The sequence below is a fragment of the Rousettus aegyptiacus genome, unplaced genomic scaffold, assembly GCF_014176215.1.
Source record: "Rousettus aegyptiacus isolate mRouAeg1 unplaced genomic scaffold, mRouAeg1.p scaffold_m13_p_17, whole genome shotgun sequence".
Taxonomy (NCBI): Eukaryota; Metazoa; Chordata; class Mammalia; order Chiroptera; family Pteropodidae; genus Rousettus; species Rousettus aegyptiacus.
This window is the reverse complement of record NW_023416292.1, coordinates 34,748,527-34,888,793: the sequence shown is the minus strand read 5'-3', so window position 1 is coordinate 34,888,793 and position 140,267 is coordinate 34,748,527. Positions and strand designations below refer to the sequence as shown.

Sequence of the window (140,267 nt, the reverse complement as noted above, 5' to 3'; positions counted from 1 at the left end):
TGTCTTCTCTTCCAGCCTCAGCACCTGGCACCATGCCCAGCTCAGGGTGGGCACCGATGTCTGTGCCCAGAGTATGGCTGCCCGGAGCGTGACCTGCAAGGGCAGGCGGGGCATGACTGGTAGTCTGCTGGAGGAGGGGGCTCGTCTCTGGTTGAGGCTCTGGACCTGGCCCAGTCCTGCGTTCCTGGGCCCCAAGAGGGAGGGAGCCCAGGGGCTCTTGGTTGGCATCAGCATCTGCAGCCGGCCTGGGAGGTCACCAGTGACATCTAGTGGTCACAGCGGGCTGCAGCCCCATGAGGTTTTCCAGAGGGTGAGAGAGCCTGAGTCCCATGTGGGCCAGACTTCTGAGCAACCCCAGGCAGTATCTGACTCCTCTGGGACTCAGGACAGCAGCACATGGCAGGATGTAGGTTTTTGGGTGCTAGGACCAAGGCAGGGAGAGGTGCTGGGCCACCCAAAGTCAGCGAGGGCAGGGCTGGGAAGACTCCTGCGGCTCCAGCCCGTCTGCTGCTCTTCTCCAGGCTCAGGCCCAACCGCCTTAGCCTCAGCTCCCTAAGACCTGGAGGCAGGGGGTGGAGGAAAGGCGTGGGGGTCCCCGCTGGAGCGGCCACAGACCCGCTTTGGTACAGCTGCTGAGGCAGCCAGCGGACGAGGGGTGGTGGAAAGTGGGCCTCATTTATCTAAATGGCACCTACCGTATGTATGCCAGGCACCATGGGGGGCAGCTGGTGCAGGGGCCGCCTAAGGAGCTGCCTGTCCTTTCCAGGGCTAGGCCAGACAGCACGCAGCAGCCCTGAGAGACACCTCCAAGGGGCAGGGGCCCTGACGACAGCTACAGGAGTGGGGTCTCCAGCACGGTGGGGGGGGGCGGGGCCTGAGGGCAGCCCTGTCAGCCCTTCCCGCTAGCCAGCGGTCCCGCCTCCAGGGCCTTGCAGAGCACCCGCACGTGTCACGGGTGCTCAGGACATGCTAGCGGATGGCGGGGCTGGCCTGGGGTGCAGGAGGCAGGGGTGTCTCCTGTCAGCGGACAGCTGCCTGAACTCCACTTTCTCTGCCGAAATTTTCCCGCGAAGCATTTCCAGACTATCGGAGAGGGGAGGGGGACGCCGCTCCCAGCAGGGAGGCCTAAGAGATGTTGCACTTTATTTGCAGTACCGATTCCTTCCTGCCGCCATCCTTTCCTTCCTGGCACAGTGTCCTTCTGCAATTTCTTCCTCTGCCTCGCGCGCTGCTCCTCTGCCCTTCGCTTTCTCTCCTCTCCCCCTGCCTCATCTCCCCCTGCACGCCTCCCCTGTCTGTCTCCCAGGGCCCAGCCCCCCAGTTCTCTCCTCCTCTCCCCTCTCTGCTGTTTGCTCGCTTTGTCTACCTGTTTCTCTCCCAGTTTCTCCCCCTGGAAGGCCAGCTTGGTGTTACCAAAGTGCAATAACTTGAAAACTTGCCCGGGGGGTGAGGCGGGCCGAGGTATAACTGATCTTTCTGACAAGCTGCAGGGAGTGGCCACAGGCTCCCCATGGCCCAGAGCCCAGCTGTCCTGTCGGCCAGGTCTGCAGAGGGCTGCTCTGCCTGCCTACCTGTGAGGCGGAGCTCACCCTGGCCTAGGAGAATCACACCTTCGGCGTGTAGCTAAGTGCCATGGGCCTTCCCTGACAGTTAGGGTGGCAGAGCTCACATTTACAAGTTTATATAAATATGCACTGAATGTGTTCATGGGTCAGACACTCTGCTAGGTCCTGGGGGCGTGACCTGCCTCTTCCGGCCCACACAGCAGCCCTGCGAGGGAGGCTGGGCAGTGACCTTGCTCCCATAAGGCAGTGAGACTCGAGGATCAGGCTTGCTCCAGGTGTCCTGGCCGGACACCTGGCTCTGATCTTATGGAGTTCACGCCCTCAGTGCGCCCATGTCCAGTCAGCCCCCATAACACTGCCCAGGGCTTCCGGCAGCTGAGTGCTCACACACCTGTCCCGAGCACCCTCCTGGCCCACCCCCTCTCCCCTGGCCCCCACCTTAGACGCTGCCCTTGTTTCCACGACACAGCTGCATTCGCGGTAGTTTTAGAGAGGGGTCCGGGCTCGCCGCTGTCCAGCCTTCTCTCAGCACACATTCTTTCCTTCCCCTCAAGTCACAGACCCCTCTCATTCCTGCTAATCTGCCTCCTAATTATGGCAATCATTGTCTGATTGCACGGGCTGACTACACAATTACATTTTCTCATGCTAATTCCATAATTAAGACAAGCGATAATAACACGGGGAAAATGATGACATTTCCAAGCTCCAAGTATGAATCGAGGACCCGGCAAAGTGCCCCCCACTGTCCTTGCGGAGGGCAGGAGGAGTCCCAGGCACAGATGGTGGTGACCAACTCTCTCAGCTACCCGGGACACCCCTAACTCCAAAGCTTCTGTCCTCATGGCCCTCATGGGACTCTAGACCAGGGAGCCTGATTTGGAAAGTGTGACCCGGCAGCTGTGGCCCTCAAAGTCCCTGTCACGGGGGAACCTGTTTGCAGGTGGCCACTGGCCTTGGAGAGATGAAACCTGAGCTGCAGCTCTCACGAGCTTCCAGAAGCCCAGGCCCAACATGTCTTCCTTAGTGGCTGCCGGTGTCCCGGCCACAGTCCGGGGGCAGGTGGCCCGTTCTCTTCTCCCTCCATGCTCAGACCGCCCACCCCTTCCTCAGAGGCCCCATAGCTTGGGAGAGTAGCCGATCACCCTCTTCACTTTCTCTTCCTTTCTTCTCCTGCAGAGAATGGCTCAAATCTCTGTCTTCTACGAAACTTTCCTAGGTGTCTCCCATGGTATATTCCCCTGCCCATCCCACAGTTTTCCACCTCGGGGTCCTCCCCTCCAGAGGCCGGGACTCCCAGATGGCAGCAGGAAAGCCTCGTCCACCCTCTGCTCCCTCTCTGCAGACTCGCCTGGCCATCACGGGGTCTGCGAGGCCCGCTGCACACTGTGCGCGCATTCGCAAATTTTACCTTATTTCTAATGCACCAAGGGAGTTGGATATTTAAAAAATACTATAGAAGATCCTTTGGTAAAGAGTGGAATCACTTTGATTTATTTTAAATGTGGTTTTGGATTGTCATCTCTCTAGGGGAAGAAACAGGGGTGAGGGAGAGGCTGCGGGCAGGTTTATATCTTCCCACAGCCTGCGTCCTCCTGCATGGCTCAGCAAGTCTAAATTTTATCTTCATTCAACAGACGTATCTTTGAGGCCCTCAATGCACCAGGCTCTATGTGCCGGAGGTGGGAATACAAAGGCAGATGAGACCCACTCCGAGAGAAGGGAGGGAGACACAGACGTGTTCTGAGTGCATCCACACAGCGCTGTTCAAGGAGAGTTTACAGTTGTGCGATTTATGGAGGTGGAATCACATCTGCTCAGGGCTGGGGAAAGCAAGGAAGCCTTCGTGGAGGAGGTGGCCTCAGACCAGCATTTTGAAGGATGAGTTGGAAGAGTTCACATGGGACAAGCAAGCAGAGGAAACGGCAGGTGGCTACGGCTGGAGTGGAGGATGCAAAGTGGGGAAGGCTGAGGGAAGCAGGGCCAGGTCGTGGTGCCCGTGGACACAGGGCTGAGGAGCTGGTTTCGATTCCAAAAGCAGAGGACTGAGGTGGATGATGTTGCTCAGAGGAGCGACTTGACCACCTAACTTTGACCTGGGAAGCCCCTCATCCCCACCGGCCGTAGCAGGAATGGACACGAAGGTTTGGGACTGGAAGGAGGAGACGAGCCGAGCCGCAGGAAGGGGTCTGCGGATTTGGGAGACGTGGAGTTTGGAGACCTTTCCAGGAAGAAGGGAAATGACAAGAGGGCTCGTCTGGCAGGGGGGAGAGGCGCAGGGAGGCGGGGCAGGCGCAGCCGGACTGGGCAGCACCCGGTGGGTGAGAAACGGGCAAGGCGTCAGGGGATCCCTGAATTGTGAGCTTAGTTTCTTTCTGGACTGGGATTTGGGTCACCTGCTGTGAGTGAGAACATGGGGGTTCGGGGAGGGGGAGGGCCCGCTAAGTTTGTGGCGTCCACGAGTGTTTTCTTCCCTTGCCCACGGCTGCCAGGGCCAGAAGGGAGAGGTGGAGGCCCCAGGCCGGGGCGTCGGGGCTGGGCGCGGGGGCCCAGCAGGGTCTGGAAAGTCTGAGGGTGTTGGCAACAGTGTTATTCAGGTGTAGTCCAGGCGGGAGGGAGCAGGTGGGACAGAGGAGGGGAGGAGGGGTGAGGAGAGGCGGGTGCTGGCGGAGCAAGAGGTGAAGCCTGGGGAGCTGGGGAGGGGTGAGGGGATGCCTGACAAAATCACCCCACCAGCTACAGGGGGTCAGCGGGGCTTCTCCGCTGCTCGCTCATTTCTAAAATGAGATAACAATAGCTTCCTCAAGGGTTAGATGAGCCCACATTTCTAAAGGGCGAGCAACAAGCTCCACCGAAGACTGCTGTGCTGCAGCAGAGTCCCCTAAAGTGCCCCTTGCTTCACCGCCCGGGGCCCTGGGTGCCTGCTCGCTGCCTGGCGCTCAGAGGGCTCTGAACAGGTGTTTTAGGAGGACGACACCAGCCGCGCCGCCTGCTTGCTGAGTGATTAAGCTGAGCCCCATGGTCTCCTCTGGCAAATGGAGAAAATGACAATACCTGCCTCAGAGGTCACGAGGATTAAATAAGGCAACATGTGTGAAGCAGATGAAGTTGGTGGCCCAGTCCGGTCCCCTCAACACCCATGTTCCTTTAAACCTGACGGCCCCTTACTGCCCCTGCAAACCCCTGCCCGAGGGTTTCTCCTGGTCACACATGTGGACCACAGGTGCCGAGGAGTCAGCACCCCGCTGACCGAAGGCAGGACACGGCGCTCAGCGGTCCCCACACCTCCCTGCAGCGGCCCAGAGAGCCAGCAGGGCTGGGGGCTCCCGGCGGCCCTCAGAGGCAACCCGCCTGTCACTGCGGGCTTCCCTCTCTCCCTCCCCTCTCTCCCTCGTCTCGCTTCACCCCCACCGGTGTTTCCTAGGGTCGCCTCCCAACTAAGTACCACTAATCCCTGTGTTCCAGTCTCTGTCTGGGGATCTGCTTCTGGGACACCCAACCCAAGAGAGTGTGTAAGCGTGCGACTGAAAGAGGTCGCTTGATAAGTGTTAGCTGGCCCACAGGACGGAAAGCTCCACGAGGACGGAAAGTATCTATTGTGATACTGTTTTTTATTTCCTGGCTCCTCTTTTCTCCTCTTCTACTCTGCTTTCCCCTCCCATGGAGGAAGGATGCTCTGTGCCCCAAACGCCCCTCTCACTTCCCTAAGGTCAGACCCTCCTGAGGCATTGTGACATCACTGTGCATTAGCCAATGGCCGGGCCGGGCCCTTGGGCTCCTGGGGCCACCACCCTCCATTGACAGGGAGAAGCCACCTTCTCCTGCAGGCCCCGTAACCCTCAGGCCAGCCACTGGAGCATGGGTCCCTCCTGGTTCCACTCTTGGCCCCAATGTTTCTGACGGTCAAGCTGCTCGTGGGCCGGAAATGCAGCCTGAAGGTGTCGGGGCAGGAGAGCGTGGCCACGCTGAAAAAACTGGTGTCCGAGCAGCTGCAGGTGCCCGAGGAACGGCAGCACCTGCTCTTCCGTGGCCAGCTTCTGGCCGATGACAAGTGTCTGTCTGACTATTCCATCGGGCCCGATGCCTCCATCAGCGTCATCGTGCGGCCCCTGGAGACGACGGCGTCCAACGAGGCCCTCCAGCCCCAGCCCCTGTGGCACCAGCTCACCCAGGTCCTCGCCAAACACTTTGGGCCCCAGGACGCCAAGGCAGTGCTGCAGCTGCTGAGGCAGGAGCATGAGGAGCGCCTGCAGAGGATAAGCCTGGGGCACCTGGAGCAGCTGGCCCGGGACCTCCTGACCGGGGAGCCACCGGTGGAGCCTGCCGGGGAGATGGAGCCCGAGGCTGTGGCCTCGAAGCCCGCAGACGAGCAGGAGATCGAGGAGGAGGAGAAGGCCGATCAGTAAACCGACCGTACTACTTATTTGCATGCTCAAATTCGCCCAGCCTCATCCTTCAGTGGTCCCTGCGAGTTCCTGCGGGCGTAGACGCATCTTCACTCCTTTTTGCAGCTTCGAAAGCAGCTGAAGGAATTTTGGACCCTTCCATCATCTCTTGGGCTTGTGGTCCCCCTCTCTGAAACGTGGAATGATTCTACCCCATCACCATCCCCTAGAAAGGGTTCTGATCACCCCATTGGCAGCCCAAAAGGGCAGTCAAAGGGTGCATCCCCCTCTCAGACTGGGCATTGCTTCCTGGCCTGGGCAGTTTGCCTGAGGATGCCCAGCGACCCCTGGGGCTGTTAACACACCTCTTTGTCCTAGGCAGATCCTCTCTCTCCTTTGGAACAGAAAGATCACATGAGTTCACTTTCCTCCATCCTCAGGCCATGGCATCTACCCTCAGACCCCCAATAGACAAAAGAAGGGGAAAATAGATAGCTGGCCCCCGCCCTCTGGCTGAGGCTTTCCCTGCTGTCTGCTTGCTTGTGCCTCTACAGCTTGTGACAGGGACAATAGAGATAGGAGTGGGAGGGGAGCACCTACTGTGTGCTGGACCTGGAGGTCACAGAGAGACGCACACAGACCAGGCGTAGCAAGAAACAAGCTCGGGCAGAAAGGGCAGTTTGCACTGTCAAGCACTCACTGTGGCCATTGCGAACAGAGCCATGGCCCGCCCTGCCCCAAGTCATCAACCCACAGGCACCACAGAGCCCCCATCACCTGCCCAGCATAGCCCGGGCTCCCTGGGAGCAAAAATGGGACCAGCTGGGATCATTGCCCTCCCAGAGCGGTCAGCCTAGGTGGAGAGAGGGCATCACTGTGACGAGCAAAGCAGCAGCATAAAACTAGAGTGTGGCTAAATGCTCAGAAGCCAGCACCACCTCACAGTGCCCTGGGCTCAGCAGACAGGGGCCAGGGTCTGCAGACAGGAAAGCCAGGCCCTTTTCTCTGCTCTTGGTGTGTGAGAATAGACCTCGCCGAGGGCTGAGGAGCCCCTCCACCCTATGTGTGAGGAGGGCAGGCAGCTCACTGCGAGCCTAGTACCCCTCCGAGGTCCCTGAAGTGCTGTCGTTCAGTGATGGAGGCAGAGAAGGGGATGGAGACAGTGTCTGAAAGGAACAAGCAGGGACCACTTACCTGGGTCTGTCCTTGGCCTGCAGGGCGCGGTGTCTGGTTCCAGTCCTAGCTCGGCCGTTTGTCTCACTGCGTGACCCGAGTTCACCTGTTTGATACTCGGGTTATTCACCTGTTAATTGAGGCTCATTATAATAGTGTCTACTTACCCCTAGGTGTTTGTGAGGCTTAGACGTGGACACTGTACAATTGAGTGATGTCTTCTAGGAGTGGGGTCAGCAGCCGAGGCAGGGAGAGACCCCGGAAACCGCCCCTCTGGTGCCGTGAGCCTGTTGAGTAACAGTTGTCCCTACGTCCAGAGGGAGAAACACTCCCATTTAGTGAACGACCCTCCCCTTTATCGCTACCCCAGCCCCTGCTCCCACAAGCCAAGAGGAGAGGGGAGTCAGGGGCACGGAGGACTCACACGGGTGGCTGCAGCCGGCACCTGCAGGCCGGGGGTGGAGGAGCCCCAGCCTACCCTCCCTTGCCCCGTCCCTGAATTGGTCCTAGTCCTGCTCCTCCTGCTCCCAGGCCCTTGGTCCCCACAGGAGAGGCCTCCTGCCCAGTTATGTGAGTGTGCTGGTGCTGGGGCTTTGCCATTTGCAAAGGGGATGAGCCTATTATCTTCGTATTAGGGGAACTAATAGTCCATTTCCCAGGAAATCTGTGGGCGATAAAAGTAAGTGGGCCGTTTTATTTCTTTTGCCAAGAGAAGCTAGCATGAAGGACGGAAGCCTTTGTTTTCTCTCTCGTTAGTGGGAGTGCCAGGGCCGCTGAGAGCAGCCACCTCCGCTGCTTTTGTCACCAGAGCTGCAGGGGAAGAGGACTCCAGTCCCCAAGAGGGAGGAAGGGAAGCGTTCTGCTCCTCCGCGCCTATGCCTGCCGCCCGCTGCTGGCTCCGCCCCTCCAAGGGCCCCTGCTCCTGTCCCTCCCCACGAGAGCTGGGTGCAGGAGAGGGCTCACGAGCACTTGGAGCTTAATGAGAACCTGTTCGCCACCTCTCCCAGGGATAGTTTTTACTCGGTGCCGTGTTTCCTGCTGTGGGATGAGAGGCTTTGTCCCCTAACGGATGAACTCGCAGGCAGGGGTGTACTGGGGGAGGGCGAGGCAGAGCCGCGTCTCCTGCGCTAATGCTGGGTTCGAATCCTATTCTGTGTGGAGAGCCCCAGCTCTTGGGCTGCCCGCCGTGGGGATCGTTCCCTGTGCCCAGTTCCACCTTATTTCAAAGGTGAATTTAAACCTGTGCCGGCCCCACTTGAAGGACAGTGGGAAGGCGGAGAGCACTCTTTTTGAACTGCAGCCCGGGGCATGCAGCCCGGGGCACGCAGCTCGACCACTTCCCCGCAGCACCCCTCTCCGCCAGGAAAAGACACTCGGGTCCCTACAGGTGGCGAGTTTGCTCAAGGAGCAGGCACCTCAGGACAGGTTTCTGTCCACAGAGAAGTCTGGCTTCCCCTACCTCTCCTGCGGCACCGATTGACCAGCACCCTCTGTTGCCTGGTTCCCGGCCAAATAGTCTTTCTGATGGAAACAGGCATAGCTCCCTGGTTTGTATGCTGTGTTTTATCAGTCCTTTACTCTTCAGTCAATAAACATCGACAGTGGTCCCAACTATGCGCCAGGCTTTGTGCCTGGTAGGGGCTTCGGTTGGCAGCCCAGGAGCCTCATCTCCCTGAGAAGTGCGCCCCCTGCTGTCCCTGGCTGTGCCGTGCAGCGGAGGGGCCGGGAGAAGCGCCGCTGTCCAGTAGTCATAGCCCCGGCGTGAGCTGTGATGTGTCTCTAGGTGTCCACACCGCTTTAGCCCAAAGTCCTGAATGGTGGCACCAGGAATGGTCTGTCAGGATATTTCTTGCAGATGTTGAAGAAGGAGGCAGCTTAAAATGTTTCAGGGGCTCCAGAGATCCTAGATGTCTGATACTATCAGTCCGGGGTCCCACCCATGGTCAGAGAGGGGCTATCACGCAGGCCGGAACACCAGGGGGCCTGTCCACCACCGCAGGGGCTGTGTCATGTGTTTCATATGCATGACTGAAATCATTGGTAATAAGCCGACTAAAGGGAGAGGCTCAGCCCAAGAGCCATGGGAACACAGATGGGGCGGGGTCCCTCCCGCAGAGTCTCAAGGAGCCTTCAGAGAGGAGGTGGGCATGTGAGCTGGTGAAGGATGAGAGAGAGGGCAGTGGAAGGACACCTGTGAGACTTTTCTTGACACTCAGGGCTCCACGTGTCACACCTGAGAACTGTCACTTAGCTCAGCACACCCAGCACCTGACTTTGTTGGGTGCCTCATGACACCCAGAGACACACGGACATGCAGATACATCCCAGATACACACCCACAAACACATCGACACCCCTCACACCCATAGGGCGGGGGCTCCGGTGGCAGAGCCAGTTTGCAGAAGGGAGCTTTAAGCTCTGCATAACTTGCAGGGTCTGAGTCCAGCTATTGCCATTCGAGGTTTAGGCTGCGGGAGCCCAGCTGACCCACTTGGCCCCCTTGGCCAGAAGATCCCACGCAGAGAATTCAAAGACAGAAAGGAAGACTGCAGAGCCCAGCCCAGGAGCTGTGAGCACTTCAGGACGAAGTGGCCCAAACCGACCTTGCTTTGTTCAAGTGACACCTCATGTTGTTGGGCAGGGGTGTTCACAGGACATGTAGGGACAAGGAGAGGGACACGTGGTGTACACATTTGTGTCCTGCATGGCAGTTGGGTTTTGCAAGGGTGCCCGGACATGCAGTCAGCCCATGCCTGTCTGTGGACGGAGATCCCTTCTCTGTGTAAACTCCAAGGTGGCATGCTGGTCCGGATCACCTGCTCCAGCCTGGGCCACCCTCCCCATGCTATGGGCTGAGCTTGGGTGGCTGCCAGCTCGTGGCAGGGGAGTGCGGCAGGGCAGGCTGCCCTGGGGTAGGGTCCTGCGCCAAGCCAGCTGTCACTCACAGAGACGGCCGGGGCGAGAACAGCTGCAGAGAACGGCTGCAGAGCCCGGGCCCGGCGCCTTCTGGAGCATGTGGTGTTCCTGCCGGCTGCCTCGCCCGCTCTCCCTTCTTCGGTCACCTTCCTGTTCTCCTGTCCTTTCTGCTTTTCTTCTTGTACCTCTTCTCTCCCCTTTCCCTCCCGTTCCCTCTGACCACATTCGGGCTGAGTTGGCTGTGTGGCGTAGACAGCTGGGTGCTTGCTTTTAGCTCCTTCTCTCTGTTGCCTGTGTCTCCTTCTGCCCGCCCTGCCCACCCTCTCCTCCTCCCCAGTCCTTTCATCAGAAGTTGCCCAGCTCTTCTCCTTATCCTCCTTGTGTCTTTCTCTTGCATTTACCCAGGCTGCCCTGCTGGGCAGGCACAGAGGGCAACTCAGAACGCACCTGCCCGCATGTGCGATGCTGATCCGTAAGTGCATCTACCCAGCCCGGGGCTCAGGTACAATGGGAAATGGCCTCATCGCACCCATGAACCTTTCTGCTGATATAAACCTCAAAACAGTCATCTGCGCACACAGGGTTGTCACAGATGGGCATGCTTCCAGGGAGGTGGGACTGTCCCGGCAGGCACATACGCGGTGTCAGCCTTGGCAGCAAGCCGCCTCTCACAGCCACAGCGGCCAGCACTTTGGGCGCTGGGTCCCTGTACCTCCTCTCAGATCTCTGCGCGGGCCATCCCGGCTGTCCCTGGGTGCTCTCATTCTCTTGGCTCAGCTTCTGCAGTCCCTGCTGGCTCCTCCCTGGGGGGCTACTTAGCTCCGAGGGGACTCCAGGGCTGTAAATCCCCCTCTGCAATGGACTGTAACCAGAGGAGCCAGCAGGAAGCCCCAGCCCCCAGGATGGTTCCCACCTACTGCCCTCTGCTCCCTCCGACAGTGCTTCCCATCACGGTGATTTAAGGGCTCCCTGGCAGCTTTTAGCGGCTCCCTCTGCCCTGTGGAAGGGTGATAAATCTGAGTAACTACTGTCTGCCGGCTGGCCATAAACCCATCACAATACTGCAGTAGGGCGGGGTCTGTTCTTGAGACCCGGCTGAGTTGGCCTTGTCAGCCAGCCGCCCTTGGAGATGTCCCAGGGCACCCACGCCTGGGACGTTATTTATGATCCAGGGCCCCCAGGATCAAAGCCAATGTTCATCAGAAAGGGCAGGGGGAGGCCCTCAGAGCCACCCGCTGGTCCCTGATCTCGTGCAGACAACTCCAGGCCACTGCTGCTACTTAAACTTGAATGATAGCTAGTTGGAGAAAGCAAGCTTCGGTGCTCTCAGGCTCCCTTACCCCCTCCCGCTTTATTTCCCTGATCAACTCCAAGTGCAGCTCCTCTTCCACACACACATATTAGGAGAGGGACTCTGGAGGGGGCTTTGGAGACAGTTGGGGAGACAGAGAGGGCTCCAGCCAGATGTCTGTCTTTCCTGACCCACTGCTGCCCTTTGCCTCCAGCATGGCCTGGCCGTAAAGAGAGCAGCATCGGGTGCTCAGACCCCAGGACTCTGTGTGAGCAGCCCCGTAGCTGACGTCAAGGGCAGAGACGTTTGAGGAGGACGCGTAGTCACCGTAAGCAAAGTGAGGGGTCCTTCCCCGGACTCTGCATCTCTCTGTGCGGCCTCATTCCCTGGTACCATCTTAGCCCAGCCCCTCCCTCGTCTGCGCTGAGCCCCGGGGAGAGGGAGTCAGGATGGTGGGAGAGAACAGCGTTAGAGCCGGAATCCAGGACTTGGGGTCCAGTCTGGAGACACCCCATAACTGTGAGAGTGTGGGTTGGTCCCTTGTTCTCTCTGACTTTCAGTGGGCTCTTTTGGTCCATGGGAAGAAGAATGCCCTTCTTGTGGGGTAATTCAGCTCTTAGCTACCAGCCAATAAACATGACACATGTACAAGTATTCTGTAAACTCTAAAGTGCTGGGCAGAATTAAGGCTTACCCATATTCCCCCACTTTCTGCACACCGATCTCTACTACAGACGACAGGTGCCCCTCTGGCCAGTTTACATCTAAAGGGCTTATTGCAGGGTGGGTGGCGAGACCCGTGGGAGGGCTAGGAGCACTGTGGCCAAGAGGGTCACCCACACTGCCACCTGCATGCTGCTTGAGAGCCCAGTCCCCCCACCACAGGCACCCCTGGGGGACTGCAATGCCTCCCGCGCCACCCTGGAGAGCCGACTCTCACCTGGCTCATTGCTACTACAAGGTGCATGTTGGTCCATCTGCTTGGAGAAGCAGGTTGTGATGAACCCTTAGCTGAGAGAGAGTCTTGGAAATGTAGATTTTAAGTTTCCAACAAGCTAGAAGGTTGGTGGCCGGTGGGAAAGAGGAAAGGGATGTGGGCAGGGTCAGGGCACTGCGAGTGATAGTCCCTCACGGAGCCGGACAGCGGAAGGGGCAGCCGTTCAGTAGGTGACATGCTTCCTTCTCCCACTTACCCGGTCAAACACTAATCTAGGTGCTGCTGTAAAGGGAATTGGCACGTGTGATTAAAGTCCCACATCAGACGACTTGAAATTATGGAGATGATCCTGGGTGAGTCCGACTCAATCCTTGGAAGCCTGCGATAAGAAGGCTTAGGCCTTCCTTGGAGGGACGCAGGTCTGTGACCAGCAGCTTTGGCTCCCGCCCATGGGTTTCGGCCTGCCCGCGACCTTCCCTTCCTGCTGCCCGCCCTATGGACCTCAGACCTGCTTAGCCGGCCCTCTGCACTCAGATAAGCCAATTCCTTGTAATAAACCCAGGTACTCTCCTACTGGTTCTGCTTCTTTGGTTAAACTCCGCCTCATGAGGGGCGGGGCTTCTGCTGGAACAGGTGGAGCAGGAGGCACTGTGAACAGGTGGAGAGTGTGTGGCAGGGTGAGCTCTGCCTTCGCCTGCCTGCGCGCTTCCGCAGTGTTCGGGGAACCCCTGCCGTCCTCTGGCTCAGCAGCAAGCCCAGGTCCCATCACATCTAAACAGTGGGAGAGACAGGCATGGTTGTCCCCACTTTTTAGAGGCTCAGAGAACTCAAGTGACTGATCAGCCTGGCCCGGGCCCCGTGCTGGGATGGACACCTAATAGTGACCGTCAGATCCTTCCCCTGCCGTCATGGGGCTCTGAGCCCAGGGGGCCTCTCTCCAGTACAGGGCCGGTGAGGATTCATGCTGGGCCGTCAGAAAGCTTCGGGTTGGGTTGGCTGTCCTGACCAGATCTGGCCGTCCTGAGCAGTACTCAGGCTCACAGCCTTCAGAAGAGGCTGCTGCAGAGGCGGGTGCTCTGGGCCTGCAGGAAGAACAAAGAAAGTGCTCTCAGGACACCGGCAGGAACCCCCGTGGCCGTCCCCAGGGAAACTCATTTGGTTAGAGTCCATGAACATGAGCCAAGCCCTGCTTCTGGATGGGCTGAGCTGAACCTGGGTGGTTGCAGAGATGACCAAGGCACCTCTGCCTGGAGGAGCTGGGCCCTGTGAGGGGGCCCTGTGAGGGGGCCCTGTGAGGGGGCCCTGTGAGGGGGCCCTGTGAGGGGGCCACGTGTGGAGAAGCTGGGAGGAGAGAGCTGCTTACCGTGGAGGAGGAGTCGTCGCGGTGCTGGGGGCGGGGGATCCAGAGAGCAGACAACACCTGAACTGGAGGGTTACAAAGAGAGGCTGGAGGGGCAGACCGGAAGAGGGAGCAGGACAGGGCGATGTGAAAGTGTGTAGAAGGTAAGAATCTCAATCTCCATCGCGGGTGAGATTAATCAAATTTTCTTTAATTTCTAGAACAGCTTAAACTCTTTTTTGTCTCTATTGCCGCAGAGTGGTGAAAATTTAACATTGGTCATTTTGCGGGGAACCCCCATCTCTTTCCCTGCGGCTGCTTTACTTTGGGGAGCTTCCGGAGATCCAAGAAGCGGGGGCGGGGTTTGGGCGAGTGGGCGTCGTCAGGGCAAGGATGGGGGCAGGGACCTCTGCCTTTGACATCTCTGGCCCTCTGGCCCTTGCTGGTTGTCCGGTGGCTGGCCCTCACAGCCTGGGACGCCTTTGTTCCTTTCACACCAGTCGCTGGCGGGGTGGGGGAGCGGGGATACTTGGACCTCTGAAAGAGGCAGGAAGTCCGGTCTCTGAGAACCACATGCTCCAGAGGATTCCGGGGTTCCAGGCCCTCCCTGAGACCGGCGCCCATGGAGTAGGCGCCAGGCCACCCAGCTGCTCTGGACCTCAGCTTCTTCTGTATTAAAGTGGCAACTGATAAGTACTTTTGGGGGTGGGTGAGTGGAGAAAATGAAATGGCAAGATGGGCTGCCCCGGCTGTCAAGGGTCTCGCAGCTTATTGCCCGCAGGGCCCTTGGCCCCCGCATGGCAGCATGGGTCCTGGCCCTCTGGGCCCTCTGGGTGTGGTTTGAGAGATCCTGTCCCCACTGCACTGAGGCTAAGCCAGACACCCTGGGCAGAGGTAGGGGTAGAGGAGGGGTGCTGCCCCCCACCCCCAGTCCTCTCTTGGTGCCTCTCGGTTCTCAGGGCACTGCCGGCTCTTTAGGAGTGTGTGTCGCCGGAGTGGGGTTGTGGGTGCCCTGGCCCCCGAATGGGGTGTGAGGGACCTGGAGTCTTCTCCGTAGGCATTCGAGAGGCTGCAGTGGCCAGCCCTGTCGCTTGGCCTCCGGGGAGCCCGGCTTTATGTCCCTGCCACGTTTCTAGCTAGGAGAGCGGCTCATTTTCCACGGTGCCGCGTGACTTTCCAGACTGTATTTTCAGTCTCCGTTTGACGTCAGTATCTCGTCGGGTCCTTAGGGATCGTCTTTGTACATTTCCAGGCCATCAGGCCTCCCCATCCCCTTAGGCCTCTCTGTTGTCCCTACTGCCTCCTCCGGCGGCGGCTCCCTGGGCAACAGTGGGCGGGGCTCCCTAGGAGGCGGGTGGATGTAGAAGCCTGGAACGGAGTCCATAGGGCGGTCGGCTGGAGAGAAGGCCAAGCCAGCCGACCCGACTGGAGGTGCTGCGCTGTCCTATGTGGCCTGTGAAGGCGAAGGTGGGTGGGGGGCTGGGAAGCCGGGAGGAGAGGTGCGCTAGGCTGGCTGAGAGGGGAGGCAGCGCGTCATCTCTAGGCTGCGCCTTGCAGACACTCCCTCCCTGCCGGGCTCTCTGTCCTAATCCTATACAGAGGCAGGGAGAAGAGGAAATGGGACGGCAGAGTCTGGAAGGGGTGAAAGAGCAGCGACTGAGGCAGAAGAACGGAATAGGACAATCACGAATCACATGTGTACGGTGCCTCGCTTTTTCACCGATTTACCTCCTTTAACCCTCAAAATGACTGTTGTGGATATTGTTCTCTGTTTACAGATGGAGGAAAACTGTTGCCCAGAGACCGTTCTTGGCTCACAGTACCTACGATTCAGCCCAGCTCTGCCCTCGGCTTTTCTTTCAGAATTTCTGAGTCAAAGGGGCAAGATCTGCTCTGAGCCCAGCGCGCCGGGCCCTGCACCTGTGGGCCCAAAATAGTGACCAGGACTCTGGTTGGGGGCGTCTCCATCCTCGTCCTATTTTTGCATTTAGACTAGGGCTCTGTGTGTGCCAGGCACCCCAGATACAGCCAGAGACTCCTGTCCCCATTTTGCTCCCCAACACCTACCTTTTGTGTGACTCCAGGATGGTCACTTAGCCTCTCTGGGCCTTGATTGCTTCTTTGTCTTGTACCCAATAGGCTTAGCATGTCCTGGACTGAATGTGTCTTCTCTCCAACCCCCACCCTTGGGGCCCGGACCTCCCATGCTACTCATTATCCCGAGGCTTAACCCTCGGCCCTCTCAAGCCAGAACCCTCGAGTCCTCTTTTATGCCTCTGTCGCCCTTACCCCACGTCTAGCCAACCAGCACGCCCTGTTGATGCGCCTTCTAAATACCTCCAGGGTCACTGTAAACCCAGGAACCAAACAAGTGTTAGTTCTTTTCCTTACGAGCCCCCACTTCCTGCTGTGAAAATGTCAAGTGATCCGACCATGTGAGTTGAACACAACGGGATTCCTGAGCTTTCCCACTTCCCTCCTAGCCACGCTCTCCCAACTCCCACCCCCGGGGCTGGGGCTTCACAGCAGCTTCTGACGTCACCTGGTTCCCCCTGCATGGCCTGCAGGGGTGGCCGGTTGTCGCAAGGGTTAAGTATGGGGGCTTCAGACTCCAATCCCAGTTCTAGCCACTCACCAGCTGTGTGACCCGGACAAGTTATTTAACCTCTCTGTGTAGCAGTCGCCTCACCTGTAAAATAGGAATATGATACTACACCGTGTCATGAGAATTAAATGAGCTTATGTACGCAAAATGCTTAGCACAGCGCATGGCACAAAGCAAGTGTGCAGCAGATCCTGACTTTTCTCACTATTGCCTGGAATGTACTAATTCCCTCCCGAGTGGTCCTTCTGCTTTCAGTTTTGCCCCCTCCAATCCGTTCTCCACTCCGTGGCCAAAGGGCTTTCTCCGTCGCTCCAAGGCAGGGTTGCCGGATAAAACACAGGATGCCCCGTTCAAATTTAGCTAGATGTCTGGTATTTTTTATTTGCTAAACCTGGCAACTCTACTCTTATGCTTCAAAATTTTCCCTGGTTCTTCAATATATATAAAATAAAACCTAAATTTTTTAGCATGACATTCAAGTTCTGTGATGCAGACCCCCGCCCTCTCTTTTAACCTCTCTCCTCCCTATTTCTTACCACCCCCAGCCCCCTCATCTTATGCTCCAGCCATCTCCAACTGCCTTCTTGAAAACCCAGAGGATGAATCTTAGCATTTCGAAGCTAGGTAGAATCATCAGCCACATTTTTACAAGAGGAAATTGGGGCCCAGAGAGGTTAAAGAGCTGCCCAAAGCCACACAGCAGTAACTGAAGCCCACATCTTCCAGACAAGCGTCCTTTCTGGGACCTTGAACCTTGGTTCTGAAACACCAAATGCCACATTCAGGCCAAAGGAAGACCCTCATGGAGCAACAAACATATTAGGTTTAAAATTCCTGGCCTTGGACCAGCATGTGCTTCACTTAAGAGTTTAGGGGAGGAGGGAAGGCTGGATCTGCTGGCCCAGAACAGTTCCTATGAGCCAGCCTCGGCCAGCTGTGATGCCTGAGAGGTTCTGGGGGTGCAGAACGACGACCCGGATGTGTTTGGGGCTCACATAAGGAGCTCTTCAGAATAAAAGGGAGGGGCTTCTGAGACTCGGAGCTGGAGAAGCAAGGCCCTGTGTTGCAGCTCTGTTCTTGGGGTTTGGCCTGGAATGGCAACTTATTTCCCCAAATCCAGGCAGCTGAGGGTGAGGGCACATTAGACTAGGGATTTTAATAATCCAGGCCGGCCCAGCAGCCTGCGATGATGACCTCAGGGCCAAACACAGAGTGGAGGCCATCATGATGGGAGTGAGGGACACCTTCCTTGCAGGGCTGCCCGGCAGGTCTTGCCACCGTGCAGTCACCCCCACATCAAACTCAAAGTGGACCTGCTTCCCAGAGGGATCCCCAGAGGCTCTGGGTTTGTTATAGCCACTCGAAAATATCTCTGCTCAGTGCTGAGAACTTGGTCCTCGTAATTGACTTGTACCGTGTCCAGAGACTGTGCACATAACCCGTCCAGAGTGATGCATCATCTTTAGCAAAAAGATTTATCATGGAATCTGCAGCAGCTTCCCAATCGTCTGGAACAGAAACAGGAACGGCGCTCCTTGCCAGGAGTCAATCATCCTTTGTCTTCAAAGCAAATTCCTCCATGGTCGGAGGCTTCTTGGGCCCAGGCAGAGGCCTGTGGCCAACTTCCTGGCTGCGGTCCCAGAGCCCCGGGGTCTCCATCTCCAGAATCTCAGCCCCAGGCCGCAGGGAGCAAGGGAGACAGCGGAGCGCTGGGTTTAAGAGCCCTGAGCCCTAGAACTGACTCTGCCACCAGCTGGCTGTGACCTTGGGCATGTCACTTAACGCCCCCAGGCGTGTGCTTCTTCATCTGTAAAGTGGCATTTGTGATTCCTGCTTGAACTATCTCACGGCAGAAGTGGACAAAGGATTATCCATCACGTACCTGGCAGAGAGCCCGCATGGAATAAAGATTGGGTGGATCTGGGTCAAATCCTAACTCCGCTGCTTGGTTATGTCACACTGGGTAAGTTTCTTAGCCTCTATAAGCTTTGGTGTTGCACAATGAGGATGCCAAGAGTGTCCGCTTCGTAGTGTTGGTGTCGGGAAGACAATGAAAAACGCACAGGAGCCCTTGGAATGGTGCTGGTGCAGGTCTGCTCTCGAGACCTAGCCGGTGCTTTCATTGCAAACCCACTTCCTGGGGGAACAGGACGTCTGAGTGGTGACGTCGGTCGTTGTAAGATTGGCCCATCACTGCATGTCAGATCATCTCACTGAAGAGCTCACAGCTCTAGGTTAGGAAACGGGTTTGCAGAGGTGAAGGGCTTACACGAAGTCACCTAATTTGTCAGTGGCAAAGGTGAGCTTTAACCCCATTTCTAGCTGACTCCAGGATCTGCGTTTGTTTCTGCCACACCACACTGGCTTATGATATCATCGGAGAGGCTGAAGATGGTCAAGCGAGAGTATAATTAACAGTGAGGATGCAAAAGCTGGATCCAGGTGTGCTTGTGTTTACCCCACTGCTGCCGCCTTTAGCTATGTGACCACAGACAAGTCACTCGCCCTCTCCGTCTCACGTGTTAAGTTCTTAGTGTAGTAAATGGTGTTCCACAATGATTGTTCTAGTTGTCATTGCTGTTAACGGCAGGGTATGCTGTGTGCTGAAGGATAGCACCATGGCCAGTAATAAGAAGAGTCACCCCAGAACAGCGGTTCCCAACCTTTTTGGCACCAGGGACCGGTCCGCCTGATTATCTGAGGCGGAGCCGAGGCGGTGATGCCAGCGCTGGGGAGCGGCTTCAAACACGGATGAAGCTTCGCTCGCTTGCCCACCACTCACCTCCTGCTGTGCAGCCCGGTTCCTAACAGGCCACGGACTGTGGGTCGGGGACACCTGCCCTAGGACATCCTGTGGGCTGGAGGTGGTCAGGTAAGACAGCAGGAAGGAGGGGCATTGAAATAGGCTTTGAAGGACAGAAGGGCTTCTGATGAGTGAAGCCAAGTGGGAGAAGCTTCTAGGCAAACTGGATGGTACACGGGCAGGTGCCAGGTGGGACGACTCAGGGAACTCTGGAGCGAATGAGCACGAAGTCTGGGAACCCACAGGAAGTGCACCCAGCATCCATCCACCCACTGAATCAGGCCGCTGCCTTTTAGAATCACTTTCTGCGTGCCAGACACTTTGTAATCACTGTCTCTAATTTTCACAGCTGCTCTTCGAAGTCGGTAACAGTATCCCCTGTTATAGACAAGCAACTGAGGCCTAGAGAGTCTCAGTAAGCTCCCCAAGGCCACACGAGTGAGGGACAGAGCCAGGACTGAGTCAGGAGGTCTGTCTGTGAAGCGGTTCTCTGTCTGCACTGAGCTAACACCAGCCATCGATGAATGACTGTGCTTCCATTCGAGACCCCTGCTCTGAGCCCGGGAACAGTTTTAAGAACTCAGTCGGGCGCTGTCTCTGGACTCCAGTAGCTGGCGGTCCTGGCGAACACACGCTGTGGGCGCTCAGCTGGTTGTGAAGCGCAGAGGAAGTATGGCCTGTGCACGGGCCTGCCCGGCTCTCCCTCCTCAGACCAGCCAGTCTCACCTCTGAGGCTGAGGATGGCCTTTAAAACCAGTCCACTCTCAGGCTGGCTAACAGGTGGGGAGGGGGCAGGTGGCGCCTTGCGTCCTCAGCTCCAGAGAGACTGCTTAGGCGATGGATAAGGGGACAGAACCTTGCCCTGGGCCACTCCAGCTGTTAGCAGCCTCCAGTACGGTGGGCTTTAACATTCGTGGAGACTCCTGGACGTATGTTCCAAAGCCAGGTGGTGATGGAGCCCACAGCTGATGTCTGCTTTTATTCTCTGTCTCCTTAAGGAATATTTCAAGCCAAGAGTTTCTTTTCTTCTCTGGATCCGTCTCCTCTGGAACCCTCCACTGCTGACTGCTTGAACCCATGAGATCGAACCAAATGAATCGGCTCCCTGGTTGGCAGCGTCCTGCCCCAAGACTTGGCCACGGTTTTCCTCTCTGCCCTCCTCGGTCGGAGTGCTGTACCCCTGCCCACACACCCAAGTCCTGTGTCATCACCCAGTGTCCCTGAGAATATTCCTTCCCATCTACCTGCCAGGCTGGGTCCTCTTCTCCTCTTCCTCCTGGAAGCCTTCCCTGATTTCCACGGCCCGCCTTATTTCCAGACTGGAATGTCCCCAGAGTAAGAGGTTAACTAGATTCTCTTTCGTTTGCTTCTCCATGTGCACCTAAGTAGGGCAGCTCTGGGAGAGCAGGAAGGATTTTTCCTGCCTTTTCTTATCCCCAGCACCGAGCAAGGAAGAGCAAAGGACTGGATGACATTGGAAGGATTCTACTGGTTGGGGGAAGATCTGGGATTTTCTGATCATAAAAGATTTCCAAGGATTACATCTGCCTTTGCTCAACATTGCAGGACTTCTCTCTCTCTTCGTTTATCGGCCAGGGTCGGGGGGTCCAGGGCCAAGTCCCGGCACAGGCTAAATGCGCGATTTTTACCTGTCTCGGAGGCCCTGCAGCTCCAGCTGGGTGGGATAACCTGGGAGCAAAGGTACCTAAGGTCCCACTCAACAGTCACAGATCTCTGTGGCCCTTGCAGCGCACTGCCCAGAGCTGAAGCTGAATTAGGTGAAGAGGAAGCTGCTAATGGCACGCATCCTGGTTCTTGCCCTAGTTTGTAACTGATTTGCCGTGTGACCTTGGACAAGTCACTCCACCCTTCTGCACTTGATTTACTTCATCTGACAGCAAGGGTAGAGGCCTAGAGCATTGTTAAGGTGCCTTCCAACTCGGAACCTTTGCACCTCTGACTCAAAGACGAGGATGTCTGTAGCTTCTCGAATGAAAACGTCCCTCTCCTGACAGGCAGCTCAGGGAGATCGATGATTCCGTCAGAGCATCCTTGCGGTCGAGCTAGAATTCTGCAGTCTCCTCTAAGATTGGGCACTTCATCTTTATGCATTGTTCATTCCCATTCTCCCTCTCCTCAGCCCGCCCTCCAGCCCCCCTTCACCACCCCACCCCCAATTCAGGCTGCGGCAACTTGCCATGAATGAAGAGTGGCTGGTCACGGGGTCTGGTTACCATGGCGACGGATCCCCGCAGACAAGGAGGTAGGCATCAAAGTCACATGAGAACCCCGGAACACTGGCTGAGGTATTTATAGAAGCAGGCTGGTGCTTTTATGGAAATGGGTCTATATTTGACTCTGGTATGGAAAGCTTCATGCTGGCCCTGGGACGAGGCAGTTTTTCCATCTGATTCTCTCTCCCCCACCCCCACAATCCTGGAGTTGGGGCACACAGCCCCCTCCCACCCCACTCCCAGCTGCTACCCCTCCCACAGGAGCAGACCCCGGCTCCCTTCTATTGACATCGAAGGAGGCTTCCTCCCACTCTGGGGGTTCGGGGGCCCCAGGATGCTGGCACTTGGGCCGTTGGGGACATCCTCCTTTACCACTCTCCCAAGTACCAACGAGAGGAATGTCCTTGCTGCTCTCAGTAATATTAGAGGACACCGTGACTACTCAGAGCCTTTGCCACTTCTTTCTTCCTTTGAAGTTTGGAGGTAGCTGCTGAAGGGGGGAAGTGTGCATTCCAGAGCAAGACCTGGACGGGCTCAGCCACCCAGCCCTCCAGGGCTGCCGGAGCCATGTTCCAGAAAGGCAAGGGAATGCCAACGGTAACTGTCGTTTATGGAGCACGCACCGGATGTATGTTACCTCACTTCGCCTTCACCACACCCAACCCTCGCTCGTCTGCTGTTATCCCCATTTAGGAGATGAGGACAGGAGCTCTGAGTCAGAATGAGAACCTGGGATGGGTCTGACTCCGCAGTCCATGCAGAGTGTGCCGGAATGGAGGGGCAGGAGGGCAGGTGGGACCCAGGAGAGAGAAGCAGAAGGGACAGCCTAGAGGAGCAAGGAGAAATGTATTTTACTATTTAATGAACAGATAATATATTCACATGGTCGAAGAAAAATTAAAACAAAAACCGAAGTAAGTCTAATACCAGTTTCCTTTCCCTGGGTCGTCCAGCCAGCCCCAGTCCTCTCCGCAGAGGAAGTCACTGTGGCCAGTTTCAGGCACTCTCTTTCTAGAGATCTCAGATGCATATAGAAGCACATCTAGATATATTGAATATACATCATACAGAATATGGTATAAATTTCAAAAGGTATATGATGAAAAGTAAACCTTTCTTGTATGTCCGCCCTCAGCCATGTGGCTCCTTGCCTTAGAGGCAAGCACTATTATTTCTTATGTATCATTCCAGAAATATTTCATGCCTCTACAAGTACACAAATGGTCACGCCCTCTCCACAGCATCCTGCATCTTTTTTTTTATTTAACGGTACATTTTGGAGACATTTCCAAATCAGGGCATAGAGAGCAGATTTATTCATTTTAATGGCTACAAAGAATTTCAGTGTATGAAAGTACCATAAATTATTTGAAAAGTTTCTCATTGATAGACATCTAAATTGTTTCCATTTTTAAAAATTACAAACACTGCTGTAAAGAGTATCTTTAAACCAATGTCTTTAAACACACACATGTACAAAATAAGCCTGTGCCTTCAAAACTTTGATAGACATGATCTAATAGGTCATGGGTATGTGCCTTTGTAATTTTGATAAATATGGTCTAATTATCTTCCACAGAGATTGTACAATTTAACTCTTCTCTCATTAGCAACATGGGTGTTATAGACCTTTTTTTAAAACAATGTATTTGCCAACATAATAGGTAGAAAATGACATCTCATTTTTCAATTTGCCTTTCATCATTATGAATGAAATTGAATATCCTCTTATATGTGTGAGAACTACCTTTATTCGATTTTCTATGAACTCTCTATTCATATCCTTCTCTCTTTTTCTTACTGATTTTCAGGAACTCTTTATATATTAAAGAAATACCTTCCCCACTTTTTCAACAGTCACTCAATGGGTATAAATACCTACCATAGGGCAGGACTGTTCTCGGTGTTCAGGATACAGTGCTCCTAACTGAAGAGCAGACAACAAGCAAATAAACAGGAACGTGAATCGCGTGCTAGATGGTGATAAGTGAGTTGGAGGAAAAGAAAGCGAAAGGGAACAGGGAGTGCCTGTGAGTGTATAATGAATGCTTAGAAAGGTCTTCCTCACCCAACGTTATAATGATTTTTCCCACTTTTTTTTTTAGTACTTTGGGTTTTATTTTTTAAAAAAGTAGACTTGTCAAAGGGCAGACTTCTGGCTTTGATGATCTTCTCCGTTGTGTGTTTGCTTTCCTATTTCATTAGTTTCTACATTGTCTTTATCATTTCCTTCTTTCTGTTTTCTTTGGGTCTATTTTCCCAAGTTTTTGAGATGGTTCCTTGGTTCATTTTCAATCTTTCTTCTTTTCTGTTATACCTATTTAAGGCTATAAATATCCCTCTAAATACTGCTTTTGATGCATTCCTATGGCTTATTTTTGTACATTTATTAATCCTGATATAGCTACAATTTGTATTGGTATAAAGAATAAGGAAAGGATTCAAATTTATTTCTTTTCGGATGACCAGAACACTACCATTTATTTAAAATATGTCTTCTTCCTTCACCTGAAATGTAATCTTTGTCATATTCTAAGTGACCGGATCTGGGTTCATTTCTGGACTTTGTGTTCTACCTCGTGTATTTCCCATGACTAGGATCAAACTAATTTAAACTTGTGGCTTTATAATATGCTTTATTGTCTGGTGGGCTAATTTCTCACATCATGCCCATTACTTCTGCTAATAATTAGTCTGTTTTTGTTTCTTTTTCCATATGAACTTTAGAGTCAGCTTGTCTAGTTAAAAAGGGAAAACAAAAAACACCTTTTGCTATTTTCATTTCATTATTGTATAACTATAGATTGATTTAGAGAGAATTAACCTGTCTATTATGTTTTCTTTTCCAGTCTAAGAACATGTCATTTCTTTCCTTCAACATCTTTAGGGATCTCTTAGCATTTGGGTGCTTTCTTTATGTAAATTTTCTACATATCTTTTAAAGTTTATTTTAAAGTATTTTTCTTTTTTGTTTGTTTTTGCTATTGTAACTGAAGCGTTTCTCATATCTTCTCATTAGTTATTGCATATCTGAAGGTTATCATATTTTACATGTTAATTTTCCATCCAATCACATTACTGAATTATATACATTTTTAAGCTTTTTAGTTGTGAATTATTTTTTAGATGAAGCTTTCAGCCTTTAAGGGGAACTGCACATTATATTGGGGGAAAAAAATTCAAAACCATGGTAGGGGGCTATTTCATAATGCAAAGAGTTAGTAAGTGTGAGCTGCGTAGAGAACTATCTGCCCTGTACATTATATGAGCTACAGGTAATAGCAACAATGATAATACAACCTTGAGTTTACACAGGGTCATATCTCATTTAATCCTTACAATGACCCCCTCAGGTTAGAGAACAGATTACGATTTCCATTTCCTGGATAAAGAATCTGAAGGGCAGAGATATTAAGCGATTTGTCAAAGGTCACCTGGCAAGGTAATGCTGGATCCGAACCTGAATTGATCGGACTCTGTGCATCACTGTCTCAGAAAAAGAGAATGAGGCTGGTTCTTTTGTGGCCCAAAGAGTCCCTTGGAATCACTCATTTGGATTTGTGTTCTAGGTGGTCACACAGGGTGTGTTTAGTTGAGGCACCCCACCCCGCTCAAATTCCGTGGAGTCAAATTCTCTGGGGCAGCTTTCTAGACTATTGAATCCCGATAAGCAAAAGACTGGGTTCAGTCTGCATGAGTGTGACACTTCTTGTTCTTGTGAGGAGCTGTCTTTCGTTTCTGCTGCCTCAGTTGACAGCCTCGCAGCGCTGGGGAGATGAGGAACCAAGCAGTTCTGAGGTTCACCTGAGCCACAGAGAAGGGAGGCAGGTGGCCAGTGCAGGAAAGAATTTGGAGGCCTCTCTCTGGTCCTCCAGGGCCTCTGACGCCTCACTGCCTCTCTCCTCTCTCGGCAGGGTCCTTCCCAATTCTCCCTGACTTCCCCCAACCATTCTCACCACTAGGTTCCCTCAGATCTTAAAGCGACACATCCACTTTGCTGTCTGGGGAGTTAAGGTCAGGGCTCTCTTGAAGTTGCTGTGAGGTGAAACCTGCAAGTAGAAATTGGGGTCTCTCCTCAGGGAGTAGAGATGCTTCTGAAGGGTTCTGGATTACTACTTCCCGTTCAATCCTACATAGGAGGTCGGTCATTCTATCATCCCCATAATCACGCTCTAAAACTTTCAATGGCTCCCTATTACCTTCCAACGTGAGTCAAGGGCTTTCCATCCCGACATGTCAGGCTTCCCTGTTAGAGAATCCAGCTCGTTTCTGGCTTCATCTCCCACTTGCTCTTTCCTAAAAGGGCCGGCGAGATTCAGGACCGTGAGGCTGGGAACATTGTGAATTCCTCCATGAGCTCATCCCTGCTTGCTCTCTACTTCGTTACGGTGGTCTTCTAGCTTCAGATAAGAAGCTAGATGGACTCGTTATATCCATCCCTTCACCTGAGAGCTGTAATTCCATAAATGCAGCTCACACTTAAGTTAGCCGTTTTAGCAGCCATTTCACATTGCCGCTTCGTTTTCGTAGCTTGAAGTAAAATAAAACTCCAGTAATATAAACTCTGATGAAAGTGAGAATGATGGATTTTGAGAAGCAGCAGAAATGTAAATGTAATGAACTCAACTGTGCTGTTTCTACAAAGATTCTTACTTGACTCTTTATATATACACATATCGAGAGAGAAAGAGAGAGAAAATCCTATTCCATTTTCCAAGCGACATAATACTCAGAGCAAAAACTGAGCTGAACGTGAACCCCTAGTTACTAATGAAGTCCCCTTTCCATTTGCCTTCTCTTATATCTGGAGGAAGGTCACTGTTGTCTTCGCAGCTGTGGGGTTGCTTTGGGGCTTTTGTTAGGCTCTGGCCAACACAGAGGAACATCTTTAGCTCTTTAACTCCTTCCAAGTTATCCTTGGCTAATTTGTAAACCCTGCCTCTGAATTCAGCCACAAGCTGATGAGCTTAGCACAGTGCCTGGCACAGAGTAGCTTTCTCCAAATATAATCTAGTTGGAGTTGAAAACCTGGCTGCTGTGTGTAGACAGGAGTGGGGGGACTTGGAGCTTGAGGAAGGGCTGCCATCCCCCAAAGTTGGCACCAGATGACCCCGCTGGGGAGGGGCAGCTGCCCACTGTGTCCTGACTCTGCCTGGGAAGTCCCTCCCCAGTTCAGGTTCTCACTGCTCCCTTCTTAATGCATGGCTCAAGTCAGGACAGGTGACTTTCCGGACAGCCTGCTTTGCAAGGAAGAGCTTCCTGCTTCCTCCTTGGGCTCAAAGTTCTGTTCCATCCACACAGGACCCCAGGACAAAAAGCCCTAGCCGGAAGCACCCACCCCTCCCAAGCTCCTGGCCCAGCTCCTCACCATGTCACCATCATCATTGCCATCATCATCATCGCCATCACAGCAGCAAGAGATTTCATGTATTAGGTCCTCATTATGTGCCAGATTGTTATAAGTGCAAGTATATGTTGTTATACTTGGGAAATACAAAAATACAAAGTCTGTCTGTTATACTTGGAAAATCTCATTTAATGCACTAGACTCTAGGAGTTAAGCCCATTTGTATTGTTAACCTCATTTCCTGGGTGAGGACACTCGGGCCCTGAAGGGTCCCACGATAGTACTAATGGGGTGAGACCAGGAGCACCGGCACCGTGACCGCAGGGGCGGAGCTGAGCCGCGCGCCCCTGTGCACCTGCCCTGCACTGCTCCCTCGGCCTCTCAGAGCGGAGGCCTCGCCTTCTCACTCATTTCCTAACTCGGGAGGATGGCAAATCTGCTCCATGTCTCCTGCTGACTGGAATGGACTGGCGAGAAGACGCAGCCAAGAGGGGGCTCGATGGAAAGGCAAACCACACGTTACTAGCAATGGTGGTCGGGGGCCAGCAAAGAGAATTAAGGAGTCAGGGGCGCCGCGGATATGGGCCAGCCCTGGAAGAACGGGGAGCCCGTGTTCTCCTTCCGGTTTCCATTTCCCCCAGGGAATGACACTGGCGTCGGCTCCTCCCTTCGGGTAAAATTCCACATGTCCACAGCGACTGGCTTTACCCTCAGAGGCCACAACAGGGCAACTGTCTCTCAAAGAATGACGACGAGCCTACCGCGTCCGCTGAAGATACACTTACACGGTAACGGAGGTGGGTGGGACTTTCTTGTCTACTGCATTTGCGATTTTGCTGCTATTTCCACCTCGGGGCCTCCAATATGGCTTCGTGCTCACCACCCCATGTGTGCTGTCGTCCAGGACACCTACCAGGCTTCATCCCCTTTAAGCTGCCTGCAGATTTTGACCCTGTGGACTGCCTTTCCTTTCGCAAACTTCTCTGCTTCTTCTGTGATGTACGTTGTCCCCACACCGCTTGACTCTTCTTCTGTCTCCTTTCCTGACCCTCCTTGTTCCTCTGGCCCTGAGAAGGAGTCACGGTCCCCCATCCAAGCTTCTAGCCTCTTGATCGTCTTCCACGAGCTTCCCCAAAGGGCTACCTTTCCCTCTGCTTCGCCGCCCCCTTTACCTGTACGATTCCAAGTCTGTGTCTCCAGCCCTCTTTCCCGGACATTACGCCTGCAGTTCTAACCACACTTTATCTCTTCTTTACGTAAATATTTATGGGGAGTCCATCCTGTGTCGGAGATTGACATGGCCTCACCTGGACAAGTGGTCTCTGCCCTGCAGGACTTACACACTTAGCAGCCAGTCACACCACTAAGTACTTAGTTTATGATCATGACAAGGGCTCCCAAGGACAAGAAATGTCCACCTGGGAGACTGACCGAATCCTTATCCATGGTCAGAGAGGCGTGAAGCACTAGGGTCCGAGGTGAACCTGTGGGTGAGTCTGCAGGGTGACGGAGAGGCGGGGGGGGGGGTGCTGCAGAGGCTTCCAGACAGAGAGGGCACGTGGGCCAAGGGCTGAGGGCTGAGTCAGGACGGAGTGGGCGAGTAGGAGAACCGAGAGAAGATCGGTGGAGGTGGTGGGCTTCAGGGAAGGCCATGGGGAGAGGGGTGTGAAACGAGGTTAGAGATGAAGAGCGGCCTTGAAGGACCTGTTAGAGTTGGTGGCAAAACCCCGCAGGCTTGAGAAGGGCACGACCATGTTTGTGCTTCTAAAAGAAGAGGCGCGGACGACATTTCGTTTCACACCGTCTCAAGGCTGTTTGCATCGCAAACCGCTTCGGAAGATGGAGATGGTGTCTCCCCAGTGGAGGACAGGTTTCTTTGCCGTCCAGCACACTGATGGTAGTCAATCTAACAGCATCTGGGGCAAAGGTCAGGCAGGTTTGCTTGCAGCTCATTATAAAAATCTGAGATTTCCTAAGCTCAGAGTTCCTCAGCACATGCAGTATCACCTGGGCCCGGCCCCGCATTCCTGCAGGAAGTTTGAGGGAAACCGATTTGTGAAATTCATCCTGCCTGCTAAACCATGAGTAATAAAGCCCTTTGTCTTTGGCCCAGGAACCTCGTGTCTTCTGCCAACATCCATGGAACTTGTTGGATTGCAAGATTAAAATCTCGGAGCCTCTGAAGTTCATGGGAATGGTTCTATTGCCTTTCAGTAGCACTGCTGAGACAGCCTCTACTTCCCATCCCTCCCAAACACCTGTCTCTAATGTCAAGGTCCCTTTAATGTTCTCTAGAGCAGAGATAATGCATTCCAGACTCCCTGGCCAGTTCTCCAAGGCCACGAGCATGGCTCCTACCTCCTACCTTCACTTCTTACCACCCCACCCTGCTCCAGCTCAGCAATCACCCCCCTGCATGCCTTCCCCACTCTGTGGTAGCTTTGCTCTCCTCATGCTGCCTCCTCCAGAAGGGTCGGCCTTCGCACCTTCTGTCCGTTGACATCTGGTCCACCCTTGGAGGCCAGGATCCTGTCTCCCGCCCTCGGTAGGTCTGCCCAGAGCCCAGTCAGAATTTTCCTCTCCTTTCACTGTTCCCCACCTTCCGCGTCTGGTAGGGACTCCCGTCTTCCTGCCTTGTGTCGTGGCTGTGTGGATAAACCCCGCTCTGCCTCCCCCAGAGGTTCCCCACAGAGGTTCCCCACCATCCGTCTTCTCTGCGATCTTGTCAACCCGCTGCCGCCCATGCACACAGTAGGAGCCCAAGAGATGAGCGATGTGTTGAAGAGTCGAACCGCGCGGGGAATGGTCATGCGGGACGGTAAGATGGAAGGACAGTGGAGCGGGAAAAGCATCGCAAAGGAGACGAGAGGGAACAAAGGCACGGAGGCGCAGGTGACCGGGGCAGGGAGAACGACCGCTTTGGACGGGACTGAGTTCACGGGGAGGGGCCGAAAGAGTCGGGCCTGAAAAGGTGAAAATATGAGGCCTCGGGGTCAGGAGGGCCTTGCCCATGGACGTCTCCTTCCCCTCTGAGGGCAGAAGCGCCGGTGACGACTTTCCAGGATCTGGGTCCCTTGGTCAGGGTCCTCAGGAAGCTGCTCCGTGGGCAGCCCCTCTTCCTCTCCCTGTCCACCCCCTCCGCCCGCGTCGGCCATCAGAGCCTCCCTCGCAGCCCCAGAACCTCGCATTGACGCGGGCCCGCGCGTGAGTCAGGCCTGCGTCACGGCGCCCCGCCGCCAGGGTGGCCTTTCCCAAAGCGAGGGAACAGTGCGCGCTGCGCTCCGCCCAGCTCCGTTCCGCTCCGCAGAGCCGGCGCGACCAGGGCGCAGGGAGGGCGGCACTCGGCCCCAGCTCCCGCAGCTCCACGCGCTCCCTTTGCCGCGGGACCTGAGTCCCCGGGCCGCTCCCCAGAGGGCTGAGCGCGCCGCGGGCGGGGGCCGGGCCGGGACCGGCGGCGAGGGAGAGAGCGAGGAGAGAGCAGAGTCGCGTGCGCGGTGCGCGGCTCCGGGTCCCCTCCCAGCCCCGGCCAGTGCCCGTTGCCTCCAGACTCCAGCTGTCCGTGGGGGGAAGAGGGGGCCGTGCGCCCGCCGCGCGTCGGGGACTGCAGCTCCTCCGCGGGAGATCAGGGGCCGAGTCCGCGCAACGGTCCACGCGGGACAGGTGAGTCGCCGGCCGCACCCCACCTGGCTTTACCCCGCCAGCCATCGCAACTTTAGCTGTTCCGGCCCCGCCCCAGCCTGAAGGCCTAAGAACCCGGGTGCGAGGCGGTGCTGCCCGGGTATCAGCCCGGCCCTGCGCGGGCCCGGGCTCCTCCCGCCGCTCCTGCCTCCGTTGCCTGGCGACGGAGCCCGGGGACCCGCGCTCCTCTGGCGCATCGGGAGTGACCAGCGCCGTGCTCGCGGGCTGGACATCGGGCTTCCGGGGCTCAGATGGGCCCCAGAACTCCAGAGGTAGTGGGGGCTGAGCTGGAGAGGCAAGTGCCCGCGGACCACAGTTGAGGAGGCCCGGCGGGTCTCGCCTCCTGGAGCTGCGCGCCCAGGGCGCAGTTCGCGCCAGAAGGCTCCTGCCTCTGCTAGAGACCCTAGCCCCAGCTGCTCGGCTTCAGGCCCGTGACCTTGACAATAACATTGGCAGGAGAAGCAGAGCACTCACGCCCAAGATGAATATTTAATTCCCAATCCTGGGGCTGATCCTCGCTGAATTTGGAGCTAGCGGGGAGCCCATCCTCCCTCGAGGGAAGTGCACCCAGGAGCGCAGGGCGGGGATGGGGGACGTGCGCTGGGTGCGGGTCGGGAGGGGGCGCCGTCTCGGGAGAGAGGCCTCTGCCACGTTCATACCTGCGCACACGGTGCTCTCAGGCGCGCTCGCAGTTCGCCCCGGGGCGCAGCCGCGGCGTCAGAAGGAAGCCTCGTGTTTGTTTCCTTTTAAAGCTCAAACAGCCCTGTCAAGGCTCCAAGTGCTCAGAAATCCCGAGGCCACTCCACCTTAAAGGACCCAGTCGCTGTCAAGAGATTTTTTTTTTTTTTTAAAGAATTTGGTCCTATCCCTCTTTCTTTGACAGATATTTAACTGGCTGTTTAGATTAGGATATTTCTAAACCAGAGCTACCTTTGGAGCAATGTAGCTGTGAATGAGAAGCAGGTAGCGTTGGGTAGGGGAGTTGGGAAGATTCTTTTGAGGGCACTTGTTTACAGGAATGGTCAGAAACTAAGAAGGTCTTGTAATTTCACCCAAAACTTTAGTTAGATCCTGTTAGGGTGTGCTGGACGTACGGATCGGTGTCTGGAGAACAAGGTTACAGTGTGTCGAGGTTAATGGTGGGGGCTTCTTGCATCTCTTGCTGTGCTTACATTATCCTACCCTCGGTGAGATGGACCCATCACCTGGGCAGGAAGAGCTTAGAGGTCACACCTGATTGTCCTTGGCCATGGCCCATCCATGGGGACAGTCGGAGGCTCCAGCTCCTCTGCTGACTTTTTCTCGGATGGAGCAGCTGTGGCTAAGCAGGTGGTGAGTTTCAGTGAATCCCTAACAGCTCAGCCTGGAGGGTGACTCAGTGCAGGAGGCAAATCGTGCCTACTGGCTCTGCGTGGAGAGAGTTTGGCCTGAGTCACACGCAGAGTTGTGTCAGCTGCTGGTGAGTTGAATGGGGTTTGGTACCAGGACTCGTGAGCGAGGGCCGCTGGAGCTCCCAGGGTTTGGGAGCCACTGGCCAGAGGTGGGCAAGTGCTCGGAGTGAGCTACGAGAGCTCAAGCTGCCTGGATCCTGGGCAAGGGTCCTGGAGCTCTGACCCCCGGGAAGGTGAGCAGGGTCAAGTTGGGGGAAGGTTTGGAGGAGAGGCTTCAGGGGATGCTCTGTGATTGTGGTCAGAATGGCCCAGTGCCCTGCCCCGTGCCGGAATGGGGTGATAGTGGGCAAGTCGTTTAACCTCTGGAGCCTTGGTTTCCTTAAATGTTCATTAACTGTGAGTTCTCACCTTTCTTTCTGGGCCTTAACCAGGGGTCATTCTTTCTCTCCCCGCCCCTGGTGTTAGAGGGAGTGGACATAAAAGAAAGTGGCCGGGCTTCACGTGTGGTTGAAGAGGACCCATAACTCGGCTTCCAACTGACCTACTTCCAGCCCTCAGTTCTCCCCAGGAGAGTAAGAGCAGGGCTGGGGGTACAGGGGTGCCCTTGATTGTCCGCGATAGCTCCGTGACTCCAGCACGGACCTCTGCCTGTTCATGACTGAAGCCTGGTCGCAAGTCGCAGCACCTTCTGGTGGATTTCAGGGGTCCCTGCCCTTTGATCAGATCTTTCCATTGCCTTCTGTACCTGTCCTATCCATAATGGAGCTGGAAGCTGCAAGGCAACTGTCCAGGGGAAGCAAAGCTGGCCTTTCCTGGGAGGAAAGGAATATGTCCCCCATCTTCCCCAAAGGTCCTGGGCTCCTTGCTCCTTCCTCTGTGATGATGTGTCTAGGCTTGGCGCTGAGCTAAGTTGTGTCTCAGGAGTCGAGGAAATAAAGGGATCCTCAATGCAGGAAAAAAAGCCATGCTGACCCAGGGGAATCCAGTCTACTCCTGGAAATGTGCGCGCTCATGTATGTGTGTGGGGGGCACATGCACCTCGGAAATCAACGCCCTTCCCATTGGATCTGGCAAATTCCAAGGATACCAGAGACGGAGATGAGAGGACTTCTGAGAGGCAGGCTCCTTCTCCCGCGCCTCTCCCCTCCCCTCACGCTCCGTTCCTGTCCGGGTTTGCTGCAGCCAGGCAATTCATCATTAATCCCTTTAAAGCCTCTAAGATAAGCAGCAGAATAGTTTATATGGAAGATGGATTTGGGCTTCTTTCCTAGAACCAGGTCTGAGTTATTACTCGTTCCCAGGCTGGGCTTCAAGAAGTCCTCACAGCTACACATCTGGAGTGCTGGGATGGGGGGAAAATCCCAGAACTGTCACTGAGCCCCTGCAAAGTCCTTTTCCATCAGCCTGCCCCTCCTGGTGTCCCAGGCTTCCAGAGGTCAAAAGCACAGTACCACGGGTAGATCTGTGTAAGTGCATGCTCCCGAACTCAGATGGGACAGGGATCTGTGGGGAAATGCCTACTTTGTGAGCTTTTAGGAGTGTAGTTCAGGATTCTAGTAGCTCACGCCATGCTTGGCACACAGTGACAATATCCACATTTTTATTGAGGCTTCTGCACTGTGCTAAGTGCTTTACTTATACATCCTCTCTTTAATCTTCACTATAATCCCAGGAGAGAGATACTGCTCTCGGCAGTTTACAAATGTGAGTCTTGAGGTTCAGAGAGGTTTACTAATTTGCTCAAGGTCACACAATTAGTGAGTGGGAACCTGAGAATTTGAACTCAGGTCTGTCAGATTCCAGACTTCCTTCTCTTAACCACTATGTGATATGTCTCCATAATAAATTCTCAGTAAATGCTTGCTGACCAATTAGGCATTTATCCAGATGATGTCTTAACCTGTGGGTCCTGTTCGTTAAGCGGGTATCCTGAGAAAGGGGGAGATGAGCCTCCAATGGGAACTTGATCAAGAATGAACATACCTAAACCTCCAAGGTGTGTGGTGTGTGGTTCCAGGTGGGTTGGAATCCGGAAGAAGATCCCAGGCTCCTACTTGGTACTTTATTGTTCCATCCATCTTTCTCTTCCTGACCTCTACCTCCGCTTACCTCATTTCCTTAAAGTTTGTCTAAGTCAGGGGTTGGTCCTGGGAGCAGTGAGGGAGGAGTCAGAGCAGACGATGCTGCCCTGAGGATTTTTGCATCTGCAGAATCAGGACGCGCAGTTGCTGGTAGGCGCTCTGGTGGGTCAGGTTTCTCTGCTGGAGAGTGTGTGCCAGGGACATACAGCAGTTTCTGATGCGACCCCAGAGCAAAACCGCGAACACTCCAGGGTTATGTACAGCCACTGCCGGCACGCACTGCTCAGAGGGATGCTGCCTGCTTCCTGGTCTTGTCCCCTAGAGGGCCGCTCTTCTCACCTTTGTGTCCTTGGCTGTTCTGGGAAACTTGGCACCTGCTTCCTCTTCTTCCTCCATCTCCTCTCTGAGAAATCACCACCCCTGGAGGACGAGGCCCATGCCGTCCTAGCCTGCCTGGCACCTCCGAACCGCCCCGATCTCAGTGAGAAGTTCCTGGAAGCGAGGGCGGGTAACTGGAGTGTAAGCATCATCGCCCCAGCCGGGGAGGGTGCGGAGAGGTCTTCTCAAAAGCCTTTGCCCGGTAGGCAGCCATTTTGTGTGGTTACTATGCTTTGCCGATTCTCCTCCCCGCCACCCCCTGCCATGAGTAATGTCAAAAATTAAAACATTGTTTATTCATGGATAAGCCCAGGTACTTCAAAATATATAATGAAATATTCACGGCATACAGAAAACTCACATGTGAGAACATGAGCTCGGGTGCAAGACGGATTACTGTATTATACCATCCTCATGTTCTCATGTTCAGAACCAGGTATATTTTGTTGGAGAATAATTCTGAGTCAGGTGAGTTGTGGGAAGCCTGAGTCCCTAACGTGGAAGGTGAGACTCAAAGCCTTGTTTGCTCTGTATTTTCTTGTGGAGTGAGAGTGAGGCAAACACGGGGCCAGAGGAAGTCACACCCCAGTTCCTAGAACTTGGGGGTCACCTCACCAGTTGCATTTGTCCCACTGAGTTGCCACTCCGCCTTCCAGAACCTGCTCATGGCTCATTTGAAGATAACTAGTTTCCCCTCGCTGTACTCCATCATTTCTAATTACTGGTTTAATTAGAATTTCTGCTGGATTCTGTGCACCACTAATTTACCACCTAATTTTTCAGTCGCAAGTAGAATTCATTGGTCCACACCCCCAAATTCCTGCTCGTTGCCTTTTCTCTTTAATTATGAGACTCCTGGGCTCCTGTGGTTTACAATCCTATTCCAGGTGGGGTGTGTTGTTGGATAAAGCTACCTTTCAAGAGATGTGAACAGTCACCTGGTGGAGTGGCTTCATCAGGGGCTACTTGATGAGTCTCCAGTGAGGACATCGACCTTGTGTTCCTTCTTCTAAAGGAAAGAGAGCAGGTGCTCCTGTCCTGGGCAACTCCACGCTGGCTCCCAGAACGCCTGGTGGGCGCTGTCCGCGGTCCTGGCACACCGCTGAGACAACCTGCCTGCTGGTAATTTGGGGACTCCTTTAGAACAGCTGGAAGGAACCTCCTTGACCAGTTCCCCCAAATTGCTTTATGTTGTTGGCTTTGGAAAAGGAACTGGCCAAGTGAGGAGGCTTCTGACCTCAGAGAGAAATAGCAGTGGATGGACGTGTCCCAGGGTGGATTTGCTGAATGAGGCTCAGGAGTATCGCTTTGCAATGAAGCATGGTACATTGGAGAACTTCCTAACCAGTGCCACAGATGTGCAGCATGTGGCCCAGAAACACTGATGCCTTCATCCCTTGGAGTAGCCTGGAATGGCCAAGGTTGGTGGAGCCTCCTTCGTGTACCCCAGTGTGCCATACCAGTATGCTCTTCCGAGTGCCATGACATGCAAAAGATTGGAAAGCACTAGTATATTGGAAAGAACGTGGGCTGCAGATTTGGGGTGACCACAGTTCAAATCTGCATTCTTTCGCTTCATGGCTGGGTAATATTGTACCTGATAGTTATCTTCCCTTAGGTGAGGCTTCTTCACTTGCAAAACGAGAATTACATTTATCCGAAGTCGTTGGGGGGAGGGAGATAAATAACATGTAAGCATAGTAGGTCTTCCAAAAATGCTTGCCCCTTCGCTGCGATCTCGGTTGTCCTGTGGCCTGTTCCCGTTAGGAGCGCTTCTCTGCCCTCCCCTGCCCAAAGCTGCCCTGAAGGCTGGCGAGGAAAGAGACAGCCAACGTTGCTGGTTCTCAGGAAAGAGACATCATGTTGGGACTGTAATTAAGGGTTTCTGGTCACTATTCCTTCAAGTGCTCTTCAGCAGTCTGGTGGGTAACTCAGATAATTGCACACCTTTGGATCCCTCTGTCTTTCTCTGAGATGAGAGAAAACAGCGGCTTTAAGAAAATCCAGGTCAGAGGATTTGGGCAGATGCTACGAAGACCCATCTGTCACCACCACGGGCCTCCCGCGAATGAGGGAAGGAGGGAGTAAGGCCTTCACTCGTCGTTCCTGGGCTTTTTATTTTCACATCTGATTTTTAAAAACATTTTGTTTTCCAAATTGGGACAGTCTCACGGATCTTCTACCTGTCTGGATGCCCTTTAGCATCCCGGATTCCTCTGTTTTTCTCTTTCTTTACAACCTAAACCTCATCTAAGAGCCCGGCCCAGGTCGCCACCATCTTAGCTTCCCTCCCTGTTTCTTCCCTTGTACTAGAGTCATCCCCTGATCAAAAACCGCTAACAACTTCCTGTTAGCCTTGAAAGGAAATGAAAGGCCTTTCCGTGGCCTGTGCGTCCTGCCTGCTCGGGGCACTAGCTGTCCTCCTGTCTCAGCACCTTCCACTCTTCCCTTGCTCAGGATGCTCTAGGCACAGGGCCCTTCTCTCTGGTCCTCGTACTCACCTGCCTCAGGGCCTTTGTACTTCCTGTTCCCTCTGCCCCGAATGCTTTCCCAGGATATCAACATGGCTCCTTCTCTCACTTTATTAGGTCCTATCTGGAGTTGCTTTCCTAACCCCGCTCTATATTGTAGCGTCCCTGACTCATTTTGTCCTCTCCTATTTTATACTATATATTTATTTGCTACCTATTGATCTGTCATTTATCTATCTACATTATATGTATAGTGTATGCTTATCTATACCCTATTGATTATATATTCGTCTGATTTTCATTTGTCCCTTTGTACTAGAATATAAATCCTACAGGACAGGGATGTTGTTTGCTCTGTTCTGCTATATTAGAACTGGGCCTGGTCTGTAGTTAGTGCTCAGTAAATGTTTGTCGAAAGAAGTAAAGGAAATAAAGGAAGGGGAGAGGCAAGAAAAAATATAGAGAGGGATTTTTTAAATCTCATATTCAGCAGTATGTCTAGTTCACAGGAGTCTCTGGGCTCCATTCTCCTTCAGACCAAGAGGGAAGAGGGAAGTCGTTAGAGCGCTGAGCTCCTGCGTCCCCCGCCAGCCCCCCACGTCCTCAGGACCCACGAGCTCACTCCACATCAGTTCCAGGACACGGCGGGACTGTGGGTGGACGCAGCTCCGCTTCTGGTTGAGCCCGGTTTCCCCACGGTTCCACACGAAGGGGCAGCCGGCGCTGGTTCACGGCGCGCCCCCCACGTTATCTCATTTCATCTTCGTGACAGCCCCGTGAGGTCGGAGCCTCGTCCCCATCTTTGCAGGTCCAGAAGCTGAAACCAAGAGCGGCTGTGTGCGTTCTCAAGGGCTCATAGCCAGTAAGTGGCCCTGGGACTCAAATCCAGATTTCTCTGAATCCAACCCCATGACCTCTCCGTGACAGGCTCATGATGGAGAGTCACGTGCCAGAGTTGGACGGTTGGTGGGGACCCAGGACCTCCACTTTTTGGCTGTTTGCCTTATTTCATCAATTTCAAGATGCATATTTTTGCACATTGTCACATCTTAAAATCAAGATATGATGTGCAAACGGCCACGTCTCAAATCAGCCATTGGTCAGGAGGCAGTGGCGACCTACTTGGGTGAAAAACCTTCCATTGACCCTTTCTGGTAAGTTCAAGAAAGTACCAGCATCAAAGGGCTTTTCAATGAAATATAGGTAATTAACCCTCTGAGACTCTGCTTCCTCATTTGTAAAATGGGTGTAATAGTGGTACCACCCTCATACAGTCATCGGTGGCGTTAAAGGAGAAAATGGCACCTCCGTGCGCTGGCTGATGTGGAGTTGGCCCCCATGAAGTATCACTCATGTGCTGTTCTCATTGTTGTCATGACTACGCCCACTCTGCCTTCGGAAGCTCCCTCGGCACCTAAATTCAAGTGCAAGGTTAACACATCTGTGGGGCAGCCAGGCGCTGCTCTTGCTCAGGCCCCCCATGCACACGAATTTCCCTCCCCCACACGAAGGGGTGAAATGGTTTGCACCGGCCCCGCCCACATTTTCCAGTGCCAGTTCCTCCCCGTCTGGACCATCTGCCCCTTTTCTTGCTTCTCTTCCTCCTTGACTAAGAAAACAAAATACCAACTGCAGAGAACACGCTCGGAAAATGCAACGGGAAGGCGAGACAGGCTGCAGAATATTCTGCTGGCTCTTTTGCCTGAGTTGTTATTTAGAATGGTCCCATCAGCCCCCTGGAACACTCTGCGCCAAGACTGTGCCCATCTAGTGTTTATTTCTTGGAGGCGAGAATGGATCCTGTCTACAAAGTAGAGAAACTAAGGCACAAGGAGCGGCTCCTTAATAAGAGGCAAAAAGTCAATGAACGAGAGCCGAACAATACCTTAGCTTTAAACTGCCACTTGGGGCATCCTTGAGCATCGGATGTTTTAGGGATCAGAAAATCATGGCAGGAAATGGGAAAAAATTGAAGCTGGAAAAGTATATCAGACTCTAGAAGATTTGGGGAGCTCAAAAAGCCTTGCGTTCATCGATTCACTCATTCAATTCATTCATATCATATTTCTCGAGCACAGATAATGGTTAAGATGCTGGGATTTGGCCTCGCAGAAGCGAAGATGGTGTCAAATGAGATATGAGTAGGAGCCCGCAACACAAACCCAGAAAATCTATGAGACGGAGTCAGAGATGACCATTCCGTTTCCTTGGCTTCTCAGTAAGCTTTTCATTCTCTTTCTCCTTCTGTCCATGTGGTAACCAGATGCAGCTGGTAGGTAAGCACTGTTCCCTATTTTCAGATGAATAAGGAACACAAAGCTGGCTTCTAAGTCCTGGGGTCTTCCCCACATGCGCTGCAGGGCTGCTCTCTATTAGAGCTCCCCCCCAGCTGGGCGTGCAGACTTCTAGCAGGTTTCAACGTCTCTCTAGTCAGATCTGTTAGCTTTTCGGGCCTGCTCCTTTGTTTCAAAGATGAAGGCAGTGGTCAGGATTTCAACATAGGGAGCAGGTTGTTCTTGGGGGGGTGTGAAGGCAAGGGCCCTGAAACATCTGTAATGCCATGTTTCATCCTGTGTGTGCCAGGCACTGGCACTCAGAAGAGGAACCGGGCATGTAAACAACTAGCTCTACTAGAAAGCCAGATGGGATAAGTGTAAAATAGTATTACAAGGAGTGGGCTGAGAAGGGACATTAATTCTCACTTAGAGAATCGTGGAAGGCGGCATGGAGGCGAGACGGTGGACCTCGAGCTGCACCTTTAAAGACTGAGAGCTGCAGCAGGCAGAGGGTGGGGAGGGACTCATACAGAGGGAGCGGTGGGCGGGAGGCTGGGAAATGGGGGGGGGGCGGCGGAGGAGCTGCAAATGCCATGGCAGTGGGAGTGGGCAACGTGGTATTTCAAGAAGCTGCCTCTGCAGGCCTAGAAGAAACGTGAGTTGGGAGCCTGCTGCAGGTGTCTAACTAGAGAGGACTCTGTGACCTTTGGACGGAGGATGAAGGAGGGAGAGGTCAAGAATGGTGCTGGGGTCTTGGGCGAGAAAACCCAAGGAGAGCAGCCACCAAGTCAAGGCCAGGGCCTGGCAGGGGCGGTTTGCCTCAGGTGACAGACAGCCAGAGCTTGCAATAAAACAATTAAAAATAATTTAGAGGGCAATTTGTGCCTCCCATAACTGTCCGACCTGTTTTGGGCTTAATGGAAGCCCAGAGGCTCTGAGGTAATTAGGAGAACGGTTTGGGCCATAACTGCTTGTCGCAAGGAATCAGGAAGCTGTCGGGTTCTCGGAGAAGACGGGACCCCAACATTGCTTCCTTCTCACCAGATTAGTCTCGAGTTAGACCTTGGCTGCTGGGGACTCCACAGACTCCCGACTTGCGTTTAAGAATGCGCAGCACTCTTTCCAGAGCTGCAGACACCCATGGGTGGCACAGCTAGGCACGCCCCCACGAGGGGACTGGGGGGCTCAGGGCGCGGAGAGGCAGGATGCTGCCGCCTCTGGAGTTGCCTTGGCTGCCTGCTTTCCCGAAGATGGCGGCTTCTCTCTCAGCTTTCCTAGGAGACTGACTTGGAAAATAAGTGATTCCCTTGTTTGTTTCTTGAATTACCTAGCACAACCTTCCAGAGTGAGAGACACCCTGACCCCAGGGGGCGGGTACTCAGGGGGTCGACTTCAGCCTTCCAGAAGGGCCTCTGGCAGCGGTGGTATGGGTGGAGGGGCTCGGGCTTGGCCCTGGTCTCGCTGGAGCCGCCGCCACCACCCCCTTGAGGTGACTGCTGAATGCTGTGCTTGAAAAGTTGTTGTGGAGCCCTCTGCCCTCTGGCGGGAGATATTTTTACCCGTCTACCTCCAAGTCGGGCTATTTTTTTTCTCTTTTTAAGAAGATGCACAGTTCACTGGCTCAGTCCTTGCTTCTCTCATGTGTGCTGTTCTGAGCTGGAAGCCGTGCTGGTTGCTAAGCGACAGAGCTGTCAGGGAGGCTTTCTCGCACCCCCTCTGCATTGTGCTTTAAGTAATTGAGGCATTCCTTTGAGAGAGAACCGTGGAACTTTATCATCTCACGTGCTGCTTGGAAAAGCAACTCTACAACCTACCCAGCTACTACTGGTGGGTAATTCAAGTGCAGCTGGGCTGCTGTCAAAGCGTCCCCACAACACCCCAGCGAGCTCTCGGCTGATGAGGGTGGGGTGGCAGAGAGGCTGAAGAACCCACGGCGTCTAGTGCCCGGGTCATGCCTTGCTCACACCCGCGTGCACAAGGGGCACTGCCCGGATGTATGCAGAGCTGAAAGGGGCCTCAAAGGTCATCCAGACCAACCCATTTGACACACAGGGAAATTGAAACCCAGAGAGGTCGGGGCAGTGGTACTGGTTTGCACGGTCGGTAGGTGGAGGGTCAGGACCAGCACCTCCCCAGCCTCTTGGATCATGGCCAGCTCCCCAGGCTGCACAGGCAGCGCCGGGGAGGAACGACCCCTCCCGGGTCCTTCTCTGATCCTGGCGCTTGTCTCAGGCAACGCTTTGGGGCCATTGGCTGGGTACATATTGGCTCCCCACTTCCTAAAAGCTGACATTTCACCAGCACGGAAACTGCAGGCTTCAGGGAGCTGAGGAGGGAGGTGCGGAGAGGGAGGGTTGTTCCAAGTCCACGCTGCCACCTCCCCTTTAAACACATGCAGCGAGCACAGGAGTGAGCAAACCTGGGCGCTGACAGCTGTGTGAGATGAGCCAGGCACTGTCTTCCCTCTGTTCTAGGCGCAAGGGATACGGCAGCAAGCGAAATAAGCCAAGTGTTTCTTCTTGTGGAATTTATGTTTGGAAGGGCCGGGTGCTAAAGAAAGAAATAGACATATGTAAGGGTCAGTGGTGATGCCTTCTATAAAGAGAAATAACGGGGTGGGGTGTGGGGTTGCAAGCTGGAGGGCTGCTATTTTGTGGTTGGGAAAGGAATTCCTAGGGAAGGAACATTCGAGCAGAGGCACTCGCTCAGGAAACATGTTAAAGTGAGTAACGGAGTGAATGAATGAATGAATGAATGAAATAGGAGCTCTCAAACCCAGGTTTGTCTGGCTGCAAAGCCCCTGTTCTTTACTGCCACAACTGTCTTCTTGCTATGACCCCCCCCCACCCCCCCACAGTGCAGTCTCATCCAGTGGTTTGGGGCAATTTACTGCCTCTCTCTGGGCCTCAGTTTCCTCATATATAAAACGAGCATGTTGCTAGGGTCTTTCAGGATTTAATATGGTAAGTGTTGGATTCCGGGGTTGTCACCTGAGCATATTCACTGGGCACAGTCTCCAGTCATGATTGCAGCCCAGCCCAGGGCCTCGGCTTGCTAGTTTGCATCAGCACTCTGCATCCTGCAAAGCCGACGGTACAGGAGGCCCCCGCCCCATCCCGCAGTGCAGGATACTCATGCACGTCAGTGACATCTTGAGAGAAGGAAGAAGCTCAAATTAAGCTGATGCCTGTGGTTTCAGTGATGCTGGTGTGGCATCCTCTGGCCTTGGCAGAATGTGCTAATTCTGTCCTTGAGTCCTCCTAGTTTAAAATGATGCTCCCCCCTGACCCGCAGCCCTTTTCATGTTGGTGACCGGAGCTGCCACTTACTAGGCTATTTATGGGGAAATTATGTTCTGCAACGGGTCAGCGTCAAGATAAATTCTGCAGACTTGCAGAATCCCCCTTGGTTTTCTCCAGTTGTGTCATGATAAGCAGTAAATCATACCTAATGCATTGCAGATTGTTCCGATCAAATCCTGCTGCAGGCAGAGGACCTGGGGGAAGGCTCTGGGCTGAGGTAGCCTGCTGATTGCCGTCTTCAGCAGGACACTGACTTTTCTCACCTGCTCTAGTATTAATAAAAATTCTTGATGTAGGCCGTAGGGGAGATGGGGTATCTAGACAAGCAGCCTTCACGTGTGTCTTAGGTTTTTTCCATTTGAGTGCTCTGGGGACAGGGACCTGCTGATTGGGAAAAGGGAGGGGCTCACCCTGGCAGGCCAGGCAAGAACACGGGCCTCCCCATTGTGCAGCCCCCAAGGGTGCCCTTCGCTTGTGTTGCATGGGCAAGGCAGGAACCGCCGCGGAGGCTGGGGGCCGGAGGGTCCACGCACACACGGCTCCACCTTGGGGCACCTCCGGGACAGAATGGGATGCTCAGCTGACTCACTATTAAGTGGAGTCCCAACAGAGAGATGCGTTTCTTCTAGGGAATTCTGAGGTCTTCTAGGCAGGCTGGCTCTGCCTAGTTTCTCCAGAGCCCAAGACCTCTGACTGTAGCTGGGGTGGAAGAGTCACTAAAGACTCACTGTCCCCCTTAGATAAAATGATGAGGAAAGTGTCACCCACTGATGTGGTCCAAGGCCTGGCTTAGGGAGGCCTGGCTAACCCCCCGGACCAGCATGGACAGCTGACCCCATCTGCCAGGCCTCCCAGATTCACTAGCAGGTTTGGGCTTCCCAGGCCCCCTCTCTAAGGTCAGGTGTGCTGGAGTCAGCCAGGAGGTCTGGGTCAAGCCCAGCAGGGAGGGCGGCCATGCACGCCTCTGCCGTGCAGGGCCTTGTCCGTGCTGTTCAGGGGGCGCATCCGAGGAGAGAACAGATGGGAGCCTGGCTTCCAGGGGCAGCTCCTTCCTTAGTTAAGTAATTGTAGAGCTGGGTAATTTACATCCCTAGAAAGATGCAGGACAACTGCAGGCCGGGCTGCGTGTGTGTTCAGTTTTAAATTCTGTGACCTCTTCTTAATGAGCAGGTGCCTTGAAATACAGGAGGACAGTGGGGCCCTTCAGAGGACTCGCTTCCTTGGCACTTTATTTCTTTAAGGGGAAGCGTAAAAGATGGACGAGGACTAGCGGGAACAGGGGAGGGCATTGCGCGCCTGCATTGTGCGGACATTAAGACATTACCTGCTGATGCCCCAGGATTTGTTGGCACTGAGCAAACACAGGGTTCTGGTGCCAGAATCCTTAGCAGAGCCTGGCCAGCGCTGCAGGGGCCACAGGGGCTGGTGTCTGGGGGTGCCCCGCAGTGAGAGCTCTAGCTTTTTTTTCTTTTAAATGTGAATACCCCTTTGAATCACTTGGGGATCCTATAAAAATACAGAGAAAGATTCGGTAGGTCTGGATTGGGCCTGGGAGTCTGCATTTCTAACTAGCCCCTGTGATGCCGCTGGTCATTGAATTGCATTTGAACAGAAAGACCTTAGAAAAGGCAGGCGCTGGCTTCCCTGGGTCCCGCCAGGTGGTCTGGGCTCCACAGAACACAAGAGGGCTTGCACTGGGCACAACCTGCGCCATCCTAGGAGGGACGGCTGTGGGACCACACGGTCTTGAACGCTCTCGGATCTGGTTATGAAAAGAGCGATGTTGTGGACGAACCTTGATTTGGGTTTGGTGTCTGGTGCGGCCTCTTCTGCCCCATTAGGTTACCCCTCTAATGATGCCCAGGTACAGGGAAAGGGAATCTGCTGACTTAGGGCTCCTCGGTGGACACCCCTGTGGGGAGGAAGCCCAGCTCAACATTCCAGGCCACTGACCAGCTCCGAGTGTGTGCCAGGGAGTTGCTTTGGTTGTGTCTACCTGAGCTCGCTTCGCTGGTGTGGCCAGCTAACCCTCTCCTGCTCACCTGGCTTCATAGGTCCTGGATGAGAAGGAGCTGACAGCAGCCGAGTCCCACCTTCTCTGTGTGCTGGGAGCAGGGCCGTGTGGCCCCAGTGGCACCAATGCCGAAGAACAGCAAGGTGACCCAGCGTGAGCACAGCGGCGAGCACGTCACGGAGTCGGTGGCCGATCTGCTGGCCCTTGAGGAGCCCGTGGACTACAAGCAGAGCATCCTGAATGTGGCCGGTGGGGCAGGCGGTAAGCAGGAGGCAGCGGAGGAGGAGCTGGATGCAGAAGACCGGCCGGCCTGGAACAGCAAGCTGCAGTACATCCTGGCCCAGATCGGCTTCTCCGTGGGCCTCGGCAACATCTGGCGGTTCCCCTACCTGTGCCAGAAAAACGGGGGCGGTAAGAGGCAGGCCTGCTGGCCTGGGGGTGCCCTGCAAGTGGGCTGGGCTGAGGGGAGAAAAAGAACCCCTTCCCTAGGCAGGATTAGAACCCTTGTAGGTTGGAGGTCAGGCCTGCAGAGTAAGATGCCCTAGGAATTGTTAAGAACTATCAAGAACCTGGAACGGCCTGGGTTCAAGTCCCAGCCCAGCCAGTCAGCTCTCAGTGCAAGTTACTTCGTTTCTTTCCTCACAGGATCCCTGACAGGATGAAAAGAGCTTTTCGCACAGAATGCTTAACACTGTATGACAGATACATTGTAAAGAGCGACTGCCGACCCTCCCTCCCTCCCTCCCTCCCTCGCTTCCTTCCTTCTTTCCTCTTTTTTTCTTCCTTCCTTCCTTCCTTCCTTCCTTCCTTCCTTCCTTCCTTCCTTCCTTCCTTCCTTCCTTCCTTCCTTTCTTTCTTTCTTTCTTTCTTTCTTTTTTCTTTCTTTCTTTCTTTCTTTCTTTCTTTCTTATGGTGACATTGGTTAACGAAATCCAGTAAGTTTCAGGTGTACAATTTAGCAGTAAGGCATATATATATATATATATATATATATCGGCCATTATTATTAAATACTTACCAGGCACTAGGCACTGTTTTAAGCACTTACTGAATATTAGGCTGAAATTTATGAAACTGCTGAAATTTGAGCATCTTGGAACAACCAAAGCGCTGATCCTATGGTTCGACCGTCAAATCTGCACAACAAACCCACATGAGGAAGGAGTTGTCATCATCCTCATTTTAGAGACTACAAAACCAAGGCAAAGAGAGGTTTAGGTGACTTGCTCAGGGTCACATAACTAGTGATTAAGTCAGGATTCAGACCTAGACAGTCTGGCCCCAGGGCCTGAGCATCAATCACCACATCTACCTGCTTCCCAGGTAGGAGGGACCCACGTGCTGCCCCCCCAAGTTTGAATCCCTCTGGAGGACCTTGCCCCGATAGCAAACCCCTTCCGCCCACCTGAGTCCGGATCTCAGCCCTTACTCAGTATGCATCTCAATAGGTCAAGACCACAGTGGTGTTTTTAATCCCAGGAATAAACCTCAGGGTTGACCAGAAACAGAGCGAGAGTGCAGGCTGAGAGACTGTTGGTGACCGAGGACGCTAAGTTTCCTAATACCCTGAGCGGTGCTCCCAGCTGTTTTGACCGATGACCTGAGGCCACTGGAACATCTAAAGAAATCCGGGTGTGTCCCTAAGTTGTATTTTCTAAAGTAGAAGATGGTGCATTTCCAAATGATTTCAAAGAGGGTCGATGTGAAAATGTACCTCCGATTAACCAGAAGTTCTGCTCGCCCGGCCCGCAGCCCCCGAGCGCTGCAGTTAGCTGGGCCTCAGAGCGGTGGAGAGACGAGCTCAGAGTCAGTGGCCCTGGGGCCTGGCCGAGGCGGTGGGCCCGGAGACGGCGGCGGGTGGCGGATGGCGGGGGGCTGGTCTTCGCGGCAGCACCCCTCCTCGGACAGCACTTACCTGCAGGTTTTCCCTGGTTCTTTGGTTGGAGGAGAGAAGCGTCCGCCGAAGACACCGACCAGCCTCTCTGACACCCGGAAACCCGTCTCCCTGCATGTCTCGCCCATCCAGGGACACACAGGCGAAACGCAGAACCAGCGCGGCCGGCCGTGCCCCTTTGCTCCCCTGCAGATCCCTTCTCTTCCGTTCCTCCGAGTCCGAGGCCGAGAGGCCGGCTCGGTTAAAAGACAGAACCGGGAGCCCTTCAGGCCCTCCCTCCTTGTAGCACCGAGATGGGGCTGCTTGCTAGTGACGAGTTGGATTTATGTGTTCATGTGACTCCGTGCGCGTGTGTGTTTAGTGAACGAGATGCTATCGTGTAAGGCTCAGTGGGTCGCCTCCCCTGGAAGCCTTCCCAGATTAGCTCTAATGGACCCCAACCCCTCCTTCGGTTCTGTATGATGTGTGTGTATGTGATGTGTGTGTGTGTACACACGTGCCGACATGGCTCATGTGAATCTGTGGGTCCTGCCAGCTCTCTCCAGAGAGTATCGGGGCCTTCTGTAGGCCTGACACCCCCACAGCCCATGGAGGAGGTAACAGCTGACTGTTGCCAGACGTCCAGGAGACTTGGATCCCCTGGGCTTGTGGGCAGATGGGGCACATGTTGGGGAGCATCTGGGATGTCATGTTATGGGGGGCAGAGCAGTGCGGCTCAGGGTCTTGTGGAGCCTCCCAGCTTTCAGGGGTTGGTCCGGGGGTGCTGGGCGACCATCAAGGCACTGGTGACTGGGGCCAGTTTGACACCATTTGGCGGATAGGCAGGGCTGTGCCAACAGCATTACTAATAGGACTAGGTCGTTGGCACGGCTCTCGGCAGGGATCACTCGTCTGTGTCCAGACATGGTTTTAATTCTCCTGCTAAACGCCTTGTCACTTGGAAACGAGGTTGTGTCTGCAGCGAGGCCTGGGACGGCAAGTCAATTTATCATCTGAAATCTTTAGCGAGATCTATTCTATCCTTTATGATCCTCCCAGCTACACTTTCCTGAACTGCTCATTTCTCTCCTGTTCCTTCCAATTAGCTGTAGATGAATGCCCATGCTGGTCAGACCCCCTCTCCCTGGAGAGCTTCCAAGCTCTGCTTCCCCGGAGCTGCCCAGTCTGGGGCGTCAGCATCTGGCTCGGACACGGGGAAGCCTGTGCCCGGGGTCTGTGCCTGTGGGGGGCCCTCCATCTGGGCAGCTGCTCTGTGGGTGGGCGAGGTTGTGAACAGGTGTCCCCAGAGTATGTCACGAGGTGAGTGTGTCTGTCTGCCTATGACTTGACATGTGGATTCCTGAAAGGCAGGACAGTGCCTGTCTGCCCGCCTGTCTGTCTATCTGTCTGTCTGTCTCTCAGTCTCTCGGTCCAGCCTTGTGAGTGGGAGGTGCTGATATATATCTGGATCTTCCTCCCTTAGCATTTCAGGTCAGGGGAGTCAAGGAGAAGAAGGACAGTCTGAGTGGGTGGTGCGTGGTAAGTCACACGCAGGAGCCAGAACATTCCTGAAGGGGTACAGGGACCGGTGACAGTCTGAGATGATCAGAGGTGTGGGTGGCACCGTAGGACCTGGCTGCCAGTCCTCCTCTACCCTGGCGCCGTGCTCCAGATACCCGCTGACATTTCTCCCTCCTCCCCAGGTGCCTACCTGGTGCCCTACCTGGTGCTGCTGATCATCATCGGCATCCCACTCTTCTTCCTGGAGCTGGCCGTGGGCCAGAGGATCCGCCGTGGCAGCATCGGCGTGTGGCACTATGTGTGTCCCCGTCTGGGGGGCATCGGCTTCTCCAGCTGTATAGTGAGTTGGGGGCTGGCAGTGGGCACTCACCGGGAGGGAGGGAGGCCGTTCCTGAGTACAGGGTTTGTAGACCAGAGTTCTCGGATAGGTCGAGGGCAGGGAGGGGGCCCCTCCATGTGAGAACTGCTTCCAGCTGCTGTCTCAAGGCCTCTATCTCCTAAACTGAAAGTCGGCTCCACAGCCTGAAGCAGGCTATGTTGGGATTTTTACTAAGTTGGAAAGGCGGGGACATACTCAGAGGGGGTGCCTGGGATATCTCAGCTGGAGTTCTCTGGGGACACGCGGACCACCGCGGGCACCTTTCTCTGCATACCAGCCTATCCACTCCCTGCGAGGAAGGCTCTTCCTCTTTCTCTGGCGAAGGGGTATTTTAATTGGGCAAGTGGGTGGCATGAGAAAAGGCAGCCCTGGCATCTCCTTGCCATTTTGCTGTGCATGAGCAGAGTTGGAGAAGGACTCAGACAAGAGCCAGCCAGGAGGGATGAGGCTTTGGAACAGTGGGTGATGGGGAGACCTGGCTGGTCTGGATGGGGGAGCTCCAGGCTCATCCACAAGGCCTCGCTTAGTGCTCTGAGGACACTGAGCCTCCCTTAAGGGAAAAGCCTGCAGGTGCCCACACTTACACCTGTGATAAAAACTAGAATCTGCTTCTGGAAGGGACCGAGGGTTCTGTCAGGCCTGGCAGCAGGGCCAGTCTAAACCGGCCTGAAGCAGAGACGGGGAGGGTCCGCGCAGGCCCCTCTCTCTCCAGTATCGCCTCTGCACAGCGGACACAGCCGAATACAGCCCGCTCTGCTGGGGCCGGCCGTGAGGGTGCGTGGGGTCTCCCCCTTGGACTGAAAACACCCAGGTAAAGGAAGTGGGCATCTATTTTTCTCTCTATCCACTGTAAGGGGTGCTGTAGGAGCGTCTGCCCCTGCATGTCAGGGCTCAGGGGCGACCGATGAAGGAGGGCCCTCAGCCGTCACACCGACCAGCAGTGTCACTGACGCATAACATAGCCAGGCTGCTGGAGATAGAGGGGACTTGTCCTCACCCAGAGTGGATGCAGCAGACTCCTGCGCACGAAAGCATTGTTTTCAAAGAAGCTCCTCGATCCTCAGTCAGACCCCATGCACCCCTATTTTAAGTATAATTCTGCCAAGGTCATTTACCATGCTTCCAAGACATGAGAAGTGACATCTTTCTAGAGATGAAAAATGGGAACTGACGTCTTTCGAGAAGCCGGCTGCAGACAATACCAAAGGGAGCATAGTGTCCTGAGAGAAGGGTGGACACAGGAAACCAATAAGAAGCATCCAGAAAACCTCAGAAAAACACAGCGGTCTGGGGCAGTTGACTACAGAGTCCAAAGCTGTGCATGTCCCCACTGCCCCGGGGCGGGGGCGGGGTGCAGCTCTGGGATTGTGATCCTGAGTCATCAGGAAATGACAAGGAAGTGCTTTAAGCATCTTGAAAGAATTTCAAACCGGAAAGGATTAACATTTTAAGAGTTTATTGCTTAAAGGAGAGAACTTTAATATCTGAAACATTCCGTGGATTCTCTGAATACCAGATGAATGGAGAATGAGGAGGGGGCCTCAGCTGCCCCCTTCAAATCCCTCCTCTTCCTCCTTCAGGGCTGCCTGCACAGTGTGTGCGGTCCACCCCAGCCGTGGGCCTTGGGTGGGCGTGGGGCGGGGGGTGGAGTTACCTGCAGCCTCCATGACCTCCCCGACCATGGATCTTCAACCCTAGGTCTGCCTCTTCGTTGGGCTGTATTATAATGTGATCATCGGGTGGAGCATCTTCTACTTCTTCAAGTCCTTCCAGTACCCACTGCCCTGGAGTGAATGTCCTATCAGAAGGAATAGGACAGTAGCAGGTAAGTATGGGATCCCCCGGATACGACCAGCTGAGGGACCGCAGTCAGCCCTGTCCCAGCAAGGAGGCCAATGAGCCTAAGAAGCTTAGGCGCAGATTTGGGATTTTATTAACTTGCTGTGTCGCCTTGAATAAGACACCCATCCTCTCTGATCCTCATTCCCCCTTCTGATGACCTCTTGCCAGCCTATCCCACGGAGTTCTTATGGGGATTGAATGAACTTATGGGTGTAGGTAAACTCTGGAAATTGTGTCTTTATTTGTTACCAACTCTCCTGTGCTACGCTGATATCATTCCCCCTGGAAACAGCCTTAAGTGGCACACCACATCTCTACGGGGCTGGATGATTTATCCTACCTCACAGATGGGCAGACCGAGGCCTGGACGCCACGTTCCCATGGTCACACCACTGATTTAACAGAGAGATGGGAAACCAGGTCTCCACCTCCCAACTCAGGACTTTCCCAAGGAACTATAGAGTCCAGTTCTGTCTAACCCTTCCCGCCTTCCGTGGATGGACATGAGTGGGAACTCAGCCCAATCACTGTGTCCTGAAGCCTCTCAGGCCCCATGGAGAGCCCAGGAGTCCTCAGGGTCTACCAGATCCTGACTAAGCTAGAACAGGCACAGCCCCTCCCTGCAGCCCACACTTGGCTGCCCTTCGGGAGAGGAGGTGGCCCCACAGCCCCGCCACTGAGGTCCTGTGGTCTTTGCTGCTGTTGCAGTGGTGGAGGCAGAGTGTGAGAAGAGCTCAGCCACCACCTACTTCTGGTACCGAGAGGCCTTGGACATCTCCAACTCCATCTCAGAGAGCGGGGGCCTCAACTGGAAGATGACCCTGTGCCTCCTTGTGGCCTGGACCATTGTGGGCATGGCCGTCGTCAAGGGCATCCAGTCCTCGGGGAAGGTGAGTCGAGAGGGGCACATAGACCCACACTGTCTGAGAAAGGTGAGGAGGGCCAGGGGCTGAGAACTCTGGGTCATCTCCTGCAGGGTCTCGGGGGTGGGCTTGGCCCCTGGATGGCTCAGGATGACCGCACAGGCCCTCTGCGGAAGCAATGGGCATGCCATTGCTACAGTATTGTTCCTGGTGGACAGCCCACCAAGAATGGGCTTGTGGAAAATCATGGCTTTGACCCCTGGCCCTCTGTGCTCAGATAACTCATGCCTGCTCTGCAAACTAAAGAAGGAACTAAGGGTATTAACTCAGGGACATTTGTCTAGATCCCCATCCCTCAGGGTCCTAAGCAAAAGCCTTAGAAGAGCCTGTTCTGCCGTTTTGGTGAAAACCCGCAGTGTGTACAGCAAGCGGGCTCTGTGCACAGGTGGATGCCGTGAGTGAAAGGGCCTCCGAGGGCGGCTCCCACAGCCTCTGCAGGTGCGGCCCAGCCGCGCCCCGCACGCCTTCTCCCTGCAGTTCAGATCCCCTTCAAATAAAGGCCCTTCCTTCTTCATCACATGTCAGTCAATACTCATGGACTGCCAGGGCTGGAAAGGACGCTCGAGATCCTGTAGCCCAATTCACTCATTCCACAGATGAGGAAACTGAGGCCCAGAGATGGGAAAGCATCTCGCCTGAGGTCACACAGCCGGTCGCTCCCAGAGCTGGAACTAGAGCCCTGGCTGTCTGTCCGAGGCTCCAGGTTCTCTACCAGACTTGGTGAGCAAAGAAGCTAAGCCTTGGAAAGGTAGCATGGTCTCGGCCACACCTCTTCCCTCTCTAAAGGCCAAAACTGTAGCTGACACTTCGTGGCGCTAGTCAGGCATTGCCACATTTGGTCCACAGCAACATTGGAAGTTAGGAGTTCTTATACCCATTTTATAGATGAGGAGGAGGAGGCACACTGAGGCTAAGTAAATAGCCCAAGGTCATGTGTCGATAAGTGGTGGAGCCAGGATCAAAACTCAGGCAGTCCAGCTGCGGACATGCACGCTGTTAACCTTCGCACCATCCTGCCTGAGCAGCCCTCCTGATTTGTTTCATTGCAGCAAACATCGTGTGAGCATCTTCTTTGCATGAGGCTCTGTGCCAGGCACATGGGGATATGGAAATGTACAAGAAACACATGCTAGAAAATAGCACGGTATTTATAATCATAAGAGGCAGGACCTCCTTCTGATGTTTTTGCTTGGGAGCCATGTCTACAATCTCCTGGATGCCTTCTGTCAAAGGCGCTCTAAGGACAGGGGCGATCCTCAGGGGGTCCACTGGAGCCGGGGACAGAAAAGCAGGCAGGAGACATGAAAAAATGAGGAGGGGAGAGCAAAGGGCCTCTCGCCCCCTTGGCGGCTCTTGAGGGTGGGGAGGCCTCAGACCCAGCCCCACCAGCCCTTGAAAGGAGAAAATCAGCCCCAGGCTCGGCCATGCTGACTCCAGCTTTTCTGTGCTCCTGTTTCTGCCTTGGCTCAAGGCCAGACATGCGGTGAGGTTGGCCATGTGCCCAGGGGTCCCAGGGCTCTGCTCTCTGCAGCCATCAGAGGAGGCTCATGTGCCCCAGCTGTGAGCAGGGGTGGGGGCACCAGCTGCATGCAAAGCTCTGTGCCACAGTGGATCCCCGTCCTCTGCAGGTGATGTATTTCAGCTCCCTCTTCCCCTACGTGGTGCTGGCCTGCTTCCTGGTCCGGGGGCTGCTGCTTCGAGGGGCCGTTGATGGCATCCTGCACATGTTCACTCCCAAGGTAAGGGCTTAGGGGTACCCACAGCTCCACTGGGCCCCGTCAGCTTCATGTAGTGTGACACTCACAGAGGACCTGCCGTGTGTTGGGCATTGTGTCAAGCCCGGGAAGGATGCTCTGGTGTTGGGGTATGGGCCCTGCCCTTGGGGTTTAAGGAGAAGTAAATACGTCAATTTGGGAGGAGGCGATACATGAATCGAGCGTTAGAGAGCAGATGGGATTTCAATGAGCGGCGAGAGGACATTGCAGTCAAAGGAACCACATGAGCACGAGTGTGGAAAAGTACTGGGCATGCTGGAGTAATGGTGGGAAGTCAGGTTTGGCTGGGGCATGAGGACAGGGAGTGGTGGGGGTTTCATTGGGTGGGTCTGCGACAGCAGGAACCAAGAAGATGCCTAAGAGAGGAAGCGCCCCCAGGAATCCCAGCTTGTACCCAAATCAGGGGAACAATGTTACTATTTTATTAGTAGACCAGGTGGACAGTGATTTCACCCTCAGCCAGTCCATCCACATCCACATCTCCTCTCCTTTGACAGGACATGTTTCACGGGGCTGCGGCAGGCACGGTGGTCTCTGCCCACCATGTCGCCTTGTCTCTCTATTTCCCTTCAGACCACTGAACACAGCTGGCATAAGTCAGTCCACTGAGGAGTAAGAGATTTGCAAATGCAGGCTGGGATGCCCTTCAAGGGGCCCCAAGTGATGTAATTAGCAACCCTGCTGGGCAGCCTGCGAAGTCCACCTCCTAATGCCAACTGACCAATCAGCAACCAGCAGGGGCCTGGTGAGATCCCAGTCCACAGGCGTGGGTCAGAACCCCGCCAGTACGAGGCCCTCAACATGGGCACTCGAAGTGTCACATCACGCACATGCGACCGTGCACTAGAAGTTACACAGAAAGTCCACACGGATGACACGGGGAGAAAAATCCAGACCTAGTGGAGTTTGAAATCCCCGTTTCCCCCCAACTCCCCTGCTCTTCTCCTGTGAACGGCTTCTGGTGTTCGGGGGCAGGGGTGGCAATGCTCAGGACACACACCACTCGGTGTTCACCAGACGCATAACCTGGCCCTTGGCATTCTGGGAAATAACATCTGAGGTTTCTGTGGGGACAACCATGGAGGTCCGCTTTATGAAGCACTTAGTGAATCTCCAGAGGCGTGAGTGTGACTCCCGAGCCATGTGGCTGGCATAGGGTTGTGACCATACGGTATCTGACCAAGAAGACAAAAAAGGCAAACCTGATTTCTTTGGGTTGGCAGGTGGGGGCAAGGGGTATGGTGGGGGGTGGGGAGCGCCCTGAGAAGAGAGCCAACTGTTTTTATGAATTACTTCAACTGTGTTTCTAGACTCACGATCGGTCTAATGTGTTCACGTGAGTCTTTTAGTTATACTTTACTGAGCTTTGTGAGGAATTTATATACCCTGGAGATGTTCATAAATGTGGAGATTCACACGGATCTCCAGATGGGCCCCATGCAGGTGTTAAGAAAGCCCCGTGTGTAACTCTGGGAACAAGTAAAACTAATTTGTGAGATCAGCTGCTGGCCCCGGCACATACAACACTGCTCGCCTGTTGATTCAGACACTCTTTAAAACATTTTTTTGATTATGAAATATCTCAGTAATATAAAGACGCGTACATAATAATATAATAAACATTCTTAAGAAATAAAGTATTACAGATGCCATAGAAGTGCCTGTATAGCCCACCCTGATCTTATTCCCTTTCTCTCCAAAGATAATCATTTTCCTGAATTGGGGATTTATCTTGTTAGTATTATTTTAAAAAAATTTGTAGTATACGTATGTCCATAAACAACATATAGCATTTGTGCCCACTTTTAAACTTTACATGAATGGCATCATATTATATGTAACTTTTGGTGACTTGCTTTTATTTTTGCTCAACACTTTTTTTGAGATTTATCTATAATGATATATGTAGCTCTGGTGCATCCATTTTTCATTGCTGTATAGTAGTCCACTGTGGTACTAAACTAAAATTGATTTATTCATCCCATAGTTGATGATCATTTGTTTCCAGTGTTCAGCATGGCTAATAATGCTACAATAAACATTATTACACAGATCTTTATGAGCACAGGCGTATAAGTTTAGGAGTGGAATTGCTGTTTCAAAGAATATGCCCATGTTCAGTTTTACTAGATGTTGGCCAAATTGCTCTCTGATGTGGTGGTTGCACCTATTAACACTCCCACTGGTTTCGTATGAGAGTCCCAGTTGCTTCACATTTGCTAGACTTCGATTTTTGCCAATCAGATGGATGTGAATGGCTGATGCTCATTTTGAGCAACAGGGGGCGCTCATTTCTGAAACCTTTTCCTGAATGTTCAGGAAATAGTGTGATTCCACTTTAATATTTGCAGAGGCCAGAGCCTTCATGAGGTGACGCTTAAACAAATCCAGAAGGCACTAGAGCAGCCAGATTACCAAGAACCAGCAGGTATGGCCCCTGGCCCACCTAGCTCTTGTGACTTTTAGTCTGGATGGAGCCCGTGGGGCCCATCTTGAGACCTTGCCCACTGAACAGTTCCATGAGGCAGCTCCTGCCCTGGACCCTGGAGGGATGCATTGAGCAGGGAAAGGGAGCCCTGAGGGCCTCAGAGGCCATCAAGAATCCTTTTCACAGCCCAAGCCACTGTTTGTTTGAGGCAGGTAAGGCCAGTGGTGATGGCTGGGGTGAGGTTCCGTTGTAAAAAAAAACCCTCCAAGTCATCTGCAAAAAGAGACCCACTCCCAGAAACATTTGTCCGACAGTCCATCCATAGCAGACTACTGTTGCAGGACTGCGACTGTCCCAGCACAGGACTGCTGAGAGAGGAGGAACCCTGGAACCATTTCAGGCTCTTGCCTTAGGATGCTGCTGCAGAGTGCCAGGCCCGCTGCACACAGCTGCCCAGGCCCGCTGCACACAGCTGCTCCATTCATAGCGACCACAGTGTAAATGACAGGCATCATGCCACTTGGTGGCTGTGGCAGAGCCCAGGACGATGTTTGGCTGGGGCAGCTCAGAATCCATTTGAAAGAAGCATAGGCTTCCATGGATTTGCTGAATGACCCTGAAAATTCTCTCTTCTGTAAGTCTTCCAGTATCAGAAATAATCCCAGCTGTAGGACCCGGACTTCTAGTCCATGCCTTTAAGCAGTCACTGAGTGTGACAAATGCAGTGTGGCCAGGATACCATGACGATCCACTAGCGTCTTTGATGGGACAGTAACTCATGTTAATGGCTAATAAACTTCTTGAATTCCTTTGGCCACTTCTCTCCTGATTACTTTCTTTCCATTCAGTTAAAAACCAAGTCAGTGTGGGGTACCACACAATCGACCACATTACTTGATCAATCGAAAGTAATGGATTAGGGTAGATTATGGTGGAATAGTGAACAAAATTACAAGTGTTCATGTCCTTTAGCCCAGTTATTCCACTTCTAGGTATTCATCCTATGGATGTACTCACCCACAAGCGACATGATCTGTGCGCAATATTGGTCATTACAGCATTTTGTGTTAGTAGCAGAAGACTGAAAACAACCCAAATGACCATTGTGCATTTATTCCATTATTCGTCAAAGGTTCATCAAAGGTCTGCTATGCTCTGGTCACTGTCGTAGGTCCTGGGATCCAGCACTGAATGGAGAGGACAAACTTCCAGGTCCTCACGGAGTCTGTATTTTGGTGGCGGGAGGCAGACAGTGTAATAAAGGAGTCGTCGGCTGGTGTTGCTAAGAAGAGAGGTAAAGCAGAGAAAGAAGGACGAGGGGCGCAGGGAAGAGGGGTTGCTTTGGAACGCAGGCTCGAAGGAAGCCTTTCTGAGAAAGTGACATTGGAGTGGAGACCAGAGGAGGTGAGGGAGCAGGTCACGTGGGTATTTGGAGGTAGCGTAGTCCATTCCAGAGGGAGCGATAACCAAAAGGCCTTGAGATTGGACCCGTCCGGCGCATTCAAAGCGGCTGGCGTGGCTGGAACGGCAGGGGAGAGGGGTAGGTTAGGAGGGCAGTGGGGTCATGGGAAGCCAGATCGTGAAGGCCAGGCGAGGACTTTGGTGTCTGCTCCGGGTGAAATGGGAGCCATTGGAGAGTTCTGGGTAGATGATCTGACTCCATCTTTGAAGAGCCATTGGAGAGTTCTGGGTAGATGATCTGACTCCATCTTTGAAGGATCACTCTGGCTGCCATAGAGAACCCGAGGGTCCAAGGGCAAAACAAGGAGACTCACCAGAAGGCTCCAGACGCTAGTATTCATTCTAGGTGAGAGGTGACTGCAGCCGGAGCCCAGATAATGGTAAGGGGAGTGATGAGAAGTGGTCATATGGAGGATATATTGAGGAAGTAAAGCCAATGGGATTTGCTCTTGGATTGAATATGAGGTGTGAGAGAAAGAATGGGGTCAAGGGTGACTCCAAGGCCTGTTGCCTGAGCAACTGGGAGGATGGAGTTGACGTTTATGGAGATGGGGGAAGACAGTAGGAGGAGCAGGTGTGGTGGGGAACACCAGGTGTACTGTGTGGGGCATGGCAGGCCTAAATGTCTAATAAGTATCCAGGCAGAGACGTTTGAGTAGGTAGTTGGATAGATGAGTCTGGAGGTTGGGTGAAAGTATAAATTTGGCAGGCAGAGGATTTAAAGTTGTGCACCAGGTACAGCCACTTGGAGAATGGATGTAGACAGAGAAGAGGTCTGAGCACTGAGTACTGGGGTCCCACTGTTTAGGGGTTAGGGAAGAGAGAGCCAGTAAAGGGAGAAGGAGGAGGGGGAGGGTGGAGGGAAATGTCCATCCCAGAAGCAAAGTGGAGAAAATGCTTTAAGAAGGAGAGGATGGTCAGCCGTGTCCAAAACTGCCAAGAGGCAAGGACTGAGAAATGGCCAATGAACTTAGCAACAGAGGGGTCACCGATGACTTTGACAAGAGCTGTTTTGGTGGAGTGCTGGGGACAAAGTCTAATAGTAATAGGTTCAAGGGGAAATGAGAGGTAAGAAATTAAGGACAAGTAATAGACAACACTTATTTTCAGGAGTTTTGCTGCAAAGGGGAGCAGAGAAATGAGAAATGGGGTGTGAACTGGACAGGACCATAGGATCAAAGGTGTTATTGCAGAATTTTATATGACGATAAAAATAATCCATCATACACTGCTGGTGGGAATGTAAAATGATGCAGCTGCTTTGGAAAAGCAATCTGGCAGTTCCTCAAAAGGTTAGACAGAGTTAGCATATGACCCAGCAATTCCACTCCTGGGCACATATCCAAGAGAACTGAAAACATATGTCCACACGAAACTCGTACACAAATGTTCATAGCAGTGTTCTTCTCAATAGCCAAAAAGTAGAAGCAACTCAAAAGTCCATCAGCAGATGAACGGAAAAATAAAGGGTACTGTATCCATACAATGGAATTATTATCCTGCCGTAAAAAGGAACGAAATACTGATCCACACTAACTACAACAGGGGTGAACCCTGCAAGCATTCAGCTGGGTGAAAGAAGCCAGTCACAAAACACCCACATTATATGATTCCATTTACATGAAATGTCCACAATAGGCAACTCTGTAGAGAGAGAAAACAGGTTAGTGGTTGTTCAGGCTAGGTTTATGGGGAGGTTGGGAGAGAAATGGGTCGTGGCTGTTAATGGGTATGGGCTTTCTTTTCGGGGTGATGATGATGTTCTAAAATTGATTGTGGTAATGGCTGCTAAATGTCCTAAGATCGATGATGGTAATGACTGCTAAATCGTGTTCTGAGATTCAATTTCCAGTGTGTGTGGGGTGGGCTCCCCACATTTCCAACAAGCAATTCTCGGAACACCAGCTAGGCGTCCAAGAATTCAACTCCATTTAACTCAATCCTTACACTGTCTCCCAGAGACAGCATCAAATCCCACAGGTCAAGGGTTTAGCACTATAAGACCGCCCGCCTCCCACCAGATGCCACTCACAAATCCAGGTCGTTACCCCTGCTTCTGACCAACTGGTTCCAGCAAACACTTCCTTGAGTTTGATTAATTTGCTAGAATGACTCTCAGGGAGACTTCTTACTAAATCACCAGTTTATCATAAATGGATATAACTCAGGAGCAACCGGATGGAAGAGAAGCATAGGACAGGTATGAGGAAAGGGTGCAGAATCCCATGCCCTCCAGGCATGCCACTGTCCCAGCATATCTACCCGTTCACCAACCTGGAAGCTCTCTGACCGGTCCTTTTGGGTTTTTAAGGAGAGACTTCCTTACATAGTCATGACTGATTGAATCATTGACCACTGGCTATTGATTCAGCCTGTAGCTTCTCTCCAGAAGTCAGGGGGCTGGGACTGAAAGTTCCAACCCCTCTCTCACCAGTCGGTTTTCCTTACAACCAGCCCCTATCCTTAGGTGCTTCCAAAACTCACCTCGTTCACATAACAAAAGACACAAAAGACATCGTTACCACTCTCAACACTTAAGACATTCCAAGGGTTTTAGGACCCCTGAGCTCGGAACTGTGGATGAGGAGCAAATATCTCATAAATTACAATATCACAGCTGCGCAGCTCTGTGATATACTAAAAACCACTGAATTGTACACTTGACAAATTCACTTAAGAAGGGGCAATCGATACTATCATAGAGGAAGGAACCGAAGTCCTTGAATAAGCAGGCGAAATGGAACCCTGTGCCCAAGCGGAGGAGTTGATCTTAGCTAGGAGCAGTCACTGTCCCCAAGGGAAGGGCAGGGACAGGCCCACCTGTGAGCACAGATATTGACATCTGAGAAGCTGTGGTTAGAAGCTTCTCCTTGCAGGAATTCTCTTGCGATTGTGTCATTTTTCTCTGTGAAGTAAGAAGCAATGTCACCAGCTGTGAGTAAGAATGATGGAGGAGGGGTTGGAGGCCTAAAGAGGAGTGAGTGTGAAATAATTGAGCACGGGGGGTGGGGGATGCATGCAGCGGGCAGGGCATGCTGGAGGTCAGGGGTCAGGCGTGTGCGGTGAAGTTGGCCAACGTGGTACTTAAAACAACCATGTTTAACAATGGATGGTGCTTCCTACATGCCAGGCACTGTCTCACACACCTTATGTACATTAACTCACTTAAACTCACACCTAGGTCTAGGCCCTAGACCTAGGCATTGCTAATACCGCCGTTTTGCACGCGGGGGGAGCTGAAGCACAGAGAGATTAACTATCTTGTTCAAGGTCCCGCCGTGTCCAGAGGCCCCAGGTGTGCGTTCTGTGATTTCTCTAGCTGTGTTTAGCTGCTTGAGGACAAGCCACCGGGAGGTGTAGGGTTGGCTATCACCAGGGGAAGGAGCTTATCGAGTGGTGACAATGGGGAGATGGCAGGGGAGTCAAGAATGTAAGCAGGGGAGTGAGCAGAATGATGGACCCTTGACTAAGATGATTAGGAAGGGAAGTCGGGATACAAACGGGGCGAGGTGCAGCGAGATGGAGGTAGGTCCCTGTGGGGTTGAAGAATTTTGGGCATCGAGATACTAGAGGGAGTGAGCTGGAAGATGGGGTGCTTTGGAGTCCAGGATCCTTAATGGTGTGGCTAGAGGCGGAGCGCAGGTAGTGTGACAAAGGCCATGGCACCAGCCTGGGAGTCGGGGGAAGGACACGAGCGTGGAAGGGGGGAGGCAAAGGGCCCGGGAGGCAGACCGTCGACAGGGACGCCGATGTGGATACTGAAATTACCCAGAATGACGGCAGCATTTGTACTGGAAAGAGAGACGGTGCACAGTGGAACGAGGGGCAGCGACCTGGAGACACAGGCAGCAGCACCCTGTCCACCCCCAGACCCGAGCGTCCCAAGGGTGTGTGAGAAAACAGCCTTCTCCAGAGCAGCCTGAGAGGGCCGTAGGGGAAGCACTGGGCTCAGGGCAAGCCGGGCTTTGCTCAGCCTCCTCTGCACAGCGAGCTCACCTGGGACTGTAGCAACAAGGGAAAAATGCCAGTGCCCGGGCCCGCCCCTGATCAATCAGAATCAAGCACATTGATTTGATCGCTGGGTGTGGTGTCCAGGTGGTAGCCGGGGTCCGCCAAGCTCGCCAGGTGATTCTAATATTCAGCCAGGCCGGAGAAGCCCCGAATCAGAGCAAGAAGGAGAGAGAACTTCCAGAGAAGAGCGTGGACGTGGGGGACTTTGCTGGTGTGACACTGAGTTCCAGGGGCTGGGTCGGAGGCTTAAGTCAGAGGAGGTGACAGGCCCAGCCACCCCAGGATGAAGTCCAGACGAAAAGGATGACCTGGGAGTCGTGGACCTTTTGTAGCAGCAGAAGTAAATGGGGCCTTGGGACCGAAGGACCAGGCTCCTGGTCCCTTAGGCAGCTCATGGGGACAAGACTGAGTGGGCAGAGGGAACAGTTCGTCAGGAGCCTTGAAATTCTGTGGGTTCTCAGTTCAGCATGCTGAACTGTGGGCCGTGGGCTTGGGCGGTGGCCCCAGGAGGGTGGAGGGCTCCGTGGACATCTCTGGTGTGGACAGAAGGGGAAGAAAAGGTGTGGACAGAGACACACGAGGTGTGCACACAGATCTGTGTGTGTGTGTGTGTGTGTGTGTATTACTGATATATGCATTATGTAGCACTAGAAGGTATGCAAGAAACCTATGTCAGGATTACATCTCGGGAAGGGAACTGGTGTCTGGGATACAGAGGTGAGGGAAAGGAGACCTAACTGTGCCTTTTGAGTTTCAAACGACAAAACCGCATCACCTGTGAGCAGTCATGATGAAAGCCACACCGGTCGTCTGGGGTCGTCTGAGCTGTGCTGTAGCTTCGGGCACCTGCCTCTCACTTTGCCGCCTCTGGCGCCTAGACAAGTACGTGGTCCCTGCTAGTGAGCCAGACTGGCCACTGGGTCAAGGTTGTGCGTTAACCCTAGAGAAGTGGGGTCCCTGCAGGTCCTAAAGGCCCAGGTGCGGAGGTTAGTGGGGGAACTGCCTGATCCCCACAGTTCGAGTACAGTTCCTGAGCGGGGTGACGAGGGCAGCCCAGCCTCGTCAGCAGAGGGTGGGCGGGCGCTGGAGCGGGGTGATCAGATCCAGACACCAGCTCACCGCTCAGCAGTCAGAAGGCAAGACCTTGGTCTCTCAGGGCCCCAGTTTCCTCAGCTGCAAGATGGGGGGAACCATGGTAGCTCCCTCGAGCACTGACTGCTCCTGCTGCGCAGAGCTGTTATTATTTTCGTCCCTCGTGAAGGTGACATTGCTCTTAAGCAATGGGAGCTGGGCGCTCCAGTGCCATCTGGTGTCTCGTAGTCCCGGCTGGCTCTCGCATGCGCAGGTGCCCGGCAGTGCTAAGGAACAGGGGTGCGGTCCTGCCAGGCACCAGCTCGGGCTGGGTGCTCAGCAGCTGTTTGCAGATTCAAAAAGCATCTTCGTGCCGCTGAGTCAAATGCCAGGAAACACCTTGTTCCCTGCGTGAGGAAGTGACTCAGCCAGTGTGCCAAGGAAATGACAGGAAGCCATTTTGGGGGTGGGGGTGGGGGGGAACGCACCCCAAGGCGAGTATAAGCCTGTCTTCCTACCTCTCCTCTTGTGGTCACATCCCGATGTCCAGAAAGGACACTGAGCTTCCTAAGGTCTGCCATGGGTTCATTCCGTGTTGACTCTCTGATCAGGAAGACCTTGTCGAAATCATGCACCAGCACCCCAGAAATCCTGAAAGAGCCCCTTTAAGTTCAGGAAACAGTGGAATTCAGTCCTGAAGGTGCTTGACTCAACTCACTTTGAGGACACAGGTCAGCCTTTGCCTTTCTGCCTGTCTGTCCCTCGGCCCCCACTCTTACAAGCAGCAGGCGGGTCCATCTCTGAGAAGCACAAAGTGTTGACAGGGAGAGAAACACATACACCTGTAATTCGGGTATTGACGAGAGCCATGAGAACCCAGGACCACAACTAGCTCAGCCAGAGGCAGTCAGGAGGAGCTTCAAAGAGGTGGTGATACTTGTGCTGGGTTTTGAGATATAAATAGGAGTTCACCAGAAAGCGAGTAGCAGGAAGGAAATTCCAGGTAGAGGGACTAGCCTGGGCAAAGGCCAGAGGTAGGAGGCCATGTGCCTTTGGAGAGTAGTAAGCTCACTGCAGTTAGAGCATTCAGAGCATAGAATGAGAAAAGGTTTTCTAGCAGGCAGTGGGGAACCCAAAAAGGTTTTTCAACATGCAAATGACATGACCAGAACTATGTCCATCTCAACCTGCCCTCTCTCGTAAAATCTTTTGCTTCTTTGGAGCTCACCAAACTGCTCTGAGCCCTCCCGCAAGGTCCAAGTTTCTAGCCCGAGGGAAGTGCCCAGGTTCCAGATTGGTAGAACTATCATGATTGACATCTGTGAGCATCAGCGAATGCCAGCATGCCTTCCAGGCATAAGTAATCCCTCCATTCATTTCCGGGAACTTCTGGGAAGATTCAAAAAAAAAAAAACACCCAGAAGAGGGAGGCACAAAAGCCCTTTACCAGTGGGACTGTGATTACAGCAGTGCCCCTTATCCACAGGTAAAATGTCCTGAGACTCCCAGTAAATGCCTCAAACCGCAGATGGCACCAAACTCTATGTGTACGAAGTTTTTCCTATACACACCCTTCTTCACTTAAAGGAAGTACTTTACGGCATGTCCAAATTGCCAGGGTCGCCACTCTTGCACTCTGGGGCCTTTAGTCAGTAAAATAACACGAACACTGGTACCGTGACGGTCGATCCAATAACCAAGGTGGCTCGTAAGTGCCTAACGGGCGGGGAGCATATTCAGAACATAAAGGCTGGACACAGGGATGATTTACGTCCCAGGTGGGGCGGAGCCGGACGGCGTGAGATGTCATCATGCTGCTCAGAATGGCGCATGATTTAGAACTTATGAGCGGTTTGTTTCTGGAATTTTCCATTTAATATTTTCAGACTTCGGTCGACCTCAAGTAACTGAAACCATGGAAAGCTAGACCTTGGATAAGGGGGAGACTGTTGTATTTTGTTCTCTTTTTAAAAAAATAATCTTAGAATTTCTATGAGGAGTGCGTATAGGCAGGCGCCTGTTTCCTTATCCATAATGCCCAGATCCAAATAGCCCTGAAAAACAAGTGCCTTTTTTTTTCTTTTTCCCAGAACTCATTTTGTGGCAAAATGACCCAAACAGATGTGAGGCTATTTATAGTCTTTATTGATTGACGTGGTGTGAATATTTATATTCTGCGGTAGAAATACAAATGTGTGTGGTTATAGGTTTGTCCCAAACCCTGCTGGGGGTGTTATGTAATTATGTGGCATATGCGCCATATTACCTTTCCACAATAAAATTAGAAACAAAAGCCTGATTTCCGAAACCAGTCTGGTCCCAGGGAGGCTGGGTAAGGACACGTGGGCCTGTATTGTTTCCGTAATGAAGACCGGCCCCATTTCTCTGGTTGTCGGAATCTCCCATGCTCGACTGCCACCATTTTAAACCGTTTTTACCTGTCTGAACATTCTGACTTGCCCTCCCAGCACACCTTGCCCACAGCAGGTGATTCTGCCTCCTGCTTTATAGGCCCGCTGAGTCAGGGGATGGTACTAGGGGGCTGCCATGGCCTAGCACCAGACACTCCTCTGTCCCACCTAGCTAGCTCCGTTACTTGGAGCAAGTAATTTCACCTTTAGGCCTCAGTTTTCTCTGACACCCCCCTCTCCCCCGCGCCCCCCGCCAAGAAAACCTCTGTCCTGACTAGGTCAGAGGCATTTTGTCAGGATTAAATGCTACTACGTGCCAGGCATGACTAATGGCTCTACATTTGAGCCTCACATTCTGAGAGGAAGACTCTCTTATTCTCATTTTTCAGATGAGAAAACTGAGGCTGATAAAACAGACACGATTGCTTGCCCAAGCCTTCTCAGCTAATTAAAGATGGGAGTCATCCGGGTCTGTCTTTGGACCTGGGTCTGTCTGACGGTAAAGCCCTGCGCCGGGTCCAAGCCGTGATCCGGGCCTTGAGAAAGAAATAGTAAAAGGAGAACGGATGTGAAAGCACTTTGGGATTTGTCCCGTGCCGTCCAGATGCTGTCGTGGTTCCGGATCCCATCAGGTGTGAGAGCTGAAGAGAGAAGGGGTGTCAGGCAGGGGCTTCCCCTCTCTAGGAAGTATGTGGCTTCTGTGCTGTAGGTTCGGCGGGCAGGATCCTCTGTAACCTGGAGCATTAGATGTGTGTGAATGAACGCTGGTCTTTTTTTTTTTTCTGGGAAAAGGCGGATCATGTGGGCACGAGGGGAATCAATGGTGTCTTTTTTAATGGTTTGAGGTGGAGGACGTCTCAGGAAGACACTGGTGTCCTCACTTCTCTTGTATTGTTTGTCGTGCAGCCTGTACGCTGTAAGACTCTAGTAGTCACTATTCACACTATAGTCTAAGCGAATGGCGCTCCCTAGAGCTCTACACTACACAGCATCCTGACGGCCCTGGAGATGTTGCTTAGTATGATAGCTCCATGGTAAGCAATGGCAGCAGTTAAAAGTAACTGAGCACTTGCTCTGTAAGTAAGCACGTAGCGTTTATTTTATCTTACTCAAGCTTCACAATGCTCTTCCGAAGTCGATGCTCTTGTAATTGTGTTTTACGCGTGGGGAATCCGAGGCTCAGAGCGGTTAAGGGCAATGCCCTGGATCACACAGCCACAGCTTCTTCCCGCTACGCCAGGCTCCCTCTGGACTCCATTGAGGCTGAGGAAAGGGGGCGTGGTGGGAACTCCACTGCGCTGGCACGAAACCGTTACTGTGTGTCTCTTTTCTTCCCCTGCCATGGTCCCACATAGCTGGACAAGATGCTGGACCCGCAGGTGTGGCGGGACGCAGCCACGCAGGTCTTCTTCGCCCTGGGGCTGGGCTTTGGGGGCGTCATCGCCTTCTCCAGCTACAACAAGCAGGACAACAACTGCCACTTTGACGCCGCTCTGGTGTCCTTCATCAACTTCTTCACCTCGGTGCTGGCCACCCTCGTGGTGTTTGCTGTGCTGGGCTTCAAGGCCAACATCATGAATGAGAAGTGTGTGGTCGAGTAGGTAGCCCCTCTCCTCCTGCCCTTTCTCCTCCTTGTCCACGCCACCAGGAGGGGCAGGCGGGCCATGGAGGGAGAGTCCCTGTCTACCTGGGGCCTGAGGGAGGGAGCGCAGAGGAGCTCTTTGTCCCCAGCCCTGGACCACAAAGACAGGTTCAGAGATGTCTCTGTCGATGGCCGGGGTGGGGCCTGCCTGGGTGCCTGGGAGGTGGCTCCAGGATCGTGCCCATCCTTGCCTTTTTACCTGGTCCTCTTCCCTTCGTGCTGCAGAAATGCTGAGAAAATCCTGGGGTACCTCCACAACAACGTCCTGAGCCGGGACCTCATCCCTCCCCATGTCAACTTCTCCCACTTGACCACCAAGGACTACACGGAGATGTACAAGGTCATTATGACTGTGAAGGAAGACCGTTTCTCAGCCCTGGGTCTCGATCCCTGCCTGCTGGAGGATGAGCTGAACAAGGTACGGGACAGGCTGGAAGGCAGACACAGGAGTGGGGACCCAGAGACAAGCCATGGGTGGCTAGAGGCCCCAGAAAGCTGCCAGGGACTCATTCATCTACTTGATAAGCAAGGACTACATGCGTCCAGAGAGGAGAGAGGAAAGGTATCAGTCCAAAGCCCTGCCCTGAGGTCGGTTGAGTACTGGGGAGGGGAGAAGCGGACACAAGAGTCGCGGAAATCACAGGGAGCGGATGGGACGACCTCCGCGTTAATCGAGTGGGTTTCCTGCACGCCAGTCGCCGCCATGTGCCATGCACTGAGAACCGTGCCTGGTCTTTGGCACACAGAACATAGTGTTTACTTTAGCCCCTGCCCGTTGCTGTCTGTCTCCTTTGGCCTTCGTGACAGCACTGTGGGTGAGTATTATCATTGTCCGGATTTACAGATGAGTAGCCTGTAGGTTGGCAGCTTGGTTGGGGCCTCATAGCTAGTAAGTAATGGAACCAGGGGTCAAGTCCCCGTGCTCTGAGTTGTCCCTCGATGCTTCTGCCTCTCCCCTGGCTGTCCCCAATCCGACTCCCATTGTCACATTGACCATCAGCCCCTGGGTAGAACAAAGGGAGGCTCACCCGGCACTAATGTCCAGGGCCAAGTTGGGACCCCTAGCTTCTATCACCATTTGCGCAGCTGGGAACTTTCAAAGTGGCCGTTCTGTTAGGAGGAGGAACCAGAGAGAGACATGCCCACAGGGTCCTGGGACCTAGCTGGAGCCGAGGCTCACAGGGGACAGAGCCAGCTCTCATCAGCCTGGGCCAACCCTGCCCTTCTCCATGGGACCAGGGAAGGTAACGCTCCTGTACTACATCTGAACTTCACGTTAAAAGTCCCCTGCCTTCTCCTGGCTCCATCCTAACATGGAGGAAGTCATGCCCTGTACCCTCTGACTTCTTCCCAGGTGATCAAGAGCAATGGGACCCTGTCTGGGGACCTGCCCTGGTTTCTTTCCCAGGTGGCAGGCAGCATCAAAGACCTCCCCCTTCTGTGAGACCCCGTCCCATTCTCTTGGGCGTGGCCTGGTCCTCTGAATAAAACTAAGATCGTAGCAGTTTTTAAAAATATAATACAACCTTGATAATATCCAAATAACAAAAATTACACACACAGTTGGGGAGACATTCCCTCATAGTCACTGGACATTACAGGACAACGTGGAAGTGATGTCGCTGGGCAGTGAGTGGTCAGTTGCCCCCTGAGTGGGCGACCAAGCATTTACAGCAGTGGTTCTGTACCTGGGCTGCCCATCAGCATCACCTGGGAGCTTTACAAAACCCCGATACCCAGCTTTACCCCCCCCCCCCCAAGACCAATCAAATAATCGCCCCTGAGACCCAGGCATGGGTGGTCTTAGTCTCCAATGTGACTCCATGGGACAGCCATGGCTGAGACCACTGTGCTAGGGTCTGGAGTCAGAGCTGGGAGTGGTCAGGGAAGACTTTTTAGAAGAGGAGGGTCTTGAGCTGGGTGTGTTTCTAAAAGTAAGCGTCTTCATCTGAATCACGGGGATCCTTGTGCTACTTGCAGATTTCAGGCCCCACAGCTACGCTCCTGGACTGGTTGGTGTTTTACTCCCTGGAATGGGGGCGGGGGATTCCGATACTCATTTAAGTTTGAGACTCACTGGCTGAAACCCATAGAATTTAGGTGGAAGAGTAATCCTGGTGGGAGAGAGAGTTATTCCTAAAGCTCCAAGGACAGCGAGAGGAAGCAGCGGGCACCCAGGGGGAGGCAGGGGCCCTCACCGACCCCTCGCCATGTCCCCCCCTGTCCCCGCAGTCCGTGCAAGGCACAGGCCTGGCCTTCATCGCCTTCACTGAGGCCATGACACACTTCCCCGCCTCCCCGTTCTGGTCCGTCATGTTCTTCCTGATGCTCATCAACCTGGGCCTGGGCAGTATGATCGGGACCATGACAGGCATCACCACGCCCATCATCGACACCTTCAAGGTGCCCAAGGAGATATTCACAGGTAACGCCTCCTGACACCACCCACAGGCCTGTGGGCTGCCCTCGGGGACAATGATGTAGTTGTGGCTCTGTCTTTAAAAAGATGGGGTTCTGACTGAATCACTCCTGACCCCATACCCAGAAACTCCACTTCCCCACGCCCACCCGGCACACAGCAGGAGTCTGGCTCCGCCACCCAGAGAAGTGCACTCACTAACCAGGAGGAGAAAGCTGGCTGGGAACTGTACCAAACCTGAGCTTGAAGACCAGCCTCTTTCTTGGTTCATTTGCCTCTCCTGAGGGCCTGTTGAGCTGTCTTGAGCAGGCCTGGCCTCCCTGTTCTGTCCCCATCATTCCCAGCCCTGGGATGCTCCCTGCCCAGTGGAGTGGGGGCTTAGAACCTTCAGATTTGGACCCCTTTCTCTGTGCAGGGCTGGGCCTGCTGGAGGGTGGGCTGCAGGCTGGCCGTTGGGGAGGGAATGGATGGGAGGAGCCTGGGTGCCCCCAAGACTCCCAGGCCCCGCCCACCTGCACCTTTGCCCCCACACCGGCCTCCCGGCTCTCTGTAGTGGGCTGCTGTGTCTTTGCATTCTTCGTGGGGCTGTTGTTCGTCCAGCGCTCCGGAAACTACTTTGTCACCATGTTTGATGACTATTCGGCCACCCTGCCGCTCACCGTCATCGTCATCCTTGAGAACATCGCTGTGGCCTGGATCTATGGAACCAAGAAGTAAGGGGGCAGTGGGACGGAGGAGGGGAGGGGAGGAAGGGTCTGCCCCATCTCGACTCCCCAGAGAGTGCTACGTTCCCAGCGCTGCTTGCCAGCGGGGCAGGAGATCAGAGTCAGAATGTTAGAACCGAAAGTACTTTTACAGACCATTTAGAGAAACTGAGACTCAGAGAGAGGACATCTCTGCCCAAGACCACTTGTCTGGTGAGAGGCAGAGCCAGGCTGAGAGTCTCCTGACATCATCCTAGACTGACCTAAATTACCAGAGCACCTTTCCCTGGGTACCAACTCCACAGAATTCTGTGACGCTTATTAAGCACCTAGTGGGTGTCCAGGAGGCCCCTAGCCTCAGAGCACTCATAAACCTCAGCAGTCTAATTGACAGCTTTAAGGTGATCTACTTATAGCCCTTGGCTTCATTCCTCATTTAAGAACCCATCTGTATCCCCAGGAAGCCCCAGGGCTAGGTCCCTCTCACTCACTCAGCAGGCGAGGGCTCCAATAACCCACTCAGCCTGATCCGCCCCTGACGTCTGGACCAGGGCTGAGAATCAGGGTCTTGCACAGGCCCTGGTACAGCTATCTGCTCCCCGAAAGAATGCAGGAGGGGCGGGCATTAGGACCTGGAGCAGCCCTGAGAGACAGGGTTGAAACACACTGACCTCTCTGCTGACTAGTGAGGTCCCAATGCCCTTTTCAGAATATTATTTTTACATGCATATGATAAAATATATAGGATTATACAGGCAACTAATTATATTGAAAATTAGCAAAATAATGTTTAAAGTCTGTGATATGGTAATATCTATAATTTTTTACTGTAGTAAGGTATAAGAGCTAGCTGTGCATCTAATAACAATAGTGACTTCAAAGTAATGATGAGCATAAATGACATTTGTAGGTATCTTGAGTATCTATCATAATGTGATAGGAAAATATCAGATTTAATCAGTTGCTGGCAGAGACATAGGTACTGTTAATTCATAAGTACTGTTAATAGTTGCTTGCATTTTTAATAGAAAGAAGTGTAAGATTTTAGTTAAGTGTTATCGAGGTAAAGGTAATTTTCTAAAATGCCTGATTTACATAGCTACCCCACCCCCGGAATTCCACTCACAGGGCTAGTGGGAGAAACCCCAAGTCAAGGCAGCCTTTGCCTTCGGACACTAGAGAAGTGCAGTTCTACCTCTTCTCCAGCAGGGGAAGTCTAGAGCCAGGCCAGTGCGAGTGAGGCTGGTCGCCCAGTGAACACAAAAGCCAGCCCGCCAGCCCAGGGCACGTCTTGTGGGGCTACATCATAGCCCAGGGTGGGCTGTGACACGATATAGTCAGGGGAGGTTAGACGAGGACAGCAGAGCCTTCCCGGAGGGCAGCTGGGCTACAGAATAATACACGGGGAGAACTGGATATGAAGAATAGAAGAGCCCGGGTGGGAGGGACTGGTCCGTGAAGTCATCTCGGGGGAGGTGGCCTTGGGGGGAATGCGCAGGCGCAATGAGGATGCCAATTTCTGGGCCTTCTGATGCACCTGGTAGGTTCATGCAGGAGCTGACGGAGATGCTGGGCTTCCGGCCCTACCGCTTCTATTTCTACATGTGGAAGTTCGTCTCTCCACTGTTCATGGCGGTGCTCACCACGGCCAGCGTCATCCAGCTGGGGGTCACGCCCCCGGGCTACAGCGCCTGGATCAAAGAGGAGGTGAGGGGTGGCTTCCTGGAAGCCCAGGGACGTGGGCACCTTCCTAGGCCTTTAATGCAACGGCTGGTAGAGACAGACCCGTACAGGGCAACTGCCACACGTCAGCCACTGCCAGGGGCATTGCCCACCTGATCTGTAACCTTTACAACATTCCAGAGAGAAGTGGCGTTATCTCTGTCACACAAATAGGGAAACTGAGGGTCAGAAAGGCCAATATGTTTGTCCAGTCTTCCTAACCCACGTTTCCTCTCCACCTGTGGAGTGGACTCACTATCCTTTTTACAAGTGTAGAAATTGAGACACAGAGAGGCTCAGGCCCTTAACCAGGGTGACCAGCTAACTCAAGCAGCAACCCTGCTGACCACATCTCTGCGGGTGCCAGGATGCTGGGCGGGCTGGGGAGAGGGCAGGAAGCCACGGTCCCGGCGGTCGTGAGAGGGTGAGGCTGAGGCGGTGCTGGGCGGCGGGCCTCACGCCTGTGCGCCCGTAGGCTGCCGAGCGCTACCTGTATTTCCCTAACTGGGCCATGGCACTCCTGATCACCCTCATCGTCGTGGCGACCCTGCCTATCCCGGTGGTGTTTGTCCTGCGGCACTTCCACCTGCTCTCGGACGGCTCCAACACCCTCTCTGTGTCCTACAAGAAGGGCCGCATGATGAAGGACATCTCCAACCTGGAGGAGAATGACGAGACCCGCTTCATCCTCAGCAAGGTGCCCAGCGAGGCGCCCTCCCCCATGCCCACTCACCGCTCCTACCTGGGGCCCGGCAGCACCTCGCCCCTGGAGCCCAGCGGCAACCCCAACGGACGCTATGGGAGCGGCTACCTCCTGGCCAGCACCCCTGAGTCGGAACTGTGACCACTGCCCCCAGCCTGCCTGCCTCTCCCCACGACACCCAGCCACCCCGTGCCCTGGCCTGGCCTCTCCTCCCAGGCCAGGCCTTCTGCCTGCCCGAGGACAGCAGCGTCTGCCCCGCCTCCTCTCCCGCCCCAGTCCCAGCCAACTTCTGCTCCCTAGACCTGAGCGGGGGCCAGGACAGGCCCCCAAGCCATCTAACCCTCTGAGATCCTCTCACCAAATTGCAGCTGAATAACTGGAACGATCCAGAAGTTCTGATTCCCAGCCCACGGGAGACTCCCAGTGGCCACTTTAAGGGTCACTTCACCTTCCCTCTCTCCATGTCACCTGCCAACTACAGTGTGGCCAGGTGGTGGTTATAGTGAGAGGCACCAGGGTGGGGGCGGGGCAGGGCGGGGTGTCCCAGAGGCTGCTTGATTTAAGGCTGGGCATGGGACACATGTCCTAGGACTCAGGGCTCAGATTTGGGGTAGAGTTCTGTTGTATGAGGCAGATGGTGCCCTGGCAGCAGGGGGTGAGGGGGCTCCTCTGCCTCCAGCTCTAGGTGGGATCCCCAATGTCCTTGGCCCTGCCTGGGTGGGTGGGGTGTGCTCCCGCATCCTGCCCACAGAGCAGTGACTAGGCCCAAACCCTTCTCACCTCCATCAGGGCTTAGCGGGGTCTCTGCCCTCTCCCCACCCACCCCCATCCTGGAGCCCAGAGTGGTGACCTCTGCCTTTTCCTCGAGAAGTTTCCAGAGCACACATAATGGTCCACAGCACAATTCAGATGGTTTGGAGCACAAATGCTAAGCACACCTCCTCTCTCACGCGGGGCTCGGCATTCTCACTAGCGGCAGCTTCTCCCCTGAAATGGGTCCCTGGAGTTCAGGGGCTCACACACAGGAAGCTTCGCACCTGAGAAAGCATATAATTTCCTTGCCCCTTTGGACTGCCACCCCCGCCCTCCTGTTGTGTGAGCACAGCTCCCCAATGCGTACACCGTGCAGACACCTCAGAAGCCTCCCCCGGCCCGTGCTGGGGACGGCCACAGGCAGCGCTGTGGACACTGCGGGTTGCCAACAGGAGAGGCCAGACCTCCACCCCGGGGCCCAGCCCATGCATCCTCGCCTACACTTCCTTCCGGCCCACCCTGCAAGATGGCTGCCATCGGGGTGCGGGCTGTGAGGATGAGAACCTGAATGAAGATCAAATGTCTGAGGAGTGGTGGATGTACCAGTGGAAGGATGGAAGGATGGATGAAAGGATGGATGGGAAGAGGAAGGAAGGACAGAAGGAATGAAGGAAGGAAAGGGAGGGAGGGAGGACTGGCTGGGACAGTGAGCTCCCATCTCTGAGAGCCGTGGTGGGCAGGGTGGGGCTGGGCCGCAGAGCTCGGCCTGAGCATCTTCACACAGGGCCCTGAGTCACTCTCATGACTGACTGCCTTCAGCACTGGAAGACCCAGGGTTCCCTCCTTGCCTGGGGATCCATCCCCCTACCCTGCCAGCTCCCTTACTCACCCCTCCTTCACACCCCCCATTTCTAGCTGTCTCAACCCTCCCTGCCCTTCCTGAGTGTGGGAGGGAAAGGGAGACCCACACCTCCCCAGAGACATGAGCTTTTGGAGCACAACACCCCGCCCTAGGCCCCCTCACCTGACAACACCTCCTACCTGGCCCGATGCCTAGTCCCAGCTGATTTAGCAACAGGAAAAGCAAGGCCCCAGGAGAGACGCTCTGCTATATATACTCTTCTATATATTCTATTTCTATTGTATATTCAATCTGTACATGTGGGTGTAAATGCTGTTAAATGACAAACCCAATATTATACTGTGGCTGGTGGACTATTTTCATCCTCAGTGCTGTACAGATCTATTTTCATTGTATATTTGATATATTTTTAATTTTGTAGCTCGTGGCTGGGCCAGGCCCCAGCCCTCCAGCCTGTGACGGGGGGCCGAGCTGTGCCGTTCACTTGGTCTCTGTGGGCTGGGGGATGCTCCTAGCCTTTTGCTGTAAGCCAGGCTGTGTCCTGACTGCCTCTGCTGCTAGTCGTAGGGCCCAGAGCTTGGCGTGTGTGTGCGTGCGTGTGTGTGCGTGTGTGTGTGTGTGTGTGTGTGTGTGTGTGGTGTGTGCACATACATGGGTGCGGGTGTGTGTAGGGTGCTTATTTGTGATTCCCAGTGTTCACCGTGTTCCTGAAGACCACGCTGCCCTTCCCGCCTCCCCCTGCTCCGTTGGGCCAGGCCTCAGGGCAGCGTCCTTCAGGAAGCCCCCTTGTTGTGGGGGATGGGCAGGCTTTTCTCGCTGGTGACCCACTGATTTCACACCCCTGGGCTTGCCAGAGACAGGGAAGGGCAGGCCTTGGAGGGGAAAAGTCCCCAAATTTATTTTCCACTTTCTTGCTGTGCCCGCTGGGAGTCACGAGCTCTTCATCCTGAGGACAGTATTGGGTTTCTTAAGATGGCGAGACCCCAGGAGAGCATCTCCCAGTGCCTCTGTCCTGCGTTTGTTCAGAAGGGAACAGCTCCCCTCCCCTGTGTCTCCGACTCACACCTCTGCTCGCTCCTTCATGGCGGGGAGCCGGGAGTGGGGTGAGGCTGGGGGAGGTCGAGGGCAGGCGGGGCATCTTCCAAGGCAAAATCCAGCCCGATTCCCTGGGTCCCTGGAGGAGCGGGAGGCAGCCCCACATCCCTGCTCAGGGTCCTCGTTCACCACTGGCTTTGGTGCTGTCCATGCAGTGCCCACAGGACTCCGGGGCAGGGCAGGGACATGCCCGCAAGAGCTCCCTGGTCCCTGCCCTCCAGCCCCATCACCAGCTTCTTGCTCAGGGAGCCATCTCTGCTGAGGCAGCATGAAGCCCGAGACCCAGGTTGGGGTGGACAGGTGGGCCACACAAGGTGATGCCAGCGAGACTGGCTTTGCCCTCCAGCAATACATCTGTGGGGCCTGTTCCTTTCCTAGTGCCAGGAGAAGCCCTCCCAAGTCAGCCTGCCTCGGCTGTAAGGCTGGGGCCCGGAAGCTGCTTCGTTCCAGGCCCTGAGCAGGCCTGCAGTATTACAGGCAGGGGCCGCCCTTCTGCCCACCCTCACAGCTGCCCCCCCCCAAACGGCCCCCAGAGTGTGTCCCTTGGTGAAGGAGAAAAGAGACTGAACAGGGTAGGATGCACCTGACTCCCTGAGTGTCCACTAGGCCCTGAAACTGAGGGCCTGCTGCCTCTTCCCTGGGGCCCGACGGCCGGGGCTCAGGGGGGCAGGGCCCGGGGTCCCTCATCCTAAGCACTGCTTTGTATAGACACAAGCACACTCAGCAAGCATCACTTTAGGTTCTGGCACAAGTTCAGAACGACTCCAGTCCGAGTGCCCCACGGCTGGCCAGAGCCCTGGGTAGGTCAAGACCACTCAGCCCAGGGGAGGAGACGAGGCGCTGTCACCCTGGAGCCCCTCCTTTCTCTCTACTTCCCCCGTGGTGTACAATAAAGTGTCTGTTCTTGCCAGCCGCCTCTTGCCTTTCTGGCCCGCCGGGGATCAGGGGACGGGAGTCGTGGGTGTGGCTGGCTGCTAGTGGAGGAGTTTGGGGAGGATGAGAAGCGCCATGTATTCATTTTCCTAGAAGTCGTCCTGGGAGTTTAGCAATGCACACACTCGCAGCGGGCCTTACTGCGTTGTGAGCGCTCCACGCCCCCCATCCCCCGTCTCGTGAGACCTTCCCGCGGGCTCTGTGGGGAAGACGCAGTCGACCCTAGAGCAACACGGGTATGAACTACACAGTGCCACTCGTGTGTGAATCTCTTCTAAGAAACATGTAGTCAGCCCTCCGTATCCTTGGGTTTTGCATCTTTGGATTCAACCGGCCAGGGACTGAAGACAACATTTTCGACCCGCGGTTGGGAGGGCTGACCCTGAGCACTGTCCTACACTGTCTTATATGAGACCTGAGCACACGTGGGTTTATGAATCCAGGGGCGGAGGGAGGAGTCAGCGCCCCTGATCCCCGAGTCATTCAGGGGTCAGGTTCTTCCAAGTGAGGAAAATGAGGCTCCGCCTGATCTGAGGGTGGTGTTTGGTGTCCACTTATGGGGGGAAGTCCCACCCTGCCTTACTGCCAGGAAGAGCTCTGCAAGGGTGGGGTGCATGGAGACCCATCTCAGGGAAGGGCTGGGGGCTGGGAAGGCCTGAGAGTAAGTGGGGTACAGCAGCGGACTTGAGGGTTCGCTGGAAGCAAGCCATGTTCTAAGTCCTTGGGGAGCAGCCCCTCTCTTCAAGGTAACTATCCCTTTTGCACACTTCAGTAGAAGGTAAAGATGAAATATGGAATTTATCACTACCTATTTTCTCCAATTGGAATCTCAAGTATTATTAAGCACCTACTGAATGCTTGGCTCTGTGAAGAACGGATGGAGCTGGTGGGAGGGGAAGTGCTTCTTGCCTCACCCTCAAGGAGCACAGACATCAGAAGAGGCAAGAAGTCTGGTTCCTGTGGGAGACCCCGCACTCGCTGCACGCCACTCCAACCTGGAATGACGCTGTCTGATCTCTGACACCAACAGCCAAGGCTCCCCAAGGAACCTTCTATTTCCTTCTCCTGCCAGAGAAGAAAGTGTTATTCCAGAAACAGCCACGAGATGGCAGGAAAGCCCTTCCCTCCAGATCTTTGTCCACTTGCCCTCCTCTCCCTTTATTACTCATTCCTTTGTCGGTTAGTTTATTTATTGAACAAACAATCGCTCACAATGACAGGCTCTGTGCTAGTGATGGATACACAAAGATAAGTAAATCAGCCCCCACTGTACTGAGTTTGGGGAAAAGAATGCCGCCCCTTACAACCCCTCAACTCCAAATCTCCTCATGCGTCTCCCCAAAATGTCTTGAAGCTAGAAACTCTTTTAAAATACATTTAATCCTTTGATTGAAGGTAACGTTTTAGGTCGAAATGGCAACTCTCCTGCGAGGACCCACTAAGAAGTAGTTTAACAAGGGCTTGTGTTCATGGGAGCTATGGAGTCGGACTTCCCAAGTTCAAGTTTAAATGTCAGCTAGGCCTCCCGAGAGACCTAGAACAAGTTATTTAATCCCTTTGAGCTTAAATTTCCTCGTCTGTGAAATAGGTGTAATGAATAGATTGAATGAGATCATGTGTATTGCTATATGTCAAGTTACCCCAAATCTTAGTGACTTAAAATAACCATTTTTTATTACATCTCATGGTTTTTCTAAGTGAGGAATTCAGGCAGGGCTTACCTGAGTGACTCTCCTGGGGGCAACTGAGGTCACTCAGTGGCATTCAACTGGAAGACAAGCAGGTCTGGAGGGTCGAGGCAGCCTCATTCGCCTTCATTCGGATGGCTGGCATCTCAGCGAGGATGGCTGGACGGCCGGGCCCAGACTGTCACCAGAGGACTGTCTACTGGCCTCTCTAGTGTTGTTCATTTTGGGGTAGTTAGACTTCTCACATAATGGCTCAGGGTGCCCAGAGGGACTGTCGTAAGAGACAGGAGGTGGGAGCTGCCATTCCTTAAGGCCGAGGCCTGGAAAATGGTAGAGCGTCACCTCTGTCATGTTCTATGGGTTACAGCATTTGCCCAGGGTTAATGGGAGGGCATGGGGACCCCACCTGTTGGTGGGGAAGGGGACAAAGAATTCGTGGCTGCCCACGTAATGGGCCAATTCTAAGATGCTAAGAATCTTGTCATTGGGCCCTGTGAGGGAACTTCTTCCTGAGGGGACATCAGCTTAGAGACACAGAACTGGGGACCAGAATGAGTATGTTCTGATGGGGAGGTGAGTGGCTGAGTTTGGGCCCCAGGTGGAGGGAGCAGACAGGAAGGAAGAGAAGGACATGCGGGAGGACAAGAGAGACCGATTTTTGTCTCCTGTTTGCCCAGGGCAGGTGGCATGAGGTAGGTTTGAATCATAGCTCAGTCACCAACTGCCTGACTTCGGGAAAGTCACTTAACCCTAACCCTCTGGAACTCTTTTCTAAGGGAAAAGGAGGATGACAAAATCTTTCCTGCAGAGGCGGTATGAGGAAAAAATGAACTTGTACTGAAATGCCTAGTGGAATACAGTATAGAATTCTTTCCATATGGAATATAATAGGTGCTCATTAAATAAATATTAGCTTCCCCTTGCAACTGGAGTAAGTCCACGGGGCCTGTTTCATTCTGGGAATCCCCATCACCCATACATTGAAACATCTCCCAGAGCTATTAAGAAAGGAGAGTTTTGGTCTAAAACTCAGCAAAGCCAAGGAAGGAGGCAAGAGAAGGTACCATTTCCAGGAAAGGGCGTGTCAGCGTGTGGGGGTCTCACTGATCCTGCACGCCGTCCTGCTCCCCCAACAAGCAGCCACAACCAGCCAGAGAGCCTCAGCCAGCTCCAGCCAGAGGGCCTTGGGCCAGGGTGGAAGGATTTACAGACTGCAGGGATGTGGCAGTTTAAGAAAAATAGCCCCAAATTCTTTAACACTTCAAGGGAATGCAGTTTATGCTCCTCCCCTTGAATCTGGGTGAGCCGATGCCTCCTTTGACCAATGAGTGTTGTGGAAGTAATGCTCTGTGATCTCTGAGGCATTTTAGGGGGGACCGATTCCCGGGGAACTCGGCTGCCATGTTGGAAGCCCAACTGCCCTGAGGCTGCCTGTGCTGGAGAGGCCGCATGTTCGCCGGTGATTCGGTGGACATTTTCGTCTGAACGCTTGGCTTCAGCCAGCACCAACTGCCAGCCATAGCGAACGTGCCGTCGCGAATGTTTCGGTTGTCTGCAGCCCCAGCCGACATCTGACTACAGCCACATGGAGGACCCCAAGCCAGAACCGTCCAACTGAGCCCTTCTTAACTTCCTGACCCATGAAATCATGAAACCACGAGCCAAATAAAATGTTCGTTGGATTTACACCACTGCGTTGTGGAAGTCATTTGCTTCACGGAGATAGTAACCACGACCTGGCCCAACCTCCTCGTAGGACAGTTGGGAAAACTGAGGGCTGGAGGGGGAAAAGAGATCTACCCAGAATTCCCACATCCAAAGCCTAGGGGCCAAAGCCTAGGTTTCCTGACTCCTAATCCAGCAAGGGGCTGACGTGGAGGGCCCCTGCCCCCTTTCTCCCTCATCTGCCTTGTTAATCCTGTGTATCGAGCGTCGACTGCGTGGCCAGGACCGTGCTGAGCACTGGGGATATACAAAGGAGGCTCAGGCAGCAGTCACCGCCTTGTAGAGCTTGTCATGACCTAACTTGGAACGTTCTGCCACTGTCACACACCAGTGCCAGGCACACTGCTGCATTCTTTACTTACATTGCCTTTTGTCTTATGTGGGAAGAAACCTGGGAAATGGGGAGAAGACTCTGTCCCTCAACAACAAATAAACCATCGTAAGAGGTAATCCATGCCAGCCACAGTGCCAGCTGTGGGGCAGGAAGACGCAGTGCAGACACCCCGTGGGGCCTGCTGGGTCGGAGCTGGCTGGGTCCCGGGTCTCCATTCTTCCCTGGGCCGACCCAAGCAGGGGAGGGTCCTTGGGCTTCGTGAGCTTCCAAGAGGAGCCAGAGTTCGGCCTGCCTCTCCAGACAACTGCTTTCTCTTTCCCTAGGACACTTCTAGAGGGGACTGGACCCACCAGGACTAATTAGCTATTTTAATGAAATGAACCAGTTTTGCTGGAATTTAGCCCAGGTAAGAGAAATCTGTACTTTTCTAAATGGAGAAATGCTGAGTGCCAAGGAGTCTTACCAGCTGGGCCCTGAGCTAACGTATGTGTATGTGCGCGTGTGTTTTCTGGACTTGCGCTGGGTCTCCACCCAGCAGCCTTGAGCAAGAAGGGCTCTGAGGGTGCACTTAGCTGGCCCTGGCCCTGTGATGCCCATGAACATGGTTCTACTGCAGAGGGCACATAGGCACCTATGTCATTCTCTGACTCTGGCCCAACCCCAGGCCAGGCTCAGTCTCCCAGCGCTCCTGCTGCTCCGTGGGCCTGAATTCTCTCAGGGAGAATGTGCCTGTGAGCTGGCACTCAGGGCCCTTTTAATGCTTTGACTCCAAGTCCGTGGTTTATGATGCTCTGAGTCCTGGCAGGCCTCAGCTGGTGGCCTGTACTCTCTGGTCCTTTCCTTTTAAGAGCTGGGCCGCCAGAGTCCATTTTTGGAGTTCCCCAGAGCCCCAGATATGCCTTCCCTAGGATTTTCACAGCAATCCAACCCTGCTTTCGGCCCTTGTGTGGAGCCATTCCAGCTGACCTCCACAGGGCCCCGTGGGCTAGGTTCTCTCCGGTCCCTCCTGGAAAGGCTCTCAGCATTTGGTTGGGAGTCTGTGGGTCTCTGCAGGCTGCCTAGGGCTGGGGGTGGGTGACGGGGTTAAATAAACTGATAAGCAAACAGGAGGCTTCCAGCTTCCTCTCACCCTTCCTTTTCTTTTCCCTCCATGAGGGGAAAGGCCCTATAGCTCCGCCTGATGATGACGACTGATAAAGCAATGCAATTAACTGGGCTGGGGAGAAGCGCAGGCCGGGAAAGGATGCTGGCTTCTTCACCTGGACCTGAGGAAGAAGATGTTGGTCTCTGGCAGGAGCTGCAATGTCAAAAGGGGAAAGTGTGAGTACCAATGGATAGGACCTTGCTTTGGCAGCCATGGGGGCCGCGGCCTAGGCCCGGAGCCCCTCAAAACAAGCAGAGTCCAGAGGAAGAAGATGGAGAGGAGATTGGATGGCTCCTTCATCCCAATGTGCCTGAGCCTCACACCAAACCCCCATGGGAAAAGGGGAGGGGTATATGGCTTTGATGATAGCCTCGCGAGCTTCCCATTCAGCTTTCACAGAGTAAGAGCCTAATTTGAGGGGCTGTAGAAAGGCTACAGGCACTTGACAGTCCCCATCAGTGTCACTCTGAGATCAAACATCGCCCCCTTTTTCCTATTCTTTTGCCATAATTTTATTCCTGGTGAAGGAAACCCACTGTGGCTGACACTTTAGCATGAACTGGCTCTCAGACAGATGCTCTTTCCTGACAGCCAGAAGAAACCATCGGCACCCAGAGGAGAAAGGTGATGAAATGGTGTCATGGATGGAGAGAAACTTGTGGAATGAGGAATTTCCAACTGTGACAATTCACAGTTTTGCTTAAGCCTGTTGGTTATCAGGGTCTTGGGGGAATAGCAAAAGGAGGGAGCAGGCTGAGTCCCGGATGGGAGAGTTGGGCCGGGAGGGATACCTGAGGTCCTGGAATTGACAGGAAGTCCAGGATCATTTGTCACTCAAGGCCTGTCAGGCCCTATTTCTCTTCATCACCACAGCCCAGAGCTGAGGTGAGGCGGGGAGAAGGGTGTCCGAGCACCACCAGGGGGCAGCACCCAATCATCCACAGTAGGCCATCACTGCAGAGGAGGCAGGGGCCTCTCCTCTTTCCTGGGTTCTGTGCTTTGGGGAGATAGTATGATCTCATACACACAGAACTGAAGGGAACAAACCCTGCGATGCCAACTGCAGCATACTGAATCCCCCAGAAAATTCCAGAAAGGCTGAGGTAACTGGTTAGCCCAGAACTCTAGAAAAAAACCTTCGGCAAGTGGTGAGGCCTTCTCTGGAGGCCCCTGGTCTGAGACTGAGCTCCCCTCTTCAGGAGTTGGTCAGCGCTCTACGTCAGGGGCACCCCCACCCAGTGCACCTTTACCCTGCCGCCTCGCGCAGTGTGGGCCTTCTGTTTTCTTTGGCTGTTCCAGGGTTCCCCTTCCCCCACCTCAGCTTTCTGACCTCCCCTCCGGGCCTCCTTTTCCCCTGGAAGCTTCCCCTCAGCCCCCCTCCTCACATGTCTATCACCATTCACTAACACTGCAGAATGAAAACGCCAAGAAGACAGATATTTGCTAGTGCAAGGATGGGGGGCGGGGGGCGCTGTCTGTTTTATTCATTGATTTCCAGTGCCTGGAACGGCTTCTGGCACATAGTACAGGAACTCAAGAAATACTTATTGAATGAACCAACGGTTTTTTTCATCTCTCCCACCCCACTCCCATCAACCTCTCCCTTTCTTGGAATGACTGAGTTTAGCCAGTCAGAAGAATGGAGAGTGAGGTAAAGACCCCAAAGGAGTTTTCTAGGATGCAGCCAGATAGGACTTTAGATCTATTCATTACAGTCAGTTCTTTAATCTCCTTGCTGTGGCTCTTCCTTCCTCACTTCAGCTCCTGGGAAGTCCTGGGTCTTCTCTTGCATTACATTTAGGATATTTCTTTTTTCTTTTTTGCTGCAGCAAACTCAAAGCCAGCTAAAATCTGAAATGCAGACATTTGGTCTTGCGGGGAGGGGGACTGGACACCAAAGGGGTACCAGTAAATGTGTTTCTGACTACAGTCCAGGACGGCACCTACCTCCTGTGCATGTTAGGACGGATCATCAAAGATCACCATCATTCTGGTTTTCTGACTTCATTATTGATGAGACTTTTGCTTAGAAGAATCCCTTGAATTTGCACTAGGCTTTAACCTTTCCTCAGAGCACCTCCAGGCCCTTGTCTTGTTTTCCTCAACATAGCCAGGTACTGCCTAATCTGGAAATCGTATGGAGTCCAGGACAGGTGTGTCAATCATCTTGCATTTCTGCCTTAAGTTCCCTCTTACATCATCCAGACGTACCTGGAGGCTGCCTGAAGCTGTAAAAATTTGAGGATTAATTTAAAGATGTAGAAGAGGTTCTGGACTTAATAAATAAAAACAAACGAATCTGGAAATTGCTTTTGGGCTGAGGCCGCCAGTAAAGTCGATCCGTGCCTAATGTTTTGGGCATGGCTGCTTTTCAATCACTTAGCAAACAAGTTCTCAGGGGCAGGCGCTGTGGGAGCCATCAAGATGAAAAAGCAGTAGGGGCTTGGCAGAGCTCAGGGTCAGAGAGGGAGGATGAGACATAAAAAAGGGCAAAATCAAATTGCAATGAGCGAAACAACAGAACCAGAAGGGGGTCACAGGCGGGACGTGGGCACTTCCTATGTGCCCCCGGGTTAAAGATGAGTCTTGGCTTAGCCTGATTATCTTTCAGGGCCGCCACCCGACACCGGTAACAGTGCCAGGATTCGATTCCTTCCATCCAGACCGTGAGCCTGCCTCATTCCATTACAGGGGCTTCGATGACTGTAACAGAGACGGTAAGCATCAAGACCACGGGCGTTTGGAGCCCGGTTGGGCCTCGAAGGCGCAGGAATGGGGGCGGGGTGGCCAGGAGGCCCCAACACCATGTCTGGGCAGGAGCTCGCAACCTCCTCCTTACTGATACCGCCTCTCCACTCGCTTTCTTCCCCTGCCTCCATTCAGCCGCAATGAAACCGCAACAATGCGACCAGCTTGGCGGGCAGGGGGCGACTGGAGTAGCCAGGAGCGAGAGGAGGTTACAGGTCAGGGGTCGAGAGCGCTACCGTGTCTCTCGGGCTGCAGTGGGAGGAGCCGTGGGCTCGGGGAAGGCGGAGAGCAGGGAGTGAGGTGGGAGGGGACGATGGCGGAGGCGCGCAGGGGCGGCGCGCTAGGCTGGGCGCTGGCGATGAGGGGGTTACGCGCCTTGGTTGGGCTCGGCTCCGCGGAGGAAGGCTGAGATCCACCGCCCGGGCCCTGCAGCGAGCCGGGTCAGCCCAGCGCCGCACCCCGCCCACCCCGCCCCGCGGAGGGCGCGCCCGGGCGAGGCGGGGCCGGGAGGAAAAAGCGCTACTGGACTGTGGCGTCCGTTAGCATCGCCCGAGAGAGACGGTGCACCCCCTGAGCCCTAGCCCACTGGCGCCGAGGTACCCCCCCCCCTTAGGCCACCTCTCGTCCGCCTCCTGCAGCAAGCCAAGGCCGGCGCCCCGCCCGGAGATGGGCAGACTCGTGGATGGCGTGGCTCCCAGCGTCCCCAGATCGCAGGAGCCCGGCGCCGGGGCGCTGCGCTGAGGATCCCGCTCGGCGCTGCCCAGGAAGCCTGCAGGTGTCCTTGGCCAACCGGCCGCCGCCTGGGAGACTCCTTCAGCAGAGCCCAGAGTCCCGCTCCCTGGAGCGGCCCCGCCCCCCGAGCTCCGCGCCGCACAGGACGCCCCGTCTGAGGCTCCCCCCGCCCCGGCGCGGCCCCCGCCGCGCAGCGCCCAGCCCAGCGCCGCTTCCAGCCGCCGCCGAGCCGCGGACGCAGGACCGGAGGCTTGCTCCTGCGGGCGCGCTTGTTTTCCTGTCGCCGCCTCGCCTTGCGCAGCCCCCGCCCGCCAGATCGCCGCGCTCTGCTCAGCCCCGCCCGCCATCCGTGCCCTGCACTGGATTTATGAATGGGGGGAAGAGGCCACATGCCGCCGCCGCCGCCTCGTGTTGACCGCACGGCGCCCGGGCCCGCAGAGCTCCGGTTCCCGTGAGAGCGTCGACCCGGCCCCGCAGCCGCTCGGAGGACTTGTTGCTGCCGCGCTGCGGCCGCCGCCGCTGGAAAGCCGACCGCTCCCGGGGCTCGGCGCGATCAGGGAGCCTGAGGGTGGCCGGTGTGAGTGTGAGCGCGCGCGCGCCCCGGCCTCTCGCAGTGCGCCTGGACTGTGCGTGCGCTTCCTCGTCTTTTGGGGGGAGAGGGGGGGTGTGTCCCGGGCCGCAGGGTCTGAGTGTCCAGTCCTAGTAGGGGAGTGTGTGTGTGTGCTTGTCCCGGCCTCCCCGGACCCCTCGCCGGGGTCCTCAGCTCTCCTTTTCCCCTCCTGCCTCCTTCCCCTGCGCAGCCTGCCCAAACCCCAACCACCTGTGCACCCGAGAAACCCAACTCCTCCCGCTCCGCGCCCCGGGGGGAGGCAGGGGCAGGGCCAAGCCGCAGAGGGGGCCGCCGCCTCCTACCTCCTTGTCGTCTCCTCCCCCTCCCCCGTCTGACGCTGCCTCCTTGGGAAGGGTGTTTGGAGGGCAGCGGCCGCCCCAAGCCGAAGCCCCGCAGCGCTTCTTATGATCAGCTCGGTGTGTGTCTCCTCCTACCGCGGGCGCAAGTCTGGGAACAAGCCTCCGTCCAAAACATGTCTGAAGGAGGAGATGGCCAAGGGCGAGGCGTCGGAGAAGATCATCATCAACGTGGGCGGCACGCGACATGAGACCTACCGCAGCACCCTGCGCACCCTACCGGGCACCCGCCTCGCCTGGCTGGCGGATCCCGACGGCGGGGGCCGGGCCGAGTCAGATGGCGGCGGCGCGGGCAGCAGCGGCAGCAGCGGCGGCGGCGGGGGTTGCGAGTTCTTCTTTGACCGGCACCCGGGCGTCTTTGCGTACGTGCTCAACTACTACCGCACGGGCAAGCTGCACTGCCCCGCCGACGTGTGCGGGCCGCTCTTCGAGGAGGAGCTCACCTTCTGGGGCATCGACGAGACCGACGTGGAGCCCTGCTGCTGGATGACCTACCGGCAGCACCGCGACGCCGAGGAGGCGCTGGACATCTTCGAGAGCCCGGACGGAGGCGGCGGCGGCGCGGGGCCGGGCGACGAGGCCGGCGAGGATGAGCGCGAGCTGGCCTTGCAGCGCCTGGGGCCGCACGAGGGAGGCGTGGGCCCTGGCGCCGGGTCCGGGGGATGCCGCGGCTGGCAACCCCGCATGTGGGCGCTCTTCGAGGATCCCTACTCCTCCCGGGCAGCCAGGGTGAGTGGCAGGAGCCTGGGGCTCCTCTCTGTTCTGTAAGGGGGTGTGTGGCGGTCGTGGGTAGGGGCAGGGAGGAGCCGGGTGTAGGCCAACTTACCGTTCCACTGTCTCCCTCCCAATTTCCCCTGCTTTCCACGGGGCCCCCAGGAGAATCATATCCCTTCTCTCTCCTGCTCACTGCTCACGGGGAGATTGCATGCACTACTCAGACCTAATCCCAGCTGCCTGTTTTGCCGCATCCTCCACCAGTGAGTGTGCTGCCCTCAACTGAGCTTTTCCACCCTCTTCTTTCTGCACAGGCTGCCAGTCTTCATTTAACACCTCCAACTCCCCTACTCTTTCACAGGGCCAGAGCCCTGGAGAGCTGGAATTAGGCCTTCTGTCGTGGTCAGGCAGGGTTTATGGGAAGGAAAGTAGAGTGTGTTAAACACCTACTCTGTGGCAGGCCCTTGCATTAGCTGCTTCCACAGGGGCTACCTCATTTAAATCTTCCCAGCAGCTCAGTGTGCTAGGAACTGGGAGTTTTAGAGGAGATGCTGGCTTTGGCCTCTTCCACTCGTAACAAGCAAGGCTGGGAGCAGATTCCAGGCCTGCCGTCCAGGTTTGGGAGAGACCTTTTTCAGGGGGATAAGTCAAGATGCCTGCCCCATACCATGCCCCTAAGGCTTCCTGGGCACCCGGGAGCCCTGGCCGCATCTGGGGTGAAGGGAGAGTTAGACAGGAAGAGCCTGGTGTCTGGGCCCTGTTGGCTTCCACCGCCCGTGGCCAGCCACAGGCTGCCTGGTGATGAGCCCAGATTTGTTGCTGCTGCTTTTCTTCCTGCTGTAGCGCAGCTTGGCTTCTCAGAAAGCCCTGGTTCGGGGTACAGTTTGAAATGGGTGTCTGGGGTGGGTGGGGGGAGAGCTTAGGCTGACTTAGGCAAGACCTAGTTCTTTCCCACCACCCCCTCCCCAAGTCAGTCCAGTTTCCTGGAACCCCCCTTAGGTGGAAGGGGGTGATAGGAGAGACATGGCTAGGGCAGCTAGAAAACCCCCTAAAGGATGTCCGATCTCATGGCTGGCAGCCAGAAGCCTGGCTGGGGTCTGTCTGAGAGACAAGAAGGAGCAGCGCAAGGGGTTGGGTCTGGGGACTGCCTCCTGCTGTGGAAGCCTGTCCTGTCACCTCTGTTGTCCCAAGATGTCATGTTAGTGAGTCTCAGAGCCCAGCCTCCCTCCTGCGATGGACCTCAACCTGGTCTTGGAAAGAAAAGTTGCATTCACCCTCCTCGCCTCCTGGGGGGAAGGGCAGGAGAATGGGGAATGGGGCTGCAGGGAGGAACCAGGTGGGCGTAACTGCTAGAGCAGGGCAGATGGATCATCTGCCTAAAAGAGAGGAGCAGAGGTCTCAGTGGCTGTGGCATGCCCAGCTGGGTCTGCAGGTGTCCCAGGGCAACCACTGTACGTAGGGACCTTCTTTAGGACGGAGAGTCATCAACATGCCCAAGACCAGCTTAGAAGGTGAGGGCACAGTCGTGCCCCAGTTTGGGTCTGCTATGCATTCCATCGGCCTCTCATGCAGTTCCCTGACCCTGCCGGTGTCAGCTCTTGGCTGTGCGGGGAAAGACAAGTATAGACAATTCAGGCTCTTTCAAAGTGGGGAGGGTTGGGGGGAGTCAGATTTAGCCTGACTGAGAAGGGTAAAGGGGACAAGCCAGAAAGGCAGGAATTAGATAAAGTAGTAAGGGAGCCAGGCCCTATTTCTGAGCATTCTGAGGTCTCTGGAGGACATATCACCTTCTCAGTTTCTTCCCTCTTGGATTCCAAGGGGACATACCATCACTGTGTTTCTCTTTAGCTCACTGAGAAGTGGCCCAGCCAGGGGCCTTTGTGTAAGCTCAGAGCCTGGTCAGCCCCTTGACGTCCTCCCAGAGCCCATGATCCTTCACCCTTTCGGTATGGAGTCATATCAGCCAGGGCGCTTCAGTTGAGGTTGGAAGTTTGGGGCCAGGCAGGGTTAATCCTAACCATTGAAGCGATGCAGAAACCAGAGACGTTGAGTGTCTTGTCAAAGCTGGTTGTCGAGGTGGCCGTGCACAGCTATATGGGGCTTTGGTGGCAGTCATGCCCAAGAGGACTTACCTTCTGCCAAGGAGCACGGGCAAAGGCAAGCCTTCAGCTATGCCTGGGACACAGGTGGAAATACATAATTTGTAAAGATTAATTAATAACAATGCTATTTATTGAGCACTCCGTTCAAGTGCTTTACACTAATCTCTAATCCTCCCAATAAATTTGCAGCCGAGGTATTATCCCCATTTAGTAGATCAGGCTATGAGAGGGTAAACAACTGAGATCACACAGTGGCGGGCTGTGAATCAAAGCCCCGACTCTCAAGCCCCCCAAGCCCCCGCTCCTCCCATTGCAACACATTCCTTCCACTAAAGGAGGTTGTTTTCTGGGTGGAGAGGTGGCTCCTTTCTCACTGTGGCCTGGGAGGTGTTCTGAGGGTCGGTACTTCCTGCGGATGACATCGGAAAATCCAAGGACAGATGGTGACACTAGAAGCAACCTTTACTGTTGTACCCCTCCAGGCCTGAGGTTCTGAGGTGCAGGGGTTCTGGGGCTATGCCCTCACGACTGTGTCCCCTGGGTCTGTGTGCACACCTTCCCTGGAAGGGACATGCAACATTCCCCGGGTGGGCGTGGGGCCCTTGCTTAGGGCCAGCAGGGCCAGGGACCAGCACGCTGTCCCAGGCATCTCTTCGCACACAGCATCTGGTTTGAGTAAGTGTGTTATGACAGGAACAAACCAGATACAAACAGAGAGTGGACTGAGCCGATTGTGGGAGCCTGTTGCCTAGCTACCGGCCTGGCCCGCGGAGCCTTTTAGTTCAGGCTGGGGGTGATCACCCCTGCTCCCTTCGCTGTGGCCTGACCTGGGAGCAGGCATGAGGGGCAGGTTGGTCCTGTCCTAGGAAGGGTGAGGGATCAGCAACAGCCAGGGTGGCTTCTCACACCGAGGGGGACCAGTGGCAGTTTTGGCAGCATCCATAGCTCTAGAATCGGGCCTTCCTCCTTTTCTGAGAGTGGACAGTAGGCTTGATAAATGGCACCCCGGGACACTCCTCTTCCTCACCCCTCGTCCGCAGAGGTCCCAGGAGCCGGGCTGGCTTTACCTCAGTTATCAGCCCTTGTAAGGATGATAGTCCTTCTCCTTTGGCTAAGTCAGTAGTACCCGGATTGAGTTTTCCCATGATGTTTCCCTTCTAAGTAGAGAATGTGACACACAGGATCCCTGCTACCCCAGGAAGGCAGCTGGAGCTGGGTTTTCATTGAGCATCTGCTGTGTGTTAGGTGCTGTTGTAACCTTAGCTTTCTCCCGATATCTCATCTGGCCCAAGTGAGGCAGGGGTTGCTAACCTCAGTTTACAGAGAAGGAAACCGAGGCCCAGAGGGGTTCGCTCAAGGTCAGACAGCTGGTGGGAGAACTAGGATCCAGACCCAGGTCTCGCGAATCCAGGTCTGTGCTTGTACCTCTGCCTCAGCTGCCTGCGGTGGCTTCTGCCTAGAGCAGGCCTCTGACTTAGGAAGGCTCAGAGGGGGCCCCTTTGCTCTCCTCCTGTCCTTTCTCTCTCTTCTCCCTGGAAATCAGAGCTCCTGTCCCTCGCTCCCCAGAACTGCTCACATCAGAGGTTGCTCTCTCTTTTTTTTGTTGCTCACTGTGGGACTTTCATAAGACAAAAAGAGACTAGGTGTCCCCTGGTCCCCACAGAGGAATGAAACTGAGGCCTTCGAGGCGGGAAATGCAGAGCTCAGTTCTCTTGCCCCTTCTGAAGGTTCCTGGCTTCTTAGTCGGGCGTTGCCTGGGACCAGCTGGTCGGCAGGCATGATAGGCTACAGAATGAGGGCAGGACTTGCTGGTGCCATGCCCTCTGGGCTGGGGAGGGCCAGGGAGCCAAGCCTAGGTGCAGGGTGTCCTGTCTTCCCCAGCCCCCCATGAGGGCAATGCCAACATGCCTCAGGGAGCAAGAGGGGTGTCAGGCCAAGGGCCGCAGGCCTCCCCCTGCCCTGCCTACCCTGAGGCAGCCTCTGTCTCCTCCTGGTTGGTTTTGTGTTTTTCTCTCTGGATCTAAAAGACCAACATTTGCCTCTGAACACCTTGTCTCTGGATGATGAGGTGTTTCCGTTTGTCACCATTTGGGGTTGGATGTACAGTGGGGGAGGGGATTTTAAAAAGGGCTGTTTTGGAGAGTTGGAGTAAGAGCAGGCAGGAACGGTCAGGCAGCTGGGCCTCGAGGATGGGGAGCCCCCGGGCTCCTCGCCTCCGCCGTGGACAGTGTCAGCCTGAGATGCCAGGCAGCAGGACACTCATGCCAGCCTTGTTCTTGGGCAGCCCGCCTGCCACAACCTCTGCCCAGCTCCTTGATGGATTTTTGTTTTTAGACTGAGTGACGGTTACCTGGTCTCTGGCAGGGGTCTCCATCAGGCTGTAGGCTTGGCGCACCCCAGAGAACCACAGAGTCTGACAGCCCAGGCGCCTGGGAGTGTTCTGGGCACACCTCTGTCGCCTCTAGCTGCAGTTAGTGGGGCTGACTGTTTGTCCTTACGATAGGCTCCCCAGGGCCAGGAGAATGACCAGGCAGTCGCGTTGGCTCTAGTCATTCAGAAAACATTTATTGAGCACTTGCTACATGAGAGACACCACCTGGACTCTACGAATATAAAGATGAGTCGGAGGTGATGCCTTTTCCTGAAGGGAGCCCGGTCAGGCACAGCAAATGGCCGTCGAGGGAAATCAGGTGACGAGAAACAGTAATGATAATACGAGATGGATCAGGAGAGGTGCCACTGTAGTCTTAACAAATAAAGTTCAATAGGAGGTAGGAGGAGGAAGCGGTAAGTCCCCGCACTATGTGGGATGGGCTTGGGGGCAGTGTGTCAGGAGGCTCCCACAGGGAAATAGGAGGTAAGCTGGACAGGCCCTGCGGGATAATGACTGAGCGCCCTTACATAAATTTTGGAGGGAGGCCGGTTACAAATAAATGTCTTTTCAATGTGGATAGTGCTTACCCATGCAGAGTTAGGGAAAAAGGGAACTTCCTGGCCAGGGGACCAGCCCAAGCAGAGATGGGACACAGATGGGCAATATTTGGCTAGATAAGTTCTTGGCCAGTGATCTGGGTGGGAATGAATTCCCTCCGGGGCTGGGACTCATTGGCTTCAGGCAGCCCAGAGGCCCTTAGAGGCCCCAAGTGCTGGCTTGACAGGGGGTGGGATTAGGTAGAGGCTGGCTCTGGACACTGGAACCAGAGAGTTCTGGCTCAGGATAGGAACCAGAGGGTTCTGGCTCAGGGTCAGGTTCTGCTCCTGGGGGAGTGTAGAGGAGAGAGAGCTGGGGTCCCTTGGCTGGGACCTGGGTCTCACAGGCAGGCCTACACTCAGGAACCCAGGAACAGCTCAGGGGTGCCTTGCCTAGCAGGCTCCCTCTCCTTTCCTGCCTCTTAGCCCCCAGGGCTCCCTGCTCCCTTCCTAGCTCGGCCTGGACACAAGGATCTCGCTTCCCTGGAAGGCTCAGCTCCTCATCTCATCTCCACAGATCTTCCTCTGCAAGTGTCTTTGGCTGTGTTCTCAATTTTCTCTTCTCCTACACTTCATCCTTAATATAGGTTTTTGGGCATGAATCTTATGTTTATCTGTCCATCTGTCTCCTTGGCCCTTCCTCCTTGGGCTCCCCTCCCCTGCTCCCGCTGGTTGTATTCGGTTCCCAATGGCGAGTGTCTGTCACCTCCCAACCACCCCCTGACCCAGCCTGTGCCAGATTCCTGAGACACTCTAGGTTCTGTGCTGAGTTTTACAAACATCATGTGTTTTAATCCTCAAAACAGTCCTGTGGGGTAAGTACTATTCCCATCTCCTCGACGCACCCAGCATGCTGTAGCCTCAGGGCCTTTGCATGGCCTCTTACCGCCGCCTCTGTGGCTCTTCTGGATCTTCACATAACGCTCCTTCAGTCTCTGCTTAGATGTCACCTTGGCCTTGAGATCTTGCCTGGCCACACTGTTTGAAATAGCTTCCTCGTGCTCACACTCATTCACTCCCCTTTTCCCTTTTCATTTTTCTTTCTAACACTTATACCCTCTGACATATATTTTATTTGTTTATTCGTTGACGGTCTCTCCAGTAGAATGTAAGGTCTCAGGGGCAGGAGTGTTTGTTTTGTCTCCTGCTGGTCCCCAGCACCCAGACAGAACAGTGTCTGGCACATTTGAGGAACAAAGATCCTGAGGCTCAGAGAGGCTAAGAAACTCACCCAAGGTCTCTCAGGCAGGAAGTAATGGAGCCCGACTTCCACCTGGGAGTGCGTGGCTTTACATTTTCATCAAGGACAGTCCTAGGATGAGCTTGGTGAAGGAGGCTGGTCACAGGGCTGGCCCGCTAGCTGAAACACCTGTGTCTCTGGGGGCAGGTACAGCCAAGAGGATACGGCCAGCCGGTGGGAGGTGCCCACCGGGAGCGGGAAGGAAAGCTTGGAGGAGAAGCCCTCCTGCAGGGAGGCTGAGCACCTCCTGTCCAGGGCGCTGAGGCCCTCCGCGCCCACCCCTCCCAGCAGGCAGGGGAGGGGCCGCTGCCGGCCCAGCCAGTTCACACGAGTGGTTTTCCTCCTGGGCGGTTTTGACTTCCGGCAGCATCCGTGCCCCGTGTCCTCGGGCTGTGGGCAGCACTGACAGCTTGGGCCGTGGGAACCAGGGCAAGCCACTTCTCCCCAGGCCTCGGTTTCTGATCTGTAAAACAGCAGAAAGTGAGTTGACCTGGGTGACCTTTTGAGTCCCTTTCACTTCTAAAAAATGAGGATTTTATGACGTTTTTGGCCCCAGAACGACTCATCTTCAGAAGCCGCGCACAAGGTCCTGGCGGCGCCCCCACCTCCTTAGCTCTGTCGCCATTTATTGAGCACTTACTGTGTGCCAGGCAAAGCTCACTTAACCCCACAGTAGCGTTATTAGCTGGGTGGTAGTGCTGGTCCCACCTTGCAGAGAGGTAACATGCACAAAGTGCACCATTTACCTGGTCGAGGGGCAGGCTCAGGGCGAGCACCCCAGGCAGTCTGACCCCCGGGCTGCTTAGCTGTCCTTCAGCCTTCATCTGGGCTCCCCAGGGGCCCAGCAGTCCCGATTGGCAGGGACCGTAGTAAGGAGGCTCCAATGCCACTGCCGGCTGTGTGGGATGGTCCGGAGCGGGCAGAGCAGGAGACTCGAGCACATGGAGCCTTAGCCTCGACCTCTAACCACCGTGGTGTTGCTGCCGCCGCCTCCTCCCTAGGCCCCCCCCCCTTTTTTTTTGTCCCAGGAAGCCCCCCAATCAAGAGAGTATGAGAGAGAAAGCAGTGTCGCTGCCTCCGGAGGGGTCGGCCTAGTGAAAGGCCCTCATCACAAGCAAGGCCACCACTTACAAAATAATTCTCTTTGGAGAGTAACTTAGGGGAGAAAGGAATAATTTGGGCCCCGAAGGGGATCTGGAACCGCAGGACCCACCTGGGGCAATGTGCCAGAGCCCAGGTCCCTGCCTCTGTCACAGCTCAGCCTCAGGTCTGCCTGTCTCCTCGGGAAGTGAGGGCTTCCCAGGCCCTGCCTGGCACCTGCTGCCAGCCCTGGAGAGGTTGCAGGGGAAACTGAGGCCCCACCAAGATTTCATCAAGGAAGGGTAGATTGTCCCTTCTCGTTGTTTAGAGGGCCAAGTGGGAAGAGCTCTGAGCTGAGAGCCAGGACAGCTGGCCTCAGCTTGATCCCGAGCGAGCCTTTTGCCCTCTCTTGTGCCCCTGTTGCCCCTGAGAGATGGGCACGTGTGGCTACTCTTTTACCTGTCCTCATCTTCTGAGAGGGTAGAGATGAGGGGTAGAAGTAGAAAAAAAAAAGTTAAAAAAAAAAAAGCAAAAATGAGTGAACACTGCAGGAATTCAGGGGCTCGTTCTCCAGTGAAGGAGGGGTGCTTTGCACCCACTGGGCTTGCCGCAGAGGACCCATGGCCCTTAGACAGGCTCCTTGGCCCTTCGGGTGAGAATGGCCCAGGCCACACCGTCCCCGCCCCTTCCCCCTCTCTGTGCCCTCTGCTCGGCCCCTTGGCGGCTCTTCCTGAACTTGTTTTTCTAAGTCGCTCATTAACTTCAAGCGCTGCTCCCAGATGGGCCAAGTCTCCTGACTAATTTTTCCTCGGAGAGAGCAAGCTTTTGCTTCCCAAGCTTCCTGACAGAGCGAGGGTGTGTTGGCCCCACCCGTTACCCCATCCCGCTCTGCTTCGGGGCGGGGGGTGGGGGGTGGGGGGGCAGTGACACCAGGACTCTGGGCTCGCGGCGTCACCATGCTCACTGGACAGGTGCCTCCACCAGCAAATCTCCGGATGGCCACGGATAGCCCATAGGCTGGGGCCATCTGCCTCATGCCCATATCAGCCTTTATCGCCTTGACAGCCTGTTTCCCAGAGAAAGAAAAACGAGACCAGAAAAGGAACTTGAAATTTACCTTCATGGGGAAGAAGCGGGCAGGAGAAACTCCGGGCAAAGTTCTAAGTGGGGAAAGTATGTCCGGTCCGCTACTCCTCTTCTTCCACGTTCTATCCGATTAGCTCCTTCAAGTTCAAGTGTAAACAAGATGTCTTAGTGTGTGACGGATGTCTATCCTAAGCCGCAGGGTGAAATAGCAGTCATCAGGGAGCAGTGTTGACAATTCAGAGAAGACTTTCCCAGGCCTCTGAATCGCCCCCGCCCTGGAGGTGGTGAAAACTGGTGTGAAGAGAAGGTGAAGCCTCCGAAGTTAAAGCAGTGCTGAGGTCAAATCTGTTTCCAACCCTCCCAGGCTGTGTGACCTTAGGCAGGTATACAACCTCTCTGATCCTCCGTTCCTCCTTTGTAACATGGTCCGATGAGGCCTACCTCACAGAGTCACTGGGAGGACTGAAAACACTAACGTGTACAGAGCGTCCAGCTGTGCCAGGCGCAGAACAGACAGCCGAGGAATGTTCATTCCCAAAGTTCCCTCCTCAGACTTGCTCCTGCTCTAGAAGCCCCGGAGGTGCTGCTTTTTGCTTCATTTTCCCAGCTCTCCCGCGTATTCTCCATTGTTGTTTTGCGGTACTAAGAATAAGACGTGCCCCTCCCCTCCCAGTGCAGGAGGAAAGCATCTCCGAGAGACATCATTAGACGGGTGGAGCAGGCATGCGGGTTGCCAAGTGGTCGTGGGGCCACGGTCCTCCCTCACCTATCTATTTAGGCTCAGCCTTCTGCTCAGGGAGGAAGCGCACCCCCAACCCAGCAAGCAGGACAGGCAGCAGCATGGGGCATGAACCCCAGCAAGGGGTACCCTGACAGTGGCGAATGGCATCGCATGAATCACAGATGAAGTCTCCGTAATTGGTGTTATTACACATGCATTTCATCTCCATTCATAATGATCGGACACTTAAACCCGGCCGTTCCTCTGCCAAGCGCCGCTGTCATCATTCTAGCCGAGATCCCAGCAGCTGTCCAGACCGGCCGCTGCCACATTCCGATCCTGAGGGGTGGTTTCTTTTTCTTTGGAGCTCAGTGTCACAGGCAATGTCCCTTCTTGGGAAGGGGAGGGGTGGTTATTCTGGGCAGACCACCCCGTCTCCTGCCATGGAGCATGTCGTTTTCCTTCAGGTACTGTTCACTGTCTGGGTGGTCGGCTGGGACATCCTAAGGTGAGAGGCAAGAACGAAAGGCTGGGACTTGGGCCTTGAGGAGGTGGGTCATGGCTGGAGTTTAACAGGCTCAGCTGGCAGAAAGAGGTCCAGGGTCAGTCCCTCCAGCCCCTGCCTCGGGGTATATCTCTCAACGCAGTGGACTTCAAAATTTAGTGTGCATCATAAGTACCTGGAAAGTTTGTTAAAACAGATTGCAGGCCCCTCCCAGCAGCGTTTCTCATTCAGGAGGTTTGGATGGGGCCCAAGAATTTGCATTTCTAACTAGTTCCCAGATGATGCTCTCTGCTGCTGGTCCAGGGCCTCACTGTAAGGATACCGCCTTAAAGCCTGCTTACTCCCACCGTGATCTGCGGACAAGCAGCCAGACCTGACAGCCTGTTAGCAATGCAGAATCACAGGTCCTACCCTCGACCTCCTGAGTCAGAATGGCATTCTTTGACAAGACTCCCCAATGATTTATACCCTCATGACAGTTTGAGAAGCCTTAAAGCATGGCTGGGTTAGAGATGGGCAGAGCCAGGCAGTCAGTAGGGCTGGACAGCTATAGTTCAGTTGCTTCCAGGTAAGAGCAGCCTCTAACTTCCATGCACTGTGACAAAGATTGGGAAGTATTGCCCTAAAGCACTCAAGAAGACGGATAAAGACCTTGTGAGGAGGGAACTCTAGCCCCTGACCAGGTACTTTAATTCTCCCTGCCACCATTAAATTGACTGCCTGGTGAGCCACGCCCCCACCCTCTTGAGCAGAGGTCCCTCCCTGCCCCCTCTGGGCCCACCCGCCCCAGTCTGACAGCCCCTGCTCCCCACTCCACCCACAGGTGGTGGCCTTCGCCTCTCTCTTCTTCATCCTGGTGTCCATCACCACCTTCTGCCTGGAGACCCACGAGGCCTTCAACATCGACCGCAACGTGACCGAGGTCCACCGAGTGGGGAACACCACCAGCGTACGCTTCCGGCGGGAGGTGGAGACGGAGCCCATCCTGACCTACATCGAGGGCGTCTGCGTACTCTGGTTCACGCTGGAGTTCCTGGTGCGCATCGCGTGCTGCCCGGACACGCTGGACTTCGTCAAGAACCTGCTCAACATCATCGACTTCGTGGCCATCCTGCCCTTCTACCTGGAGGTCGGGCTGAGCGGCCTGTCGTCCAAGGCGGCTCGCGACGTGCTGGGCTTCCTGCGTGTGGTCCGCTTCGTGCGCATCCTGCGCATCTTCAAGCTCACGCGGCACTTCGTGGGGCTGCGCGTGCTGGGCCACACGCTCCGCGCCAGCACCAACGAGTTCCTGCTGCTCATCATCTTCCTGGCCCTGGGCGTGCTCATCTTCGCCACCATGATCTACTACGCCGAGCGCATTGGCGCCAGGCCCTCCGACCCCCGGGGCAATGACCATACCGACTTCAAGAACATCCCCATCGGCTTCTGGTGGGCCGTGGTCACTATGACGACGCTGGGCTATGGGGACATGTACCCCAAGACGTGGTCAGGCATGCTGGTGGGGGCGCTGTGTGCACTGGCCGGGGTGCTCACCATCGCCATGCCGGTGCCCGTCATCGTCAACAACTTCGGCATGTACTACTCCCTGGCCATGGCCAAGCAGAAGCTGCCCAAGAAACGGAAGAAGCACGTGCCACGGCCGCCCCAGCTCGAGTCTCCCATGTACTGCAAGTCTGAGGAGACATCGCCCCGGGAAAGCACCTACAGCGATACCAGCCCCGCTGCCCAGGAAGAGGGTGTGGTCGAGAGGAAAGGAGCAGGTGAGACCCGGGTTTGGGGAGGAAAGCTCCCTCTCCCCCAGTGGCCGAGGGAGTCCCCAGGGGATCCTCAACCCTTGCAATTTGGGATTGCGGTTTACTGTCTGGGCTCCAGGCCCTTACGAAGGCAAAGCACCGAGGCCAACCCTTTGTCTCCTTCTCTGAGTGCACCCTGAACGTCGGGGTCTGTGGGGCGAGTGTCCCCCTGAACTTACGCTACGACAGGCATAGGACATGGGGCTGTAGGTACATTAGACTCCCGGGTTACTAATCCTATCTTGGCCACCCTTCTGCGTGTCCCAAGGCCAGTCACTCATCCTCTCTCAGCACAGATTCCTCGCCTGTAAGAAAGCCTGGAGTGATATCAACATGCCACCCCCAAGACTTCGATGAGACCCAAATGCGTGACATATAAAAACCCTCCGAGAAGTTAAAACCATGTTACAAGTATCAGGCACTGTCATTAGCTGGAGAGCAGGGCAGCTGTTCTTCCAGGGCGCATCAACACATGAATCATTTCTCTCCCAACGTTCGAGTCTGCTGTCTCTTGGACTAATAAATGTGATAACGTAACAGCAGTAGGAGGCTGCCTGCTGTTCGGCGCAAGCCAGATTGAATCCTGGGCTCCGGGTGTAACGTGGGGTGGAAGGGAACCGAGAGGCGGTGGCCCAGGCAGTGCTGGGAAGGAGAAAGGCGGCAGCAGCTGGTGTCTGCGTCCTGGAAGGGGGCCCGAGGGTCTGGACCATGCTCTTCAAGGGTGGGAAAGGCCACCCCAGGAAAACTTGCCTCTTCCTAAGTCAGGAGACAGGAAAGGAGGTTGGCTTAACCCTTGGCGATGTGGAGTTAGGTCGGAAAGTGGGAACCTAACTGCTGGGTACGGGACGGGCTCTTGAGGGAGGTGAAGGATTCCATGTATGGGGGTGCTGTTGGGTGCCAGGCCATCAGGGAGCTGGGAGTGGACCAGGACACTAAGGTAGCAGCTCCTGGCTAGGCTCTGGGGGCAACGTGGGAGTCACCCTTCAGGTGAGGTACCTAACTTGAGACACTTACCTGTTGGTGGGTGTCCATCATACATGCTAGAGCCACTCATTGCCTAGGGTCACTCAGGGGCCTGGGTCTCCCAAAGACCTTGATAGAACAGCACCCATCAGGCTCTCTTCCGTCCCTCCAAAGTGGTACTCGCCTCCCCAATCCCTGAATATAAATCTCTGAGCCAGGGCCCCAGGGAATTTCGGCTGTACCTGAGGCCCATTCAGATCTCAGAAGGAGACCTAGCATCAAATACGTGAGTCCCTAGGCCAGCTCCTCAGCACACACTTACCCGTGGCCCTGTAAGCCATGCCTCAGTCTGACCCTCACTGCTTGGCCACGGTTAAGGGCATTACTGGCCAATGCTGAGGCTCCTGCCTTCAGACCGAGCAGCCCCGCTTCTCCAGATCCTGGGGCCCAGCCTCATCTGGGCTGCTGTCTGCTGGAGCAGGGGTTGTGGCTAAGAGCCCACAGCAGTGGGAGCTGAATTGGAGCTTCTTTCCCCCAGCCCATTTCCCCTAAGACACAAGTGAGCCCCAAGAGAGAGGACTCTCAATACTGTGGGTGCTCTACTCCAGCTTGTGAACATGAATAACCGCCTTCAGGTGGTCCAGGCAGATAGCCGTGGAAGCCACTCTATCGGTGCAACCCTGGCAATGCCGCCCCTCACCCCGGTAAGCCAGGCATTCTCTGAGGGAGTGTAGACTCATCAGCATCAGCCTGAGCCAGACCCAAGGAGGGAGCAGAGTCTGCTGCCTTCCTGGGTCTGATCTCATGGGGCAGCCTGCGGCAGACTTGGGGAGTCTTAGGGCGCCTGTGGCCCTATCTCCCAGGAAAGACTCTAGGCCAAGGCTGGAAGGGAAGCCAGCATCCTGCCCCTGCCCCCTGGACCAGGCCCCCTTTCTGGGTCGGGTGACACACTTCCTCCTCGGGTCGGAGAAGTGACACTCTGACCCCAGGTGACCCCGTGAGGAAGGCTCGAGGAGCCCTCATGCAGCCTCCTGTCCGTCTGTCTCCTTTAGATTCCAAGCAGAACGGCGATGCCAACGCGGTGCTGTCGGACGAGGAGGAGGGAGCAGGCCTCACCCAGCCGCTGGCCTCCACCCCGGTCCCCGAGGAGCGCAGGGCCCTGCGCCGTGCTGGCACTCGGGACAGAAACAAGAAGGCAGCTGCCTGCTTCCTGCTCAGCGCTGGGGACTATGCCTGTGCGGATGGTAGTGTCCGGAAAGGTATGGCTCCCCAGGCCGGGCAGGTGGGGAGCCCCCGTGCAGCGGAGTCTCCCCAGTGTCCCTCACAAGCCATGAGGTCTCCTCCTCCCCTGAGGCCGTGGCCCCCGTCTCCTCTGCCTTGGATGCGTCCCCATTTTTAGAATGGGTACCCTAGTCTCCTAGGCCCTGGATTTTCTTACGAAGGCTTGCAGAAGGTACAGAGAGCCCCCTCCCTCACCCCCAGGTGCCACGAGGAAGACAGGTGTTGAGGGTCAGGGGACACGGGACCAGAGCTTGTACCACTCCTTTCCATTTTGTCGCCTTTTCTTGCTCTGGATTCTGCTGCGACCTTCAGGCCTGGCTCCCTGGAGTCACTGCCTGCCTGTCCCTCAGCCTCCCTTAAATACAGCTAAGGCTTTCCCAAGTAAGTGGTCCCAGGAGATGCCAACAATTCTCAGGAGTCAGGGTAAGAATGGAGCCTGGCACAGGACCACCTCCCCCATCCTACCTGGAGCTCAGGAGGGGCTGACCCATCTCTGCGAACCCCTGGAATGGGACTTCAGTAGAGCCGGAGGGTGATCGGGGGTGGGGTAGGCAGTGGGGCAGTGAGATGGGACCCCTCTGAGGTGGGTTCTGAAGGATTCGGAGGGTGCAGGGGGCAGCCCGTTGCCTGTCGTCAGGAAGGCTGCACAGGCTAGGGCGGAGTGGATGGTGGAGCTAGGCTTCCGGCCTGAAGAGGGGGCAGGAATGATCACGGACAGCTGGGTACCAGGGATCTCTAGGCCAGAGGCCCCTTCTGCCCAGTTCCTGATTACTTTTTTTTTGTCTTTCTTGCCCTGTCCTATGACCGAACCTTCCTAAACACCTTACATAGCATATTTCCACGATCAGTCCTGACTTCTCCCAAAACAAAGTTCTGCTCTGGTTCTTAGGCCACTTAGCCCAGTTCCCCCGCTACTTCCCGCTGTCCCCAAACCCCAGACTAAGATAGCGGTGAGGGAGGCAGGGCCAGTGGCTGCTGCGGGAGTAGCCTGTGATGCTTCTGTCCCCTGGCCCGCCCAGCCCATGTGGCCTCCAAAGCCACCCTCCCAGGCCCTTTCTCTGGTTCGCCCAGTACCACTGTTCCCATGGGATCCCCAGGGCACCCTGACCCTACCCAACCTCTGAGAAGTGTGTGTGTCAGCTTTGCTGGGCACATGTCCTGTTGGGTGACAGAAGCAGGAGCTGCGATCTGGCAGCTGGAAGGGGGCGGCCCAGAGGCCCCAGCTGAAGTGCTGCAGGTGGATGTGCTCAAGCTGCAAACCCTCTCCTGTGTCCCTCTGGTCCCTCCCGGCCTCCGTGGGCCCCAATGCTCGTGCTCTGGAAGCGTCTTATCTCTCCCGCTCCCCGTTCCAAACACGAAGTGGCTTCCACTGTGTCTTGGTCCAGCCCCGGAGCCCCGCTCTGGCTGGAGCAGGCTAAGCGGGTGGCCCAGAGTGTGGGACAGAGGAAGCCTTACCCCTCGCGTAGGACTCAAGCACCCCCACGTTCATCCCAGTGTGTGAAGGGCTCAGTGGAAGTAGCGAAGTGGAAGAGGCTGCGAGGGTATGCATCAGAGGGACCGTGAGGCGTGGGGAGCGGATGACCCCTGGGGATAGTTTGCGCAGGGGCGCACGGGGCCTGCGTCCCGCCGCCGTATCTCTCCGGGTGCCTGCGGGGCCCGGTGGCTCTATTTTCAAGATGCCTTCACACTGCCTCTTGGCAACAAGCATGTAGCTCAGCCAATTAGAGTGACCTTCGAGAGGGAACAGGTGGGTTGCTGGGAAACAGGCCCTGCTAAGCGAGTGTGGCAATTAGTGTCGCCAAACTCCCAGTGCGCACTCGGCAACTTTCCCTTGTGCCAGACCACGCCGCGCTCACTTCTCTGCACTCGGGGCTGCATTTAGGACCAAGAGCGAGTGGACCCAGGCCTCCTCCAGCCACTGGCGGAGACCTCTTCCTTAGCCCGTAGTTTCCCATGCGTCAGAGTGAGAGCTTCCTGGGAAGAAGGTGACAGGTGTTAATTAAGGCTTCTTTGGGTCGAGAAAGCAGGGTGCTGGGAGGTGGTTTACCTGGGGACAACGACAGAACTGGGTGAGCTGGGTATGGGCCACTAGAGTCCATCCTCAGGTGCCCAGGCGAACCAGAGACCAGGGAAAGTCACGGAGCCTTTCCCAGCTGGGTCAGACCCCTTCATCGAGCGCAGGGCTGCCTGCCCCGGAGGGCCCCCTGGAACATGGATGCCATGGAGCTGCTCAGGCGGGGAGAGCACCCCTCTGACCCCTGTGCCTTTTCTTCACCAAGGCTGTGAAAAGTCCCGGAGTCTAAACAACATAGCCGGAGCGGTTGGAACCAGCCTGGGGCTGTCTCCACTGGCGTCTCGATTCAGCTCGCCCTACCCTCCGAGAAAGCTCCTGCTCTCCCCCCCCTTCCACACGCTCAGCCCACCACCGGGACACTCAGCCCCGTAGCTGCACGGGCGGCGCTCCCGCCTCTGGGCACACAGGCGCACACGCACACACGCGCAAGCGGGCACACTCATGCCCGCCAGCGCCCATCCCTCCTGGGGCCTGAGGGAGCCAGGCAGGGTGCAGGAGAATTCAGGCCTCCGAGCCTCTCTTCCGCAGCCCCCAGCTCCCCAAAACGCTCAGGTCTGCGGCCTGACGGCAGGGGCAGATCACGCCCAGGGTCCCTCATCCTGAGCTGGAGGCGCCACCGCTCCCAGAACCCTTTTCCCTGGTCCCTGCCTCCTCCTCAGGGCCCCCATCTTAATCGCAGCAAATGCATTTCCATTCCTTGTGGCCTTCAACCAGTAACCAAACAGCCTGCAACCGAATGTCTCTGTCTGTCTGTCTGTCCCACGCCCAGACCAGCAAGGAATAAGGCTGTCCCGTGGGACGTCTCTGCTGGCGTCCAGGGGCTAGTCTCCTCAGGGGAGCCAAGCCACCCTGGGAGAAGAGGCCTGATATTCTCCAGCTCTGGCCTGGGTTGCAGGTGGGGTTCCCTAGAGTCTGAGCCCCAGGATTGCCTGCCTAGGTGCAGGGATGCCCTCCTCTCTGGGGTGACACCCCGCAGTGGAGTTCGGCATCCCATCTGCACCCCAAGCCTCGGCACCTCTCGCCACGCTGCTTCCTCTGCTTCCACGACGGTTCCTCTCCCCCCTCTGGCTCCCTCACACTCCGGCCCAGCCTCTGAGTCACCTGCCGCTGCCACCCAGCCTCTGCGCTCTGTATTGCTGCCAGAACCCGAGACTCATCTAATTTCTATAATTAAGTGTATTCATTTACCTAACGAGCCCGGGAGCACAACAGGTTTGTGAGTCATTGTGTGAGCAGGGGTACACCCTGGGCAGGGGCAGCTGAGGGGAAGTGTTGGGGACAGAGCCACCCTGCCCCCTCCCAGCCCCTCAGGAGGCCCTGCCACTCCCAGGGAGGGCCCGGCTGTAAGTGGCCCCTCCCCCAGCGGTGCACAGAACAGGGCTCTCTAGGCCCTCGGCAGCCCTGGGACCCTGGGACGCCTCAGCCAAGTCATTTCCTGTTTCACCTGATGGGATGAGACCTGACAGCGGAGCTGTGCGCCTGGCAATTTTTAGAGTCAGATTATGCAACTTTGTAGGGGGAATGACTAAGTAAGGGCCATGTCTGCTCCTTCCAGGGTGGGCACATTTAGGTGTACAAGGCAGCATTTTGAGGGGAGCTGGGAAATCGGGGTGCCATCCTGAAAGATGAACGGGGCAGCGAGGTCAGAGCATTTCCTGGGGTGCTTGGACAGTCCCGATTTCAGTGCCTCCTTCGGCCTTTGGTAGTTCCTTCCAGAAAGGTCTTCGCCAGGCGGGGTAGCCCAGCCCTGCTGTGGCCTGCCTCCTGCTTTCTCTCAGAATGCAGCGTCTCCTTCAGAGCTGAGAAGATACAGGGGTATCCATGTGACTGCCCTTCAGAAGGGGAAGAGGGTCGGGAGAGCGCCGTGGAGCGGGATGGAGACGCTGTACCCTCTTCCCGAGAGCCCAGCTGCCCCTTCGCAGGGACAGGTTTGGTTCTGCCCCTGCAGGACCTGGGTCTTTGCTCTGAAGAGGACGTGATGAGCCGAGGTGTCCGGTTTGGCGCGGGCACCACAGCTATTTTCTCCTCTGACTTGTCTTTCTGGTTCAGGGAACTGAGGCGGTTATTTCTGTGGCAGCCCTCAAGTTGTCAGGAGCCCAAGTTTCCACGGCACCCACCGCCTCCTTGCCTCTCTTCCCTCCCACAGGGATGGGCTTGCTCACGGCACCCCTGTGGTGGGCACAGATGTCCCTGGGCGACATGATCCAGGAGTGCCAGGCTGGAGCCCCTAGTGCCTTAGGAGATGGGCTCCCACAAGTCCCTCCCGGCTCTCAGGCTTCTGTAGGGGAGACACGGGACCTAGGTAGGCTGTGTGCCCCGCTAGCCCTCAGGACCTTGGCTTCTCAGGGTCTTGGGAAAGGGCAAAGCGAGTCTGGAGCTTACAGACCCCGGCCTCTGCATGGGCCTCAGGCTCGCCCAGGCCTTGGCCTCCCTTCTTAGGGGAAGGCTCCGCCCAACCTCCAATCTGAGAGAACACAGTTTCCTTCACCTCGGGTTCTGGCTTGGACCTGTACCCGTTACTTTGGCCTCTGGAAGCCTTTCTTCTCTAGCGGGAGCCCAGCCTCTCCCAGCGGAGCAGGGAAGCATCCCAGTAATTGTTAACCTTACCTTCCTGTTTGTACCAGGGCTACTGACAACCCTAGAGGCCACTTCTCAACCCCGAGGGCTTCTGGGAGGAGTGGCTGTGAGCTAGAACCAGAGGGGAAGGTGCCTGTTCAGCCTAGAGCCTGGGCTCCGAGGGAGTCTGGGAGTCGGAGGGGCAGTCGGGGGCGGGGGGAGGCTGCATGCAGGCCAAAGACTGGCGCTGCCCCTTCACAGAAGAGCATCACCCTCCAAAGTCCCTGCCCCCATGGCAGCCTCCCTGCCTGCCCTACCTGTGCCTGCGCTGGGAAGGTAGGGGGAGGAAAGGCCCAGGCCCCTGGCAGCCCAGGCTGGGGCGCGTGCCCGGAGGGCTCAGTGGAGGTTGGGCCTCTCAATGAGATGTTTTCTGGCCTTCTCTCCTGAGATTGCCATATCCATCCTCCCTGACCTTCCCCTTCAGCATTCACCCTTCAGCCACGGGGACTCTGTTCCTGCCAGATTGTGGAAGGGGGGCTGGGTACGGCACGGCAGCACTCTCGGGAGCCATCTTCAGCCCCCGGAATAATGGAAGAGCCCCAGGTGGTGGTGGCAGATGGAGCTATTCTGGGGTGGAGCCCAGCATGGGCAGGCAGCAGCCCGTACGATGGCCTGTGGGTTACAGGCCAATCGGTAACTTTCCCTAGAGCCTCCATGCTAGGCTGCAGAACCGTGGTCCCTCTCCCCACGGCACCGGAGCTTTGAAAACCTGCGAGCTAGTGGTTCCTGGGGATCATTACCTGAGCAAATACGGAGATGAGCTGTGACATCATCCGTGAGTCCCCATGGCCCAGAGCTGGGTCGGCAGAGGGGTGATGAAGGGACTCATCTCATACCCCGACCTGTCCCTGCTCTTCCTGGCCTCTCAGCCCTGGGTCCCCACGCCTTCCAGCTCTGCTCCTGGCCTGCTCTCCAGCCCACGGCCCGCGGGTCGGCAGCTGCTTTCCTTCTAACGCCTCATTCTTTGTTCCTCCCTTTCTTTTGCTGAACCCCTTGCCCCCCCCCCCCAAGAAGGCAATGTTGAGCCGACAGCGTGCGTCCCAGTGTCTCACACCTGTGCTCTTTAAACACAGAGACCTGCCAAGACGCCCTCTCGTCCAACTATGCCCAGGCCGAAGTCCTCACCCTCTCTTAAAGCGGCACCAACGTGAGAGAGACAGGCAGACAGACAGAAAGCCAGAGGCTTAGGGAAACTGGAACCCAGGCAAGAATCTTTCACTGGGAAAGACGCAGATATCCTTGTTTGCACAAGACTGATGGAAAACCCTCCCGTGAGACCCTCGGGGCGTGGAGCCCTCCGGGTCTGATGTTCTGTTCTGTTGTAAATTGAAGAGCTATATATGCACATATAGTATCTATATTCATACATACTATACTCTTGTGTGTAGTGCACGTGCTGCCGATGGTCTGTCTTCTTTGTTAGGCTTTGTCTCCCCAAACCCTTGCCCCCCCCCCGACCCCCATCCCCTTCCCTTCACTGATTCCTCGTTTCTGCTGAACACGCTTGTGGAATGTCCCAGGAAAAGTGCACTTGGGAACCGCTAGTCCAGCTGGGTGGTCCCAGGCTACACTCTCCCTCTTGGGGGTGTTGCCCCTGCGGGCTGGTGGCCTGTGGAAGGCCAGATTGCCCCCCAGGGTCACTGCTCCACTGGCCGCATCCCACCCCAGATTGGGGTTCTACCTCCCACCCCACGCCCCAGTTGTGGGGGGACTTCCAGGGGCTTCTCCGCAGCTTCTTCCACCCCTCCCCCCACCTTACCTGGGTCTTCGACTGAGGGGGTGGTTTGTCTTTTTTTATTTTTGGTTTTTTTTTTCCTGTCTCCTTTGTCCGTTTGTTTTCAAAGATGCTGCTGGGCAGACGGGCAGGGAAGGGGTCTGTCTGCCCATCTGGCTCAGGGGTCTGAGAAGGGGATGCCTCGGGCGAGCGGAGACCAGTTGCAATACTGTACTTCCTGGCTGGTGGCCAGAGGTTGCGTGCAATAGCAGAGGCCAGGTGACCCCTTCGACCTCGGCCTCTGCCCCTCCCTCGGCCCTCCCGCCCCGCCCCCAGCCCGCCCTGCCCCTACCTGGTGTTGGTCAGTCCTTTTCTAAAGCTGTCCCCACCTGTGTGTCTGAGGCAAGCCTAGGCCGGGGCCTTGCAGCCCTGTCTGCATGCCTTCGACTGTCATGCTGTGCTCCACCCTCAATAAAGACATCTGGAGCATCCTGCTGCTCCTCCGTGTGAACGGCTGCTTCCGGCTCTCCTTTCTGGCTCTGTGTCTGTGGGGACCTCCCTGGGCTTCCACTCCAACACCTGAGAAATGCGACACCCTTCTGTCACAACCCTGCCCTCACCAGGAATCCCCCATGCAGCCCAAGCCCGGCATCTAGAGCTAGACACCGATGCTCGGAGAGGAAAAGCGATCTACCTAAGGTCACATGAAGAGGGCTAACCCAGGACCCCTGACTCCTGGGCGGTGTTCTGATCTTCACCTCTGCCACCTGACCCCCTGCCATCACGTGGAAGAAAAAGACTTGTTGTTTGTTTCAGGAAGTCTACTGTATTCCTGCTTGTTTGTGCAGGGGCCGCCCCTCCTGAAATCGCACCGTTCCTATGTGGGCCAGGGCCCTGGGGATGCCAGAGTCATTGCGATGACTAGATGGATGGATGGATGGCTGATGAACTGAGGCCGACAAAGGACTGGTGTCACAACCGGGACCACTTAGGTCTGGGGCAAGAACGCCGCCAGGGCCCAGAGAGGATGGGGTACTGGGAACCGATGATCAGAAATTGTCCCTCACTTTCACTGCCCCCCACATACTCATATAGGGTCACACGCAGGGCCAGCTTCAGGGGCATGTAGGCTGGGCAGCTGTTCAAAAGGACCCCACGCTTGACTTAATGCTCAGCTCTCACCATCTTCAAATGACTAACAATTATTGAAGAAGAGGCCCTGGGTTTTCATTTTGCACCGGGCCCTAGGAATTATGTAGCCAGGTCTCTCTCTCTCTCTCATCTTATTGTTTGCTCTTACTCCAGGCAAAATGGAATCATTGGGGCCTCAGTTTGAAGTCTGAACCTGCCACTGACTAGCTAGGTCACTTGGGACAAATCACTGAACCTTTTTCCTGTGTATAGAATGAGGACAATGGATAGCCCCTGTTTCAGAGACGGTGTAAAGACCTGACCAGTCTCCTGTGTCTCCACGTGACATACGGTATATGCTCAATGGGCGTTAGCTTCTGCCTCATCTTTTTCCTGTAGCTCTCAGGCTTTTTGAGATCTCCATGTCCAACCACACCAAGAGAGGGACAAGAGCACACTGGGGAACAGGGGCTGGGGGCGGCAGGGCCGAGGGGAGAGAAGAAGCAAGGGGAAGCCTGTTCCTGAAGCGTGAGGGGAAATCGGGCTCGGAGCCTGGGCCCACAGAGGCAAGGCGGTGGCAGGCAGCCAGTTGTCAATTAAAGATAAAATCTCTCCTCCGGCAGTGGAGGGCAAGTCGCCACCCCCCCACCCCCACCCCCACCCCCCCAGACAAGAGAAAGCCATTTGCAGCCAGGCTTGCCTCAGAGAAGCTTGGCCGGGCGATAATGGGATGGGATGCACTGCTGGCTCCGTAATGATATTATGCATCAGGGCCCACGTCCAAAATGGCTGTGGGTTTTTTTTTTTTTTTCTTCAGTCTTTTTTTGTAGATCAGTGTGGAACCATTTCATGATCAGGGGCTGAAAACCCAGCAAGCGGCCCAGAGATACCAGACGCCTGGGTGGTCCTGAGGGGACCCGAGGAGATGCGGCTGGGATCCTGGTGATACCCTCGGACCCCAGGAGGGGAGAAGGGAGGTGTGCGGGAGGGCGGAGAGTTAGTTCAGTGAGAAGCAGGACATGGCCCCTCCTCCCACCTTCCAGAAACTGCAGGAGTGATGCCGTTAAGGAGAAACAGGCTCTGGCTTCCTCTGGTCCCCAAGCTGGAGCAGAGCCCAAGCTAGGGAGCTAGTTAAAAGAGCAGGACACTGGCGATTGAGACCGGCTTCGGGAGTCAGGCAGGCTCAGGTTCGAGTCCTGGGTCCATCACTTCTCATCGCATGACCTCATCTGGAAAATGGTCTGGTCACGCCGTTGACCTCCTGGAGCTGCTGGGAGAGCTCGGTGAGGCAGGGCCTGTGGCGTGACCATTGCTTACAAATATGGGGGGCGGGGTCGCAGCAGCTCACCCCAGTAACAGAGGACCGGTGGGTGCGATGGCCTCGCCTTTCACGTAGGTGCCGTGAATGGGCCTCGCTTCGGTGATGCCCTTGTCTCCTGGTGAAGGAGTAAGGCTCGGAGGGACAGTACCTACCAGCTAACACCGAGTGCTGGGGAATTACCTCTAAGGCTCCTAAAAACATGTTCCAATGTCGGTGGTGTCGTCATCCTTGTTTCACAGAGGAGAAAACTGCAGCACAGCAATGGCAGGTCACTTCCCCAAGGCCACACAGCCAGTGAGTGACACAGCTGGGATTGAACCCAGCAGTCTGGCTCTGCGGGCCCACCCCTCAGCTCCTATCTAAACGGACGGGGGCTTCTCAGTCGTACCCCCTACGGCAGGGATGCGTGCTCTTCAGTGGTTTTATTTCCTTAATCTCAACTGCTTCTCCTCGCAAGGGTATTGATTTCCTCTTTTATAGATCAGGAAACCAAGGCCTGAGGAAGTGAGTGCTCTGATCATGGCACCGCCTCCCCCGCCCCGCCCCATAAAAGGTAGAATAATGTTTTCTCAGCCTTCATTAACTTATCAGCACAAGGTAACACTCAATTCATGGAGCGATAGGTCCCTTCTTTCTTCAACCCTCTGAGTTTTATTGTCGGACACACTGACGGGGGTGACAGGTAGGGACTGGTCTGGAAACTAAGTTACAGGAGGAGCCGCTCAGTCTGGAGAGGACCCAGCTGGAAACATGATCCCCATCTTGAGGTATTTGAAGGGCATCTGAGGGGAAGTAAATTTAGATTATTTTCTGGTCCCAGAGAGCAGACCTGGGCCCGATGGGGGAAATGTTAAGAAGGCAGATTGGGTTTAAATAAAGGAGAACCAAACTTTTTGTTTTTCTCTTTGCCCTTGCAAATGTAACACATGGTGTTGAAAGCATCTCGTACCAAATTAACAGGGGAGCCCCCATCGCCTCCCTCAGTCCCACGTTCCTCCCAGAAGGTAACGCTTTGACACCTTGCGTTGGGTCCTTCCGGGCCTTCTGAAAAAGAGATGCTTTCTAGCAAAACTGCCCGATAGGAACAGGCCGCCCTGTGGGTAGTGAAGTTCCCACCCTGGATGTTGGGAGAGACACTGCCGATCACATGCCAGAGGTCTGTGGGAAGAACTCCTGCTCCGTGCGGAGGGAGAGTTGGAAGAGCTCTTCCAGTTCTAAGATGCTCTGACTAGTTAGCGGTGGAGGCAGGCCCAGGACCCAGGTCTTCTGAACAGGGCTCTGATAAGGCCTTTCCCAGCATGGTTTTCCTCGGAATCCTTAAGTCCAGGTGGAATTCCCTGCTAGCCCCTCCGTCTGCCTCTTCCCAGCCTGGGTTGGCGGTGTACCCAGCACCCCCCCACCCCCACCCCCACAGCCTCTCGGGGCCTGGACGGCGTTATCATCGTGAGCACATGCCTTCGTTCTCCAGCTCCAGGCCCTTGTGCGTGTGTGCTGTGGTACCCACACAGCAGGTGGGGTGTGCACTGGCTCAGTCACCTGGGCCTGTGGCAACCACACCCGTGCCTTGGACAGCATGTGTGGTTCCAGAGGCCAGCGAGGGCTGCCGAGGCCTCCAGGGATGGCTGTGGCTCCAGGTCAGAGCGGTCAGAGGCCTTCTGCCCTTGCTGCTGGGCACCTCGCTTTTCCCCACCGGGCCGTGGGGCCAGCCGCCTGCTCTCTGTATTCGCCTGCTTCTAGGGCTGTTCCATGAGCGTCTCCTGGATCCGCGGGGCTCCGCTGTAGGCAGAGTCAGAGTCCCTGCTTCCTAAATCAGCAACGCCCGGCGCGGGGAAGGGGTGGTTCGCGGGCGTCCCTTCCTGTTCCACACACTCATCCTCCTCCCTAGCCTTGAGCACCTTCCAGGCACTGGTGACGGCCACATTTATAGTTCCAGCTCAGACTCTCAACTTTGTTCATTCATTCATTCATTCATTCATTCATTCATTCATTTGACAAACGCATGTTGAGCCTCTTGTTTTCCAGACACCGCTCTCCCTGCTGAGTGGACGACAATGACCGAAGCCAACCCCTTTGCCCTCCTGCTCACGCCGCCTGCTCGGCCCTTCGCAGGCCGATTCCACCCCTCCGGTGCTCCCCTCTCCACCCGCCCCAAGGCTGAGCCGGAAACTGGGTGTCATCTTTAACACCCCCCCGCCCCCGATCTGATTCCTTAACCCACTATGTACCGTGTATTGAATCGTTGTTAAATGCCTGCGGTGTGGCCCGGGGAGCCATAGTGAGCCAGACCGAAGGATCTCTGCCCTCATGGAGCTTGCGTTCCAACGGGAGAGAGGCCGGAAGACCCACGGATGAAAGATACAGAGCGCCTCCCGCCCGCACTCCGCGCGGTGAACGCTCCATCGTTCCCAGCTCCCAAACACTTCCACTGCTGCCCGCTCTCCTCGCCCCTGCACCGCAGCTGGCTCCATCGCCTCTCGCCCCGTCTTGCCAGGTCCCCGTGCCCTCCTACCACCCAGTCGCCATCCGGCAGCCAGGGAGGGTGCTTCTTAGGACAGAAGCCAGATTGGTTACCCCTGCCCAAACCATCGGTGGCTGGATTCCCTACATCTGGCATAAAATCCTGCCCCGTGAGCCTCTCTCCCGCATACCGTCTTTCTCCTTCAGTGGTTCACACATGCTCTTGCCTTGCACTGAACGCCCAACGCTGAACCCCGGCTCCCCCTGACTCCTTTGCTTGGCTCACTGCTCACCCTTGACGGCTTCTGACTTTAAACGTCACTTACCTGGCGAGGGTACCCCTTGCCCGCCTTGTGTTTTTTTGTTTGTTTCGATTTTTTGTTGTTGTTGTTCTGCAGCTGGCTCCTTTTCTCCATGGTCCTTACACAAACCCTTGTGACTACATATTTGTTTCTCGCCTGCCTCCCTGTAAGAACCCAGGCCTAGCACAGTCACAGGGGCTCGGACAATCTTTTATGAATGAAGGAATGAAGGAATGAATGAAGGAAGGAATGAATGGGCAGAGACGGCCCTGCTGAACTCCAGCCTCCTTCTCCCTCCCAAGCTCTGGCTCCAGCTGGCGTTTGCACCTCACTTCTAGGGCATTCCTGGGAGCCCTTGGGGAACCACTTGAAAGCTCTTCTCTTTACATTATGCATTTCCTGCCTGAGAAACTGTCAGAATGATAAGGAGGGCTGAAAGAGAGAAAGGAAGGTTCCCGTAGCTTTCTCTACCTTTGCAACTTAGCAGTTCTACCTGCTGGCTTGAGTACTTGTAAGGTTCTTCCTCCCCCATGGCGAGCGCCCCAGGGAGCTGATTCATCCTGGCTCCTCCTCAACACGCAGAGGCTCCAAGTCCAGTAGGTAGGTGCTCAGGGAAGTGTTTGAGGAAATGAAGAAAGTGATGGAAAAGGAAGAGATGAGGAAGAAGAGAAGGAAAGAGGAAGAGGGCGCGATGATGAAGGGGGTGAGGAAGAGAGAGACAGGAGGATGGAGGGGAGTGAGGTTGGGGTGTGAGGAAGAGGAAAGGGAAACCTGGAGCCGGCTCAGCGCGGCTCTGAAGCCAGTCCCTGCCCCCTGCTCCCCGCCTCCCTCCCGCAGTCTTTCCTGAACTCAGAGCCTTCTGACCCTGCTCAGGCCTCCAAGGACAGTGGGGCTCCTGCACTGGCATCCCGACTCTGGAGCCCCTGGGGTATAACTCGCGGCACAACTCTATCCCTAAGGTTCCTAGAGACTCTCCCTTAGCACATCCCCCCAATTCCTCATACTTAAGCCCCAGGTCCAAGGACGACTGCTTCAAATTCAGTACCAATGATCAAATGTTCAGAGCAAACGAAGGGAAACAAAAGCAGACATTCTTCTATGCCCTCAGCCCCTCCGCCCCAGCCCCGTCCTTGGCCCAGACTGGGCCAGCTGCCTCTCGGGAAGACCAGGGGTGAACCCAGGAGAGCAGGAGGCCCAGAGAAACTGCTCCAGGACTAGCTGTAGCCATGGCGGCCCCCCCTGGGGCGGCGGCTGCCAAGTTGCTAGGGAGAGCAGAGTTCTGCCACTGCCACCTCCACCACCTTGGAGAAGCTCAGGATCCTGAAGCCTCCCTAGGCCACTAGCTGGTCAGCCTCATGACCAGCCTGTGCCATCCTCTCAGTGCACCAGGCGACCACAGGACCGATAGGAGTCAGAACCAGCCCTGTTTCCAACACCCCAGCTGCCTCCAGCCTCGTGCCTCAGGACTGCCTCCTCCCCTGAGGGCCACAATGTTTGTACTCCTGGCAAATCGATTAGGGAGCTTAGTTCTCTCAGGACCCCATTAGAGGTAGCAACCAACTCCCAGGGGACCTGGGGGTAGGATAGTGAGGGTAGGGGGTAGGTTAAGAAGGCTCTAGTGCTATTATTCTCTCTCTCTGGGCCTTGGTGTGCTAGACTGTGACGAGCTGGACTTCGCTGGATGGGACTGGAAAATTGGTTTCCAGTACTCTTTATCTTGGGTTTTCTCTTCCTTTGCCAGGGGCTCTCACCAACTGCCACCTCCTTACTGCCCTTAAACACACACATGTTTCCAGGGTCCTTCTGTTCTCTTTGCCATCTCTTTATTTTTTAATCCATGCATAGTATCTCGTATCAGTCATCTACACTCTAGTATAAATTAAGGCCCATGTATATTTTATTTCCTAGGACAAGGGATTACTAGACCGCCTCTCAATTTATGGAATGATAGCCTTGTTCTCTGTTACAGGAAATTCTAGCACCGGGGAGCTGCAAGGGTAGATAATTATTTGTTCAGAGGAGAAAGAAAGCAGGAACTTCTTTGAGTGAGTCATATTAGAGGCCAGAGGTCTACGCCAAATTCTGGCTTGGCTCCAATTAACAAAAAAGAATATAGAGCACAAAAGAGAAACAAGAAGTTATACCCGGTAGTATTCGCCTCTAAGCAGAAGATCCTCTCTCCTTTTTGTTCCCCTTCTGCATTCCAGGATTGAGTCCTCTGCCTGGCAAACTCTTATATGTCCCTCAAGGCCCACTCAGCTTTCACGCCCTCTGAGAAGCCTTCCTGGAGTCATCCTTTACGCTCTCACAGCACCTTGTGTTATAGTACTTATAACAGCGATAGCTCGTTGCTTGTTTACTCATTTACAGATGCTTCACTTATTAACGCTCCAATCTCCAGCCCCTGCTCAGTGCTCAGGGACTCCATGATGAGTGAAGGAATGAAGGAATGAACGAGTAGCAAGTGAATGAGTTCACCGCTCGTTACTGTCTTCTGCTGCTCACACCCGTCATTCCAGCCGTGTCTGGGTCTCAGGCTGCTGGGCCTCTCCCTCCACCGCCCCGCCAGTGTGTGCCGGCCAAGTCTACACCCCCATTTCCCTGCCATCAGCGCTCCCGTCCACAGCCTCCCACTCCCTTCAGCTTCCAGGGCCCTGACCAGCGGGGTCTTTTTTTTTTTCCTGGTGTTGCTAGCTTCAGACTGGCATTGGAGTCCACTTGGACTCCAAGAGCTTGTGTCCTGGGTTCTTTTCTTCGCCATCTTCCTCTTCCTCAGTCTTCGTGTTCTTTTATGAGCCTCATGCCCTCATTGGGCCAAATTCCTGCTGCTTAAGTGGTAAGAGAAAGAGGGACAGACAGCCAGACAGACAGAGAGGAAAGGGTTGTTCCCATGATACTGCTGGGCTGGCAGTTCCACATCTGTGAAATGGGGATCAAACCTCCCTGGCCCTCGTCCAAGGGTGATATGAAGGTTAGATGAGAAAGTGGCTGGACAGGTCCCCTGTAACCCTGACAGCCCGACCTGAGGTGGCAGGTCGTCATTCTTCCAGCCTTCTCTCGGGGGCGAGGTATCCCTCCAGAATCGGAGAGCGTGTGCCTCTGGGCATTGCAACAGCTGATGCGGAGCACTTAGGACCAGCCGAGCACGGTTCTAAGCCCGCTACGTGGCTCGATCCTCAGAACAAACCCAGGAAGCAGAAGCTCTGTTCACCACTCCCAATTTACAGATGAGGGAATCAAGGCACAGAGATGAACTTGACAGAGATGTCACAGAAAGTAGATTTCATAGGACCTGAACCTGCTCAGCCTGTTTCTAGCCCCTGACCACGGGCTCTATGGCCACACTCAGCCACAGGTAGGAGCTGGTCCTCAATTTACTGCCACTGACTTTGACAATTACGAGCTGTGTGGCTTTGGGTAAATGCCTTAACCTCTCTGAGCACAGTCTTCCCTCTGTGGAGTGGGGATAACCATATACCTCCTGCAGGTTTTTCCAGGAGTAGGTAGAGCAGGAATACGTGATACGGCCAGCCAGACTCGGGCAGATGAATCGTGCTCGGTGTGTCCCTCTCTACATCTACTTGACGCAACAGTCGGGGGAGCGGAGGTTGGCAGGCCTGACCTCTACAACAGAAAGCACTAGAAACCCTTTTCCAGAAATGCCTTGCTAGGGCCACTCACTATGGGGATGACGAGAGGGCAGCCACGTCTAGCTTGACGCGGGGCCTGAGGATGTGACTGCTGTGAGACCACTCACTGGCGGCTGGTGACTCGGAACCAGGGATACCTGTATACCTGCTTCCCAAAGCAGTGAAAAGTCAGAGAAGCCCACGAAGCTGCCTGCTCCCAGGGCGGCCACCTGTGCTGGGGGCTCCTCTGCCCCGCCTTCCACTCCTCCTCTCTCCCCCAAGCCCAGCGATAGGAGCTGCCCCCACCCCCATCCCCACCCCAAGTCTTTTCGGGCTGGGAGTGGCAGCCAAGAAGGCAGCGAGGTAAGAGAAAGCACCAGAGAGACGGCAGGGATCTCAGAGGAGGGGGAGGGGAGGTGGGGAGCGGGGAGGGAGGCTGAGGGAGGGGGAGGGAGAAAGGGTCAGTGGAAGATACAGGAGCGGGAGGGGAAAGCAGGCAGGAGCAGGGACAGAAAAAGCGGGAAGAGGAATATGGGGAGGGCAGGAGGGAGGAGGAGGAGGAGGAGGAGGAGGGACCAATCCGGCTGTAGGTCCTAAAATGAACCGAACAGGCTGGAAATAGAACAGCCGGGCAAACCCAAAGCGCTCTGTTTGGGTGTCTGCTGAGTGAGCACGTGAATGAACAGAACCGGAGGAGCAATTCGAGGAAGGAATAGATCATTTCACCTCGGAGGTGGGTCAAGACAGGAGGGCTCGTTCCGGCCCAGCCCAGATTAGTCACGGTTCTTTTTCTGAGGGTGTTTTCTTTACATAATCATTATTTTTAACAGGTTGGCTTGGGGGCTGGATTAGCCTGATGCCACCCCATCCGTGGCAGGTGGAAGGTTTGGGTTACTTTGAAACCAAGACCATTCAGGGTTTTTATTCTTACTATGGACACTGCTGACTTCAGGGGACGGGATCTTAATCCACCTTCCAAAAAGGGAGACTTAGGAATCTGGGCTGTGTGATGGAACGCCACTTCCCTTATTAGAACAAAACCCAGTTCTGGGAAGAGTCAGGGCTTGCCTTGGGGACCCTGCCTCTCTCAGCCCCCTTCTACCCCCGCCCACTCCTTCACCCCCCGACGGAGCCCTACCATGCCTTTTGATGACCTAGCTTTATGCCAGCAAACTTCACCTTGGGAGGTACCCAGGCTGCCTGAGGCTCTAACCACCATGGAGATTCCTGGGTTGCAAATAGAATTTGCTGACTCTCAGGGCCCATGAAACCCCTAAAACTGCAGCCAATGCTGTACGTATATGTGGGTGAATATATATTTTCCAGAGACAGGACCCAGAGCTTTTATCAGAACCTCGGAAGATTTTTGTGTCCACCCACCCCCAGTATAATAGGAAGAACTATTAGTCTAGAAGTTAGAGCTTGGGCCAGCATAGGGTGTGACGATCGCTGGAGCCCCATGGCCCGTGGCAGCTGCTTCGAGCCTGGCCCAGGCAGTCCTCCTCACTACGGGCTTTTGCTCCATCATGGAATTCTCTAGAGTTCAGATCAGCTCTAACTTGGGACTGAATGTGGAGAGGAACTAGAAGGCTGGAACTCTAGCCTTTCGTCCACCACTGGCTGTGCAATCTTTGGCAACTTGCTTGACCTAGTTGAGCTATAGTCCCCCGCTTTTAAAATTGGGGGGAATACTGCCCACCTTAGCAGGTTCTCACAGGCTCAAATGAGATCCTGTGCTCCTACTACTTAGCTCAGTAACCGACATTTCATAAAGCTTCATTTTCTTCCTTCCTTTTTCCCTTCCTTCCTGCCCCCCTTCCTTCCTTGCTTTCTTCCTTTCTTCCTGCCTTTCTCCCTTCTTTTCTGGAGGAACTCGAAGGTCCTTTCCAAATTTGATAGGAACATTCCAGTAGATAGGTAGAGGAGCTTTGAGGAAACCTAAACTGGGGACAGAAAGAACACAGGTCACTGCACAGCCTCCCAGGAGGGGCTGGGGTTGGAGGATTAGACCCGGTGGAGGATGGAAGAAGGAGATCTGAATAAGCAGAAGGTCTCAAATGTGGGAGAGAGGTGACTGAACCTATATCTGATATTTGGGACATAGCTGGATGTCAGATTGGATTCTGGCTTTAACCAAATATCTGACATTTTGTAGAGCTCATTTTTACACGTGAAGCTAGAGGCTGGCAGGCCGGGGTCCATTCCCCAGGTTCCAACGCAGTTTCCTCTGTTGCTCTGAGCTCCAGTTTTCATCAGAAGACATTCACACGAAGCCCCAGCTGGTGATCAGTTCACAGCAAAAATCGAGGGAAGTCTTATCTCCAAGGAGATTAGATCAGAGTTTTCCCGTTTCGACTGGATGATTAGTCTTGCACATGGCGATTATATAACCCCAAGTGGAAACGGGACCTGAGAGCTATCTGCCTTCAACAACCGGCTTCTTAAAAACCCAGCAGCCACAAGGAAGCTCATTCAAGACCCCTTGACCCCCGCTTCGTCGCACTGGCGTGCATACGCCGTCGAGAGAGACACTGGAGTAAAGAGCCACCCCGAGACCTCTCCTCCGCGTCGCCTCTCCTCTTCCTCTTAGCCTGAAGTGGCTTGTTCTGTGCAATTTAGGTGGAACTAGCTAGAAGCACAGCAAGTTAAGTTCCTCTTCTCTGACAGTGATGAGCCGGGGGACCAAGGATGATATTTCGGGAAATTCAGGAGTTCTTGTTTCTTTGAACTGCGTGAGGCTGTTCCAGCTCTACCTGCCCTGGTTTGACTCAGGATGAGAGACCAACATCTTAGGGAGTGGCCTAAAGTACTCAGAACTCCTCAGGCGTAAAGGGCCAGCGAAATTACAGCCGACTCTTATCTCTATCCAGAAAATGGGGCTCAAGCTGTCCAAACCTGTGTATGTTCTAACCTCCCTTGGCCAGTGGTTGAGTTCATGCCAGGCTGAGATTTCTCTTAGCCTGTACTAGCCTGCCCCAAAGACTGCCGGGGTATCAGCTGCTAAACCACCAACCCATAAAAGTCATCCTGCAGCCTTGCTCAGGGCCCGGAAGCCGGCTCTACTTTGTCTTGACCTTGGAAGCCACCTTGCCCCCTTTACCCATGCTTTCTTCACTTTGGATTTGGGCATCACATTTGTAACTTGATGCCTATAAAATATTTTTAGCTACTGACCATGACACAAACTTCATCTCCATTCACAACTGGGGTGATGAGAGGTTAGGGGACTGGAAGACTACCAGCCACAGGGCTAACAGCTCCTCAAGGGGTCTTCCTGAAAGACAAGTCTGGTCATATCCGCCCTTTCCTGAAAACCCTTGATGGCTCCCTGTTGGCCATCTGGTCCCAGCCTGTCTCCTCTCAGGCCTCAGTCCCTGCCCCTCCCCCCGCAGACACCCAAGCAGGGGTGGTCTTTGAACTCATGCACTGTCCTGTTTTGGGTCACACTCTTCCCTTTGCGTGGAATGAAACCAGCTCATCCTTCATGAAGTCTTTTCGGGTCCCATTAGCAGAATTTTGTGCCCTCGGGGGCCTTGATTCACCTGTACAAGAAAGAGCATTTGTCCTACTAGGTGTTTACTTGACTGCTTTGCACAAACATGTTTATGGGCTGTAGCTTGGACTCGCCTCTCCTGTACCCCTGCCAACTACGTCACAGGGATCTACATAGGTGTGTCAGGGAAAAAATTACCCCAAATTCAGATAAGGCCAAGGGGATGACTATATGTTCCTTCAAGGTCACGCTGAAGCTTTGTTCAATGGGCCTACAAGGTTATTTAATTCTCTAGAACTGTGCTATCAACCCATGGCTACTGAGCACTTGAAATGCGGCAAATGCCACATGTCAAAATGACAGTATTTCGGACACCTTGGGGTAAATAAAGTATATTATTAAAATAAATTTCACCTGTTCATTTTTACTGTTTTAATGTGGCTACTAGAAAAAATGTAGTTCCCCCCCCAACCCCCCAGCTCACGTTATCTATCTGGTGGACAGCGCTGTTCTGGAGGACCATTTCCCTTTTTGACTTTGTCATCCGCTGTTATCAATGGTGGGCCCAGACTGAGAAGTTACATATGAACTTGTAGGGTTTTGTCTGATAGAGAGTCAAATGATTTCTGCCCAGTTGGAGAGATCACCCCAGTTTTATTGCCCTGTGGGACGTATACCAGATTTGTCTCTAACTCTAAAAAAAATTTATTTTGATGTGCTTTTCCTTTAAACTCTAATTGCTTACGTGCTTTCTAAACCAGCTTTATCATCTTATTGGTTCTCTCGTTAATTAATGAATTCAATAAAATCTTTGACACATGTTCACTCTATATCTATATAAGACTCATGTTTCTAACTTTTTAGAAATTGTCTCTGTCTTCTGCTCAGTTTAAGAGCAGAAACTGAATTATTAACATACCTGTATTAAGCAGGGGCTCAGTAAATGTTTGTCGAATGAGAAAAAGCACTTGCTTGGCCTTGGGAACTTACGTTTAAACTGCCATCCACGCTTTGCCGTGGGATACCGTCATGCCACATGCCTGGGAGTGGAGGGACATAGGGAAGATGAGACCCTCTTTTCAGGATCACAAACTATGTGGGTAGTTCCCGTGAAGATTCCCCAACTCTTGGGGCCCATGATCCTGAGGGGATGCTGACTAAACCAAGTCTCTTTAGTTAACTCAAGGGGAGGTCCTCCCAGCTCCGCCCCCACCCCAGGGTGCTGCTGGAAGCAGCACACACTGGTCTGGGCTCTTGCCAGCTCAGCACTGTGAGGATCCCACCAGATAACTCTGGCTGCTCCTCAATGTCTGGACACAGAGGCACCTTTGTGCTGGGGGTCGGCAGCAGTGCTGACCTCAGGAGCCAGGTCCTTGGGGGCCCTAGGAAACGCTCTGGGATTGTCCTATCACAAAACCGTGTCTCTTCCCCTTGACCCTCCTTGCTGTCTCCTCAGTGGGGACGGCCAGCTGGCAGGTAAGGATAGAAGCTGATTGCAAATTCCTTGAGGGCAGAAGTGTGTCATTTATATGCCTGGCACCTACTGAGCACTTTGCCTGGCGCACGGGGGGACGCTGAGTGAATGCTAATCCACTGTCCTCCCTCTGCCCAGCTCCAGCCTATAGCCAGCTCCCTTAGATGAGCCTGACATATAGACTCCACAGCCTCAACAGACCCCGGATTCATCAAACCCCCCTCTGGGAGTCTGGGCTGAATATGCCAATAATTAGGCATCAAATTCGGGGGTAGTGACCTTTAAGAGGTGTCACCCAAGCCTGCCCTTATCCGCTTTCCTTACAAAGAAAAGAGAAGTTGGTAGTGACTGCCGCTGGGGGAGAATAAAAGCAACATTTGTGTGCGTGCGTGTGGTAAAACGTACATAACAAAATCTGCTATTTTTAGATGTACAGTTCAGTGGCATTAAGCACATTCGCATTGTTGTATAACCACCACCATTTATGCTCTTTTCATCTTGTAAAACTGAAACTCTGAGCCTGTTAAGCAACAACTCCCCATTGCCCCTCCCCACAGCCCCGCAACCACCTTTAGGCTTCCTGCCCCTACAAATCAGACTCCTGTAGGTACCTCACGTAAGAGGAATCATGCAATATTGGTCCTGTTGTGATCGGCTTAGCATAATGTCCTCAAAGTTCATACATATTATACCACGTGTCAGAACTCCTTTCCTTTTAGGCTGGAAAATTTCCCATTGTGTATACAGTAGTCTCTCCTTATTCACGCGGGATATATTCCCAGAGCCCAGGTGGGTGCCTGAAACATTGGATAGCACCAAACCCTGTACATACTCGGTTTTTCCCTGTGCGTGCACACCCGCCATGGCCTCAATGTATAAATTAGGTGCAGTAAGAGATTAACAACAATAACTAAGAAAACAGCACAATTATAACAATATACCATGAAATAAGTTACGTGGATGGCATTGGGGGCACTGTTAGGTAAAACAGGGCTCCTTGACCACAAGCACTGTGACACCTCCACATTTTACCTCACAACCGAGACGGCTGCTGACTGACTAACAGTTGGGAGCATGTATGGCGTGGACGCGCTGGACAGAGGGGTGGTTCATGTCCCGGGTGGGGTGGCACGAGACTTCTTCGCCTTACTCAGAAAGATGCGCGATTTAAACTCTATAAATTATTTATTTCTGGAATTTTTCATTTAATAATGTTTGACCACAATCGATCGTGAATAACTGAAACCGGAGAAAGCAAATCTGAAGATGAAGGGGGATATTTTGTGCGTGTGTGTGTGTGTGTGTGAGTGTGAGTGTGTGCGCGTGCGCCCGTACAACATGTATTTATCCATTCATCTGTTGGTGAACTCTTGAGTCGCTGCCCCCTTTTGTCTGTTGTGAATAATGGGTGTATGGATATCTCCTCGAGATCCTACTTTCTCGTCTTCTGAGTACACACCAGAAGTGGAGTTACTGGGTCATATGGTAATTCTGTGTTTAGTTTTTTGAGGTAAAAGCAACATTTCTGAGCACCTGCGTTGTGCCGGCTCTGAGCTGGGCCCTTGCCACGTGATGCACGTCTCACGTAATCCATAAGACAACTGCATGGGGTGGAGATTTGCTCCATTTTACAGAGAGCGAAGGTTCTAGAAACAAAGCGCTTGCTCAAGGTTACAGGGCGTGACTGGCAGTCAAGTTTGGAACCCAGGACAGCTTGAATCAAAGCCACACCCTTCCCAGGCAGCAGGGGACAGAAACAAATGCAGTCCTCAAAAGAAGAGGCCAACGGCTGTTAGCAGCTAACACTTTTCCTTAATTAACAATTTACAATTAACACCTCAGCCCCAGAATCAGTTCCTGAGAGTACAGTGGGTCACTGCTCCCCGCTTTCTCTTGTCAAGGCAAACGCTGGCTTCCAAACGGTTTCCTGACACGGCTTCTCTTTCCCTGGCCTCCTGCCCTTCCTCCACCCTCGTTCACTGACGGAAGGCCCACGCCACTGGGCTCAAGCTCGTCTCCACCCAGAAGTCTCCCAGCCGAAGCCCCGGGGGAGATCCCTCCTCCTGGCTTCCTTGGGCTGCCGGGCCACTCTGCACTTTGCACTATTGGTTTACACACTAACCTCCTCCTCACCGCAAGCTCACCAGGGCACAATCCACTTTGTCCCTTTGTGTAGCCTGTACCTACCAACCAGTGCCTCGTGCTCTGTAGCTGTTGGAACCAGTGAATGAATGTGACTCAATCAATGACAGTAGGGAAGACAGGAACAAAGAAAGAAGACCAGAAGTATCCTCCTTTACTTCGCTATTTGTGTAAGACTAGGCTGTGAGTTGCTCAGAATAATTTATGTGCCACATTTGGCACCACTGCACAAGCCTGAGCCATTTGGGGGTTGGAAACTCCCAGGAAAAGTGATGGAATTATCCTCTTGCAGAAATGTGCCCACATGGTTGGCCCGAGGAAGGAGAGGAGGGGCCTTGGAAGTCGATAGAAATTTCATCTGGAGGACAACCGTATCCCAAGGGGATGCACCATTTGTGAGAAATGACTCATTCATTCCGTCATTCACACAGTCATCTCAATTATCGGACATTCACTTGCTCTGACCCAGGCACCCAGCTCGGCACCCAGGTCACACCTGAAGGAAAAGAGGAGAGTTAGACCTACTCCAGAGGCGCTGTGTGGCGCCAAAACAGCCATTAGGCTAGGAGAGGCCCTGCTACCTGGAAGAGGCCTGGGGCATCTCTGTGCAGGGGAGGCTCAGCCCTGCCCACAGGCAGGAAGCAGGTGGCTGCTTATGAAGCCAAGCTGTGGATTTCGCGAAGCACCGGCTTCACCTGCAGACTCAGCTAACACTTCAGCCTTTGCCATCAAGCCTGGTGGACAAGGGCCATACAGCAGGCAGGGCACGGGGGGAGCAGTAGGCAAGCAGAGAGACATAGCCAGGTATCTGATGTGGCAGCTGCTTACACCCAGAGGGTAGGGGGAGCGCCTGTCTATTTAGAGGCTTCAAGCTCCACAGGCCGTGAACTTGAAAATGTATAGCAGATAGAGAGATGGGATTTGAATTGGGCTGGAAGGCGAGGACTGAGATTATTTGCCCAAGAGAGAAGGAGACACTTAAGCGACTTGGTCATTCATGATTAATGATGACATTAATCTAAATGGTCCACACAACGACCCTGTGAGACGAGCAGGGCAGGGCGCCATCCCATCATGTGGGCACAGAGGACGGGGTGCTGAAAGGTTAAGGCCCCCTCGGGCCACTCGGTGAGAGAACAGTGGAAGCCAGTGTTTCCGTCCTTGGTCCAGGGTCCTTCTCACACCACGCTTCTCCTGACCACCAATGGACAGGGTGCGGGGTGGGTCCCACATTTGGGGGTCTTGGAGACCAAGCCCACAATGGCGACCTGTCTGGCCACTCCAGGTAGCTCTCTGAGGACTGGCTACATTGGGGGCTGGCTCGGGGTCACTTGGGCCCCGTGCAGCCCACTGCGCCCCACCCCCTCTTCACCCAGGCACTCAGGGCCCAGTGGCCCCAGTGGTTTGGGGAACTCAGAGGCTTAGTGGCTGGAGGAGGGTGTCCAGGTCCTGTGCATGCAAGAAAATAAGTCCACTAAAGTGATTTCTCTCTCTTTCCAACAAAGAAATGAGGTTGGCCGTCCAACCCTGGACGCCAAAGGAGAGCCCTCTCTGTGTTCCTTCCTGCCTTGGTTACAGCCATTAAATTGGTCAATTGGGTTCATGGCTGTGGCTGCCTGGTTAACTCAAGTTAACTATTTACCTGGTTAGCTCAAGCCTGGAAGGGAAACAGAGCGAGGCTTTGCTCCCCACTGGGCTCTCCCTCTAGGACACCTGGAGCACGCAGAAACACTGTTCCTTGGTCACGGGTGGAGAGAGCAGAAGATTCAGCGCAGACCCTTCCTCCCTGCTCAGACGCCTTCCCAACGCCCCACCTCCCTGTGTGGCTCTGACACATTATCACATACACTGCGCATTTGCTCCGTGCTAACTCTTCACGTACATTAGCTCGTTCGGTGCTAACACCACCCTTTGGAGGAGGTGTAACCCCCTTTCTAAAGATGAATAATCTGAGGTTCAGAGAAGTTATCTTGTGTGGGTCAGGCAGCCATTGAGTTGCAGAACCATGGCCTGGATCTAATATAATCTTCGCACTGGTCGTTTCAGGCAGGGATGGCTGTCAGCTTCTCAGAGGTGAGGAAACTAAGACTCAGGCTAATTGAGCTTGCCCAAGGGAAACAACTGCTGAGCGATAGACCTAAAATTGGAGCCCAGACTTTGCTTCCAGTCTTACCGCCCTACCGCCTCGGGCAGGCTGTCTTCCCTCGCACACCACAGTGGGGCTTCCACACCTTAGCTCACCAGATCCCCTCCACCCTCCCCACCTTTCTCCCACCCCCATCCTCAGCCAACTCTCTGAAGCCAACTCTGAATATCTTCACAGTCCATCTGTGCAATTCAGCTTAAAATGGGCTTCCTCCACGGAGCCTTCCAGACACGTTGGGTCCTCCCCATCTCCTGTTGCGTTTACTGAAGGGAAGAGCACTTAATTATGGTCTGTTCGTATGTCCGCAGCTTGTTTCACAGCGTAGGCCTTGTTCCCGCCCCTACTGCTTTCCCAAACACCGATAACCAATCATCTGAGATGTCGCATTGCTTCCAGCCCTGAGACGCCAACTCTAGATGACATGAGCTTTCTGAGGTAGAGAGCACCACTTATATCTGCCACATCATCTAGGACAATGCCAACCACAGGGTAGGTATTGAATAAATTCCACACATTTGTATGTTACTGTTCAAACGGTTTGATTGCACATTATCTCGATGAGCCTTCCGGAGACCCTCGTCGGGGATGTACGGTTGCGAGGGGCTGGCCACAGCCCAGGTGAATAGCTGGTTCGTGGAAGAGCAGGATCGCAACCAGACATTCTGATCCACGTGTTAGGCTCTTTCTCCGCCTGGGCAGACATGTGACCAGCTGCTTCATGGAACGGTGTCCCTGATCAGCTCATTTTCTCCTCTGTTTCCTCCTCCAGGGAATCTTGAGAAACAGACTTGCTGAGGTCCTGTTGCAGGTGTCGTCAGGTTGGCTCTGAGGGAAGCTTGAGTCAGAGGATGGGGGTGGTAAGAAGCATCTCAGGCAAAGCCTCGAATGAGTCCAACACCTGGCAAAGTGAGGTCCTGGTCCAAGAGAGGACCCTGGACCCTCCCAGTGGCACCAAAAAGTTCACGCCAGGTCTTGGGTCCACATGTCCCTTCCCCGCCCCATGGACTATGCTGGGAGTCACCAGCAGGGACAGGTGATCGGCTACAGAGCAATCTCCACGTAGCCACAGGATCTGCCCTCCAGCAGGAAGGGAAAGAAAAGCCATCAGGGACCTGCTCCTGCCTCAGCCAAAGAAGAAACAATCAGGAGGAGGCTTTACTGCTTTGTCCACAGAGTTGCAGGAAGAAGCCAGAGGCAGAGCTGCTTCGCTCGGGAATGGGTGCCCCCGACGGGCATGTCTAGAGCTGCTTTGCCTAAAAGGAGGATTAGGTTGCATGTGTATCCCAGAATAGTCCCAAAGAGTTCAGGTCACTTTCCACCTCTCCATCTTATGGCTCATCTGCCTTGCAGACCAGGCCGGGGTTGGAGCTGGGACTGGAGCTGAGTGTGTGACACCTGCTTTTTGAGAGCAGCCCTGGCATGGACTGCTTGTCCTAAACTCTGCACAGCTTTCTGCTCTGCGAAATGCAGACTTAATTGAACGACATGTGCAGCGATTACGGGAAGGAGATGGGGCGGGGAGAGGACTGTCTGTCGATCCTGCCAAGGGGACTAGGAATTAATCCAACCTGTCACTTTATACTGAGCATCCTGAGCAGGTGTCAGCGGAGCGGTCGCCTCTTCTATCCCAAATACAGTACCTTATAGTCTGACACGGCCTTTGTAGACTGGCTAGAGTCTCCGGGAGGCCCACAGAGGGGGCTGCTGCCCTGAGGTAGAACAGGCCACAGGTGCAGCGGCTCCACCATTCAGTTCCATATTAGCTCACCACCTACTATGTGCTGGAAATACTGCCAAAGTTATAAGGAAAATAATCTTCAAGTTGGGAAGCCCACTGCACAGCAAAGTACACATCCAGGCACACACGTAGTATGTCTGCACCTTCGGGGATAACCCTGCTTTCAAACAGCCCATAAACTCTGGCAAAAGCAAGGAATATAGGTGCTCTCTTATTCACATCCACAATCCCAGTGCCTGACAAAGTCTGGTACAGAGTATGACTCAATCTACGTTTGTTGAATGAGTAAATGAACAAACACCTGGATCATCCGAGTTTGACCAGCCCGTTTACCAGGCCTTGCAGGGAGCTAGGGTTCGGCATGCTCACTGCTGGCTGTCCCTCCAGAACCCCTCAGTTTCCTCTTGAGATTTTTTTCATTTCTCCATCTCCTTCCCTCCAATATACCTCTCCTCCCAGACCCATGCTTTGCAAATTTTACATGCAGCACCCCATTCCAAATTCCCCAAGCCCAAGTTACCAAAGATAACTAATATTAACAGGTCAGAGTCAGCCAGGGGCACTTGAAGATGCTTAGCCTGGCTGGAGAGCCCTAGACAGAATCGGGTGTATTTTTAGCTCTTTGGGTATCTGGAAAGGTATCGAGATGCAGTCGTTGTTACAGACACCCGGGCAAATCAGTATTCTGCTACTGGCCTCCCCAAACCAGCAGTTTCCATTCAGTGTCTCAGAAGCAAGGGTTGCCATGGAGATTGAGTGCCAGGGCAACCGAACTTCCTGCTGGGAAACAGCGGCCCAGGTAGAGTGCTGGACCAATGGGAATCCAGGAGCTCCTTGGATGACCACAGCTTCCTCTCCTGGTGGTAAATAATGGCAGAAGTCCCTGGTATCCTCAGAAAGGGTCAGCTGCGAGATGCAGGACGCCGTCTCTGGAATTTGGTTCAAAGAGGGATTCATTCTATGTCTCCCTCACACCTGCCAGGAGACTGGATTGGTTCTCTGCCTTTTCCACTGCCCAAGTGCTTCGGCCATTCGGGACGCAGTCTGGAAGCTGCTTGGCAAGGAAGGTGGCAAGGCCGTTTTGCAGTAGAGGCCAGTCCTGGCAAATCCTTAGCACACAAGCTCTGTGCGCGACTGGGGGCGGCCAGGTCACCCTAGTCCAGGAGCCACTGAATTATAACAACCCACTCTTCTGGATGCCAATATGCAGGATTATCTTATTTCATCCTTGCTATTCAAGGAGGTACCTAGACAGCTGGCATGGTCCCCAATTTCCTCACTAATTCAACAAACATTTCCTGTGCACCTGATATGTTAGGAAACTGGCATGAGAAAAAGAGAAAGAAAAGAAAAGAAAAGAAAAGAAAAGAAAAGAAAAGAAAAGAACATAAAAGAAAAGAAAAGAAAAGAAAAGAATAAAGTAAAGAAAAGAAAAGAAAAAACCTGAGGCTCCAAGAGGCTAAGTGACCCAGCCATCGCTACAAAGCTAGCAAGATATGGAACCAGAAGTGTACTCAGTTCTGTCCAGGCCACAGCTTCAGAGGGATAAGAGTCCAAAGAAGTCTCAGCACTTAGCCTGACCCTCACAATTCACAGAAGATAAACCGAGACCCAGAGAGAGCCCCAAATTTGGTTGACAGCAGAACCAGGCCAAGATTCTTTTGCCCACTCTTCTTCAGATCATCTAAAGTATTTTTCAGAGAAGCATGCTGCCCCAAACTTTTACTGAACACACATTCTGTGTCAGGCACTGGTTCAGTTAAGGATTACTTCTAGTTGTTGTTGACAGAGACATGGCCACAGTGACTTAAACAAACGAGGGGTTTATTCTCGCTCCTGAAAGAAGCCCAGAGGCAGGTATTCCAGTGCTGTACGACAGCTCGACAGAGTCCTCAGGGATGCAGGTTCCTTTTAGCTTTCTGCACCATTGTCTCTGGTGCATAGGTTCAATCCTAAAATGCCCAAGATGGCTGCTGGAGTTCTAGCCATCACATCCACATCTCAGGTAGGAGAACAGAGAAGAGAAAGGAACAAAAGGGCATGCATGTCTGCCCTGTCTGACCCACTCCCTCCTTTACGAGTCTTCCTGAAACCCATTAACACTTACTCGTTGTAAGGGAGGTTAAGAAATATCGTCTTTTACCTGGACACATTGCTACTCTAAATAAAATTGGGGTTAAGGTAGGAATGAAAAATGGAAGAATGATGTCAGGAGCAACCAGCAATTTCTGACTTAGGCACCTTACTAGGCACTATATGGAGATTTATATATATATATATATATATATATATATATATATATATATATAATATTTATGAAGGGTTTTTATTGCCTGCTTCCTAAAACGTTTCTGTATTTTCTAAACTTTCTGCAGTATGTGTATGTTTATTTGACAATGAGAGGAAAAAAAAATGAAACTACCCATTCATCTTCCTAATCGTCCACTCAGGTGATTATTTGCCCTGTCTAGAGTCATCTATGTTATGCTACTTTCATGAGGACAGTGCAAAAATTCTTAAAACAGCATTTGAAGAAACTTAATATTAATTCAATTCTTTTTGACCAAGATCTACAGACCTCGTAGATATCACCCTTGGAAGAGGCTTAGAGCAGAAGTGGCAAATCTACCAAGGAGCTGGAGAAAATCACAGCTTCCTGCAGAGCCAACTCCCCAGCCTCCCTCGCCACCAGCCTCCAGCCCCCAGCTCTGTCTTGTCTGGGAGCGCCTCCCACACAACCGTCTCTCCTCCTCGCTGAAATCCAATGCCGGCTTGCTGGGCTGTTGGGCTGCTGGGCTGCACGCCCACCTGGAGTCTGCCAGGGAGGCTCAGCCTTTGCACAGCCTCTCACAGATGGCTCCAGTTATTTATGAATTGGAGCTGTCCTCCTCAAGGACCCATAAGGTGGGTCAAGGACATGGAGGCGCTCCACAGCAAACCAAAGCAGGGCCCAGTCATCCTGACTCCTGCCACTCCCACAGAAATACTTCAGGAGTGAATCATGGGCCATCACAGGGCATGACTGGGTGCACAGAGAACCCACTCCAGGACTTCCTCCCCATGTGGTGCTTCTGTACGATATTTTTAAGCAGTTTGTTGTCCAAGGCGTGATGAAAAGGTTTGTGAGAGGGGACTGTGAAACGAGCGAGGGTCAGTCCATTCCGTATGGAATCGAAGCATGGATGGTTCATTCATGAGATGAGCTCAGACCTTCTTGGTGTACCTCAGGATCCGTTTTCCCCTTAATCTTTACTAAATGAACATCATTTTTATTGGGGAGCAGTCACGTGCTCAGTTGACATGTATGCTCTCTCAGGCTCACTTGGAGATGTGCACAGGGCTGGACAATAAAATAGAGGTAAACGTCTCTGGGGAGGCTATCCATCCCTACAAAGAGGCAAAGATCCGAGAGGAGAAGACAGCGCTTCGGCCTCGCCCCTGCCCCTTCTTCCTGCCTGGGGTGAGAAGGAGATGCCTGGGAACGAAGCTGCCGTCTCACAGCCCCGGAAAGGAGAGCCTCATGCTAGGGCGGCCAAGCGGGAAGCTGGAAGGATCTGAGGTCCTCCTTGACTTTCTCGGCAACACGCCTGGACTACCCCATAAAGACAAATGTTCCATTTTTATTGCCCCTTCTCTGTGATGACAAATGGCCGTTACATGACAAATAAAAAGCCCAATTTTGGTAAACGAACGTGGGGTTCTGTTTCAGAATGCGATCCTAACTGATGCCCCGAGATTGCCGAAGGGCTGTGTCTTCTTGTGCGATCAAAGCCTTGCCCACCGACACGCAGTGCCATCCTGGTTCTATCCCCAGACTCATTTCCTCTGAGGTTAGAGCCGGGCCAGTTCAGACCAGACCACCCCCATTTATCAGGGAAAGAAACCATGGCTGGCTTCTCCCAGCAGGCCTGGGCATGACTTTCAGACCAGGTGCATTCTTCCTTGATTACTCATCTGTACAAATCACTCCAGGGGAAAGTGAAGAATTAAGTCCCATGGACTACTGATATTCCTCCCAAGGGAGAAGATGGCATACAGAAAAGTGCTTCTTGGTTGAGAATTCTCTAAGAATTAAGGGCTTGATCCTCCCAAGCCCAGGAATTGAATCTTTTCCTTCCCCGTTCCAAACCATTGAGGGCATAAGACTGCTCCCCTCTGATGGCCCCGAACATGGTGGATTTCAGTCCTTTGGGACCTGTGAGGAGGAAGTGATGACTCTCATATGTTAGATTTTTTTTTTTTTTATCAATTCAACCAACATTTTTTGAGTGCCTACACTATATCCACATAATCTTCTACACTGTATCCACATAAAACCACATAAATAAATGGCTTTGAAAGATTCCTGCAGTGACATCTGGATTAGAGATATTATGAATAAGTCAAACATAGGAAACAGTAAGAAAATGTCTGGAATGACCTTCCTCCTTCTGGATAAGCTCTTTATTAGGCATATTATAATGCAAGAGCAATGGCAATCTAATTGGATTTGCAAAGAAGTTGACAAATTCAGCATTTTCGAGGACATGGTTGACATTTATTATTGTTAATGAAGGTTATTGACCTAAGAGTTTTTGCCTTGCGAAATTAGCTAATGATAGCAGAAAGCTTCCCAATTAGTAAGATACTTAAAAATGAAGCATCCAGACTGTGAACATAAAATACCTCAATTTATCTTATTGATGCTTTAAGTTATTACAACACTTATCCCAGCGTTTAACAAAATATTATTAAATGTAGTGATAAATGTTTACAAGAATCTTTTGGTGTTTCTTAGTAATTGCAAAACACAAAAAGCCACACACCCTTAGGGAAACACTTGCTTTTTCCACCATGAAAAATGGCCGAAATAATACATGAAAAACAATATTAAAAAAAAACGTAATGTTTTGTCATCAGGTCAGCAGACATTATTGAAAGATATATATGAAACATTGCTAACATTTTTAAGAAATGAATATTAGGACAAATCATACCTTATAGAAATTTTGCTTTATGTTTGATTAAAAATATAGAGCTTTCTAACATCTTAGCTAATGAGATTTGCTAGATTTTGTCTAAATACTAGAAATACAGGAGAAATAACTATTTTTGAATCACTAAATAGTTATTTAAGCGGCTCAAAAATAGAAAAGATGTGTGGGAGAAGGGTAGATGACTTCCTTAAAAAATGCTTTATGAGAAAACTATTGACTGGAAGAAAAAGAGAAACCTGGGGTGAGGTTACAAAGACGGAACCACACTCGGTATTCATTCACCAGCAGCAAAGAAGTTAAAAGCCAGACGGGCACAAAACGGCAATGTTGTCACCGATGTTGTTAATTTTATAAAACTAAGGTCATTAAAGTATAATAGGGTATTTACGCCACTTTGTAACGAGATCTGGAGTGACCAGGAAGATCTTCCATGTCACGTAGAGGTTCCTCAGTTTTCTCAGAGCAAGTACTTCAGAGAGTTACCAAATATAAAGATAAATCACATGTTTTCCCCATAAAGACATATGTTCCATTTTTATTGCCCCTTCTCTGTGATGACAAATGGCTGTCAGATTTTTTAAATAAGAACTCTTGATGCGCCCCTTCCAGATACATGCTTTATTGTCTCTTTAAAAATACACACTCACGCAATGGGAAAAGCTCTTGAAAACAGATGCCGGATGTTTCCATTCTTACACAATGTTACCTGTAGCCCTGTTTCCCACACCTTTAAATCGCTCATATCTATATTTTTTTTAAAAAAAAAATTAGAAACAGAATTTTCTAACTTGTTTTAAAATCTTTTCAATGAGAAGTCGTCTCCATAGGTTTTGACTCCATTTTATTAAAATTATAAAAATGTAATAAATAATAACTACTTATAAAAGTGCTTCTGTTTGCTTAAAAGAACAGACTTGGGGTGCTACAGCAATTATGTGATGCTTATGGTGTACTGCGGTATACTGTTGGTGGTCCCGTCCCACGGGAGGGCGCCTCATCCTGGGCGCCTCGTCCTGGGCGCCGCTGGAAGCCAGCTGACTATTTCTATTCTCCTTTCTCTGCCTCTCCTTTCGCCCGCGCCCCCCCCCCCTCCCCCAATCCTCCATGGTTCTGCAGGTGCCACATGTGGTCCAGGGAAGGTCATTCAGGCCGGCAGGGACTTCCCAGCCCTGTAGCCTACATTTTGAGACCTGTTTCTTTACCTTCATGGTCACAAGATAAACTCTGACTTCTATGCGGGAGAGCTGTGCTTCTGCGGGACCTGGTTTCTCTCCACCTGGTCAACCTTGCCTTTCTCAGTTCTTCTCCAGGACCCTTTCTCAGACCTTGCTCAGACCCCACTTCCTTTGCACCTCTTCAGCCCTGGCCTCCTCAGTCCTCTCTGAGAGCTTTTCTATGGCACTTATCACGCTGTCCTCTCCTGTCTCTCCAACGGGACTGTCAAGCCTGTGGGCAGCGGGCCGTGAGCATCCGTGTAGCCCGGGTGCCCAGGACAGAGCGCTATGCATGAGAGCGTGCTGCGCGCAGGCGCGGGACTACCGGACGGTATCACACTGCGCGTAGCAAACGCTCACTGGTGACAGCGTGACCTCTGGGGTCTGTGTGGCGACTTGTCTGCATCTGTCACATATATCTTTTTCTATGGTGGCGGGTCTATGCCGTGACCCTGGAATCGCTGCCTCCCTGGTGGCAGAGGGGCACGTGGGGTCAGGAGAGGTGGGGCTGCTGAACCCGTTTTGGGAAGAGCCAGCTACCCGAGTCCAGGAGCGCCGGGCGCTGGTTCGTCCCTGAGTTAAGAGTTGTGGCAATCACTGCTGTTCTGGCCCAAAATATATTTAGTGACATCTTGGGAGGTTTAGGTGCATGAGGCATACTTTCAAAATACTTAAGAGTTTAAGGTGGGGTTTTTTTTTATATTTTTTTTCTGTGTCTTCTGGGGGAACATGTATACACGTCTGGGCTAATATTAGGGCTGTTTTTCTATGGCTGAAATTTCTGTGGCCATCTAAGACTGCTGCTGGGGACAGAATGACTGGTATGTACTTTGGCACCCTTGGTCCAGAAAGGATTACCAAGGTTAAGTAGGAGCATGTCTGGGCAACAGACAGACGCCCAGAAATATGTGGACCATGCCAGGGCCGTCATGTGACCCCCAGTTATTTCTGGGGTTCAAAGTGGCCCTTTCATGAAGGAGCCCCATCAGAGGGGGACATTTCACGTGGGGGACTAATAGTTCAAAAATCAAAATTTACACATAGAATAAGAAACAGTTCTACCAATGGGAAGACTCCTTAGAGGAAAAAAAATTTAAGACCTCTAGGACAGCAGTTTTTCTTCCCAAAACAAAACAAAACAAAACTCTTCCAAGGTTTGAGGGAGGAGAAGATGGGGGGAATCTTCATTTGTGGGGAGGCCACTTCGCAAAATCTCGTTACCTCTGGGCTTTGCCTCCCCTTTGAGTACAAAGCTCCCCTACTCTCCCTGGGAGAATGAGTTGGGGAAAAAGTCTCTTTCTCATGTTGCCCGTAGTACAACTGAGGTAGGTTGGAATTTTAAGAGAGACTCAGCATAAAAAAAAAGAAGAGAGAGAGAAAAGGAACAAAAACAATAGCCGATCAAAACATAATTTATTGATGCTATACTAGAACTTCTTTTACTCTGTGCCTTCTCCCACACGTTGAAAATCTCCAGAAAAATCTCTCCTTTATAGCAGGGGTCCCCAACCCCCAGGGCTGTGTACCAGTACCAGTCTGTGGCCTGTTAGGAACTGGGCCACACAGCAGGAGGTGAGTGGCAGGCCAGTGAGCTATATCACCACCTCAGCTCCACCTCAGATCATCAGATATTAGATTCTCAGAGGAGCACCAGTCTTTAGTGCCGGAAAATTTGGGGACTGCTGCTAGTGTCTAGGTTCTTGCTAGGCCAGAAGACTTAGAAAACAGATTTGCAAATGGTGCATGAGAGAAGAGTAGAATTCTCAGTCTTCCTGGGTCTCCAGCAGCAGCAAATGACTAACTAACTAACTACACAAATGAACGAATGCTGTCCTACCTGGAAGACAGTCCCTAGCTGTCCAGACCTAAGGCTGCTGAAAGCCAGTGCCAGAGCCGAAGGGGCTTTTAGGGAGGCCTGCCCAAGAGGCTCATCTGGGCCCCTCTCCCAGGCAGTGCTGGGCAGGGTCCCCGTGCACTATGCACTGTGCACTGTTCTTACGGCTGCTTGGGTTACAACACACTTACATCAAAATGTTAATCCTTCCTGGTCTGGAGAGAATGCTCAAGTAGACATCTTTATCGAGCGCCCGGGAGCCTGTTCTAGGCCCCAAAGAAGAACTCGGAGCCAGGAGAGGGGCCCTGGGAGGTGGGTAGACCGTCTCCTGGAAACAGGGGGACGCTAGGCTGGTGACACAGGGGTATTAGCTAGGGGCGGAGTAGGGCCTGGCTCCTGACTGTACATGGAGACAGAAGGAGCACCGCTGGGAACCTACTAGATGCAGACAGTCGCACCTCGTGAAATTCACTCAGCGCCTCCAACGGCCCTGAGGAATGGGGGGAGAGACACTGAGTAAGAAATAAAGTCAAGTGGCGGATCAGGCTTTGTGTCATTCAGATTGCCATGCTGCCGCAGGGGCAAGGCTCCCGGCTGAGCCGAGCCGAGCCGAACCGAACAGGCCTTGAAACGGTGGCAGGGCTGAAGGTGCAGCTGCAGGGCTGAGTCGGGAGGGGCGGGGCCACATCGTCCAAGCGAACCGGTCCAGCCCTGCATCCTGCTTGGAGATCCTTGACACTTCCCCATAAGCAGAGTCATTCATTGCTGGTAACCCTCACTGAGCGCTTACTCTCAGCCAGGCTCACTCCACGCACTTTACATGAGACGTGTCCTTTGTCTGCCCACCAGCCCTGGGAGGCTGAGGCCGTGACTATGTCCTTTTTCCCAATGTGGAAATGATGACTTAGAAAGGTTAAACCACTGGTCTAGGGGTACGGAGCCCATAATAGCAGGGCTGGGATCTGGACCCACGCAGTCTAGCCCCTGGTCTCTGTTCTTAGCTATTCTGGCCACAGCTGTTGCTATTCCTGCCCCTGACTGGCCCCTTTGCTAAAATTCACTCCTGGTGACTGGCCCCATTTCTCCCCCTGAAGTCCTTGGCATTTGTATGCCAGGGGCCTCAGCACCAACAGATCCCTGAAATCATGGGTTCCCTAGGCCCCTGAGGCCCCCGGGCCTTGATGTGCCATTATCATGGGGGTGTTTGCTCTTTTCGAGCTAACCATCTCCTGGTTAGCTCCTCCGTGGCACCCCGCTTTCTCTCCTCGGCCCGCTGGGCAAGCTGAGCACACAGCATCTGCCAAGGGGCCTGCAGTAAAACCACTGCAGCAGCCCCGGAGGTCTCTGCAGCTTCCGCCTAGGGAGCCGCCCGTGAGCCTCTTCGGGCCGTGCCCTTGGGGAGAGCTCCTCTTCCTCCCTCATTCGGCTGTGCTTGGCTGGGCATTGCTGGGAGCCGAGGGGGCTACTGGGAGCCGTTGGGGACCGGGTGCGGCTGCTGCCGGCCGCCCCATCAGGCGTTCGGGCTGCTTCCACGCCAACATCCTTGCTCCGTTCTGATGAAAAAGAATGTCGTGTCTGTGTTTGCTGTTTGTGTCGCAGTTGCTGTCTGGGGGTTTTCTTTGAAGCAAATTGGTAAGCTTTAAGGCGCGTGAGCACATTTCTGGCTCGGTGCTGTGCTCACGCACGTCAGCCGAGCTGATTACATGGCCCGTCTTTATTCCGCCACTGCTTCCTCATCCTTCCTGAATCTGTACGTTCCCGATGCCATCACTGCCCCCACCCAGCCCCACGTAAACACACTCCTAAATGCATTTACAATCCGGCTCCCGCTTCCTTCCCTGAGTAGCGAAACTTCATTTCAGCCTCTCTTAGAAATTGGCCGTGCCCTTAGCCACTTTCCTATTCTCTTCCTTTTAGTGGGACGTGGCCCTCTCCATTCTGTCTCCATTTAGAATCCTTCTTGCTGCACTTCCCACGTTAATTGACCCCCAGGACATGAGGCAGCAAATGCCCCATAGGCCTTCCTATAACAGAGTATCGAAACCACATGTTTTGTTTTGTTTTGTTTTTCCTGTCAGTTTAATTGAGGTATAATTTACACAGAGTAAAATACCGCCTTTCAGAGTATCATTCCAGGATTTTTGGCAAACACATTTAGTCGTAGAAGCAACACCACAATCAAGATGCAGAACAGTTCCATCGGATTCCTCCCAAACACCTTTGTAGTCAACTCCGCTTCCCACCCCCAGCCTCTCGCAGCCACCAGTCTCGGTGGATTTCATCGTTCCCCTCTAGTATGGCCTTTTCCAGAATGTCACGTAGATGGAGCCCGGCTTCTTTCACTCCGGATGATCCTTTTGAGATTTGCCCTTGTTGCACGTGGCCGTAATCCATTCCTTTTCCACACTAGATAGTGTCCTGAACTATGGATGTATCGCGGTTTGTTTATCTGGTCACCAGCCGAAGGACATTTGGTCTGTTTCCAGTGTTAGGCAAATACGAATAAAGCTGCTATACACCATTCGTGTAGAGGTTTTTCTGTGGACATATGTTTTCGTTTCTCTTTGGTAAATACCTAGGAATGGGATTTCTGAGTTGTAAGGTACGTATAAATTTAACTTTTAGGAAAGTGCCAAACTGTTTTCCAAAGCGGCTGTGTCGTTTTGCGTTTCCACCAGCACTGCGTGGGAGATCCAGTCACTCCACATCCTCACCGGCAATGGGCGTTTCCGGTTCCCCCGGCCCACTCTCCTCCCGTCCTACGGATACGCTACATGGTGCTTTAATGATCTATTACGTGTTTCCTTCCCTCAAGTGGCAGACCTAGAGGGCAAGAAATGGGATCTATTTCTATATTATCTACACAGGATACATCAAGGGGAGGAGCTCAGTAAAGCTTTATCACTTGAATGAATGAATGAATGAATGAATGAATGAATGAACGAATGAAAGTATGAACACTTTCCAGGTTGTTGGCAGTCTTTAGAGGACAAAGTTATTGATGCTTCATCATTCTCCCCTGGGAAAACACTGCGATTAGATCAACTCCCCTCTAGCCATGGGGCAGTACCTGGTCTACCTCTGTCCTCGCCCTTTCTTGAAGTCGTGTCACCCTCAGAGTCTCCTCTCTGACCCCTTCCTCTTAGGGTGATGCCTGCTGTGTTCGCCTCATTCCTTTGGGAAGACAGGGCCTTCCCCTCCAGTGCCAGGTTATGGCCAGCCGATCCCTGAGGAAAAGTCTTTTGGAGAGTTGTAAGGACTGTAGGATTAAGAGGGAAGTGTTATGTGGGACAGTTGCTTCTGCCTGGAAAGTTCAAACCAAAGCCAAGGAGTTGGGTGAGGATATCCTGATACCTCACGGTGGACTGGGAGGGCGGCCGCCCAACAGCCTGACGACACCGAATTCGCATGCTCACTGTGGGTCCCGTGAGTTGTGCCCGCAGTGTGGCTGCAGCTTCTTTAGGGAGTCGAGCAGCTCCGTGGAGAGTGTTAGCACAAACCGGGAGGTGAACAAATGAACTCCAAGAGAAATGGCCTGCGGGGGAGCTCGGGATGAGGAAGACGAGCCCAGGCACAATGTGATGGGGGCCACGGGCCACGCAGCATCGGAGGCAGCAGACAGACAGGGCTGAGGGCCTGACCACAGGATGGCCTAGCCTGGTGGCCACAGTGCCCCTTTCATTCCCTGCAGACTGGGTCTGCAGTGGCCTCAGAGTTACGCAATCTGGGATAATGGAGGAGCCTACCGAGGTGTAAGTTGGGCCGTTCAGTAGATTTAGACACTGGGGGGCTGGTTAGGAGACTCCCAAAGGGTCTTTTCAGGAAGCTCTGAGGACACATGGAGGGATGCTAAGTCTACCATCCTGGAGGAGGGTAGAAACAGGCAGAAAAACAAAACAATGAATGACTCGACAGGGTCAAGGGCATTCCGTTCCACCTGTACAGCCTGGCAACGGCCAGAGGCCACCCAGGCACTGGAGATACTGAGCAAAAAGAAGAGGGAAGTTAAACTTTCTGAGGTGGGGTGGCCGAGTGCTCAGGGTGTGTTTCCGCCGAGGTGAGGATGGCGACATGTGGTCCTGGTAAAGGCTGGTAAGAGATGGTCACAAAGAAAAGAACCAGAGAGGTCATCTACTCCAAATTCCTTCTTCTCATAGGTGGGAAGTGTAAAGCCGAGGGAGGGGCAGGGACTTCCGATGGTCACACAGCTGAAGTAGCAGAGGTAAAACTGGAACCCAGGTCTCTGGACTCTGTCGAGAGCAGTTTTGAATACAGAATCCCGGCAGCTCACCATGAAGATTTGATTCTCTTAAAGAGCAGAAAGCTAAAACTGGGGAGCCAGACCCGTGTGAGCCCAGACTGTTGGGACCCATCCATTCCTATCCAATGCGCTGGTGTAGCCGCTGGCTGCAGGGGCTTAAACCCAAGAATGTGGTGCAAATGGACCCTTTTCTCCTCTTTAGAAGACCATTCCAACAAAAAGTGGGCTCGCAGCTCCGGGAAACATGTAGGCCCAGTTATGCCAGGAAGCAGACAGCCGCGTGGGGCTGTTTCTAGTTTAGGGTATGGCAGAGGGGGTAGGCTATGGGGTGGGGAAGGAGACTGTCCCCACCACATGCTTCGGGAACCTTCCCTTTTGCTGACAGCTGAACAGTGACTCAGGGAGGCAGCTGGTAGTGGAGGAGGAGGCTCTGCTTACACATAAAAGGCTAACAGTGACCTGATGCTTATACCACAAAATCACTGATAATTACCCTACGTTCCTCTAACTTATCAACATCGTGACCAGGACAGATCCCCTCTGCCTGCCACACTGTTCCCTGAAGTTGTGGTCCTTCCATGACCTCAAAACTAACCTAACATAGTAATTTTATTCTGGAGTACCTAGACCACCCCCCTCTCTCAGATCTGTCTTAGTTTATAAATTCTACTAAAGGGACAGGCCCATACTGCCATATTTGTTCCATGAGACCCCCATTGAACCAGAATCAGATCCCATCTCAGGGTTAAACAATCTATTGGCTGGTCAGTAACTAATCAGATCCACCCTCTTGAGAATTTTAAGTAAGTGCTACAGAACCAAAACTCGATCAGAATTCAAAGATTGTAAAGAGTTGGGCACCTCCCCACAAACCAAAGCTGTGAACAGGTTTAAGTTATTGGAAGGCAGAGAAGCTTCTTAAGTAAGACAAAAAGAGAAAAATAGCACTCACATGTAAATAGGTGAGGCACCATGGAGGCCCTGGAAAAAGAAAACCAAAGAGAATGTCTGCCTCGGGCTCTAAGAGTTTAGATTTCCCAGATCCATTTTCCAAGAGACTGGGCTGCACCTTATTTCCATGAGCTGCGCTATAACCTTACAATAATTGCCTCCTTTTTTTTGGCTTACACGAGTGCTTTTCTGTCCTTTGCATCCAGTAAATCCGTTCTAAAATGCCTTTATCTCCACATAATCTGATTTCGTGTATCATAGAAATGATCACTCCCAAATCTCCGTGGAGTCGGTGGTGTCTTGTCTCAGTCTCCACATTTCCCATGACAATCGCCTTGGCGGAATGAAAGACCATTAAGGAGCTGAGTGAGGAGAGGAAGGAGGAGCGCTCAGTTCTGCAACTGCGTAGGAAGTTTCCGAGAGAAAATGAGCCCAGTTGCTGAGAGAGGGCAACTAGTTAGAGTGAGAAAGTGCCTTTCATTGACTGGGCTTGGTCCCCAGAGAGGAAGTGCCCTGTATTTCTTCAACTCTTTCCTTCAGTCATTCCATAAATATTTATTGTGCACAAGTGTGGCCTGACCCTGGGTTTGTTATTGAGGAAACAGAGGAATAAGACACAGTTTCTCTCACAGTTTAGTGAGGAGACAAACATGTGAGCCCTTGGTCGGTTGGTACTCCAACTAAGCCTTGCTTATAGTCTGCCTCCTATGAATTATTTATCTCTGTGTTGGTTTCTTCAATGAGACGACGAGTCCAAAAGGAACGGGGACCCCTGGTTATCATCTTTCTTCCCCACACTGAGACTCGTGTAGAGCCTGGCTCTCAGGAAGTGACTGGAGAATTAATTGACTAGAGGGTTTGGACTATGAGTTTGTACTGTGTTGCTTCTTGAGGTCCACTGGTGGCCGCCCTGGACCTGATCAGCATCTTGGAAATATGTGCTCCTGGGTCACAAAAAGAGACCAGGGATGGGTGAGGAATGTGGGAGAAACCACTCAGATCCATGTTGAAAAAAAGACTCAAAGCACATGCCCTCTGGGTGTGGATGAATGCTATCTGCAGAGAGGTCCCCCAGGACTTAAAGATAAAGACACCTCTCTGGGAGTAGAGCCAGTAGCAAAACCAACCGTCCTCATATTCACTGAATGCTCCAAGTTTTCTGAGGGCATCATCCAGATCTGAGAGTCTAACCAGTTGCAGAGAGGACCTGAATACCACCAGGACCAAAACGTTATTAAGAACTGAATGCCTGATGTGTGACCTGTATACATAAAGGATGAATTCATAGAAATTGGGTGGTTGTCATAGTGTCCAGAAGAGCAAGACCAATGAATTTCACAGTCTCTAGCTTTGTCGAAAGGTGAGGGAGCCCTGACCGGCCCCCGTGAGTACCTAGATTCCTTGGCAGAAATTCTTCTAGAGGGAAAATTTGTCGCCGAAATGACTCTTGATTTTAGGCTGTTTGGGAGTGACATTTCTCCAGACAATTCTGATTTACCATGAATCTCTTAGGAGGTTGATTGACATGAGTCTGTCCTCGAGTGCATCTAAATGCAAGAGCATCCTCTTCAGGAAGAGAGAGTAGCTCATTTTGCATTCAACACAGCATGGAAACAAGTGTCATAATAGCCCCAACAACATAATACCTCATGCAGAAATGGGGCATCATGTCACCAAGCCAAAAACAAACTAAAGATCGACAAACAGAACCGCAGGGGGAAAGCTTGCAAAAGTGAGTCGGTGACAGATAGTTCTCCCAATAAGTTCTCAACAATGCATAGACCTGGGTCTTACGTATTTATTAATATAGCGCTCACATTTTTAACTTGTTAGAGACTGAAATTCAGGTGAATTGCAAAGGACCCGTAAACTGTCCTTTTCTTCTGAAGCTTCTGCTTTTAACATTACCTACCATCCCAATCCTGGCAATATCTAAATTTAGCTATCTCCTCTTCACTGTCTTAGCCATCGCAGGGGATTATGCTCACTTGATGGAAGAGGTATTTTAAGTGACGTCAAGAAAGAATACATCATTAAAAATGTTCAGGACCAGCAGAATGCCTTTGAAATTGCTCGCTTTTTGGCTGGAAATGTGAAATAGCCTAGCAGGAGAAAGTCTTGCCTGCATCAAGAAGATAATAGAAATCTAGTGCTAGTCTTTGTGCCATTTTTAAGGCCGTGGGCAACTCTGGGCTCTCACAAATTAACAGTGAGATGCTCTTTTCTTTAAGAACAAGAAAACAAGATTTATTAGTGAACTGGGCAGCCCACTTCTTTTCAGCCACCTC

The 140,267-nt window shown here is 53.8% G+C and overlaps 3 protein-coding genes across 6 annotated transcripts; all 3 read left to right on the top strand.

Annotated features, from left to right (window-relative positions):
- Nucleotides 1-5,455: 5,455 nt before the first annotated feature.
- UBL4B (ubiquitin like 4B) lies at nucleotides 5,456-5,971 on the top strand. The gene has a single exon (XM_016155557.2). It carries the CDS (start codon nucleotides 5,456-5,458, stop codon nucleotides 5,969-5,971), a length of 516 nt encoding a protein of 171 aa, XP_016011043.1.
- Nucleotides 5,972-29,841: 23,870 nt separating this feature from the next.
- On the top strand, nucleotides 29,842-74,691 carry SLC6A17 (solute carrier family 6 member 17). 2 transcript variants are annotated; one of them, XM_016155644.2, is made up of 12 exons: nucleotides 29,842-30,255; nucleotides 44,227-44,597; nucleotides 47,763-47,920; nucleotides 49,658-49,784; nucleotides 50,510-50,691; nucleotides 52,353-52,463; nucleotides 65,237-65,478; nucleotides 65,749-65,941; nucleotides 67,756-67,948; nucleotides 68,496-68,655; nucleotides 70,191-70,353; nucleotides 70,844-74,691. In XM_016155644.2, exons 2-12 carry the CDS (start codon nucleotides 44,312-44,314, stop codon nucleotides 71,210-71,212), a joined length of 2,184 nt encoding a protein of 727 aa, XP_016011130.1. In that variant the 5' UTR covers nucleotides 29,842-30,255; nucleotides 44,227-44,311; the 3' UTR covers nucleotides 71,213-74,691. The 2 variants fall into 2 exon arrangements, with proteins under 2 accessions (XP_016011130.1, XP_036090990.1); XM_036235097.1 differs by having other exon boundaries at nucleotides 29,891-30,255; nucleotides 71,000-74,691.
- Nucleotides 74,692-82,833: 8,142 nt separating this feature from the next.
- On the top strand, nucleotides 82,834-106,490 carry KCNC4 (potassium voltage-gated channel subfamily C member 4). 3 transcript variants are annotated; one of them, XM_016155662.2, is made up of 4 exons: nucleotides 82,834-84,780; nucleotides 95,293-96,229; nucleotides 98,278-98,484; nucleotides 104,208-105,246. In XM_016155662.2, exons 1-4 carry the CDS (start codon nucleotides 84,100-84,102, stop codon nucleotides 104,261-104,263), a joined length of 1,881 nt encoding a protein of 626 aa, XP_016011148.1. In that variant the 5' UTR covers nucleotides 82,834-84,099; the 3' UTR covers nucleotides 104,264-105,246. The 3 variants fall into 3 exon arrangements, with proteins under 3 accessions (XP_016011148.1, XP_016011147.1, XP_016011146.1); XM_016155661.2 differs by having other exon boundaries at nucleotides 100,786-105,246; XM_016155660.2 differs by having other exon boundaries at nucleotides 82,836-84,780; nucleotides 104,270-106,490.
- Nucleotides 106,491-140,267: the final 33,777 nt, after the last annotated feature.

Coding starts and splice junctions, on each gene's coding strand:
- UBL4B (XM_016155557.2), top strand. CDS start 5,456: ATGTTTCTGACGGTCAAGCTGCTCGTGGGCCGGAAATGCAGCCTGAAG.
- SLC6A17 (XM_016155644.2), top strand. CDS start 44,312: ATGCCGAAGAACAGCAAGGTGACCCAGCGTGAGCACAGCGGCGAGCAC. Junction 52,464..65,236: donor TGCACATGTTCACTCCCAAG/GTAAGGGCTTAG, acceptor GGTCCCACATAG/CTGGACAAGATGCTGGACCC. Junction 70,354..70,843: donor GCGCCTGGATCAAAGAGGAG/GTGAGGGGTGGC, acceptor GTGCGCCCGTAG/GCTGCCGAGCGCTACCTGTA.
- KCNC4 (XM_016155661.2), top strand. CDS start 84,100: ATGATCAGCTCGGTGTGTGTCTCCTCCTACCGCGGGCGCAAGTCTGGG. Junction 96,230..98,277: donor GGTCGAGAGGAAAGGAGCAG/GTGAGACCCGGG, acceptor TGTCTCCTTTAG/ATTCCAAGCAGAACGGCGAT. Junction 98,485..100,785: donor GGATGGTAGTGTCCGGAAAG/GTATGGCTCCCC, acceptor TTCTTCACCAAG/GCTGTGAAAAGTCCCGGAGT.